Source organism: Denticeps clupeoides, chromosome 4 (assembly GCF_900700375.1).
Source record: "Denticeps clupeoides chromosome 4, fDenClu1.1, whole genome shotgun sequence".
Classification (NCBI taxonomy): Eukaryota; Metazoa; Chordata; class Actinopteri; order Clupeiformes; family Denticipitidae; genus Denticeps; species Denticeps clupeoides.
This window is the reverse complement of record NC_041710.1, coordinates 9962461-10076935: the sequence shown is the minus strand read 5'-3', so window position 1 is coordinate 10076935 and position 114475 is coordinate 9962461. Positions and strand designations below refer to the sequence as shown.

The 114475-nt window shown below is 43.0% G+C and overlaps 3 protein-coding genes across 3 annotated transcripts; 1 reads left to right on the top strand and 2 right to left on the bottom strand.

The window, feature by feature from the left end:
• Nucleotides 1-15825: 15825 nt before the first annotated feature.
• Nucleotides 15826-25774, bottom strand: LOC114788969 (5-hydroxytryptamine receptor 5A-like). The gene is made up of 3 exons (XM_028977962.1): nt 25741-25774; nt 17850-18625; nt 15826-16869 (listed from the first exon to the last, which is right to left on the bottom strand). Exons 2-3 carry the CDS (start codon nt 18546-18548, stop codon nt 16534-16536), a joined length of 1035 nt encoding a protein of 344 aa, XP_028833795.1. The 5' UTR covers nt 18549-18625; nt 25741-25774; the 3' UTR covers nt 15826-16533.
• Nucleotides 25775-26536: 762 nt separating this feature from the next.
• Nucleotides 26537-37437, top strand: paxip1 (PAX interacting (with transcription-activation domain) protein 1). The gene is made up of 21 exons (XM_028976804.1): nt 26537-26716; nt 27180-27314; nt 27449-27492; nt 27783-27846; nt 27947-28057; nt 28675-29340; nt 30193-30973; nt 31404-31498; nt 31588-31683; nt 31768-31905; nt 32304-32425; nt 34125-34309; nt 34578-34621; nt 34714-34781; nt 34887-34989; nt 35263-35431; nt 35982-36082; nt 36377-36511; nt 36664-36739; nt 37115-37175; nt 37304-37437. Exons 1-21 carry the CDS (start codon nt 26636-26638, stop codon nt 37317-37319), a joined length of 3291 nt encoding a protein of 1096 aa, XP_028832637.1. The 5' UTR covers nt 26537-26635; the 3' UTR covers nt 37320-37437.
• A 6612-nt stretch (nt 37438-44049) lies between these two features.
• Nucleotides 44050-97969, bottom strand: LOC114787786 (sickle tail protein-like). The gene is given in 21 exon segments (XM_028975645.1): nt 44050-44322; nt 44324-44767; nt 44820-45345; nt 45577-45674; nt 46184-46459; nt 47962-48117; nt 49294-49529; nt 49993-50203; nt 50417-50903; nt 51506-51653; nt 52323-52459; nt 54033-54208; nt 54432-54592; nt 55178-55218; nt 55358-55462; nt 57359-58137; nt 61768-61861; nt 63330-63528; nt 65663-65852; nt 73901-74181; nt 97353-97969. Coding segments are annotated over 21 exon segments (5232 nt in total). The 5' UTR covers nt 97567-97969.
• Between the last annotated feature and the right edge of the window lie 16506 nt (nt 97970-114475).

Genomic DNA, 114475 nt, shown 5'->3' with positions numbered 1-114475 from the left:
GCGTGCCACGTGTACGATGTTTGCGTCATGTGTACAGTTTATGTTGCGTAAGTTTCTTGTCTCAAAAGATAATGTGGCATTTCTGTACATTAATATCCTCCGTTCAAATTGCTTGATTAAAGCAATTCTGTGGTTTCATCAAGTGGATTTTTTAAAGGAAAAAAGGTAATTATGCAAATAATCCGTTTTGTATGTGAATCAGAACGAGCATTTAAAAATATTCGAAACGAGAATTCTTCCGAAATGAAATTAGCATCGTTTCCGCCACGATTCGCGTAATTATTTTTCATCTGGGACCCACGCAGCGGCATAATTCTCTGATTGACGCGCGACCGGCGGCCTGTCAATCACCTGTCACGTAAACGACGTGTCGCCGCGCGTCCGGAGCGGCTCATGGCTGCACGCGCGCGCCCGCGCCGGTGCGTAAAACGGCCGTTCTGGAGAGGCGAGGGCGCGTAAAACAGTTCCTTCCACATTTTTTCCACATTTCGGGAATGTGAAATGACGACATCGTGTCCAGAAGTTTTTAATAAAATAAAATACATTTTTTATTGTCTTTTGTGAGTGTTGTGTACATGATTGAATCGCTTGAATTACACGGATCACGTGTTTTCTTTCCTTAAAAGTCAAACTCCTGACATCTTCCCACCTTTTTTGGTCTACAATACCGAAAGGTGAAAGTTCACCGCTGTCGCTGTGAGTCCGTGAGAAAGCGGCCGGGCCGGATTTCTTTTTTTTTTTGTGCTTTTTTGCTGCAGCTGCTGCCGCCGCCATTGTGAATCTGAGGTCAGGCATAACCGGCGGCCACAAAAGCTGTAACGCTTGGTGACCGTGGAGAAGGGGAGAGCTCTGCTCAATGGAAACTCTCCTGCGCGCTCCTGCGTGCGCGTCCACGTTTAAATGTGTGCGCGTGCAGAGATTTTCTCACTTCGGCTCTCGCCGTTCAAGTTTAAAGCAACGAAACTCTACACTCTGCCCACTTTGTCCCGGTTCGGGACCCTGTATAAGGTAAGAAGTTACCGCCGCATTTGTAGTCCTCGGAGTCTCGTTATCTGTGGAAAATAATGCTCTTATGCACTCATATGTTGTTCATATGGGTTATTTTTTCGATTTAAATCACGACCAAGGTTTGATCATCTTAAACAAATTTAAGTCCCCAATTACGAATCGATGTCCGGTATTTCTTGATTTCCATCTCTGCGTCTCATAAACAAACCTGTTCTTAACCCAGCAACATGTTCATGTGAACGGGGGTCTTTACGCCCCCCATTACAAAAAAAAAATCTAAATCACAAAACCGGATTATGAAACTAAATGATCACCTTATGGACGGAGATACAGATTCCACAATATGAAAAGTTCCCATGAAATATGTGTTCATGTTTTGTACTTCTGAACTTTGAAGACGTTGCTGGGATGGGTGGGGCGGGCTTTACTGGGCGCAGCTCGGTGACGTCATCGGTCCACGTAACCTCGAGGGGTGAATCCTGTCTTCTGACGGCCACATCGAACCCACATATAAAATATACAGGCGCCTTCTTAATTTGTTTCTTGCTTTAATAATAATTAAATTGCGACACTGTGTTTTTGAGCCAGTGAAAGGACGACGTTACCTGCAGTGTACCTGCGATGGGAGATGATTGGGGGTGACTGCACGGGGTCGGGGACAGCGGTCTCTCTCGGGGGTCCACTCGTGATGGATCCACTCCGCAGCGAGGTGTGCGACTCCTGCGCGCAAGTGAAAGCAATCCGGAGAATAACGGTATTTTGGGGAATAAAAAGTGCACTTCGAATTTCATTTTCGTTTCTTCGAAAGACAAAGGAAAGAAAAACTCGATCGCGCAACTTTTGGACCACGTGACCCGCGCCCCTCCCCACGCAGAAACATATGTCGGCGTTGTAATGATAAAAACGCCCCGGTTTCATTATGGCGATTAGAGACCGTGACTTCACGGAACTCAGCGCGACGCCGACGTGTCCTTCACGACGTGACAGTATTTTGTACCACCGGACACGTCTCGTGTCGTGTCCTGTCGTGTCGTGTTTGCCGTCACCCCGTGTCCGTGTTCTCATTGTATGTATTTAAATATTAATGTATGTATTAATTCCAGCTTGTTTAGAAAATCACCTTTTATAAATGTTGAATATCGTGTTTAATTAATGATACCGGGGCCGTTATGGGGGATAATGTTACCTGGCACCCCTGAATCATCCGGGCTCAATCCGAACCCTTGGCTGATTTCGGAACCGGTATCGTTTTAAATAATAAAACTGATCCTCATTTTATAGATATTAGATGTTTTTTTTTATAACAATAGATTCGCTACATAATTTGCATGGTTTATTGAGGTCTGACCGAAGCGTGTGTGTGTGTGTGTGTGTGTTTTTTACACTTGTTGCGTTTCAATCTCAGAAAACGAGCAAATAAAGAGTAAAACGGGGCCAAGAAGGGCCTAAATTCCTTAAGACCTTTTACAGAGAAGGATTTAGGACAATGAATAATGATAAAATAGTGATAAAATCTTTCAGTTTTACATTCAGTGGTCCGTTTCTTTTTTTTTTAATTGTGTGATTAGTTCACACACTAATTTAATTCGAATTAACACAGTCTACAGTTATATTCGGAATGTTTGAATTCCACAAAAAAGTGACAAATTATTTAATTATGCCGTTTTTGCACCTGTTTTGCACATGACAATTAAACCTGTCGATCATTTTTTGTTCGTTATTACTAGGTTGCTCAGTTGTAATTCTTATCGTGGGAAATTGTAGCTATATTAAAATAAATAAAAAAAGTTTGTTTCTAAATGCTTATCCAGACACAACAGAATGGGAACTTTTCCCAACTTTTTCCTCACCGCAAACCATCACGTTAAACAAATCACGTCTACCTGGATTAAAATACGAACCTGGCCGTGGCTCGTCACGAGAACTGGCGAACCCATGTCCTGTTCCGACACGTGACCCCGAGCCGGCTGGCGACCTTGACCCCGCGTGAAGGACGTTTTGAGGTCACCCTTCCTCAGGTCATCAGCCAGGAATAGTACCGATCAGGGATGATTGGCCTAATTAAGCGCCTTGCCCCCCTTTTTTTTAATATTAATTTGCTGATGATCCCCCGATGTAAGTACTACTGCACCGCGGCCCGTGGGACGCCGCTAACAGACATGTTGTTAAAGGAAATGCGCCGCGGCGGGTCACTTTTTTACTTTTTCAATTAAAAAGGGTGTTATTAAAACGTAATGGCCCTGATGAGTTCCTCACCGCGCCTTCGGAGACCGCCCTTAATTCAATTTCCCGAAGCGCGTCAAACTTCAGCCACGGGGTCCTGGCAGGGGGGCCGCGAGGAAGAAACAGCGCCGCCCGTCGGTCCGCGGGACGTGGAATGGTCCCGCAGGTTGGGACCCGGTGACGTGCTGCGGCATTCGGCTCTCCAGAAGCTGCCAGTCATCTGCTGCCCCCACCTCCTTAAAAAGTCCAGAAGGGCGCGGCCCAATTAAACAAGAAGACAAAATTAAACACAATTTCCAAACGGTCCTCACCTCTGACATGACACATCATTCAGTTCTGTCAGGAGGGGGCAAAAAAAAAAAAAAGTGTGCACACCCTTAAAATAAGTATTCAAATGAAGTCGAGAGCCGCCTACTCCGGAGTGTTTGCTTTGGTTCCTTTACTCCCACGCCAGGAGAGACCAGAGCAACGAAGATGGAGCCACGGAATTTACATTTACAGCATTTATCAGACGCCCTTATCCAGAGCGACGTACAATCAGCAGTTACAGGGACAGTCCCCCTCTGGAGACACTCAGGGTTAAGTGTCTTGCTCAGGGACACAATGGTAGTAAGTGGGGTTTGAACCTGGGTCTCCTGGTTCACAGGCGAGTGTCTTACCCACTAGGCTACCACCACCCAAAATGATGACCTGACCCTCCTCAGAAAGCAGAGCTGCTCTTCGTCGTGTTTTCTACCAATTATTTATTTACAGCTTGAGGTGGCAAATGAAGTTACAGTCATGTTGGATGAAACGTTCCATTTTCCGTTTGCATTTGTTGTGTTTATTACAGTAGTATTTAAATTGTGTAAAAATGTAAAACACGGCCAGTCTGGGATGGTGTTTATTGTGTCAAACAACAAGAACAATAACGATGACAATAATTTAACATTAATATTATGTTCTATGTTTCAGGGATGACCTCTCATTAACACCTGACCAGGGGAGGTCGAGGGTCGTGGGGACCGATGTGGTGACCCAGCCTGTTGTCGTTTTTTCTGCTTTTGTCCCGTCCAGGCGACGCTGAGCTACGTGCTTTTGTTCCGTCCTCGGCGGTGTAATTCTCTAATTAGCACTCTTCGGAGGTGGATGATGAATGATGATGATGATGATGATGATGCTCTGTGGTGGAGTGGAGCGGCAGGTCCTGTGCAGCAGGACTTGGCCCACATCCCGGAAATTTCCGAGGGAAAAAGGTTAAACTGTCAGTTCCCCGCCAGGAGGAAACAGGAAGCTGCCGCTCCGGAGGGGGGTGGAGCAGACAGGCAGATGGACCGCCCGCCTCCCGGTCTGGCATGGAGCACAGCGCTGGGGAGGGAGGGAGGGAGAGAGGGAGGGAGGGGGCATCATGCGCAGTTAATTACACTTTTCGTCTCACTGCTGCATAATTTCATGCGTGTGATTATTTGCAACGGATGTCGTTGAACATGAGAAAAAGTTGCTTGGTGACAACAAAGACACCTTAGAGACGCTCTCTCTCTCTCTCTCTCTCTCTCTCTCTCTCCCTCTATCTCTTTCAGAACCAGAACCACAGAGAATATATTTAGTATGAATATTTTCATTCTGGAAATATTCCACACACTGCTCCCCACACACTGCTCACTAAGGGTGGTGGGTTAAAAGCAGAGGACACATTTCACTTCACTTTCACAATAAACACAAATGAATATGCATGTTCCAGTATACTCCAGCATGCTTAGAGCTGACCTCAGATCAGTATTTGTAACTAACGACTGTGCTCACATCAGGCTTTCTTCTCTGAGGAGCTTTGTGTTAATATGATGCCTTTTCCATCCGTAATATGCAGAATATTTCTGGGGGAAACAATGGCCTTCAGGACCTGTGCATGTTCACTCCACACGACGTAGTGTGGTAGTTGTAGCCTAGTGGGTCAAATGATGGCCTATGAACCAGAAGAAGTCGCAGGTTCAAACCTGCAAGATGCTTAAGCCTGAGTGTCTCCAGGGGACTGTCCCTGTAACTACTGACTGTAAGTCGCTCTGAGAAATGCTGTAAAATGTAACTACCTAATATTTAAATGAGCAAACAATCAGGATAGTCAGACTTCTTTTGAGATTGAGAATTAAAATTCAAATTGGGCACTATTTTCAAACTGGTGCTAAACGTGATGTGAGGTTAAGGGTGACATAAATATGAGGAAGACGAGAGTTTGCATCTTGACTGTGTAAATCATCCAGAATGAGGAAGTAGTGCATATGAGAGCTGTCAATCATCGGGCTCCTCCCATTTTAAAGTCTGTTTATTGAAAACTCATTGAACAGTGTGTCCTGGGTGACAGAAGTAGTAGTCAGTTTGAAAGCAACGCCCACTGAATCATTAAGGGAGGCAATTTTTGTCCTGTCATAAACACACGCACACTATGTGGTCCCCTTATTTCTCCACATACTTGCCAACTCAGTGTGAAATGTCAGTACAGAGTGTTTTTGAGAGGCACTATTTGTAGATGTGCTTATTTTATTTAAAAAAGTGACGTATACTCGGCTGCTCTTGTCGCCGTCACCATATCAGCATTCAGTTATATGTTTCAGTGAAGTCAGGGACATGAATCGGGCTGATCCTGGCCAGCGGTGTCCGGTAGTAATGGGACCGTCATAAAAACATAGGCTTCCCTACGTTTTATTTTCCCTAATAATTGTGTGTGAGAGAGAGAGAGAGAGAGAAAGAGAGAGAGACTCGAGAGGAGCCGATAGTCCGCTGGTGCCGGAGGAGACGGTTCTATTTTTTTTTGGGCGGGTGGCTTTTTACAGCAATATATAGAGGAGCCCCCTCAATGACACAACGTTTTTGACACGTTTCCTGAAGGTTACCAATCTCGGCAGTGTGAACGCGGCTGGCCTCCTGCCAGGCACTCAGCTGTGTTACAGCGAGATAGACGCGCCAAATCTGGAACGGGCAAACACACGCTCTCAGTGCACACAGGAGAAGCGGGGACGGGTGTGTGGGTTTATCAGTCAGACGGACGCTTTTGGCCAGGCTGCCATCCGCACCCAGTTAATGAGATGAAATGGCTCCTGAAGGATTAGGGTTAGGGTTAATAATAATTAGTAGAATAATAATTTTGTTGCGTAACTGTAACTGGCTTATGCCCCATGCAGCGAGCGCGTCAGTATCACACTCTCAAACGATGACATGTGGCCCTGTTGGGGAATGGTCCTATGCGCCGTCCCATCACCTGTGTGCTAGGTTGAACCTTCAAGGCTAAAGGAAATATTTTAAAATTAAACTTTGTCATTTTGACTCAATAGATAATTTATAAATGATGTACGAGTAAATCTGTCCTTAATGCCACCAGACTGCTGATACTGTAGACTTTGAGCCTGTGAATATTCGTGTGGAAACCCAAAACAGAAAAAGCTACTGATTAATGAACACCATCTCTTATCTGTGCAACCACATCTCCAAGGTGCTGAGAGAGTCATTTCATAAGAAATGAAATTAGCACACTCGTGTCAAGATGCCAGAAGTGGTCTGAGGTGAGAAATTGGTGTGCAAATTGGAGTGGGCGCAGGAAAACGGCTCCTAGCAACCATCCAGGATCCTCTCATCGAGGTACCGGGTCTCTTCCTGGCAACGATCCCTCGGAATAATTGGAAGGGTTGATTAGGAGCTGCTGTGCCATGTTTCTGATGAGGATTGCAGGTTCACGTTGACCTTTTACAATTAGACATCCCAGTTCATGTCTCTTTACGGGTTCTTTTAACAGTGTTGGGTGCACAGAATCGAATGAATTTCGAACAAACAAATAAGTAAATAAAAGAGCCCATAAATGGGCTTCATTCCTCGTCCTATTTATCATAAGTTGTTTTTTTTTTACGATGGAGATGTTCTGAACGTACTGCATGCTAATGTTAATGTAATAGATGGAGTGACTGACCCATTATTTATTGTGAAAATAGCCCAATTGATTTGAGCTCTCAATTTTTCTCTTCACATTTGATTAATCCTACCAGGTAGGCAAGAGTCAAATGTGTCCAGGAAAATTGCTTTTAATCGGCTTGTCACACTTTGTCAAAGAACCCAGTGAAAGGTTGTCAGAGCCTAATGCTTTCAGGTCACCAGGTCTCGTTCTTCTACCGAATCCTGCTGTCAATTAAATGATCCAATTACAGCTGCAATTAGATGCATTTCAGACTTTGTCAAGGTCTTTTAGTGTTGACGCTTGTGACTCGGCACTCTCAATCTGAGTTTACCTCACCAGCTTTGACATCTGCTAATTATGAAATCATCGTGGCAATTAGGCATCATCTGGGAAGATAATGTGAGAAGGAGGAATGCAGACTCTGGAAACCGGCAGCTAAACCACAAACTGCTGTTTTATCTGCAGTTGTTTACAGAGCCCGTCTTGTGCTTCTGCAGTGAAATAGCAAAATCTCAAATAAACCTGGGAAATAAATAAAAATATATTATAGAATGTTGCAATATCATTATTCACATTTCACAGGTTTGAATAATTTGCAATCTGCAGTGTAATTGCAAATACGGCAAAATAATAATAATAATAATTATTATTATTATTAATTATGTTCCTAAACCAGCCACAGTGTTTTTTGACAGTGTTTCTTGGTGCTGGTCCAGTTAAATGGGGACGTTTGTGTCAGAAAGGGAAAAACTTGCCAGGTCTATTGTGTGGACAACCAGACCGCTTGGTCCACTTGCGATGACCCCTATCGGGAGCAGCCGAAGGGAGACAAAGTGATAATTTTCAGGAAGGTCATTAACACTCTTCATGGTAGTTCACGTTCCATCAAAAATATGATTGACTATCTGTACCATGCTTTATGTATTGTTTTCCAATGTATGAAACCGACAACAGAACAATCAGCTGAAATATGTCTGAAAATGTTTATTCTGTAAGATTTGATTAAAATATGATTGCTCAGGTGCCTAACTATTGTCTGACCCTTTCTCTGTTTCTCTTCAGTAAAGTAAACATGTTTATGACCATGTATAACTCAATGAAGCAAATGATCTGCATCTTCACAGAAGGGTGAACTTAATGTCATTTTTGCCAAATGGTGTAGAGTGAACTGCACCCCAGGGCTGAACCCTGTCAGTCCACCTCATTAGCACCTCCTCTTGCCTCAGGGAGGAACAGGACTGGATGGCCCCTGTGAATGAGGTGAATGTTGGCCAAGATTTCGTTTCAGATCCAGAGAGGAGAAGGTGTTTCACGATTCTGTCAGAATACCCACTGAAGTCCTCAGAACCAAGAGCAGACTATTTAAATTATCTAAAAAAAGAACCAATATATATAAAATTGTAAGAATTCATATTTAAAACCATATAACCTTGCCCTGACCAATTTAACGTAATATACTCAGTTCGTGGCGCTTGTGGTAGAGTAAAACAGAACAACTAAAGGCTTCCCATTGCACACAGATTGGACATTCCTAACATCTGGTTCTAAAACATTTGTGTGTGTGTGTGTGTGTGTGTGTGTGTGTGTATATATATATATATATATATATTTGTGAATATGATTTGCTTGTGCAGTAATACAAACATATTTGGAATACAGACGTCCTTGTGCTGTTGTGTTGTTCAGTGTGCACACCAGAGGGCAGTTTTGTATAAGACAACATCTCTGGCTGCAGAAGACTGTCATGTCAACATAAACATATGCATGTTTTGTTCTGTTTAGTTGCAGTACTAAATGTCAAGCACAATGTTCTTTGGAACATGTAGTAACGACTGAAGGTCTGTATTTTGACTTATTTTAGACATTTGACATTTTCTGAACTATGGAAAAAGCCCATTATGCAAATTGTTATTAAAAACACTAAAAACAAGAAGCAGTATGAGATTTAGAATAATTTGTGTGTTTGAAAATGTGCTTAGAAAATGAATATTAAGAATTGATCAAATTCACCACTGGGAGGGAAATTGGGAGGAGGTAAAAACATTAAATATGCAATGTAATATCCCCTAAATTGCTCTTATTAATCAAGCTATATGTTAATGATGGGTCTGATTACCAACTGAATTCTCAACAAGTAATTGGAAAATTAATAGCTTGTGATCTATGGGGAAATAGTGCTAACTCTTTTAATGGCCAGTCACCGAGCAATAAAAGCTCTTATATATTTTATGTCTTTTGAGTAATTAGAAAAAAAAACTTTTAAGCATGATCTTTAACTAATTGATATCGTGCTGAGAGACTTGGCTCTTTTGTTCTTTGCTAATCCAGCATTATACATGAACCACACACCATGCTGCATATCAGAAAATGTTGTGTCTGTTTCTGTAGACAGTCTGTGCCAAAATTCCCATTCTGGGATGCAGTTTATATGTTCCGAAAGTGAAGTGAAGTGATACACAGAAATGGCATACACAGTGGCACCTTGGCGGATCAGGATTTGAACCTTCCGATTACATTGGCGCTTCCTTAACCACTAGGCCACCACTGTCCCAAGCACATTTAATTTAGGACTGGGTGGAGATTTCTGCACTGACAACTGTCAAAGATCAAGGACAGGGACTCCAGATGAGTACTCAAGGACACCTTACTGACACAAAGCCATGACAAAGGTGTGCGTTAAGTTTTGTATCTCAGTGGGTTTCACTGTCACTCACGGATCAGTTCGTCTAACCGTGTAAGCAGGTTTTAACAATGAAGGACGTTTTGTTTGTGCCACGTATATGTGATTGATGATTTTTGCAGTGGAATAATAGAGATATGAATGTAGATAAAGCATGATGTTTGTCAATGCTATCATATCTTATTTTTTTGATGGAATTTCATTGTCGATCCTCTGATGGTTCTGACTGGGCTTGCTACCTGTGTCTGTCTGAGACAACAACAACAACAACAACAACAACATTTATTTCTTATATAGCCCAAAATCACATAAAGTATGTCTCAAAGCCCTACAGTTGACACCCCCCACACTTGACCCTTCTGCACACAAGGAAAAACTCCACACAAAAACTCTAGGAGAGAGATAGAAAGAAAGGAAGAAATCTTGGGAAGGAGTGATACAGAGAGGGACCCCCTTTAAGGGTAGATTGAGCCTGCAAATGGTGTCAGTGCAGGGTTGGGGATGATTTGTACAAAAGGAAAGAAAGAACAAAAAAATTTAAATAAGTCCTACAGTTGTAAGGTTGGAGAAGTCCAGGATGTAGTCCAGTGTCATGGTCTACATTACATGTCCATTATAATGTTACTGGTCCATTTGAAGATCCCTGAAGCTGTAGTTGTTATGGTGGTGGTGGCTGTGGTGACCCTCTGGTTTGTTTCATGCTGAGTCATCATTTAACAGTTGCCAGGAACCAGGATGGTCTGTGTGCTTGATTCCGTGTCTCGGAGAAAACAAACAGAAGCAGCGGCAGACGGTTGCACTGTATGACTGATACTGAAATATGTGGTGATAGTGGTATATTGGTGCTACAGTGGCCCGGTACCCTAATTAGGACAGCCTAACTAGGGTGAATTTAACACTGTCACTGTCTGTGATAAAGAGGACTTTATAATTGACACTGTGTCAAAGTGAAGTGAAATGAGTGTCTAGGACTTTAACAAAAGGCCACAGAAAACAGAGATTGGATTTAAACACTTAGACTGTGTCTGAGTCCCGGACACTGACAGGCAAGCCGTTCCACAACTGCGGAGCTCTATATGAGAAGGATCTGCTCCCAGCTGTGACCTTCTGTACTTTTGGTACCAGTAGTGACCCTGCACCCATTGACTGAAGGGGGCGTGGTGGGTCGTAAAGAACTAAAAGTTCACTCAGGTACTGCAGGGCGAGACCATTTAGAGCTTTATAGGTCAAAAGTAGGATTTTGTAGTCAATCCTAAATTTGATTGGGTAACCAGTGCAGTGATTGTAAGACTGGGGTGATGTGGTCAAATTTCCCAGTTCTAGTTATAACTCTGGCTGCAGCATTCTGTACTAGCTGGAGTTTACTCATGCACCTACTTGAGCATCCAGACAGTAATGCGTTGCAGTAATCTAACCTTGATGTAATAAATGCATTTGCAAATAGATTGTCTGAAAAAGAGGAATACCTCATTTCAACATGCAAACAGGTACATAAACAGAATTAAGGGAGATTCGATGTATCCAATTTAGCCTTCAGCATTGGGCAGATTGAGAATGGTTGATAGATATTCTGTTTACTGCAACACATGTATTTGAATACATTTTATTTTTAGTATTGTATATACTCATTAAACAGGGCTGATGAGAATGGGTTCCCCTTCTTGAGTCTTGTTTGCTCTCAAGTTTTTAAGTGACTTTACCATTTTATGGTTGCTTCAAACACTGAATCTCATTATTGTACATTATATTCTATTGTACTGTGTTCACCCAGTTCCACCAGATTCTGAATTATAAAGCCTGATTTACAGTTTCCAGGGAGGTTTTCCATGTGTCCAGAGAGGAATGTTGTCTGTAGAGGCTGTAAAGCCAATTGATACATACCGTTTGTGATTTTGGGCAATGCAAAAATAAATGATGTTGTAGCAAGTGGGGTTTTGAACCTGTGACTTTGTGGTCTTCTCGTTCATTGGTGAGTTACCTATTAGGCTAGAACCACCCTGACATGCACTGCCTCTTTCTATGGGAAAAAATGGGTGAAAAGTCTGTCTGATCATCAGATGAAGAAAATAACTGAGACACTTGTCAGTTTTTACAAAATAATTACTAAATAAATTCATTATTTACAGAATCTAACCCAGAAATGAAGTCAGAATCTGTTAGCAGATAAAATAAGGAATATATTAGATATTTCAGAGAAATATGTAAACTTCCTCATTACAGCAAAAGAGGAACATACCAAATACTAGAAAATCTGACACACTGAATATATAACATCATGAAATTATGGATTTGAAACACATGACAGTCACAATGACAATCACTTATTAATATAAGCAAAACCCTCAAGGTCTTTAGGCCAAAAGTCTATACTCATGGACATGGATGCTGGGTGTGTGGTGTACTGACAAGGGTGGGTTCAAATTGTCCAGAACTAACATTATGGTGCAATGAGAGCTGTCAGTCACTGATGAAAGGGTTAAACCAAACCCTCAGACATTCAGACTACTTGCATCAGATAGTGATGCAAGTAAAAAAACTCAAATATGAAGCATTGAAAAATTACATACAATGATACAAATAGATGATAAAACTTGTCTTTACTTCAGAATTATCACATGAACGCCACTTCTCTGCTGTATCTCAATTTTCAGCACCAGATGGTGGGAAGGTAATTTTCCTTAACTGTTTTCGTGGTGCGGAATCGTGTTAAATTAGGCATTTTTGGAGGTGAGCTCCTGTAACGTCGCCCGGGAGCCTGCTGCTTGAAGCAGATGTCACACTCGCTGTTCTGAGCTCCGCAGCAGGAGCAGCCTCGCTCACCTGACAGTGCACCATCCAATTAGCCCTGGAAATGTCTCTCTTTGTTGCGGTTGTAGATAAAGCCGAAAAACCTTCACACTGCCACGCTCCCAGTCAAACAACCCTTTGGACTGTCAATCACCCAGCAGTGGAAACGGCGCCCTTTAAAAAGTGAGCCTTTTTCACTCCAGTACACTGGTGATTACCACTCCATTCCAAAATAACAACAATAATAAAAGAGCGGTTAAGGAAGCGGCCCCGTAATCAGAAGGTTGCCGGTTCAAATCCCGGTCCGCCAAGGTGCCAGTGAGCTACCACTGAGCAAAGACACACTGCTCCCCGGGCACTTTTCATGGCTGCCCACTGCTCACCAAGGGTCAAATTCAAATCAAATTCAAATTTTATTTGTCACATACACAGTCATACACGGTATGATATGCAGTGAAATGCTTTTAGCGACTGCTACTGACCTCATTATTGCAAATATAAGTATTCAAGTGAACCAATATGCAAACATAACCAAGTATTACCCTTTTATTTTTTTAACATAAAATATGTGTAACAGGTTGGGTGAAGGTGTGCAAATGAGTAAAAAAATTGTGCAAGTTTCTGCGGGGATAGAGTCCAGAAGTGATTGAAAGTAAAAGTGCTGGACTGTATTAGAGTTCTATGAAGTGTTGTGATTGTTGAGAGCACGAATATCCTGAGGGAAGAAGTCGGGGAGCTTGGTAAAGATGGTGCATTCAGCTGATCGAACCACCCTCTGTAGGGCTCGCCTTTCCTGCATGGTGCTGTTCCCGAACCAGGTTTCCCATCAGGATGCTCTCTATGGTGCAGGAGTAGAAGTTCCTGAGCATCTTGGAGGGCAGCCTAAAATCTCTCAGGCATCTGAGGTTGTAGAGACACTGCTGGGTCTTTTTCACCACGGTGTTGATGTGACAGGACCATGACAGGTCCTACGTGATGTAGACACCACTGTCCACTCTCTCCACTGGGCTTCTGTTGATGACAGGGGTCTGGTAGGTCCTCTCCTACTTGGTACTAAAGTCCACTATTAACTTCTTTGTCTTGCTGACGTTCAGGTGGAGATTGTTCCTCTGGCACCAGTTCTCCAGATTTCCAACCTCCTCCAGGTAGGCCGTCTCGTCGTTGTCAGAGATCAGGCCCACCACGACAGTGTCGTCAGCAAACATGTTGATGGTGGTGGAGTTAGTAGTGGCTGTACAGTCGTATGTGTACAGGGAGTACAGCAGGGGGCTCAAGACACAGCCCTGGGGGGCTCCAGTGTTGAGAGTGATGGAGGCTGAGACATGTCCGCCCATCCTTACTGCCTGTGGTCTCTCAGTTAGGAAGTTGGAGATCCACTGACAGAGATGAGCTGAGTCCAGGTGCTCCAGCTTGGTGGTGAGTGTGGAATGAATTATCATGTTAAATGCTGAACTGTAGTCAATGAAAAGCATTTTAACATAATTTCCCTTCCGAGTGTCCAGGTGGGTGAGTGCTATGTGGATGAGATAAGATAAGGTGACATCTGTACATCACTTTGGACGGTAAGCAAACTGTAGTGGGTTGAGGGTGTCCGGTAATGAAGCAATAATGAAGTCTCTGGCAAGGCGTTCAAAGCACTTCATCACTACTGAGGTGAGGGCTACAGGGCAGTAGTCGTTGAGGGAGGCAGCATGGGGTTTCTTTGGAACCTGAACAATGATGGGGATCGCAGAGATAAAGAGAGGTTGAATATCTCTGTAAACACAGGTGCTAGCTGGTCCACGCAGGCTCTGAGGATTCTCCCCGAGATGCCGTCTGGTCCTGCTGCTTTCCTGGTGTTCACTCTCTTGAAGGCCCTCCTCACGTCATGCTCGGTGATGATGAGCGCGTTTTTGGTGCTGGCTGGACACATTTTGTTGTGTGCACCACGTGCTGTGCTGAAGTGTTTCACAATGACAATCACTTCTCTTTCACTTACATACAGATAACACCTCCACCTCACAGTGGCCATGTCTGATTTATGTTAAAAATTGTAACGTCATGTCCTTGCAGTTTAAGAAGATAATTGTGGGGAACTAGGTGCATAATAGAGGGTACTGTACGTTTGAAGTCTTCTTTTTTACAGTTGAATTTGAGACTTGCTTACTATGACCACTATTAAGCTGAGCATGAAGCTGTGACTCAGAGAAACTCGTCTTCTGATGCTGTTGTGGCTTTGGGTTGCCAGACCTCTTCCTGTCAGGAGTTTCCCCTAGAGCACTCTGATGCTGAAGGAGACTGTGTTATGATAGTCTGTCTATCTTCTGTATTTAATTGCCTTTTTCCTCACTATTGTTATAGCAACACATTAATTTCTGCAGTTCAATCCTGTTTCATTAGATGGTATGTTTTCCAATGCTATTTTATGTAGACAGAGGGGCTTGCATGTTGGAGAAATTGGGACAAGGCTTGATCAGCTGTTAACTGTTGTTGTCCCATTTCTTGTTCCCTGGAAAAGGCCTTTTTGTAAAATTCTGATATGTTTTCAGTTTTATTAACCGTTTTTTACCTCTGCCGGTTCACCACTTACGTTTGAACTTGTACTGCTTCAATATCATTAAAAACTTTTGACCATCAGTGTTTTGACCATCAGAAATATAGTAGAATTTCAATTTCCCCCTCATTTTCAGAGTCTGAATCAAAAGAAGGCTGATCAATTTACGAGGTTTGAAATAATTTCACATTTTCAGTACATCTAAAGACTGCAACAAAATTCAAGAAGGTATGGAAATGTAAATAGCTATTTTGGAAGGATTTCATTTAGCCAGTTCATTGACTTAATCTGACCTTCTTAAGCAAACATCATACAACAATATTCCAGCTAAAGCAGCAGCCTGCCGAAAAGTCCAATCATCTCTACCCTTCCAGAAGGAATTTTATCAACTTTGCTCAGGCTCCCCAGCCTAAACCATGTTATAGCTGTAATGTAATACAAATGAATATAGTCCTTGTGGAAATGAAAGATAGTGGGGGAGGCAGTGCTGTGTCAAAAATGTATCTTTAATCAATTTTTAACCATAATTTTTCACAATTTTAACAAATGTCACAATATAAACCAGTATCCTTTTTATCTGAACAAGCAACTTATTTGTTGTGAGAATGTGACACTAAGAGCCATCCCAGTTTACAGCACTATGTACAGCATTCAGATAAAAGTACACAGCTCTCCATTCGCCGCAATAGAGATGACACATGTACACATCCAATGAAGCTGAAAGCATCTGCTGTGAATGTTCAGGGGCACATTGAGCTGCCCTAGAGTATATTGTCACAGGTTTGCTACAAGAGAATTCTTTCATTGTAAATGGCAAATTGGCAGCTGAATGAAAATGTCGTACTTCTCCATTTATGGCAGTTATGGAATGTGTTGCAAGTGATGAGGTCTGTATAGGTTTATATGCCCACTATACTTTGATATGCATTACATGAAGTAGCCAAAATAGTTCAAGGTGCAATCAGTAAGGTGACTCTATGATCTGCCAATAACCAAATATGATGTTGAAGGAGCGTTGTGGGACTGAAGGTTGGCTTAATGGTACACTTTTATCTTGTTTTTACAAACTTTACAAGTTTTTACTAGTCTTTTAACACTTTAAATATTTTTAAAATACACATCGTACACATTGCAGACAACTAAGAATTTCTTTAAAGTGGATCAGAATAAAAGGTTAACCCTCCCACAGAGCTCGTGATTACGTGATTGCACTGCACTTACATTACACTGACACAACCACTAGCCTGAAATGTGATAAAAGCTGGGAAGATACAACTCAGCCCCTCCCTCCACACTGTTGGACCTTGAGAGCCCAAAGCAGCCTGTTGAAATGCCTTTCACATCGATTACAGCCTCCACAATCCCAGACAAGATCCTTCCCCCTTAGCACTGTCTAGAGAAGAAGTTCCTAAAGGCATTGTTGTAGTTCTTGTTAAAGGCTGTGTAGATAAGGGGATTAAAGAAGGAGTTAGAGTAGCCGAGCCAGAGGAAGATGCTCTTCCAGATGGGCGGGATGTCACATGAGCAGAGAGGGATGATGAGCTCCACCAGGAAGAAGGGTATCCAGCAGAGAACGAAGACGCCGATCAAGAGGCCCACCATCAGCGCCGCTCGCTTCTCCTTCTGCTCACGCCATGTCTCTGCATCTGTCTGGAACCTCACTGTGGCCTGGCGGATGGTGAAGGCCATCTGAGTTGCTTGTTGTGAGGCTTCTTTCACCTAAAGATGCAGATATACATAGCCACATAGTCAAAGCCAAATGAGCAGAATTATACAAAAGCTTTTGACCTTTATGAGAGGATCTTGACAATAAATATGTAAATAGACACTTCGAAGTCTAAACCTAAACCCAGTCTTAAAGAAATGTTTCAATAAATGTCTTTACAGTATTTATTTCTGATGAATCCAGTTCTTCACTAGAGAGAATGTGATGACAATCACACATGCATACATATGACAAGACAAAACCTAAGCCTACATCACCTCATAGTTTCTATTTTGAAGGACACTTTTTCAAAATGTCCTACAAATTTTAGTATGTTCATATTTATTTCCCAGTAAAATGCTAAATCTATAGCCTGTCCATATATTTTAAGAAATTGGAATATAACCCAATTGAAAAAACAGAATAGACATGCTAAGCCTGAGCCAAGAGTGCCTGGGAACCTAAATTGTTGTGAAGTCAATTAACCAACAATGCAAAAAAAATAAAAAATAAAATTATTAAACTATAATTATTACTTTGAGAACAGCTGACATGTCTAGATTTGAATTTCAAATGTAAATATTTTTTCTCTCTTTATTAGAATCAATATAATTAGATTGATTCTAGTACATCTATTCATGTTTTCCATTTATTTTTCATTTGCATTTTTTTAAACCATAATCCGCACTAACTAACCATAATCGGTTTCATCGGTTACCACTCACTGCCACAACTTGGAAACGGTTTCATCCAGTCATTCTGAGGTTGGCTCTTTAAGAAAGTCAGTCAGAACTGTGAAATGTCAAAAGAAAAGTGAGCACAGTGTGTGCTTCCTCTACCTGCTGCGTATCAGCTAAATTTACAAGCATCACCGGAGAGTACAATCACTCAGATCTGCAGGCATTCGTTGAGACGGTGCATAATTTAATACATTAGGATTAAATAGTGGCGCTTGAACTAAGACAGAAACATGTTTTTTTTTTTTCTATCTTACCTCAACGGCCTCTGTTACAGGCGTGATCGTGTTGGTCTTTCTGGAGCCAATTCGGAACTTGGCAGCCTTGTAGATCTTCCAGTATACAAAGAGCACGACACATAGGGGCAGGAAGAAAGCAGCGAAGGTCGAGAAGATGGTGTAAGATGGCTCCTTGCTCACCTGACACTCCATGCCCTTTTCTGAGTACGTTTCCCCCCATCCAAATAGAGGGGAAAGGGAGATCACAGCTGAGAGCAGCCAAGTCAACACAATCATCACATTGGAGATCTTCTTTCGGGTCTTCAGCGTGTACTCTAGGTGTCGAGTGATTGACCAGTAACGATCAAGAGCTATAGCGGTCACATTCCAGATGCTGGCCGTGCAGCAGAGGACATCAAAAGATATCCAGACCTGGCAAAGTACCCTTCCCAGCTTCCAACGCCGCCCCCTGAGCTCATGGACCAAGCTGAGGGGCATCACCAGGGCTGCCACCATGACGTCAGATATGGCCATGGATGCCACCAGGTTGTGGGGGACACGGTGAAATGTCCGGACCTGCAAGATGGTCAGAAGAACTAGCATGTTCCAGATGAAGGTAGCCACTACTAGCATGGCGAGCAGAGTCAGAGTCAGGACACTGAACACAGTGAGGGGTCTGTTAAAAGCCCCAGGTCCAGAGCTTTCATTGGCTGCGGGTGTCAGGTTTGCATTGAGCATGTTCGCCAGGTCCTCCTGAATGTGCAATGCTCTCGGCAAACATCAATATGCAACTTCACTATTTTGATGTTGTATACCTGTAATTGTACAGAAAAGAAGAGCACATATACAGTATGCCACTGGAATCAAAACGGTATTTGTTTAATGAAGCAGTCTAGGACCCATCAGCAGGACCATCAACCCATTCAATAGAGTTGAGTAAAAAAATACCATTGATCAAAACTAAGATGCTGAATAATAAAGATAATATAGTAATCCAGATTACCAGAAGTCATGAATTTGGTTAACAGGCTACAGAAACCATTAGCATGTAACATAAATGTATAAATGCCTATAATTAATAAACGGTCATAAGATTATTGTTTATTTATAAATGTTCTGACCAAACCAGATTTTAGGAACCAAACTAATCATTAAATCAACATAATATGGGACACAATGGGACACAATAGAGTAAAACAATAAAATGATTAATCTGTGGTTCAATTATTTTTGAGAGCTTGCAGTATTATTATGATTGTAGTATTAAGTATTACAATTTTCAAAAATGTAAACATGTATATGTACAGTGGTGTGAAAGAAAGAAAGAGACTGGGCAACATTGCCTGCATGGCAGAGTGCCAAGATAAAGACCACTGCTGAGCAAAAAGAACATTACAGTTCATCTAAATTTTGACTTTTGGGAAAATACTCTGTGAACTGAAGAGACAAAAGTTGAACTTTTTGGAAGCTGTGTGTCCCATTACATCTGGCGTAAAAGTAACACCACATGATGGTCTGGGGCTGTTTTTCTGCTTCAGGGCCTGGAAGACTTGCTTTGATAAATGGAACCATTAATTTAGCTGTCTACTGAAAAATCTGGAAGGAGAATGTCCGACCATCTGTTCATGAGCCCAAGCTGAAACAAACTTGGGACAATGATTGAAAACACATCAGCAAATCCACCTGAAGAAAATGAAGACGTTGGAGTGGCTTAGTCAAAGCTGACCTGAATCCTACTGAAATGTTGTAACATGACATTGAAAAGGTGGTTCATGCTCAAAAACCCTCCAATGTGGCTGAACTACAACAATTCTGCAAAGATAAGTGGCCAAAATTCCTCCACACCACTGTTATCAAAAATGCTTGATTGTAGGTGTTGCCAATTATCCCTCCTGGGATTCGAACCGGTAACCTTCTGATTCCTTAACCGCTAGGCCACCACTGCCCCAACATGGAATACACTCTGATTTGTTCCCTGTTCTTCGACCACATTCTGTTTTCTTTTCCACTTCATTGTAAAGCATTTACGCCTCAACTTTGTCATGTCAAAAAGGTCCGTTGACGAAGATATTTCATCATAAATTTTGTTGACGAAAACAACACTAGGCGCAACTTTAAAAGAACTGTTGAATTAATTTTTTTTTAATCATAATGGAAATGCTGAAAATAAAACACAAAGCAACCAAATAAACAATAATACAAATAAATAAATACACACATAGGCAAGCAAATAAATAAATAAAAATGAGAGAAAAAGACATCACTTTCACACAGAAGTTATTATCTGCTGTGGCAGGCTTGCTGCTTCTGAAATGGAAAGCCAATGTTGGTTCAAACCAGAAAAATGTCACACATGTCAGTTTGAGTGATGCGGTTGCTTCCCATTATATCCACAGTACGCTAGGGTTCTGCTCCTAATACACAGTCAGTAAAAAAAATTATTGTGTGTAGGGGAGGATTTTTTGCCAAAGGTTTTCAAAGAGGCATAACCTTACTTTTTTTCTAAAGTCAGTGGAGTAAAAGCGGAGGACAGGTGCTAGTCTTCAGTTTTTCCCCCAATATAAGAATTAATATACCACACCGTATAAATTTATACATGCATATCCTGAAACTCCCTAATACACACATACACACGTATGTGTGTGTATGCTATACTATATAATTCTATATAATAGTATGAGTTCTATAGTTCTAGAAGTAATTGAATATCCAGCAATACTTCTGAAATAACATATAAAATACAAGTTAAATTTAAACGATGCATGAATGTTACAGATGTTTCAACACACTAATACATAATGTGATACACACTCTCATTTGTGTCCTGTTAGGAAGCACAGGGAGTGGGCAGTGGATACAATCTTTGAAGATGATCCCCTTCACATTTCTGGTAATCATGCAATCATTATGCAATCATTACAGAATTCTGATGAGCCCCCTGCTGGGATAAAAATCCTCTGATGGACCCTTTTTAATAACTTATTCATGTTTAAAATGATTCCAGTCACACATGCATTAATCAATATTTTACTACTACCTTTCTGATTTCACAAACAATTTCCAGTGTCTCTGGAATATCTGTTAATTTCAAGCATTTTGCAATTTGACATTTTCACTAATGCTGCCAATTTAGTAAATATGACACAACCCCTTTTAAGCAGTCTACACTGCTGTCGGAAACAATGGTTTCTGAACAGATGCACTTAACTGCTCTGGGGAGCAGTGGGGATTGGGGATGGTTCCCAGTTTGCAGTGGTCAAGGAATATCAAAAGGAATGAAAATCAGCGAGCCCTTGGTGAGACCAACAAATGCACATACAATGGGCACGTGAACATCTAAACTGGATCACCTGCACTGAAAAAAAGAAAACCCCTGTCTAAACTTAAAAAATTAAGTGAAAGTGGAGTGATTGTCATTATGATGCGCGGCGGCACAGCGCACGGTACACACAACGAAATGTGTCCTCTGTATTTAACCATCACCCTTGGTGAGCAGTCCACCACAAAATTTAATCAGTCAGTCACACTTGATATTTTAGCATTGACTTAGTGATTAAAATAAACCAATGAAGCTTCTTTATATTACATCAGATTAATTAATTTTTAGTTCAGCCAGTGTTTTCTTTTTTTCAGTGTGGTCTGATCAATCACATTTTCTTTATACAACCTAAATATAGGGCTGTGCATCAATTTCCTGGGAAACACAGGAAGCACACAGCAGAATAACGCACCCTGCCACACTGCAGAAATGGTTCAAGGAGTTGACTTGGCCTCAGAATTCTGCAGATCTCAGGCATCTGTGGGATCTACTCGGACAACAAGTCTCCATGCCTCCATGGATGATGACAATCTGATGACAATCACTTCACTTTACTTTAATGGATGCACCAGGCTGACTTGCTCAATATTAGTTCACCTGTCACAATTTCATCATTCCAGTGAAGACGAACGACCAATTATCAAATTAATCTGAGGGAACAGTAAGTTATTTAACATTAAAAAGAAATCATCAGCCAAATAATTTCATCACGCACAAGTCGGTGGTGCAGGGGATTCAGTGTAGAGCCAGGTTGGGTGTAGATTTAAAATAGTTGATCATCTGTTCTTGAAATGTTAGTGAAATGCATTCCATGGCAAGTAACCTACTTTTAGTGAAAGCGTTCCATAGCTGCATCAAACTGAATTTCTCAAGAGCAATGTCTTTCTCTGCTTTCAAAATAACTTTTTTTTTGTGGTCTAGATATGTGAATGCTTTTACGTTGGAGGAACCAAAGCTCAAGGACAGGCTAGCAGAACTCATATAAGAATGTCAAAATGCTACCAAACTGATTTGTATATATTTATCAGGCAAATTAATTAATGAATTATATATATAGAAATGTTTATCTCATTGTAGGATCTAGAGAAGGGAGCTTTTATTCTGTTTTATTATCACCACTATCTTTTGGTTGTGTGGCTCAGGGAAGTGCTTCATGTTTTTTTGAGCTTGAGCTTGAACTTGCACAACCACCACATGTCAATTTCCAGACCTAATTAAAACTACAGTGGGCATTCAGAATGTTTTTCAGATCTAACTTTACTCGAACAGAGCCAAATCTTTGTGAGACCATTAAAGGTTCTGAATTTGTTGGGGTGATGAAGGCTGAATGATCTCTCCAGAGTAGCCTGCCATCAGATACAATGGAGGAAATAATTATTTGACCCCTCGCTGATTTTGTACGTTTGTCCAATGACAAAGAAATGAAAAATCTCAGAACAGTATAGTTTTAATGGTAGGTTTATTATAACAGTGACAGATAGCATATCAAAAGGAAAATTTAAAAAAAGAACTTTAAATAAAAGATAGAGACTGATTTGCATTTCATTGAGTGAAATAAGTATTTGAACCCTCTACCAAAAAAAAAGACTTAATACTTGTTTGCAAGCACAGAGGTAAACGTTTCTTGTACTTGATGACCAAGTATGCACACATTTTAGGAGGAATTTTGGTCCACTCCTCTTTGCAGATCATATCTAAATCACTAAGGTTTCGAGGCTGTCTATGTGCAACTTGAGCATCAGCTCCCTCCATAGGTTTTCTATTGGATTAAGGTCAGGAGACTGACTAGGCCACTCCAACACCTTAATGTGCTTCTTCTTGAGCCACTCCTTTGTTGCCTTTGCTGTATGTTTTGGGTCATTGTCGTGCTGGAACACCCATCCACGACCCATTTTCAATTTCCTGGCAGAGGGAAGGAGGTTGTCGCTCAGGATTTTACGATACATGGCTCCGTCCATTTTCCCGTTGATGCGGTGAAGTTGTCCTGTGCCCTTAGCAGAAAAACACCTTCAAAGCAAAATGTTTCCACCTCCATGCTTGACAATGGGGACGGTGGTTTGGGTGTCATAGGCAGCATTTTTCTTCCTCCAAACACGGCGGAGTTCAGTTAATGCCAAAGAGCTCAATTTTGGTCTCTTCTGACCACAGCACTTTCTCCCAGTCACTCTCTGTCACCTATCATTCAGGTGTTCATTGGCAAACTTCAGACGGGCCTGCACATATGCCTTCTTGAGCAGGGGGACATTGCAAGGGTGGTAGTAGCCTAGTGGGTAACACACTCGTCTATGAACCACAAGACCCAGGTTCTTACTACCATTGTGTCCCTGAGCAAGACACTTAACCCTAAGTTGCTCCAGGGAGACTGTCCCTGTAACTACTGATTGTAAGTCGCTCTGGATAAGGGCGTCTGATAAATGCTGTAAATGTAAATGTAAATGTAAGCACTGCAGGATTTTAATCCATTGCGGTTTAATGTGTTTCCAATGGTTTTCTTGGTGACGGTGGTCCCAGCTACTTTGAGGTCATTAACTAACTCCTCCTGTGTAGTTCTCACCTTTCTCAGAATCATTGAGACCCCACGAGGTGAGATCTTGCGTGGAGCCCCAGACCAAGGTCGATTTATGGTCATTTTGTGCTCCTTCCATTTTCGAACAATTGCAGCAACAGTTGTCACCTTCCCTCCCAGCTTCTTGCTAATGGTTTTGTATCCCATTCCAGCCTTGTGCAGGTCTACAATTTTGTCTCTGACATCCTTGGACAGCTCTTTGGTCTTTCCCATGTTGGAGAGTTTGGAGTCTTCCTGATTGATTGATTCTGTGGACAGGTGTCTTTTATACAGGTGACTAGTTAAGACAGGTGTCATTAATGAGGGTGACTAATTGAGCCAGAACTCTTAATGGTTGGTAGGGGTTCAAATACTTATTTCACTCAATGAAATGCAAATCAGTTTCTATCTTTTATTTAAAGTTTTTTTTTTCAATTTTCCTATTGATGTGCTATCTGTCACTGTTAAGATAAACCTACCATTAAAATGATACTGTTCTGAGACTTTTCATTTCTTCGTCATTGGACAAATTTACAAAATCAGCGAGGGGTCAAATAATTATTTCCTCCACTGTATGGACTGCAGAAAGAGCAGGCAGTTCTCAGAATGGAATGTTCCAACTTCAAGGGATTCTCATTGTTATCCAGAGGATGATGCTTTCTCTTCAGATCTTCTCAGATCTTCTGCAAATGCCAATCCCAATTGGCTCATGTATCTTATTACAGGTCACAGATGGTGTGAAATGCATGGGTATACGAGGGGTTCTGAAAAAAAGCTCATGACAGCGGTTTTCACTTAAGCAATTGCTGAATGGTTAGATGAGGGCTACAGGACTGGTATTATATATCTAAATGTTGGCAGCTTCTACAACCTGATGGTATGTATTCATTTTTTTTCATAGCTGCATATTTAATTACATGCATTCTTTCATCCTACCTTCTTTTAGCATATTTTTATAAAAGTGAGCATTATATTAAGCATATATTAGACCAATGGCGTTTTGTTCTTCTGTCTGACACAATTAAGGAGAGTACTGGTAGGAAAGTCACTGTCTATGATGGTTAATGAGCAATAATGGAAGAAGAATGACTTGCCTAGGACAGAAACGTCAGCATAGACTATAAATATATTAACAAACAAAACGGATTTGTTCATACAAAATTTTGTTCAAGCAAAATTAATTTGTTCATTTTCTTAGAAATACCTACCACAGATGATGTTTGGTTTGATTACATGTAGGAGGACTGGAAGATGGGAGAGGAGCAATAAGACCTGAAATATGTGGAGGTTTTTACTGTAATGACCCTGAGCTGGTGCTAATTAGTTTGAAAAGAGCAGAAGGTCCAGAATCCGCCTCAGCCTTCTTTTTTTTTTTTTTTACAATCTGAAGCTTGGACTGAATCATCCCGCTCAACTCATTTGTTATCATACATGCTGCATACAATATTTTGCACAATCCAGACGATGTATTCAAGCCTGCGGTTCACACACACGAGCACTGTGCTTTCAGAAATGCCCGAGAGAGAGAGGGACCAGCAGGACCAATGTGTGTTCAGTCACCTTTGTTCCGGGAGATTATTTCATCTGATTTTCTGCAGTTAAGAGTCTAGGCTCTCCCACCGTTTAATGATCGCAAGCAACCTACAATCATAATCAGGCTCTCTTTCGTGCTGCTCACCATCTCTACTTCACACACTTCTTCGTATGAAGAAGTGTGCTTATGTTTTAAATCATCTTGGTCTGTGTCAATTGGTCAATGGTAAATATATACATATAGTGGAATTATTCTTATGAACCACGAGAATATAGAAAAAATAAACAGCATGTGACTTTGGTGTTACTGGAAAAATACCTGACAGAACATCCAGAACGTCCACAGTATGGTTTCTAAAACAGGCGATAAATGCCAGGTTCTAAATCTAAAACATCACAAACACTTCATATGTACACACATTCAGAAACCGAGTGAAAAGTTCAATACAAATGTATCCGGTCGCACGTCAGCATACAGGCCACTTGTACCCTTTATTTTATCCCCGCTTTAATTCCCGAAGTTGCGCTCTTACCGTCGGTCCATTCCGACGCGCGCCGCCGTGCGCGTGGACGCCGCGTTACTCCGACAGAGCGGCCGCGAGTGCGCGCGCACGCCGGCTCTGGGCTGAACCACTGGGCTGGGGACGAGGGGGGCCAGGGGGGTTATTTATTTTATTTCATGCCGACCCCGCGGGCTTCACCGCGTCCGATCGGAACACGGTCCCGGCGGCTGCGAACTGGTCGGGTCGTAACGGTGTAATAGATGATGTTTTCATTGGCATCGTGCGATCAATCGCACACGAGTGGCATCCGTGGGTGACACCGGTCACAGTGACGCTGGACGTTCCTGAAAATCTCCTCACCGGATAATATTATAGCCAATATAATATATTATCATTTAAATTAGATTCAGGAAGTAATACTTTTGTTATGACATCTACTAATGCATTGTAATTATATTAAGACGTATTGTGTATTAAGTCCACCCTGAAGCCTTTATATATAATATAAACCTTTAAGGCACAAAAACGCTTTACTTCTTTTTAACAAATTCACTTGGTACCCCGTTGCCGGAAGAGTCCTGTTTCGCCCCTCCCATGGACTGAACCATAATTTCCCGGTGTGGATAAGTGTTCTAATCCCGGCGTCTTTTTTACATTTTCAAAAATTACGTACCCGCGTCGACATCACAGTGGCTGCATTTTGAATCGCACCGCGCATACTCCTCGGACAACATTTGGTCTTGAATTAAAACGTTAAAGTCTTATTGCATATTGCCCCCCCCCGTGTAAACAGAAATGCGCGCTTCCAAAGCGCGCGTAGTCTTCTTTGGCGCCTCGGAACTGTACTACTTTGAGCCATGTACATTGACAAGTTGGCAAAAGACATGTAACAGCCCGCCGCTTTGTGCGTTTTAACACAACAAAAATGTCGGACGAACAGCTGGCCGTCCCCGACGAGCTTTTCAAAGACGTGAAATTCTACGTGGTCGGAGATATTGACCAGAAGGTAAACTGTGGTTGTCCCGTCGGCTAGCTCGCTAGCTAGCGTCCTGCAGCGGCGCCATCCCGGCTGGAGAGGTGTGCGTGTTTAGCACGGGCGATCTGCACACGAGTAACCCGTCGCCGGATCTAAATCCGTTTCATTCGGCTGTGGTGGTTTTGCAGACAGCTGCTGGGCGAATATCGCGTTGGGCCAAACGAGTCCCGTCCCAGAGTTCATTGATTGCGGGCGATTTAGCTCTAGCATGCTAACGCGCTGCCTTGCCCTTTCAGCGCAGTTCTTGGTAAAATGCACCGTCGGGAGGAGTGGCGGGTGTCGGTGTGAAGTGACCTGGCGTGGATCGGCAGAGCCGCGCTCGTCTGGAGATATCGATCGACCTTCGGCGTCGAGCTGCTAGCCGCTAGCGGGTTTTATTGGTCGGTCGGTTGCACACAGCCAGCGGCGTAACGCGGCGAGTTGTATGTTTCAGGCCGTGCAGTTATTGAAAGCCGGGAAGGGAAAGGAAGTGTCCTACAATGCCCTGGCCACCCACATCATCGCGGTGGACGGCGACAGCCCCGAAGTGGGGGAGTCGCGGGAGGTGTTCGATCTGCCCGTAGTGAAAGTAAGTGAGGCTTCAGTCGCCAGTCGGATCTGTTCTGTGTCACCAACTGTCGGTTGCAGGACTGCTTTTCCCGACTATTTGCCATTCTGTTCAGTGATACATACAGTCCCTCCCTCTCTTTTTTTTTTTTTTAGCCGTCCTGGGTGATTTTGTCTGTAAAATGTGGAGATCTTCTTCCGTATCCTTTCGGAGCAGTAATGTTTGGTGCTCCAGTATTTGTATATTTGGGTACATTTACAGCATTTATCAGACACCCTTATCCAGAGCGACTTACAATCAGTAGTTACAGGGACAGTCCCTTAGGGTTAAGTGTCTTGCTCAGGGACACAATGGTAGTAAGCGGGATTTGAACCTTCCTCTTCTGGTTCATAGGCGAGTGTGTTACCCTCTAGGCTACTACCACCAAGCATGCTTGTTTTAGGCTAGTTGACTGGTGTAGAAGTGTTGCTTCCTTAACAAATGACACAGAGTTACAGGATTTTCTCCGGAGTCTGGGCAGCTGTTCTTTGGAGTCACTGCTTGTCTCCCTAAGGTCAGTATGCTCAATTTCAGTATTTTTAAAATAATCTTTTTACACCATCGGTACTAGTGCGAGAGATCTTAATGGACCTTGTTCTTTTTCTTTTTTGTAGCTCCCTAAAGATCTCAGTGCTCTCTGGGCCCTGATCACGTTCCACGGAGGTGACTGTCAGCTCGCGTTCAACAAGAAGTGCACGCACTTGATTGTACCAGAACCAAAAGGGGTAATTTTCTGTGTGTCTTACTGGTGGTTTTTATGATTTTGGGAGCCTGTGTGTGTGTGACTGTGAGTTTTATCTTCTTCTCCCTGACTCCTTCCCCTGGGTTTAACCCCGAATGAAAGAGGGCATTTTGGTAAAGTTTATGTTGCCCGGTTTATTGCTTAAGAGGAAGATGACCCCTTTAGCTAGTCCTGTTCTTGAAGGAGGCGTTCGGGAGTCTGCTGATGGAAGGCGTCAACTCTCCGTTTCATTAGGCTAAGCACAGTTTTATGGCTCTTTAGCTGCCCCGCCCCCCAAGCTCTATTTTGAAGTAAACAAAATCATGGGTGCAGTCAAAAATGTTTTACTTTTTAATAGCAAGTAGGCTTTTGAGGTTTGTTCTTGTGTCTCTTTGTACTCACTTCTCAATCATAAAAGTTCAATTTTATGATTGATGATTGTGGAGATAATTTACAGGTACACAGTGGGTATGGAAAGTATTCAGACCCCCCCCCACTTTAAATTTTCCACTCTTTGTTATATTGCATCCATTTGCTATTTTTGCAGCCATTTTGCTAATTTTTGCTAAAGTTTTGTCTATTGTTCTGGATTTTAAACTTTTTAAAAAATTGTTCTGCCAGAATAAGTACGAGCATGCACTAAAGCACAGCAGCATCAAGATTGTCACTCCAGAATGGATCATTGACACAGTGAAGGATAAGTGTCGGAAAGATGAGGCGCTCTACCACCCACGCCTCACTTACCTGGAGCTGGAGGAAGAAGATGAGGAAGAGTATGATAACAGTGAGGATGAGTACAGCCGGGGCTCGCACTCTGATGGGAGTTACAGCGACCGCCGCTCCCCACGCAGCCGCCGGTCAAGCCGCGGTTCGTCCCGGGACGGCTCCCCTGCCAGTGGAAGGGGGCGCTCCCACACCCCCTCTCCGAAGCCTGAACGGCGGGGAGAGCTCATGTTTGACGACTCGGACGACTCCTCCCCAGAGAAGGAGGATCGCAACCTGAACTGGACTCCTGCGGAGGTGCCTCAGCCTGGGGTGGCCAAACGCTGTCTTCAACCTGGGAAGGAGACCGGCCTCATCAATCTCTGTGCCACCATGCCACCTGTACCAGGCCTGCCGTGCACCACCGGGCCGCCTGATGGCCGTGATGCTGTGCCCACTGGTGGCGTGGGTGGACCAGATAGACCTGAGGGCATGGCTGGGTGGAACCCTGCAACCAGGACCCTGAGGAACATTACCAACAACACAGACATGCAGCAAGCCAACAGGGTGTCCAATGTGGCTCATGTAAGGATTGCTTCGTTAAGCAGTGCTCTGTCTGTGTTCGTTTCCACTTTTTAAAGGTCCCTTGGCATATTTTTTTTTTTGCTGTTATCTTTATTTGCTTTTATATATCACTAAATGCAAATTTCATTAAAAAAAAAAAAATATATATATATATATATATTTTATTTACTATATTTGAAGTCTCCTTTGGTGCAGAATTACAGCCACTTGGAGCCAGTCCCACAATGACCCTAGGATGTGCCGTTTTAGTGTATGCCACTTTAAATGCTAATGAGGAGGAGCAACTGCAATGCTTAGCTTATTTTCAAGCCATGACAATTGGTGGAGCTACTACAGAGTAGGGGTGGGAAATTCTCCTGGAGGGAGATGGGAGGTAACTATTCCCCTTATAATTACATAAGGGGCTAAATTTCAGATCCATACTCTGAACGGCGAAGTAGAATGACCAAAGCACTCTTTATACATATCTAGCCACTGCAGGACCATAGACATTTACATTTTACATTTACAGCATTTATCAGATGCTCTTATCCAGAGCGACTTACAGTCAGTAGTTACAGGGACAGTCCCCCTGGAGCAACTTAGGGTTAAGTGTCTTGCTCAGGAACATAATGGTAGTAAGTGGGATTGAACCTGGGTCTTCTGGTTCACAGGCGAGTGTGTTACCCACTAGGCTACTACCACCCATAGTGGTAGTAGCCTGGTCCATAGACAGGCTAGGGGAACTCATATTAATGTTAGATAATATCAGAGTGAAATTTATGTCATGGGACCGGTAAGTTTTAATTCTATTTAGAATGTTGTCTTGAGTTGTGCAGAAGAAAGTGACTGCTGTTTGTCTCCTCCTGCCAGATCCTGCAGGGTCTCACTGGCACGGCCAAGCCACTCGAGCAGCAGGGGAACCAGGCCCAGTCTGGTATTCCCAACCCGGTGCTCTTCAACCAAATGAAGCCACAGGTCCAGTCTCAGCAGCAGCCGATCACCGCTGAAGCTCAGCAGCTGATGCAGCAGCAGCAACATCAGCAGCAGCCGCACCACCCACAACAGATGGCCCCACAGCACCCAATATTACATCTCCAACCACAGGCCATGCAGCTGCACCATCCGCAGCAGCAACAACAACAGCAGCAGCAGATTCCCCAACAAGGTTTTCCTCAGATGCCACCACAGCAGCAGCAGCAGCAGCAGCATGCATTTTTGCAGCAGCAGACACATCAGCAGCAGATGCACAGACAGCTCTTTAATCAGCAGCAGCAGCAGCAACACACGTTCTCCCAGCAACAGATGCGGCCACAGCAGCTTCTCCGGCCGCCTCTGCAGCAGCAACAGCTGCAGCAGCAACAGCAGCATGCCTTACAGCAGATGCAGCAGATGCAGCAACAGAGACTGCAGTTACAGTTACAGCAACAGCAACAGCAAAACCAGCAGCAGATGCACCAGCAACATTTCCTGCAGCAGCAGCAGCTTCAACAGCAGCACATGCAGCAGCTGCAGCAGCAACAGTTGCAGCAGCAGCAGCATCTTCAGAACCAGCAGCCCCTGCAGCACCAGCCAGGGCAGAGCATACAGCATCAGACCACCCTCCAGCCTCCTCAGCCACACCAGCTGTTTGGTCACGAACCCGGCCAGGAGAGTAAGTCACTCTGCTGCTGTCGTGGTGTTGGGTCTTAGTGGTACACGTTTAGAGAATATGTCACAAAAGTTCAGTCAAGCGTCTTTTTCTAATTTTGGCTGATTCAGAGGATGCACCAAAAAATGCTGTGAACGCATGGTAAACAAAACTGGGCTGTGCTAATGGTTTTGACATGGTTTATCTACAGCATAACCTTCAATACATCAATGCTGTAGATCAGTAATAATGTATCACTAGAGGACGTATTGCAATACTGTGCTGTACGTTTTGTTTCCCCTTATTTTATTTATGGAATATTTGTCCCTTCCCTTATAATACATATGGAATAAAATCACCCTCGTGTCATAGTTACCATTTTTAGTTTGTCATACGTTAACTAACAAGTCATTCGTACGTCATCTTTTTTTCCCCATAAACCAATTCTCTTTAGTTCCGGAGGATGGGTTCCTGGTCGGTTGTGTGTTCACCATCGCTGACTATCCTGAACAGATGGCTGACAAACAGCTGCTGGCAACCTGGAAAAAAGTAAGGATGTGCTTGATTGTTTAACAGCGTGATTCTTTTATTACATTTAGGTGTGTACTTTGTGTACAAATCGTATTTTGACCTCCTAGATCATTCAGTCGTATGCGGGAACTGTGGACTCTTCCCTGAGCAACCGCTGCACACACCTGCTGTGTGAAAGTCAAGTCAGTAGTATGTATGTCCAGGTGAGCCTTCAATGTCGTGACTGAAAACGTGACTGAGTCTGGAGTCGGTCAAGATATTTCCTGGTGGTGTTGATGCCTCTGCAGGCTCTGAGGGAGGGCAAGCGCTGTGTCACAGCCCACTGGCTCAACACCGTTCTGAAGAAGAAGAAGATGATCCCTCCCCACCGCACTTTGCATCTGCCTTTCGCCTTCCCGCCGGGAACCAAACCCTGCTCCCAGCACGTAAGTGTACTTACTAAAACAGTTTTTCTTTTAGTTCGAGGCTGTGGGCTGCACTCCCCGTGTTGTAACAGTTTTCCTCCCGCCGCACGTAAAGTAGTGTGTGCACGGTAGAGGTGAGATGCGGTGGGTGTGAGTCCCATGACGGGCTGTGGTGCCTGGGACCCAGATATGGATTGAGTGGTAATGAGAAACCTTACCCTTTGGGGTAGCCTTACCCAGTGGTGGCCTAGCAGATAAGGAAGTGGCCCCGTAATCAGAAGGTCGCTGATGCTACTGAGCAAAGCGCCGTGCCCACACATTGCTCCCCGGGCTCCTGTCATGGCTGCCCACTGCTTACCAAGGGTGATGTGCTGCAGTGTTTCACAATGACAATCACTTCACTTTCCCTCCCTCCACAGATTATCTCTGTGACTGGCTTTGTGGACACGGACCGGGACGATCTGAAGTTGATGGCGTACCTAGCGGGGGCCAGATACACGGGATACTTATGCCGTAGTAACACGGTGCTTATCTGCAAAGAGTAAGTCTTTCAACTTCTCTTAAAATACTCTTACTCCCTGAATTGCAGCACTTAATCAAGGTTTTGTTGAAGAATTAAAGTTGTGAGTCTTTGTTCATTTGCAACTCTTTCAGTTTGCAGAGATTTTATACTTTTATGCATTTAATGATGGATAAATTTTTTTATTGTGATGGCATCAGGTGAATGCCCAGCAGAATACTGAGTTTGGCTGCATCAGAACTTTCATTGGTTCCCACCTCAGGACGTGGTGATTTATTAATCCTGCATATAACCCGGATATCAAATCATTTTTAAAGTCACGTGGCTTGCTCTAATTCTCAGCTTGTGTAAGTAGAAAAACAAGTATGTACAGCTTACACTGTAGGAATATTGCATCTGTACCGCGGTGGTGGCAGTGGAAAAGGGGTCGTTACGGTGAGCAAGAACTAGGTAGACTAGATCTGAGAAGACTTTGCAATTTTCCTGCAATTTTCAGCCAATCAATTCTTTTTGAGGGACTCAAGAAGGGAATTAACTAGAAATTGTCTTTGCCCTTGAAGTGCGCCGTAACTGTGAGTCTTCTTTGGTAGTTCAGTATCGTGGCAATCGATAAAGTTGAGAAAAGAGTCGTTGTGGTTTCAGTTGCGTGACGTCTCTTCCCCCAGGCTGAAATGACACGTTCGTCATCATCAAATTGGATCTCTTCTATTTCTTCAGATTACATTTGGCCTTTGTCTTTTTCTCTTAAGCAGGTCTAGTGATTGGGTTTATATGGGTTCTTGAAATCCTTGGAGAAAAAAAAAAAAAAAAGCTAAGAATTTCATGCTGTCTTTTCAAGGAGTGAAAAAGCAATTACGTTTTTCTTCAACTAGTGCAGCTGCAAATACAAATCTTTTCAATCAATTCCTTTAGTTAAAGGCAATTATGCACTTGTGTTCTAACAATGTTCCAAGGTGTTTAAACGTATGAATGGCAGTGGAGCTGCCTATGCGAGAAGTTTGTCGCTGAAAGAGTCAGTTTTATTCTTTATTTGATTGTTTTCCCACCAGAATGAGGGGAACATTATCAGTCTGTTGATGGTGATTCTTTACAAGCACAGAAGGTTAGAATGGAAAACATTCATCTGAAACTGTGACTGAGTGCAAATTAAATCTTTAATTTGTATTTTGAAAGTGAAGGGATTCGTCATCGTGAAACCCTGCAGCACAGCACACGGTGACACAGCGAAATGTGTCCTCTGCTTTTATTCAAATTCAAATTTTATTAGTCACATACACAGTCATACACAGTATGATATGCAGTGAAATGCTTTTAGAGACTGCTACAGACCAGAGTATTGCAAATATTGCAAGTATACAATGAACCAATATGCAAATATTGCAAACAACCAAATATTACACTTTTATGTCATTAAATTAAAATATAAAATATGTTAACAGGTAGGGTGAAGGTGTGGAGGTTGGTGGAATCAAAGTATAACAATGAAAAAAAAAAAAAAAAAGTTAAAAGTTTGGATTTCTGGGTGGATTGGGGGGGATTAACCATCACCCTTGGTGAGCAGTGGCCAGCGGTGACATGCGGCCAGGGAGCAGTGTGTTGGGACGGTGCTTTGCTCAGTGGGGATTTGAACCGGCAACCATCCGATTACCCTCTAGGCCGCTACTGCATGCATTATGTCTGTGTGCACCATGCTTTGACAATCCTGGTGCTTCTTCTTCAGGCCCACTGGGTTGAAGTACGAGAAGGCGAAGGAGTGGCGGATCCCGTGTGTGAACGCCCAGTGGCTATGCGACATCCTGCTGGGGAACTTCGAGGCGCTGAGGCAGGTGCAGCACACCCGATACGCCCAGTTCAACCTGCAGGAGCCCCTCGTCCCCAACCAGCACCTTGTCCAGAACCTGCTGGGTATGGAATCTCTGAATCACTCCTGGTTGTGTTTAAAATGGAAATCGATTGTCAGTGACACTCAGGGTTAAAAATGGGGTTTTTAGGGTTAGCTTAAGCTGAAACTGAGACCCCACAATTCTGGGGTCGGCATGTCTGTATTCAGGCTCTTCTTTTCTCTGCTTACATGTTTGTAGCAGTCAGTCCTGTAAAATTAATGAAATGTTCTGCTTTGTGATTGTTACTTGCGGTATTTTGACATTTGACGATCTCTTGTAAATGTTTAAAGGTGCTTGGCGAACTTCCATCAAAGTATCCCCAGACACGTTAGTGGTGAGTTTTTATCACAACGTTTTTCAGTCACGGTTGATTTTCATAGCACCATTAACCACAACCTCCTCCTTTCGTCTTGTGCTCCTGCCCAGAGCCTACGGCTGCAGCTGAAGCAGAAGCAGATTGAAGCTGTTTCCCAGCCTCCCGCTAAGAAGCCCAAGTGAGTCGGCTGCCGCCAATCCCGTTCGTCGTGTCATGCAAAGTAGCGGGTGGGATGGCGTGTGGGGAGAACGGGTCATGAAAACTCGGCTGCTTGTTTCTGCAGACTCGAGGAGTTGCCGACGCCGACCAAAAAGCTTCCGCCGGAGTCTACGCCGTGCGTGTTCTTCACGGGCTTCGAGCCTCCTCAGGTCCAGCAGCACGTCAAGGTAAACGCCTCTAGGGGATTGTGGGAAGTGACTGCTGGTTGTAAGTGGCACGTTCAGTCAGCGGTGACTGCACCATGGTGCCCTGTAAGTGTGTCTCTGCGGCAGAAGCCGCGTTCCTCTGACTGCTGCTCACCGCTCCCCAGAGGAACCGATTTGTTACCCAAAAACGCACTTTATAAGAGCGACACACAGCTGAACCCACTCCTCTCTCTCTCTCTCTCTCTCTCTCTCTATTCCACTCTTTCCTTTCTTCCTTTCCCCCCTCTTCCACAGAGACTCTACGACCTTGGAGGCGAGGTAGTGGACAGCGCTCAGAAGTGCACTCACTTGGTGGCCAATAAAGTGACGCGCACTGTCAAGTTCCTGACGGCCGTTTCCACGGTCAAGCACATTGTTACCTCTGAGTGGCTGGAGGAGAGCTGGAAGAGCCAGAAGTTTGTGGGTTGGTGTCTCTGAATCAGCTGATGATAAAAACCTGAATAATACAATAGGACGTCCAGTTTAATCACTTGTCTGCCTTAGGCATCCGCCCTCAAAGAGGTTAAACCATTTTTTGTAACCATAGCAACACCCTGACAGTTTTTTTAATGATTAAAATTTTTTAAGCAATAATACAATAAAACGTACAGCTACTCATTATGATTATCATCATGAGTGCCTAGATTATTTACGTGGGTGGACGTTGTCACTGATGTGACAATGTTTTACAGCAAATATTAAAATGTACAATTTTGTGCATAATATATAAATATATTAATAATATGTTAAATGTGGCTTTACATGTGCACTGCATGGTAATAATTTGTACTTACCAACCAATAAGAAGGAAGAACTCCTTCCCAGGATATTTAACACTGTAGTGCAGACCTTGTGTGTTTTTTGGTCTATACGTCATTAGCAGGAATTTAATCTTCATTATTGAAATTTGTTGACACAGGGAGGTTTTCTGCTTTTTAATGTGTTGTGTATACCTTCACTCTTTCTCTCTTTAGATGAACAGAACTACATGCTGAGGGATGCTGAAGCTGAAGTTCTGTTTTGCTTCAGTCTGGAGGAGTCTCTGAAGAGAGCCCACACAGCCCCGTTATTCAAGGTTAAAGGAGATAAATGCCTCACACTCTCAGCCGCTGAATTCTTCTGTGTAATTCCATTCATGCCGACATGCTTCCGACATGATCATCATCTTTTACTCTGCAAAGCTTGACATCTCACTATGAAACTCGGAACAGTTTTGACTATCTTCACCTCTGAAATGTTGCCTGTTAATTGGGGTCACATGGAAAATTCCTGACTGAGAACCAAGATGCTGTTTTAAAATGCGCTCTGTTCTGTATACACGTTACATCTCATTCATGTCTAAAAAAAATCTTCCCTCTTGCTCCACCAGGGAAAGTATTTCTACATAACTCCAGGAATATGTCCCAGCCTCAGCACCATGAAAGCCATCGTGGAAAGTGCAGGCGGGAAGCTGTTGGCCAAACAGCCGTCTTTCCGCAAGATCATGGAGCACAAGCAGAACAAGGTGTGATATAAATGTGATATAAATTTTTTTTTTTAAATCCCTGCCTGGTTTTCTAGCTTGTTGCAGTATAGTGAAATATCTGTAGAATAAAACAGTGAAGTCTGTTGCGCTCTGCTTTTTAACATTTATTCATATTTATGCTTCTCTTTCAGCATCTTCCTGAAATTATCCTGATCTCCTGTGAGAATGACCTGCATCTCTGCAGAGAGTATTTCCTGAAGAACATAGGTAAGTGTTCTTCATTCTTGTTTCTAGATTAAGTTGTTAGTTGAAAATTTGTAAATGAAAATGAAGGAAATTTTTCATATATTTTATTTTAAAGAAATATATAACAAAAGTACAGTAATACTTTATGTAATGCGATTTATCATTATTAAATATTTTTAATTCGGTGTCCCTTTGCTGTCTAAACTGTTTTTCTGCTTTTTCATTCTGTCTCCAAAGGAGATGTTTTCATTTTATGACCCTTTATATGCAGTCTGTCCCGTTAATCAATTTGTATTAAAGCCAGAAGTCACACTTTAAACCAACAACTGAGGACAATAGCCAGAAATCTAGCATATTGTGTGTGTGTGTGTTTCTCACTTCTTTTTTGTGTTCTAGACGTACACAATGCCGAGTTTGTACTAACTGGAGTCTTGACCCAGAACTTGGATTATGAATCATATCCTTTTCTAGGAATTTCAGACATTCACTTCAGTCATGATGTTATGTGGTTAATTTTCGTTTTTTCTGTATTGCTTTTTATAAATACTTCCATGTATCATCTTAACTCTTCCTTAATAGCCTCACATATAAATTCACATGATGTGCCGGCTGAAGACCGGACCTTTGAGTGCTGCTGGAATGTAATGTACCTGCTGAATCACAGGCCTAAGCTTGAAGACACAAGATCACTGTACAGTTGAGAACTTCTTTGTACCCTGTTCACAAATAATGTTTTGTTCTGGTTTTTTTTTTTTTTTTTTTTGTAGTGTAAACAATAATAAAAAAAAATAAACTGCTGTTATTTTTATGAGTTCCTAAATTATGAAAATAATGTGTGTAGTTATGTGTTTTTTACTGTGTTTCATGTTTTTTCCTGTGATTTTTGCAATAAAACTAAAATGATCATTTGTACCAGTCACCAAGTTTGTGTTCTGTTACTGAGGAAGGTGTGCAGCATATGATCCAGTTCCCTCTCCTCTCACGCAGGTTGGGCCAGCTGACGATGCTCAGTATGTCCCCAACATGGAGGGAATTGATTTTTGGTATACAAATATGTAATCTCTTGTATAGGTTTAAAAGTTATTAAAATGACTTCGTTTACTCAACCCTAATGTAACATCTTTCTGAGCCGACCTGTGGCAGGGCTGTTTTCACGTTCACAACCATGCAGCGCCATCTAGTGGTGCTTTATTATGAGACTGCTGTTAAGCCTTTTTAGCTTGGATAAGTAAGGATCCATGACACCACAATGACAATCACTTCACTTTTTCAACAACATAAACAACAACAGAATGCAGCCCCGTAATCAGAATGTTGCTGGTTCGAATCCTTAGCCGCCGAGGTGCCACTGAGCAAAGCACCGTCCCCACACTCTGCTCCCCGGGCGCCTTTCATGGCTGCCCACTGCTCACCAAGGGTGGTTGGTTAAAAGCAGAGGACACATTTGGTTGAGTCACCGTGTGCTGTGCTGCAGTGTATCACAATGACAATTACTTCACTTTCACTTTTTCACTTATATATAGTTGCTTATACATATTTCTTTTTTAATAAAACCTTGTCATCTTTAGTGGCCCACCTGGCAATGAGGTGTGCAGGTCACGATGAAATGTCTAGTTTTGCCTGTGAAGGATATGAGTTCCATCTACCTTTCAGAACAATGGGCTGAGTGCTTCTACGTAGATGGCAAGCCTCCCGTGTTTCGTGCATATGACTTCACTTCATAAAAGAGTGATACCGCATACATGCATGACACTACAGGCCTACCGGCACAAAATCCAATCCCAGTGCATCACATTATTTTTACTATTCCCCAGTGGACGAGTTTAATTAATTGTTAATGAAGAGTTGAAGTAGTTACCGATGGAGGAAAATTGTCTGCTGTCAGACAGTTGGCCTGCAGTTGTCCCTCGGCTCCTAAACTGCAGGCTCTGGAACCGCCTGTGGCGCTGCCCTATTGCAGCCTGGATAAATTAAAACTTACCCATCCAAGGTCATTCGCCAGAAAAGCTGTTTTGAAAGAAAATGATCACTTACTTTGTCTCTATGAATTCTCTGTGTTTATTTGAGAAGTTCTCAGCTTTGGTCAGCCATTAAAAAAGTCCAAATGAGTCCAAATGTCTCATGTTTATTCCAAAGACCTTCAACGTTCATATTCTTAAGAGCAAATTCTGCACAGACCGGAATTTGTTTAAAATATTTTGCCCCTCCAACCCCCCTCTGTCCTGTTCCTAAACACTCTGCATTGAGAAGGCTGGTAGTATTTACTCATTAAAGCAAATTAAGATCTTTTCAGTCTGTGGCACCTTTCAGAACGTGTAAAGAAGAAAACGGATTACTGTGCAGAACTCAAGAAAAGGCTTTAAATGGATTTCAGCAGAGAGAGTCTAATTAACACCCTTGTTAATTCCAATTAGAAATGCTAATGAGGAGTAATCTTTGATTAACGCACACAAAGTTCCTTGTTGGTTTGTGAACGTCCTCAAAGATTTACACTGTTGATGCACGACTGCAATAAAACATTGGGGGCAAAATAATTAATCGTAAACGCTAAAAGGAGCACCTTTTTTAATTACTCTACATTCCTCCCATTCTTCCGTCTCAACACCTCTTTTTTTCTCTAGGAGTAATAACGCACAAATTACTTGCTAATTACAGCGGATGTGCTTTGGATTCATTAATTCAGGAATTTGCATATGAGCTAATTAAACTCCCATGCAAGTTTTCGACTGAGCTCCGAACAAGGCGCACATTGTTTTAATTGTCTGCCATCACGCGATTTTAACGGTCGTGGATGGCGAGTGAACCCATGGAAGAGGGTGGGCTTCGGACCCCTGAAGGCCTGGGCCTGTTGACATATCTCCAACTTTAAATGTGGAGAGAGGACATACCAGTTCTTATTTAAGTTTATATTTCTTTACTTTATGTTAATTAATATTAGATTTTTTAGGCTTTGTCAATAATTTGAGAGCAGTAACAATATTTGGGATATTATGACAGTGGCCCTGAGGAAAATCATTTTTCTGAAGTAATCATTGAACCTTTGACAGCTCATTGATTCATGTATAAATTAAAAGAGTCATCTGTCCATGAGAGAAAAAAAATGTCCACTTTAATAGATGTGCCAATCATTTTCACACTTGGGACCTTTGCTGGTGATTCATGTCACTGGTTCTCTGATTCTTTCATCAATCAGATATTAATTGCTTTTGTCACAAGAGAAGATGACAACCAAGATGGAGGCACAGAATTCATTTGTACATCATCAAGAATGTGTCTTTTTTCAAATATGCCCTTTCCCTCATATTTATGCTTGCTATGCATACTACAAATGATACTCTTAGATGCTCAGAAGTTTGGACACACCTTCTCATTCAATGTGTTTTCTTTATTTTCATGACCATTTACATTGGTAGATTCTCACTGAAGGCATCAAAACTATGAATGAACACATGTGGAGTTATGTACTTAACAAAAAGTGGAGACCTGGCCTCCACAGTCACCGGACCTGAACCCAATCGAGATGATTTGGGTGAGCTGGACCGCAGAGTGAAGGCAAAGGGACCAACAAGTGCTAAACACCTCGTGGAACTCCTCCAAGGCTGTTGGAAAAACCATCTTGAAGCTCATCGAGAGAATGCCAAGAGTGTGCAAAGCAGTAATCAGAACAAAGGGCGGCTATTTTGAAGAAAACTAGAATATCAGTTATTTCACGTTTTTGGTAAGTACATAACTCCACATGTGTTCATTATAGTTTGATTGCCTTCAGTGAGAATCTACCAACGTAAATGGTCATGAAAGTAAAGAAACACATTGAATGAGAAGGTGTGTCCAGACTTTTGGCCTGTTACTGTATAGGTGGGGAGAGTGTGGGGAAAAAAATGTAATGTTTAATATACTTTAATGTAATGTTTGCTTTTTAAGAATTACTTGAAAACGGGTGAGATGCAAAAGGGGTGTTTCAGTGTACATTAAAAAATTACTGCTGTGGCAGATCTTTTTGAATTTTATCTGAAGAAAACTCTAAATTCAAATTGCATGTGATATAATAAAATGATGAAAAAATTAATCAGAATACACATTTTTATATGCAAATGTTGCTTTTGAGCCTTTTCCTGAGAAAACGTCATGCAAATGCTGCCCCCTGCTGGCCAAGACTGTAAAAACAGTTAATCTAATACTGTAAAAAATACTGTAACTCATCAACTACTACTGCTAATTCATTCAGGATTAATGACTGATTTTGCTTATCTGTATCCTCTAAAAAGGAGGAACATGAAAGTAAAACATTTTAATTGGTTCAGATAGCAAAGTGCAAATGCTACAGTAGAAAACAGCAATTACAAAGATGCATTTCATTAAGCATCGTCAAGGGCAGGAATGGAGTTTTGTTGTTTCCACACAGAACATTTCAAACCACCTCTGTAAAACACAACATTCGCCTATTAAAAAAAAGGAATGTGCAATAAAATAATCCACAAAAATACCATTAGCAAGCAGCCCTTTATTAGACACCTTCACACACGTTATTATTCAACAGAACCTTTGTATGTCATAGATCTTTACAAAATGAAAGAAAAAAAAAAGCGAATATTTACAGATTGCTTCTGTTCAAAAACATTTTTAATCTAAAGACTGAGGAAATCATGCACAGGGTTAAACTTTGGCCAAGCTATCCAAAGTAAATGAATTTGCTAACTGTGTCTAGCTCTACCTGCACTGACTGGTGGTCTGAGTTTGAGCGATAAAGATAAACTGATGGTGGCATCAGAGGACACCCAAAATTCCTGCTGAATCTCATATACACACATCATCTCATAACTATGCTGACACAGTTAACTGAAACAGGCTCCAGACCTTTTTGTGAAAGCTGAGCTCAGATTAATTATGCCACCGAATCAAATTGCTTTTGGAAAAAAAAAAAGAAATTTGGCAACAAACTTGACACTTCGGGCTAAGATTTATTTGGCAGTGCACAGGAAGCTGTATCGTAATGCGGCTCCCTTTGAAAAAACAGTCCTAATGTAGTTATTGGAAGCAATGCGGTCATTCATATGCATCACCACAGATATCAGTGACAATTCTAAAAACAAAAATAGATGAAAATATACTATAATAATTTTCAAAAATATTTGTATACATGTTTTTTTGGTTGTGTTTCCACAGTAATCACCACACATGTATAAAACATAATACCATGACTTCTTTAGATAGTCTGCCACTACATCTATGTGGGTTCTAATTTCTCCACACAGTAACATTGAGGGTAAAGTTCACTAACGTTGTGGAAGTAGTGCAGGATTGCAGGATTTCAATACTTTTTTTTTACCCCTTTCATACAAAGGACAAAATGCAGCTCTGGAAAAAAATTGAGAGCACTTATATTTTTCACTTATATCTCAAATTATGGGCTTGTGCAACACAGGTTTTCATATATTTCTTAATAGCTGAAGATGGCCAAAGCATGAAAGTCATTTTACAATAATGTTTATAGCCACTATTAAATAACTTAACTCTTAAATTAGCAGTGGTTCTCAACCATTTCCTTGTTTGGTTACCTTGGAAACACAGTTTTATTTTTCAAGTGCCTCCTTATTTTTTTCAGAGCTGTATTTGTTTTCTCAAATTCTATCACTCAATAGAAACATCATCATGACCCCAACTCATAATATACATCCACCCCACTAACCCTATCTACACGCATTCTCCCACTCCCCGTCACATAAAAAAAATACAACATGGTCTGAGAACGAGAAGTGAAGATCAAGGCATGTTCCGTGGTGGGTGGTGCTGGCCGGCTGCTGCTGCCTGGAACTCTGTTGGCGGCCACCACTGATGCCGGGCAGGTGGGACGCCCTGCTTGCCCCCGGACCATTTGCCCCAGGGTGGTGGGAGAGAGGAGCGAGGGGGAGGAAGGGGAGAAGAGGAGGGACGAGGTGGACGTGGGGGACACAGAAGAGGAGGGAGGAGTAGGAGCAGGAGGAGGACCGAGGAAGAGGAGCAGTAGTACGGCTGAGAGCAGGAGGGGCTGCCAGGGGTGCGCTTGGCGGCCATTTTGCGTCTGTCCTGAAGAAGGGGAGCTGTGGCCCTCTGGCCGTGGGGGGGTGGAGGAGAGCATGTTGGGGAGGGGGCCCTACAGAGGGCCTGTGTGGAGGTGCGGATGTGTCGCCCGAGGTTGAGACAGGGGATAGAGGACTTAGAAGAGGAACAAGGCAGATTAGTGGTAGGCTTAGACACGTTTGCATTAGGAGCGGACAAGCTACTTTTCCCAGAGCTAGGACAAAAGGCTGGGATCTTAGAAGTGGGTAAAGCAAGGGAAGCATGTTTGCTATCGCCATCAGTTCTCATAGCATTCCCGTTAGCCTGCAAACAAACGCCGGAAGACATGGAATGTCAAGGATGGCAGTTACAATTTCAGTTACAAGATGAATGAATCTAGTCCAAGTGTTAATACATGCGCAAACAAACACCAAAAATGTATAATTATGTAAAATAAAATACACAAAACTGACACATAAACATAAAAAACATGTCCAGATGAATGCTTCAAAGGCATGAAAAGCAACGCTACATGAGGGAAATGAGTACAAAGTCATTTGACGCTGTGCTTTGAGAAGTTACATGGATTTGTAGTTACACGGTGGACATTCTTAAGGTCAGACAGTGCAATGAGAACAGTTGTGACCAGCGAGACACACAATGAGGAGGACATGTGACATCTCATCCAAATGGTACCAATCCACTAACAGGGAGGAGAAAAAAAAGACCCACAATTCACAGCTTTCACATCCGAACACAACTGTTCCTGTCTGCCCTCATCCCAACTGCCTCACAGTAAAACTACCTGTCTGAACTGCCTCTGGGAATCTGGGACCTTTTTGTGTTTTCCGGGTTTCTCTGGATTCCCAGACTGCTGGCAGGACTTGGGAGAAGATGACGTCATCCGGCTGGATGACGGGGAGCCGCTGGCGTCTGGAAGATGAAGGAGTCGAATGTCAGAGACCTGTGGTGCGCGTCATGCACAGAAACAAAGCAGGTTTCAGATTGCTGAAGAAGTCGCATGCATTGAAAATCTACTGATCATGCAGAGTGAAGCCAAGACCTGTGAAGGGCACAGAAATCAATCACTAAACCCAAAATGTGGGTTTGATAAGCAGTTAAACACCCAAAGGAAAAAAGACCTAGAAAAGACCATTCATTCAACCCACTCAGAGAAATTGAAAGAGCTGCCAGTGTTTCCCCCTCCAAGCACACACAGGAAAAAACCTGTCATTTACCCAGATCAATGGTTAGAGTGAGATTGAACCTAAGCACAAAGCCTGGAGAACCAGTGGTTAGGGTGGGTAGGAGGGCAACTGGAGAGAGACCTTTTTGCTGCTGATGCTGCTGGAGGAAGAGGAGGACGGGCAGCAGATGGCTGAGGGTTTGGGCAGGACCTGAGGTTTGGCCTTCTTGTGCTGAGAAGAAACGCCCTTGTGAGACTTAGGCACGGAAGTGGCGGGTCTCTTCGAGGGGCTGCCTTCTGTCTGAGAGCTTTGTGGAATGGATCTCTTAGAGTTGGGAGCCTCCACGGGAGGAAGCTTCCCATGGTGACAAAGAGGTAGTGTCTAGGTCGCTGATGGTGGTCTCCAACTGCTGGATGGTCTTCTCCAGGCTGTCCATGGTCTTGTAGGTGTTCTTTCGGATCTCTTCAGTCCTGGCCCTTGAGTTTCGAGATAGATGGTTTCACTCGCACCCCTAACAGTCACTGGAGAACTTTTTTTCCATAGGTAGGCTGGACTTGATCTCATACCTCTTGGTTTCTCTGAACTCCTTGACTGTGCCGTCCAGATCTTCTTCATCCTCATAGACCACAACCTGCAGAGTCTTCTTGCCAGTTTTGGACCCTGTGCGTAGGGCTTGCCCAATGGCTGCCAACTGTTTCTTGGGGAATTTGAATTTAAACTTCCTCTTGGCCTCTTGCTTGGCATCACATAGAGAACTGTCTTCTTTTGAGTCATCGTCCAACTCAGCTGATGAGAGTTCTGATGGAGGCCGTGGAGTCTCCCTTTTCTAATGGAGCTTCCTGATGTCTATGTGATGACTCTGTGTGTGTATTTACCACATCAGCCTTAATGTTTACCTGACCGCATGTCCTGCTTTCCCGTTCCTCCTCCTCTTCCGCCTCTTCACTTTCCTCGTCAATCTTCTCCTCCGCCAGCATGCGATCAAGTTCCTCTTCACACTCAAATATGGTGGAGAGGCGTTTGTAGGCTTGCCGGATGTCCATGGGCTCATCAAAGATGATGATGACAGGTTTGCGGTCAATGCTGCACTCCTCCGTAGTGCTCATTGTCTGGTCCGGACCCACTTTGACAGTTTGGACATCACCACCTTTGGTGCTCACCAGCTCCTTGTACTCTCCTGTGGACAGGGCCTGAACTTTTGTGTGGGTGATCATGAATGCAATGTTGTCTGCTGTGGGAGGAGGTGGAGGAGGACCTTCACTGTCTGGAAGGTCTGGACTCAAGCTGGCGTCCTCTGTGTATCTTAATCTGCCCCGGGAGGACCTCATGACCACCTGTTCAGTCTCGTCTGTACCTAGTTGTTCTTCAAGGGACATGTGAACCTCGTTGGAAGCCATTAACTGTCTGCACCATCATGGTCAAATCTAGATCTTTGGTAGATGTTCTCTTGTCTGATACAGGTTGAAATGCAACATCCTTGTGAATGATTTGCTCCTTCCTTACTTGACAAGCTTCAAGATGCTCAGGAATTCTGATTTCTTGTGTGTAGAAGGATTCTGCTTGATATTCCCCAACTGTCAGGGATTCTACAGCTGAACAATCTACAAGTGTCTGTGAAACATTCTCATGTGCCACCTTGGAAGGTGAAAGTGCCCCCTTTCCCTCTTCCTTTTGGTCTTCAGCTGTTCCTGAAAGTCGCTCACTGGAAATCTGACCAGTGAGATAAAAATCACCTGCAAAACGCAGAGAAATCTCATCAAATTGAAACCAACTGCCTTGCTGGGAAATGGCTGAAGGATTTACAGCTGTTAAGAGAAAGAGAGGCTTGAGACAGTGACTACTAATCAAACTTTTTACCCCTGAAGCTTGTGGAGCGCTGACATTCGCATTCCCCGGATGGTTTATCTCTTCGCCCTGGTCACCCGTGGTCTGCCAGGACAATGTTAGTGTTGCATTATTTTAAATGCAAATCTGCTAAGCCATCTGGCTGAATAAACTTATATTGCAGTATTGGCAACATGTTACATTGCACAGTATGGAAAATTAGCATGCATAGCAATGGGTTAAAACTTCACATGCTTTAGACACCTGCAAAAAAGCATTGAATTAGTAGATATGTAACAGTAGAACATAGTCTGCATTTCCTGGAGGCAATAAGAGTAGTGTTAAAAAGTATACACACATGCATTCATGCATAAGCGAACCAAAAATTTTAATATGAACACATTTATAAGGACTGTACAATGATAAACAATATCCAGAGGTGATTGCAAAGATGTGTTAGTGGCAAACAGACTCCATAGACTCGTTCAGTCAATGTCCTACTACCACACTGCAGGCAAACAGGCAGTTTGCTGTGGGTAGAATGATTAGGTGGGGTCAGCAGTGTTTCACCCATTACCTTTGTCTGTCTGACAGAGATGGGTGACCATGATGGCTCCATAACATGGGATCCAGAGCTTGACAGGTCAACCACATACCTAACATCTAAGTCTTTAACTGCAGACTTCTCAAACACCTGTGGGGTTTAGCATGAGGGAATAGGATTTAAAAACCTCTTGAGATAGAGCTTAAAACGAATCAAAAGAATGACTATTTCATGTCATATGTGAAAAATGTAATTGTTGCTGCAATGACTCATCTGAGCAATAGAGGGCAGCATATCGCCATTTTTGTACTGATGCTCAACAAGTTGGACATTCACATCTGTGGGGTTGGAGTGGTTTAATGAGTGTGTGCAAAAACTAATACTTCCACGTTACAGTAATTTCCAAAATCAACAAAACACCAAAAACACCACGTTGTAAGTCGCTCTGGACAAGGGCGTCTGCCAAATGCCTTAAATGTAAATGTAAATGTAGATTCCACACTGTAAAACAAGTTCTCATTTGAAGAGGTACAAAGAGCAATGGACTTTACTTCTTAAATTTTTTTGTTCATTGTATATTTTGTTGATTGGTCAGGATTTGTCGGATCAATAGAAGTGACTGGCTCACGACTTGCCCTGGGGTGCTAAGAGGTGTGGCTCACCTAGCAGACAGTCCCAAAAATAAACAAAGAATGGCTCCAGAACAGGTGAATATGTATTGAGGCATAAACACAGCGCTGCACATGGTGACAGTAAAATATGAAGTGCTGATGTGAGCTGGTTCGCTCAGGCTCCAATTATTTCCATTGAGATCAGCTTATTCAGGAATTTGTTTAAATAACCATTTGTCGGGAACAGGCTCCATTGGTATTAAGAGGTTATTAATGCAGATCTATATTCCAGGATATATCATATATTATATTAAACACTGCTGTAGACAGAACAATGTTTGTCTTCCATCTCGCTCCATGCCTGGATGAAATGGAAACCTTGTGACACTGATACAGCTGCCACCTTGTCTCTCAGTAGTCAATGAGATGCCAGGATGTCAGTGAAATTGAGTCTAGACTAAATATACAGGTCAGTTAGTAATCTGTTCTCATTAAAATGTACTGTCTCTTATTTGACCTCTATTCAAAAGTGAAGATCAGCAAAGCTTCTGGGCAGCTGTTGTAACATGCATGGCTTCTCCCACATCCACCCTGGAGGACTGAAACTTCTTTCAGAATGGAAACCCAAGTTGCCACACTAAACCCATACAAGACTCAATTATATAATTATTTTGTTGATAAATGTTGTCCATAATAAAGATATATAATTTTTTTGTTAAACAGTTGTTATCTATGTGTCAGACCAAAGGAGTCACATTGGCCGGCAGTGACAGAAATGTAAATGAATTCAGATCCTAATAAAGAAATCTTCAAATACGACCTAGACTTTTTCATCATCTGTAAAGATGTATTTATAGTGCCTGTCTATGGCATTTCTGGTTCATTTCGTCCAAATCAATGACTGTGTGTGCGAGTGAAAGATCTTGCAAATGAGTGTATCTTTGTGTGTTAAATATATATATATATATTTGAGACATGTGTCTCTGAGTGTGTGTGCAAGAGAGAAAGAGAGAGAACCCAGTTTACAGAGGTGTCACCAACCTGTAGCTCTGCCATGATCTTAGCTCCCTCATCTTCACGGGTGTGTTCCGCGGACGACAAGGCGAGGCAGGGGGGAGGGCTCTGGGGCTTGGGCTTCACCTTAGGGGGTACTTTCAGGGCTTTGGGCTGAGAGGTCTTCTCCTCCCCCTCATGCTCCTAAAATGACAACATACCCACCCAACTGTGAACAAACCCCCCTCTTAACCATGGTCTCTATTCTTAAAAACCACAGGAGTCCTGCTTTTCAGCAATAGCTGCTTGTAAGTGAAAACGCAGTTTGGAAAAAAACACTTTTTTTAAACAGTTGTGCACCAAGACAACATATTGACACAATGCAATCTTGAGTATGAGCAATCGCTATTCAAACAAGTGACAAAAATGCAGAGAGCAGCACCACACACAAAATGGCCTGTCAGCAAGGCTTTACCCCAAAACACCGTTCCACATCTGGGAATGCTGTTTGACCGGCTATTCAATGGCTGTATTTGAAGCAAAATGCAATGGCCCTACAATTCTTGTATGTGTTCTTATGATAAAAATGACAAATGTATGCCAACATAAAAAAAACGGGTGCATACTACCAGTAGGGCTGCGCAGTACAAAGAATACATAAGCAATATAAATTAAATATAATAAAAATTAGTACTAATCCTTAAATCTAGAGTATAGGTCTGATACTGCAAAAATACTGCAGACTTAATAAATAAAATAAAACAAGCCTTTAGTGTGTCAGTAATGCACTGCGCACTTCCGGGTTTACTAAGTGCAGCACATGTGTCAGTGCCCAATGTTTTCCACGCCTGTGATTGGCTACTGACAGCGTGCATGGAAATGACATGGGGTGGTCCTATACTGTTTGGTGCCCTGTGCCAAAAAAGCCCAGATATTGATTTATCTGGTATACAGTTATGCTATATGTTGATGTACCTGTAAAAAAATGATTAAACAACTTCCTGCTGCAGTGCCTATGGGCATATTACCCTTTCAAAAAGAGTTAAATTTAGATTGTTGAATAGGTTCAAACACCCATTCCATGTTTTTCAAACTGAACCTTCCTTTTTAGTCAATACTAATACTATATTAAATAGGGGTCTTATGTATTTTTTAAAATTAGAATAATAAAGTTGGGTTCTGAGTAATCAAGCTAATGGTATTTGCAGTGAACCAAATTAGGGTTTACAATGAAGACATCTTAAAGCACTTGGATAAGAGTCTCTGGATAAGAGTAACTGTAAATGTTCCATGCAGATAATAATGAATGAAAATCTGTCTGTGCTGATTCCTGGGCGTTTATGGGGTTGTTAAACTGATCTTTCACAACCGTAAACAGACCTCTTCAGTGACAGACTCCTTCTTGTTGGTGACCTCTCCTGACCTCCCTGTGGTGAGTCCAGCTCCCGGCGGGTAGACCCTGCGGGGTGGGGGTGGGGGAGGTGATTTGCTGGCTTTCTCTGGACCGGGCCTGGCCTTGTCAACGCTGGGCCGGTGGGGCTTCTCTATAGCCCGCTTGGATGCTCTTTCCGAGCTGGCCTGGACTGGTTTTTCTGCTCCAGCTTCTGGGTGAGGATCTTTGCGTGCACGCGCACACACACACACACCACACACACACACACACACACACACACACACACACAACAGCAAGAATGCTGGGTTACCAGTGCATGACTGTTTCATTTGCATGAACCGCTGACAGAGAACTACTAACAAGTATAAACTTATTTTAGAAATTTTGTAGGAGCTTTGTGATTTTCTTTTTGTCATTTATTACTTGACATTTTAACAAATTAAAAAAAACCTTGCCATACATTTACCTTAATAGCATTTGGGTGACACCCTTATCCAGAGTTATACAGACAGTCCCCCTGGAGACACTCAGGGTTAAGTGTCTTGCGCAGGGACACAATGGTAGCAAGTTAGTTTTTAACCTGTGACTTTGTGGTCTTCTGGTTCATGAGTGAGTGTGTTACCCACTAGGCTACTACCACCCTACACCACTTGTTATTGTGTATTCCCAGTCATAATTGGCCTCACCAGGTTCTGCAGCCATGTTCAGAGGGGCATCCACCTCATCTGGCTGGGCTACTGGTGGTGCCTCGCTTTTGTCTGTGTCCGCCAGGTTTGGGACGACCTGCATCATGCTAGCCTCGGTTTGCTGGAGGATGTTCTCCGTGTCTTCTGCCCTGTCAGGTTGAGACAAACTGGGTGTGGCTGCTCCCTCCAACTCTCTCCCTGGGTCTTGAGGCTGAACACAGAAGAAAGCGCTCAAATATATGGTGAAACTTAATATTAATTTATGAATGCTCAACGTTGACAATTTCATTATAACTCTTAGAGTAAACCTTTAGTAAAGCTTAAATTACTTCTTGGAGATGCTGAAAGCTTCTGAGTACTGCGAATTGAGAATGTTAACTTTTTTAATATCAGCATCAGCATCAAAGGAATGAATGCATCTTACCTCTGTGGTTGTGCCTCTGCTTCTCACTCGGACTGTGTGGCTTTCCTCAGAGTTGATGGGATGAGTGGGAGATCCAGAGCTGCTGGTGGTGCTGGAAGTCGGGGGAAGGAGCTCTTCTGTACCCCTTGGTGATGCTCTCTTCTGCATGGCAGGGCTGCTCTCTCGACTGCAGGGACTCACCTTGGCAACAGTGGGGGAGTCCCGACCATGGGTCGGGGTAAGCGGGGGGCTAGGATGATGTGATAGTCCTGTAGAGTGCTGGCAGGGTGGGATGGTGACTGGGGTGCTCCTCACCCTCTGAACAACTACTGGGGAAGAGGGGGTGAGCTCCATGCGGTTGGACACGATGGGAGACCGAGGCTGTGGAGTTGGGCTGGGAGAACCAGGTGCTGAGCCTGATGAATCTGAACCATCAGCTACATGGGTGACCTTTGATGGCAGCACTTTGGTGTGCTCCTGGGGGTGCTGCCAGCCTTCTGTGGCACATCTAAGGTAGAACACAAGTGGCTCATGAGACCCAGATTACAATTTCTAATGCCTCTTTATGTACTAAGATATTAATAAAATCCTCATTAGCTGATAAAATAGTCAGAGTGAGTACAGTCCTTGAAAATAGTTCTTGACCTACAGTACCACACCGCAGACCCCACTGCCACTGCAGGATGTCACTCTTCTTTATGTAATTATGCTTGGCTTTGATATTCCACATCAAATGTAATTTATACTATGGATAACCTTATCTGATCTGAAGCATCAGGGTTGGTGTATATATGTTGTGCAGTTTGTAGCCCTGTGCTATAGGAAAATGCCATTATCAGACTCGGCTGATCAGCAGATATGACTTGGACCATGACTGGGGACTAAAATCTTGATCAATGCATCACTGCAGCATCACTGCAGAATTAAAAAAGACATTTTTGCACCAACAGAGAAAAAGTTCTTGAATCTGTTTTCTTCAAAGTACTTCGCAGAAGACAATCTACAAATCCAGCCTCTGTTTCCACTAGATGGAGCAGAACTGTTTTGGATCAATGAGTAGGTCTCTGTGCATAACGAAAGAGAGAAACCCTGTCCCCATCACTGCTGTACCTTCTGAGACTGCTCAGGGTCTCCGTCAGGGCTTTGACCCGCTTAAGCATGTTGTCCATCTTGTGCGGCTCCTCTTTGAGGAAGCGCACTGCCTCCACCTCCACTCGAAGCACCGCACGCATTTTGGCCTGAAGGCCCGGGAACTCGCCTGGGGGGCAGAAATGAATCACAAGGCACGACTTATACAGACCGGTTTGGCCACCTGGAGCAAAACATTCACACCCGTATGAGCTAAAATGTGGCTGACAGCTTCTCTGTGCTTTATATTTGTTGGTGGTGAATGACAGGAAGAAACAAGAACATGAAATGTTTTGCATTTAAGTTTTCTGCCATGTCTGTTTGAATCAGAGGCATCACTACATAAGTGAAGTGATTGTCATTGTGACAGCACACGGTGCCACAACGAAATGCGTCTTCTGCTTTTAACCATCACCCTTGGTGAGCAGTGGGCAGCCATGACAGACGCCTGGGGAGCAGTGTGTGGGGACAGTACTTTGCTCAGTGGCACCTTGGCGGCTCGGGATTTGAACCGCTAAGGTGCCACTGCCTTATAGGTCACCACTATAAATACAGTAAACCCACACGTTTGGCTGCGGTGACACCCCGCCCTGAGCCTAGTGTGCCAGACTAGGGTTGTATTGTGAGTGCAAATTCAGCATCTTGTTTTTTAAGTTCAACCCACCTGCTGTTGTTCAAACCAGATTATATAGTACATAGGAGAGTGCCAGATCACTCCTGGATTTGAATTTGGATGTTTGGAGCTTGTCCAAGGACAGTTGTTAGCCCGCAGGTACACATTTCCCTGCTACATGTTCACCTTTGAGTCCTGCTAAGGCCTCCCCAACTTTTCTCAAATTGACAGCACCCTCCTCCACATCCTTCAATGTGATTGGCCGCTGGGCACTGCTTGAAGTGGAGTCTCTGTTCAGCTTCTCCACATACTTTTCCAGGTCCCTGTGAAGACATGGTAAAAACTCATAAAGGGTTATATATATATAAAGGCATTATATATACATTGAATATGTTCAGTAATGTCGAAGCCAGCAGACATTCGCCAATAAGAACTAGGAAGTTGGGGACTCATGCTTGGCCAGACACGGTGACAAACACTATTAAAAATTGACCCAATATTGAAAAAGTAGAATTTTGCAATGTTGCTGGTATGAAAATATTAATCCTGTCACAGCAAATGATCCTCAATTCCTGTTCTCGACAAGAAATTTTGCCAGAATCTGGCAACACAGCACAAGATTCCGTCACCTCCCTCCACCCCGTTTACCTCTGATTAGTAAAACGTGATTCCTGTTATAGTAGTCATCTCAGGGCCAGATACATTTATCATCAGCATGTTATTAACCAGAATCAGTTCTTCCAGATAGAATCACGTATCATTATTTGAGATTTAGTTCTACATGGCGGAGATGTGACCAGGTACAACATCCTTCAACAGCAACGTCACTGGAAGCACTGATGACGAAATGGAAACCTGTTGGATGAGTTCAGCCCTCTGAGGAGCAGCCTGCCTGTCTGCACTTACAACTCAAACAACAAAGAGCAAACTCCAAAAAGAATCCTGAAAAACGCAAAAAAAAAAAAATCTTTAAATGGTTTTGAGAGGCCTAATCTAAATTCCAATGACACCAGTGAACACTTCTCACCAGTACAAGCAAGTGCTTGCCTATGCTAGCTGCTGATGTCATGATCTGGGAGAAAAGAGTGTGAGAAATAAAATGACATTTGTTTTCCGAACTGAACAGCTTGTGGGATGCCCGTAGGCGTCTCCCAGGCATTAACAGCGCAAACTGCTGCTCACAGCTTCATACAAACTACAAATATCTCAGTAGCATTTTTTCTGCATGGGTTTTATGTTCAAGGAGAAGCAGCTTTGTCTGAAATGTAGCCCTTTTTTTGGTGTAGTTGATATTACGTGCATCTTAGAAAATGCCTAGCTGCAGCACATATGAATCAATGCTACATTTGCAGAAAATTGTGGTGCATCACAAGCCAGCCAGTGTCTTTGGGCAAGAGGGATTTAAAGTGCATCCATTCCGAAAAGTTTATCTGAAGATTTGCTCAACCATAATTGGCTCATGCAAAAAAAAACAAACAACGAAATTAAAACATCCTCTACAGGAACCACTTCGGAATAATTATTGTTTTTTCCCCTGATGGTGATCATAGAATTTATTTCGCTGTCCCGGGTGACAGAGAACAACCAGCAGCCCCCATTCCTCTTGTATAAGGGCTTTATTTTTATATTGTCAAGATCTGAAGCTTAAAGAACCTGCACCTTTATATTGAACCTGGACTTGATCATTATCAAATTTGCTCTGGTCATTGCATTATTTTGATTTATTGGCATTAAACTGTATGGTGATTACTGTATGGTGTAAAATTTTGTCTAGGTATTAAGGGCAGTATAAAAAGCAAAACAAGCTTTAAGCTTCAAGACCCATCAGTTTATATATATATATATAAAAACCTGACACTGTATGGTAATGTATTGTTCTATATCTGTGGACCTCACCCCAGCTGTATGAGGAGATTCTCCTCCATGGCCAGATAAGCCTGCCTCTCTTCATCCACCTGGCTCCTCTGCTTCTGCGTGGGGTCGTCTACGTTCCTCAACATCTCATACATCTTTCCTGAGAGCTCCTCACCTGCTTCCTGCAGCATTAGTTTGATGGAGTCCTGGTTCTGCAACTGTCAGTAGAGCAGAAGTTCTCCTGTTAATTGCTGGTAAGAGAACATGTTTGGCAGTCCTATTTTCGTGTGATTAATGACATCAGAAAAACTATCTGATGGTTTTATGGCATGACTTACACCATTTATTTAGGCAGATATTAATTAAAATATGACCTTTACCATGTCTAATTTTGGAGATTCGTGACCTTTAGAAGAAATGAGAACTGAGACCACGTGGTACCTGCATCTGTCTAAGCTGGTGTAGCTGCAGACGGAGGTCTGACACGTTCCTTCTGAAGGTGCTCAGCATGGACTGCAGCCCTGTGTCAGAGCTCCTAGTGGATATGGCAGGTGAGTCCAACATTGGGAGATGGTTCCTGGGTAAAGGAACTGGTGACACACCTACAGGAAAGACAAACACAGGTAACAGCCTTGTAAGTACATTTGCTTATCCAGAGTGTCTTATAATCAGTAGTTACAGGGACAGTCCCTTTGGAGACACTGTGACTTTGTGGTCTTCTGGTTTATAGACGAGTGCTTTATCCACTAGGCTACTACAACACAGGCAAGAACTTAGGCTTTCCTGTGCAATTTGTTCTGTGACACCCAAAGCAATAAACATAATTTATTTATGGTGTGTTGAAACACATTCAACTCTAGCATCTAATTGCACCCCGTCCGCTGGAGGGGGAGGGATGGGGAGTTGTAATAACGCATTGAATTGCATATCTATCAGTGCAACATTATTCTCAGTCATCATTGTAACACACTAATCACTAATTTTACCTGGCTGCCGGGCACAAAGGTGGGAGGTGGGCTTGATCACATATTTGGCCAAATCCCGATCATGCTGCTCTAAACTCCTTCTTTGTTTGCTGTGATGTCATGTAGAGCTGGCATCACATTATGTCCCAGGCTCAAGTAAGATGTTCAAAATAGGTTCTATATAATTTAAGAGTTCTGGTTTGGATCACTTTACAAACTCACCTCCACTGTCAGCAGGAGAAGCATTCCTTTGAGATTTCTCACTGAAATCAAGGTGAAAACGCAGTTTATGTCATAATGAGTATACAGAAGACAAAACATCAATGGTCTGCAACTGCAGTGATTACTTCTCCCTTCGCTCTAATAGCACAATAGAACACAGACAGGTTAAAACAGGCTTACTTGCTGTTCTCTTTGGCAGCACTCGCATTTGGCCCTTTAAAAAGTGCATGCTGAACGAGGCCCGTCAGACTGGCAATCTGCTGCTCCATGGCCTTCATCCTCTGACTGGCCGACAAAGGAACACACACAGAGATCTCACACAAACTGGTGCCATCCTTGAGTTCTGCACAATTACGCTTGTAGCACTGCAGCCACGTGACTTTCCTTGAACTCAGTGCCAAGAACCACAACACATATTGGAATGTTCTAAGGGCCTGATCTCCTAGCAGCCCTCTGTTATAGATGATAGGTGAGGAAACGATAAAGCTACTTCCACCTCAACACTAGAATCCTGTTTCTGTTGTAGCTGGTGGGTTGGAGTAAAAGACTCCTACTAGTGTTCCTGCTCCACGCTGCAACAAAAACTAGCAGACATGGGGGAAGTGGGAGATTGGCCATGTCTTGTTTGCCATAAAGGTCCAGAATTCATTTCTGAGTAAACACAGACCTCCTGGTGTGTTTGGGGACCACTGAATGTATGGAGTTACTACCACATGCTCGATGAAAGAGGGTATGCCTGTAGGTTAAACCACAGTCCCAACCCACTTCCTGATCTCGTAACAAGACTGGATGAAGTGGTTCTACGTTCAGTAATGTACATTCAGTAATGAATGTCAGTAAGGTCTTGCTGAAGATATTGCTCTGAAAGAGTCTAAATAAAAATAAAAGTATTAAAAGTGAAAGTACCATCAATTTAATTTGATTTGAAAATCACTGTAGATATTTAAAGGTCTGCCTGAAAAACTGAATGATGAACTCTCACACCTAGAAGAAGACTTTTCTTTTCTGTCTCTAAACATATAGGACATTATTTGTGCAGCGTTTCGTGCAAAGTGCACGTCTTGGTTGCTAGCCTAAGGTCAAAGGTGTCCTTAGGATTTACATAAATAGATAGATAAAGCAAAATCTTTAATGATGTTTGTCCATGTAATATACCGATGGACGTGACTTTAAACCATACAGAATGAGGAAATAGGGTGCGTGAGAGCTGTCAATCATCCACCTCCTCACATTTTAAACGTTTAAACGTTAAAAATAAAGGGAACACTTAAACAACACAATGTAGCTCAATCACGCATTTGTGAAATCAAACTTAGGAAGCAACAATGAACATGATGTTGTGCAAATGAAATTGGTGTAAATTTTAGGCAATTGTGGCAAGACATGGTTCTGCAGGTGGTGACCACAGACCACATCTTAGTTCCGAAGCTTTCTGGCTGTTGTTTTGGTCACTTTTGAATGCTGGCAGTGCTTTCGCTCTAGTGGTAGCATGAGACGGAGTCTACAACCCACGCTAGTGGCTCAGGTAGTGCAGCTAGACCAGGATGGCACATCAATGCAAGCTGTGGCAAGAAGCTTTTCTGTGTCTGTCAGCGTGGTGTCCAGAGCATGGAGGTGCTACCAGGAGACAGGCCAGTACATCAGGAGATGTGGAGGAGGCCGTAGGAGGGAAACAAGCCAGCAGCCTTTGTGCAAGGAGTAGCACTGCCAGAGCCCTGCCAAATTACTTGCACCACAGACCGTCCAGGAGTTGGCTTTAGTTCAGGTCTGGGAGGAGATCCCTCAGGAGACCATCCGCCACCTCATCAGGAGCATGCTCAGGCATTGTAGGGAGGTCATACAGCCACGTGAAGGCCACACACACTTCTGAGCCTCATTTTTACTAGTTTTAAGTACATTGGCAGATCGGGATTCGAACCGGCAACCTTCTGATTACGAGGCCGCTTCCTTAACCGCTGGGCCACCACTGCCCCAACAGACCTGCCCCAATCCAGACCTTCATGGTTTGATAAATTTGATTTCCATTGATAAATTTTGTGTGATTTTGTTGTCAGCACATTCAACTATGTAAATAACACAAACGTTAATGAGAACATTTCATTAATTCAGATCTAGGATGTCTTATTGTTTGTGTTCCTTAAATTTGAGCAGTGTTGTCTTAAATCAGAAAATGACTCTCACCTTGTGTGGGGGTCATTTGGGTTCGCTGGACCCTGAAATGACCTGTCGCTGTGCCCTGGGGGAAGGTCCACAAACACGGGCGAGGCCATGTTTCCCCTTACTCTGCCCACCCCCTCCATGCCTCCGTTGCTGTCCTTACGGACTGATCTGCGCATCGATGATGACCTTTCTAGTGCCACTTGGGGGGGCATGTCAACCATTCGGACCTCGTTAACCCTGTGCGGAGACAAGGGTGGTGTCTTAACCCCCAGCGGGGACATGGGACTCTCTGAGTACTTCCTGGACTTCTGTCTGTAGATGGAGTGCTGCTGCTCTGTGTTCTCTGCGTAGGAGTTGGGCGATTTCACAGAGCCACGGTGCTGAAGGAACGGCCCATCCACCACGTCCCCGGGATGGGAGCCCTGGGACGAGGCAATGCTCAGACGGCCCTCCGGTAGGGCGTAAGGGTCGTACAGTGTCAGGCTCTTGCTCCCACCCAGGTCCTCATCAGGTTTCACATCACGGCGCTCCAGGATGGAGCTGGGGCAGGGGGTGATGGATCGGCTGGGAGGGGGTGCGCTGGAGAGCCGCTCTCTGGGAAGGGTGATGCTACCCGTCATGGAGGCTCCGTTGCGGGGACCATAGGGGATTCGGGAAGGGGATGAGGGCATGGAGCGAGCCATGGGAGGGGACATGGAGCCTTGCAAGGCATGAACGGTACTGGCTGGGGTGGGGCTGTTGGGGGGTTGCCTCATGGGGTGCTGCCCATCTCTCGTAGCATAAAGTCTATCTCTGTGAATCTGGAAAGGAAGAAAACGGTTACTGTAGTCGAATGTTGATTTCTAATTGAGAGTGTGAAGACGGAGATGTGCTGATGCAGCTCATGCAGGAAGAGCAGGAGAAGTGTCTGTAAACGCAGTCTCTGCCCCGACCTGCCTTTTTCTGTACGGCTATAGTGAGCTGGAATAAAGCTGGGCGTGCAGGTGCAGCATCCACATAACAGGCTGTGTCAGCTCTGTCACCGTCATTAACCCCCTTCACTGGGCCAAATAGAAACTATTGTCTCATTGTTGTCATAAACTGGGATCACCTGCTGTCGAGTATTTCACAAATTAGAACCAAATAGCGGAATGGTTTTTTTTTTTTCTCTCTCTGCAAGAGCCACAAGGAAACAATGAGAAGAATTTGGTTTATAATTCCATGAATATGAACATAATAAATTATGTGTGAATTATTTGCACTTTATTATTTGTTGCATTCCATGTCCATTGTGTTTTCTTGTTTTTAACTTTTTATTATGTCTGTAAATAAGACTGTTAATAAGCTTCTCAAGAAATCACCCATCCCGTCCTCCATGCAGAACAAGTTTGAACAGATGTACTGTGGGTTCTGATCACCGATAAAAATTGCCCGGTGGGTAATGGGTGGGTGTAAATAGTGTGACACTAAACACTAAAGTCTGCACGCAGGTAGATGTGCTGCATGTGAGTAATGACTCAGCTCCTGTGAAGGACACCCAGGTACATACGGCACTAAGCCCCGGCCTTTCAGCACACAAAGGGTCATTTTAACCGGAGTTCAAAACAAGGATTTTATCGTTGATGTGCAAGTTTGTGCATGTTTGCTTTCTTTCTCAGTTATGAAGCGGATCTGGTTCAATCACACAATGTCTCTGTCTCACACACAGACACCGCTTGGATTTACTTCGCTTCTCATTTTGTGGAACTATCTGATTCTCTCATCTACTGTTTATTTAGTTGTGCTTCCCTCTAGGTTTCACTGGCAGGTGGTCAGAAGGTACTTCATAAGCTTCAAAAGATGGACAGATTGTGCCGGAAATGCATGTCCATGACCAATTACTGTGGTTTCCTCTGGACTGGAGAACAACGGAGGACCCAGAGGACCCCACAGAACAGAGACAATATTTACAGCCAAAAAAAAAAAAGAACAGCCACGACAGCAGCAGAGCTTCCCACGAGGTGACGATACACTCGAGCTGATACTCAAGAAGGGGTCCCGACACCCCCCTCCTGCAGACGAGCTCCTCCACAAACCGACACACTATCTCTCATCTTCTCAAGCTTACTGCTCCATGCAGGGGATCAGTTCTGGGAGGAAGACAGCAGAGCCAAAATTCGAACCACACCCGAGCCTCCAGCCTCCACACAAAAGCCTACATTCCAGCTCGACAAGCTCCCACTTCTCAGCATGCAGCAGGAACATATGAAAAAACAAGCCTATGTGTTGTGAAGGGTTACACAAATGCTTCACTTTTATTTCACATTTCCATCAAGTGGGACTTTTCTGCCTGTCCTTAATGTCACTTTTACAAATGACTGAATGGTCTGTTCGGGAGCTGAAACACTGAAACTGTGGAGGAGAAAAAAAGCAAAACAATTACAGTCCAACTGCTTAACCAGCATGCAAGAACAGAAGGTCACAAATGTCCACCACCCAGCACCACTGACCCGTTTCCCCAGCAACCAGATATTCAGCTCCTCACTAGCAGGAGAGAGAGGGAAAATGCCGTCTGAGGAATTTGAGCTCAGCAGCCGGATTGCAGACCCCCCCGCCATTTGTCCCCCCACAACCCCTCTGTTCCCTGTGGCCACATCATCCCAAGAAGGGTCCCCACCCAGAACTGCAGCTGACAAACAAGTGGTCCTGTCTGTAAAACAGACTCAATGCTCCACTCTAGGACATTTTTATACTCTTACATAACTAGCTTTAGGCCTTTTCAACAAATTATCAGTGTTATTTTATCCTAATTATTACATGGAACATGGATTTCCTGAAAGGAATTCTGGAAGTTAATGATCTCTTTCAATTACAATTTGCTTTTTAACATTGTGTCATGATCTGAGTTTAATGTTAGTCTTGTGTTATTATGTTTCCTGAGTGTGTTCACCTGTGTATGATTGTATAAAGCTGCCCTGTTCGTGTCTATTTGCCATCGGGTCATTGTTCACCGTGTATTAAACCCCTGTTTCATGCGTCCTTCTTCCTCGCCATGTCCAGCCATCGTGACACATTATTTAAGTTCACAAAGTCAGTTACGGAAGCATTTTGCAATACTGCTTTTATTTACTAGATGGAACATTTTTCATCAATGAAGCAAAACTTAAAGTTGCTCTGTTACATCATTAACATTTTATAGATGCAGCAGCCTTAAATAGTTAATGAACTATGACACAATATCAATGAACACTCTGAACAGGTATTGTCACTGGCCAACTCACTGCTCATGTTGGACATTCTACATTTTATACCGAGACCCCCCTCAGACCTTTCTCATATGGCAAATGTATGTTTATTTTCAGTACATTAGAATTGCAAATTCATGCTGGAGCTCACTGAGATTACATTAAAACACCTAACATTGCAAATGCTAAATTCTTTACTGCATTATGCATGAGGGCATTCCTAATTTATCTAAATTTATGGCAAAACAATGAATAAATATAAAGAGTTACATTTGCATTATACACTGTTACAGAACAATGGTTTAAACAATTAAGGTCACTGATGATTGAGATAGAAAAAAAACATTCTATGAAAAATAAAGTAGAATTTAGACATGTAGCTTTATACACATGTCATACCTTTTCAAACCTCATCTTCACAACTATATTGAACATTACCCATTGAAACATGGGAAGTGTGGCTGCTGATGTAACCTTACTGAAGTGAAAATGGTGCCACTGGAACAGCAACATGCTGAGAAACAGGCACGGTCATATGGGATCATAATACTGTAATAAAAGAATCTGCTTGAAGCAAAAGACAGGGAAAAATATGAAAAGAGAAGCTTGTCTCAGCATCATGACTCTACACACAAAGCTCGCTCTCTCACTCAATAAAGTTTGAAAAATCTGCCTGAGGAACAAGCAAATGTCAAATGTCAAACGCCTGAATCTCTGTTACATGGATCTGGGTACAACCTACCGACCTAATCCGTTTACCTCTCCATTCATCATTCCCTTCTCTGCCCCATTGAAGAGACAGCGGCTTTTTATCAGGGAAGCTGTCTTAGGTCCCATCCACACGACAATGTTTTACTCTAAAATGGGTTGTTGGTTTTTAAAAATCTTGCGTCCACGCGGGAGTGTTATCTGAAACATCATAATTGTTCTCCAGACTTCTCTTTTTCATTAGAAATGTGCACATAGAGAGAATTTCTTAGATAGGTTCTGCAGCTTATAAGTCAGGTTGGAGGTTGGGCTAATAGATCAGTGTTTTCAGAAAAAAAGCCGCTTTGCATTCCACACAGACAATTTCACTTTGGAACCCGTTTTAGAAAATAACTGTTCTGGGTCCATTTCTGTGTGGACGCAACGCCAGATCGGATATAAATGTTACCATTATAGAGAATAAAGGGTTCGGGGCCTTGGCCTTTGTTGTGAGAGACACACACACAAACACACACTCACCCTTGCATCCCCGCCGCTGGGCCTGGAGCTGTGGTTGAAGGCCTGAGCCGGGTCTTTGTGGTAGACCTTTAGGCAGGAGTGCGGCGTGATGTTTCTGTAAACAAAAGAGCAAGAGACCAACTGGGAGTGAGAGAAGAAGAGGGTGTGTGTGAGTGTGTAGGGGTGTGTGTGTGTGTGTCTGCAAACTGGAGTCACAGCACATTCATTTCCTCTGACAGTGTTTTAGCAACATTTGCACCGCTCCTGCAGCATAATGCATTCTTGGTTAGCCACACGGAGGGGGGAAGAAACGCATAAATCTTTTGCAGGAGAATTTCAACTCTCCAGAAGTCAGCATAATGACAGAGACGTGGCGTAACATAAACTCCTCTCACACTATGCCTCGCTGTCACTTCTTCAGAGGATCAAGGCATATCACACAGTCAGGTCAGCCAATCAGAGGGATGATCCTCCACCCAACACACACTAAACTAACACATCGTCTGCCAAACGGACACACATGTAATTCACAGACACACACACACGCACGCACACACACACCCTTCATGTTGGTGTACTGGCTTGTTTGGGATGCGTCTACAGAACAGAGGGCGTGGTTGGGTGACACTCCCTGTTGCACGCACACGTTCAGGTGCACCACTCCTCTCTGATAGGCCGGGTGGATGGAGGGTGTGTTAGGATTTATAATGAATTCTGGACGTCCAACAGCCCCAGGCTGCTTCCCTGTGTCTGGGTTCTTCTGATGTTATGAGCCTCTGACTGGTTTTTGATGCTATTTTAAAATAATAACACCGCCAACAAGGATTCCCCAACAGTCCCGATCAGAGTGAGGTGGCGTAAAACAAAGCAAAAAATGGCCCAACCCAATCCTTGCATACTTGCAGGCAGACTGCCACAAAGGAGGTGATTTCTCTTCTTGTTTAGTCTACAAACCTATGCTCTGGATCTTTTTTAATTCCTCACAATGACATCAGCAGAAAAGTACAACGACTGTGGCTCATAGCAGGGTCACATAACCTGTTTTCTACACTTATTTTGTCCATTCATAACTAAGTCAGTAAGACAAGTTGATCCCATGTTAATGTAGAGAGGAACCACAAGTTGCAAGGATGAATTCCCAGGCTGGAGATGGTTGCACATGGTACATAATTATGTTACATTGCATTAACATTTACAGCATTTATCAGACGCCCTTATCCAGAGCGACTTACAATCAGTAGTTACAGGGACAGTCCCCCCCCTGGAGACACAAGTGTCTTGTTCTCGAACGCAATGGTACCACACTTACAGACACATAATTACATGTCGTGTTGCATGGCACTTGCACCCACTGTCTACATATGTATCTGCTGCCTTGTCTTGCCTCTCCATGCCCAAATTAATTAGTTTTGATCCTTGCTTGACCCCTCTGAAGAGCATGGTCAAGAAATCAAGTTGGACACAGAGGAGTATGTCCCACATAAACATCAACATGGTATAACCTTGCTTGTACCGCTAAAGCAAAAGTTGTGTTTGCAGGTTAGCACAATATAATATACAGAGATAATATAACCATAGGTCACCTGACATCGTTGAGCTCATAGTACATGTTCCTCATGTCATCTTTGATGTAGATGGCCACACTGGGCGACTCCAGCATCTTCATGGTGAGCTGCTGAGGGAAGGCACTGACGAACAGGGCGCGGATGGTGTCTGTCCCTGTGATCTCATTGGGCATCCTGATCTGCTTCGTGTCCTCTCCATATTGGAGGTAGAGAATGCCTGAGAAATCCACATAATAAGACATGAGCCCTCACTGAAATAAACCAATGGGGTAGGGGTGTTGAATATAATCGATGCATCGGAATGCAGATGTGGACGATTCTGCATTGATGCAGTGCAGAACATAATCGATTATACCATAATGACGTAGTGACTGTGGCTATCGGACTGAGTACATCGCCGCTCTGAGTTTCACGCTACGTGTGTCTGTGTGTCCACAGATCTACAACACAACATTATCGACATTATATTGTCTTTACCAAGACAATACAATGCTTTTATGTAATACAAACTGAAATAATAAAAGGAGTTTGGACCAGTCTGCTTGGTTCCTCTTCTTGGTTCCGAGTCTATCTGCATCAGGACCAGGGCAGATGACTAACTCCGCCCACACATGCCTCGTGCTTTTAAAGGAGAACTACCAGCATATACGACTGTTAAAAGGTGAGTGCCGACTGAATGGCGATGATTTTTCTACTCATTTCAGCAAATGAGACTAGATAAGGTTCACACCTCTACGTCTTAGTACTGTGTACTTCAGTTAAAGCAGAGATGCCCAATGCAAAATTAAATAAAAGTAGCCTGATTTATTGAAATAGCAGGATTTGAGGACATCCAACGTTTCTATTTAAGATTTAATTGCAACTAAGCCACAAGGTGAAGGACAACAAAACCTTGGACATAAACACAGGTTCATAAATTAGTTTTCCTTTACCATATTGCATCTGTATGTAACACAAACTGACCAAATCAGATGTACTATAATAGGAACTAGTATTTGTATAAATTTGGAAGAGAGAAATATGCCAGTAACTTCTAATAATGTGCACATATATCTTTATTAAAGTTGCTTGCTTAACAAGTCTGCAAATACATCAGTTGACTGTCACCTAATTCCTAGGTATTGTATTCTCTGTTAGGCGTTTTGCTGCATTTATTATATCACTCAGCATTGTGTCCTGTATAAAACCAAATGTAAAATGTAGGTTACAGATGTGACACTTCCTGTACAAACTGTTACTTGACACCCTTCATGACAAATATCCTTATTTTAAGAAGTTCAGGTGCAATACTGCAATACCATGTGTGGTCGGAGTCAGAGCAACTTATTTTTACTGGAGCACTGCAGACCACTACAGCCCAACAATTACAGCGGTACTTCAACTCTCCTGGTCTCCCTGCAGGCATCCTTGAGAATGTTTCTGGGGTTTTGTGGAATGCAGCATAACGCCGACTCCTCAAATATTCTGGTGAGATATGTTTTTTGGGGGGCCATGGCAATAAAAGTTACCAGATGTTTCTGAAACATATCAGCATTGAGGTCTGACAGAGAAACTGGAGAGGAAATATATCCCAATAATGACAGAACCCACCAAAACCAAAATAAAGGATCCATTTGTGATTCTGGGCTTTTACTGACTAATTTTGTGTTCTGGAATATAAGGGAAGTGGACACTGTAATATGAAGCTGGTCTCTTCAACCTGGGCATTGCCGACATTCCATGCCATCTAACCAAGCACATTTGCAGGAGCTGGCTGCTGCCTGGCATTGGGTTGGAATAAAATCCCCCAATGTGGTGGAGTAATACTGGTTGAACTGGAGATTTTGCTTCAAATCAGTTACACGTGTGATAAAAAAGGTTGAGCAGTCAATACAGGGAATATTACAGTTCAATTATACAGTCAAAATGAATGATCTAAAAATCGATTTCTGTTGCTTGCATTGTTCATTATTCAGAATAATGAGAACACCATACATCCAGATCGGGACACCAGGCAAACAAAAGACTATTCCAATGTGACCTTGAAATCTAAGCTTCAGTAATTTTTCTGTGTTATGGTTGTGTGTAGATCCTGCCTCGTTCAGTGAGTGAAAAAAACATCAATACCCAAGACTCTTGGGTCAGCAGTGAATGTATCTGGATAAACTGAATAAAAAAAAAGCAACACAAGAAAACCAAGATGATGAAGAAGGCATTGTAGTGCTTGGAGAAATAAACAGACTCGACATTCACTCAAGAAAGTCTGAGTGAAAAAAAATTATATGGTAGCTTCTATGAGACGTGATAGAGATGGACGGATCAATGGAGACTGAAAAACATAAGATAAAAGATAAAAAATGGATGAATTTTACCCAATGATCTGTCCTTTGTCTGGTTGCTGGATCTGACCACAGGTAGGCTGGCCCTCGCCCGACTGCCTCTGGTGAAGGAGGAGGGACATTCCTCCTCAGTCATGACCTCCAGACACTCCAGTGGGTTCACAGAAAGGTGCTCACCCCGATCTCCTACACCACACTGGGGGCTGTGCTTTGGGCTCCTGACCTGGAAGGTGAGAGACATTACTAAGGATGACCAAAGTGAGAATTTCTTCACTGAGGCAAATGTATATTATATGAAATATGAACACGACAAATAAATGCCTATGAACATTTTCTTATACCTTATGTTGGTCCACAAACAATGAATGGGTGACTGGCTGTTCTTTAGGGTCAAACCACCAACATCAAGATTCAAAACTTAGACCATTCTGCCACAACATTAAAACAATTGACTGAGTTGAAGTGAATAACACTGATTATCTTGTTACCATGGAAATGGTCAAGGGATATATAAGGCAACAGCGAATTGTGATGGAAAAATGAGTAGGACTCAGCATACCCAGCATGTCCTTCCTACCATGCACCTACTAAAAAAACTCAAAAGGAAATCAGTGAAAATGGGTGCAAATATATAAGAATGTGACCAAGAAAGAGGGGGGTCTGCTGGGGAAAAAACAAAGGGTCCTATGTTCATGTGCATGTTTCAAGGTGTTGACTTGGCCTCCAAATTTTCCAAATCTAAATCAAGCATCGGTTGGATGTGCCATGAACCCCCCCCACATAACTCAGCTGCTAATGTCTTGGAGTCAAATATCACAAGGCACCTTCAGGCATCTTGGGGCGTCCATACATTGAGGCATCTGACCTGTTTCAAAAACACAAGCGGGACCTGCATAATATTAACCAGATGATTTTTTTGTAGTTGAAGCTGAGCAGAGATTTTTTTTAAAAATCTGCCTGCAGATTCAATTGTAATTCAATTATAACTAAATCTGGCTATGGTCTTTTGTGAAGAAACTTGTGGCTTTAAAACTTGGGCTTGTCTCTATGCTGGTAGAAGATTTACTGGCATGCGCCGGAGATGTGGCACTCTTAGAAATGACTGCTCACAAGCTGTGAAGACCACATTCGCTCTGAATGTCAAGTGCAAAACAGACTGAGCGCAGCCAACGAAGCTATTAAAGCTGGAAGGTCAAATGAGACACATTGTGTGACATATGAGAGCCTAAAAGCAAATGTAATGTCCCCTACGCAATTAAACTGGTCTTCAAGCTGCAGAGACAATCATAGAGATCTCAACATGATTCATGTGAACAAGATGAAAATTAGAGCCACTCACAGAATCTGAATGATGATCAATATATCAGTGATCATGTATTTGTTGAAAACGAACACACAGGCAATACCTGATACTGTTATTGATTTCAAACAGACAATTTAGAATTGCGTTGCAATGTATAATCAATACTTGTGAAAACTACGAATTGGTTCTTCGCTTGGATTTCAGTATAATCAGTATTCACAAAAACACCTCATCAAAATAAGGCCCCTTGCATTTGAAAAACCGTATAGCATGTGGCACTATCACGTACACGCACATTAATCAGAGAATTGTGCAAACACAGTGAATGCTGCTTTTCCTCAAATTTTTTCATATGATCCTCTCGACCTCAGTTTCGAAAAGGAATGTGGAGTAAAGCCATCAGAATAGATTAGGCCACGTACGCAACTCCAGCCACAAATGGTCAGTTTATCCAGAGTCACCAGGGAGAGTTGGCTGTAAGGAGATGGTGAGACGTATCGTTCAGCCCTAGTAAACGTATGTTTTAGGCATCACCAGACAAGCGGAAATATAAAAAAAAAAAAATCCAAACCTTGGTGAAGGTATACATGTGTACAGGTCACAGCGCCACACATCTGTTTGGTTTTCCTTTACAGTAGCTCATTTTATTTTTTCAATGGACTCAAACATCTGGCTAAACTCACATTAGACCCCTGGAGGCCAGCTTCCAATCGACCGTCATGCGGAAAAGACAGAAGTGACAAGAACAAGCCCACTCACACTGAGTCAGCCTGCCTCTCATTAGGCACACGGCCCGCACTGACCCCGGCCGACACACATGCTCGGCTGGGTCGGCACTCTAGATGACTCCCAGGGAGAGGGACTTGTCACCGGAAATAGCCGGAATCCATCTAATTGGAGATGTTTCTCCACACAGCATCTTATGCTATAAAACAATGACACATGGAAAAGGTCCCCGTCTGTAAGTGGGCCACTGTCTGCAACTGTTGGTTTTGAGGGAGATGGGTCGGGACAGCGAGGGACGTGTGGCCGTACAGTCCAGTAAATCAGTAAGGCAGCGCATTTCTTACTTTCTTACACAATGATAAACCGGGACCGAGGGCATGTAACGTTTATCAAACCAGGCAAATCTGGTGTATTTCACAACACCACATCACTGAGCCCAATCTGAACGATGATCAATATGCAGGATAGGGCAGAAATTTGGGTTTGCTGAATACTGAACGCAATAAATGTGTTCAGTAATGTTTCATTAGAGAAATAATAAAAAAAAAAAACCTAGATAAAGCATAATTTTTGACATGCATGTGTAAAACCATTATCTTTTTGCATATCAACAACACATTTAAAAACATAAATTTTATTAATTATTGACCGTCATCCACGTTTGAGCACACAAAGCAGAAACCCACCCTTGCAAGGGTCACATCATCGTCATTTATTTTCATTTATGACTGTTTCAAGAAGTAAAGTCACATTCAAATTACACATCGAGGGAAAGTCTGTAAGGGTCTAACCAAAATATGTGACATCCTGGCTAATACACGACACCTGTATGAATAAAATATAAAACATTATTTTTTACTGACTGCCTAAGTAACTGTTTTCTAAAAGCCCTGCGAAATCTATCTGTATTCACACATGTTAATTCATTTTTGTATTCCGAATATCCATATCTTTGACATGGATTCTGTTACATCTGAAACGTCAACTTTTTGGACACTTTGCCCTGTTTCTGTGACAATGAGCAAGATTACAGTGTGGTGGTGTAAGCATTTATCTTTTATGACCTCAAGTGACACTGCACCAAGCCTTACACAACACACAATGACGGTGGAGGTGCAAAAGGATCGCAAAAATCCTTCAAATAGTCACATGAAATATGAGCAACAGCTGTCTATACCCTGCACACCTCATGTAGCCCAAATCGAACCGAACGGGTGAAGAGGCTCGACTCTGGGGAACCAGGGCCCGTGAATTCCACAGCTTCATAGCTGTGCATCCATGCTGCCGACAGAACCTCCTTGAGCAATGTTCCTATCTGAGATTGACATCTTGGAAAGTCGGTCCAGCTGGACCTTTTTTAAAGCCATTAGGAGCTCTCTGAACATGGTGAGGCCCTCTGTGCTCCAGATGTAGACCTGTACAGAGGAATGAAATGAAGTCCAGCAAATGCTTGTTCACGATTCCCACACAGTCACGGTATTTACAGTGTTACTCTGGTACAACAGAGTTACAAATACGAGGACCAACTGTAGAAAAACAAGCCTTCCCCCATTTCCCCTCTGGTTTCTTGAATAACTATATGTCAATCTTCGATAGATCTTTGTCTAGACCTTCCTACATCTCATGAACCTGGCTAACCCCTCACTCCTCATAGCACCACTTGCAGAAACTGCCTGCGTTGTTCAGCGGGTGAGGCTTCTGTTGACATGACAACAGGCCCAGGGCGATGTTCTGTAGAACACACCTCCACAAACACGGCCGGACCGTCTCAGGCTCACCGTCAGGACCACGCCAGCCCCCCGAGGAATCCGGACGACTAAGCAATTCTCCACACTCCGCTTATCTGACTCCGGATCAGCTCTCCGGGGCAACATTTGACCTGACCTCTTAGATCTTGACGAACTACGCAAGGCACACCAACTGCCCCAGATGACTGACGCAACAGGCCGCGTCAGCGAAACAGGAACGACTGCATGTAGAACCGCCTCCAACTCCCATCGCTCCACACGGAGCTCCAGAAGATAAGAACAATTCTTGGCAGGCATCTACAGTAATGAGCTAATTGCAGAAACCACATTACTGTTGTACTGCTGAATAAAAAAAAAAAAAAAAAAGACAAACGTCTCCTGTGCCGACGTCTCCAGTTTCCAAGTACAGAAACAGAGGTGTGATTAAGGACAGGTAAGGACGCTGCTCTTTTATTCCCACAGGGCTGCGTCGGACAGACGAGGGAAAGATGTTATCACCTCGCAGGTGCCGGTCCGTTCAGTCGCGCCGGGTGGAAGAACAGGAGGTGCTGATCGCCACGGCGATCCGACCGCACTATAGTCCATGGCCGTCCAACCGTGCGTGACCTGGACTACCACGGTGTGTGTGCGTGCTGCGGTCGCACGCCACATCTATCATTCCGTTTTTCTTTTTCCCAAACGATCCATGCCGTCAAAATCAGGCCGAAGTATCAGAACGGTATCGCCTGTGTGTTAACAGCACCACGGTCTTCCTTTGTCCCCCCCCCCCATCGAGTTTCCACCCCAGCTGTGGCAGCCTGGAGCCGATCAGGAACGGATACGCTGCCAACACTTCCATCCACCACCCCACCCCCCAGGCACCAGGTGCTGCGCCCCAACACCGCTGCCAGGAACGCAGGGCCCGACCCGGCGGCCCACACACGGCAGCCCACACTCAGGCCCGTCGAGCGAGAGGGACACTGAGCCAGGGGTGAAAAGACATTTTACTGGGGTCTGGGCTGGGACGGTGCCAGTCCCTCCTAAGTCCCTCCTCCCCTACCCACGAACCTCCATCTGCACAGGAGGGGGTGCACCACAGGTTTACCCAGCACAGGGTCTGATGGGAGTAAGGGGGGGCAGAGTACAGAAGACCGAACAGACAAAAAAGAACAGCATTCTGACCAGACACGTGCTATTTAAATGCAGAATCATTTAAAATGCAAAAAATAATAATAATAATAATTGTTGTTATCATTTTTTAAAGGTTCGGACGAGCCCTTTTCATGGCATGCCCAGGCACTTTTCATGCTCCAAAACATGTCAAAAAGTAGTTTTAAAAACCAAGTGAATATATAGTCCAAACTGCGCGTGTCCGGCGGAAACACTTGTCGCGTCGAACGCGCAGAAGAGAACCGCGTACTCACATGAACTCGGTACTGAAACGGGTTCTAAAGAAGTCCGCCTAGGAAAGGTCCGGCTCGGAGCAAGAGGCGCCCATCGCGCTCGACCGGGATCTCGGGATCGACTCCGGTCCGCGCGGAGAGCGACTCCTGCAGTGCGCGCTCCCGCCGCCTCCGGCGTCGCCACGCCCCTCCGTGGACGCGGGGCCGCGCACCAGCTCACCTGCGGATTCGGGTTTAAATGTGCCCTACACGACCCCCGCTGCAGCGGGTCTACAAGCCCCTGAGATGTCTGACAACTGACAAACTGACAATTTACTTTACTTTATTTTTATCCAAAGCGACTTACTGGAGGAAGACACCCGCAATTCCCGTTCGATTTCTATAGATTTTGAGTTTACAAAAACTAAGAGCCCTGATAAGGCCTAACTTGTCAGCAAAGAGCATGCTCGGAGATGGTTAAGTGCTAGACGAAGAAAATTATATATATATATATATACACACACACACACACACACACACACACACACACACACATATATATATATATATATATATATATATATATATATATACACACACACACACACACACACACATATATATATATATATTTATTATTATTTTGTGCAGTGTGTACGCGTGTGCGTGTGTAAGTGTCAGATTTGTCTGAAATACTTTTTGAATAAGTGGGTTTTCAACTTTTATATCAACAATTATATCATTTAAAGGAGTAAAATGCTTATTTTCTAACGTAACTACTGAATATCTTCTGCATTATTGAAAGCAGCTGACCGCCCGTCGACAGAAATTGGCAGAAAATGCGAATATATAAAACAGGGCTCACATTCAGACAGTGAATGTCAGCCAAACTCAGAGCTCTGATGCTGCCGAATTTGGAAAAGTTGTACCTTTAAAATAAAATAAAAAGTTTTTTTTTTATTGTCAGATATCCTGAAAGATAAAATATTTTAATTGAGATAATTTGCTCATTTTCACTACACAGACATTTCTGTCCAATTTCTTCCGCAGAGTATGTATGTACGTATGTTTATGTGGAATATTGTGATGAATACCAATACGCTAACCCAGTTTCCTTGAAAAACACAGATTGTAAAATCACTCATCACGAAATCCCTAAATGTCACACATGTGCATTATAATAAAATAAATGAGCATGAGGTGACAACACTGTAATGTAATGACAAATAAGGAAAACATGATCATATGATTAAGATTTGAAATTTTTGGTATTTTACTTTAGACTATAAATTATAAATGGGCTCAAAATCTGATATTACTTCCAATGAAAGAAAGAAGATCAAAGGAGTCAAAGACAAGATTAGACAAGTTTTGGAGGAGTTGGAGAGAGATATAAAAGAAGCGCTGTTTTCCAAAACCTGCATAAGTCTAACTAACAGAAAAAATACCCAAAATGGGAGAAAATTGCACACAGAATTACTGGCTGCAGCGGCCATTAGTGATCTGGCACAAAAGTAAGGAAAAACGGCAACAGACGACTCAAGTGTGGTCAAAAGAATAAGGGCAGAGGCATCATGAGAAGGAGCCAAGGATGATGGAGACCAGTTAGAGGCCATAGCCCCGCTCTCTCTCGCCCACCCCAGAAAAGAGGGCATAACACAGCCGAGAGTTTCTGAGGGAGTGACCAGAAGAGTCTCCATCCATCTCATCGCAACGTCTCCAGCGCCCTGTCACACCCTGCCAAGTCACCTGCAAGCAGTGAGTTGGACACGCGTGAAGGCAGTCAGGAACGCGTACATCTGGAATGAGAGAGGCTACGACTGGAAGGAGAACTGTTCCAGATGAGACAAGTAAAGCTGCAGGCCGGGACAGAAATGTCAGGGCCAGTTCAACAGGCTCTTCATTTCTGTTCCCATCACATGAATCCCATCATATGAAAAAAGAGAGCACTTTACTCTTGGATAGTGTGTCTATACACACCAGACCAAAAAGAAGTGGGGTTTTGATGTCACCATTATCTTGTTACGTCCCACGCCCTGCAGGGTGGGTCTGTTTGTCTGCAGGACTGTCACGTGCAGAATGTGTCCTCCCGGAGTTCCAGAACTGTCCTGTGGTTCCTCTTTATGTTACTTACTGTTCACTGTACGTAGTTATTATTCACAGACAAAAGCCACACTGAGGGCTAACCCTCTCTTTGTGGAGTCTGTCCGAGTTTGTCCAAACTAGTGCAGTCCAACACCAACCCCTAGACACGGGGACGTGACAATCTGCAACAAAGTGCACACATCTGCACCAGCATACAAGCAAAATTCTGAGACCCCCAGATGATTTCTGTGGTGTAACATATCTCCTCAGGAACTTGGGGCTTAAATAATGTAAATCCGCATTCATGATCAACACTTGTCACGCCAATAACCTTGATATCACAGTACCAGGGCAGAAAGAGATGACGGCCTAGGCATGTGCAGCTGACATTTATTTGTGGCCGGTGGCTTCAGTCATAGTTCTAATGGGAACTAATGAAAGTTCTCATTCAGTCAAGTAAAGAAGGAAAACCCCACTATATTCTCAATGTTCAGGTTTTATTGAGGATGCAGGTGATGAAGTGATGAACACAATAAAAAGTTTGGCCATGCCTACTCTTTGGCGGTTATACATAAACATATTTAGTCATTTTTGAATCAGGGGAAAGCAAAGTATGCTTGATTAATCTGTTTTTTTCAGGATCGCCTCTTTTTATCTGCTTTGTTCACTATTGTCATCATCAAAAGCCGCTTAATGAGATGCTCATTAACATGAGTGAATGATAAGAACGTGTTCAGCTTAAACCTTCAGGACTGTTGGAAACCATCACCGTTGTCTTACTTAAGGTGGTGAAGGGAAACCAAGAGAGTGAATAGCCATTGATTGTGTTATTTCAGAGTCCTGTGTCTTCAGTTCTGTTCTATTAGGAAAAAAATCAAGACCCATAAATGAGTAGGGGCGTCCACACTTTAGACTGGAAGTCTACACACGGAGCAAAGTGCATTAAAGCCAATCTGTTGAATCGTGGCTACAACCTTTTTGAATGAAGGAGCAGAATTTCGATGATGAAAGAAACTGGAAAGTGGTGGAAACCCAGCCTTCTCCTCACCTGCTCTCTGAGTCTCTCCTGGTGGCCCATGATGGCGGAGGCATGGTGGGGGTACTTCTGCTTCAGATGTTCCAGGAAGGCCTCGCGCTTGCGGTCCACGTTGTGGGGCTGCATGGTGAGCACGTCGTTAGCAGTGCGCGGCCCCCCCACAGTGTGTCGTCTGGGGACAGTGCGTGCTGACCAGGGGTCGTTGGGGTCACTGTCGTCTGTGCTGCTGCCCTGCTGCCTGCTGCTGCTGTCATCATCAGGACAAGACAGCCTCACCCCACTGCTGCCCACCTCTGACATTTAAGAAAGATGACACTGTTAACATTTTGACCACATGTATCTATGTTACCAGAGTGAATGTCCTCATGATTCTCAGTGTCATGGTGCCTGTGTGCATTGCATGTGCAATTCATTTTTGTTATTCCAGAGAAGAGTACAACCCCATTTACTCCCTTGGGCTGCACTATTCTTAGAATTAAATCAAATGTAACAGTGTTACTTCCTGTCATTACATTGTAAAAGTAATCACTGCACCAATTCAAGAGAAATTTCGCCGTGGAATTAAGCAAGTGACCCACATCAACGATTTCATTCCATGTTTTTATGATTCTACCTCCAGATACTAACAAGCCCTTAGCGGCCAGCATGCAGTCAAACTGGACCTCAGGAGGTAGCTGCATGTGTGGCACAATGCCTACAGCCAATTAGCATGACATGCTATTAATTCTGCCCCCGGAATGACTATCAGCAGAGCAGGACAGCATTAGCCAAGTGGGAGCAATTACAGTGATGAGTGTCCAGCGATAAACAGGCCGGTACAGAGCCTGCACCCCCTCAGAGCAGAAAGGCAGACATCTCATTAAGTGCCCATGGCAGGCCACTGGCATTGTAGGCCTTCTGAGTAGTCACACCTCACGCAACACAGCAGAGGCGTGTAAGTCGCGGAAACACTCCAGGAAACTCAAGCCAACCCTTGTCCACAAGAGAGTGCCCTATTATTTTCTTTAAGCCACGTGGAAATGTTTGATTTTGATATCAGACGATGTGAAACCCAAGCAGATGAAGTTGTTCTCAGGGGTGAAAATCTTCCAATAAAAGTGTTAGTGGTAGACAGTACTGGAAGGAGGGGAGAGCACATGCCTGCAACAATCCAAATTCAACACCACTCACGATTGCACTTCCAGCAAGAAAACAATTCTTTATATTCTTTATAAAGAAATGTATATATAAAAAAAGCAGGAAGTGATGGCGAAGTGAAGAATTTGAAAACGATCCACTTTGTTGAGATCCATTGTTGGCTTCAGAAACATAAAAAGTGATTAAAAAGTTTGTAGAGTGATACACGCTATCCTACAATTGGAAAGCACAAGTCATTTTAAACCTAAAATTAAATTAGGTTTAATTTACACTTTAGGGTAGCTTAGTAATTAGTAATCTGACCAATGTTCTGGTTGTTCTCTTCTTTTCTTTGGTGTCTGCATCTGAAAATGCTCGGTTTGGGGAATTTGGAGAACCCTTCTCACCTCCATTTCCAAAACAGTGGCCTCTTACCAAGAGGTTGAGATTGGAACTTGGGGTCAGACATTTTTCAACTTTCATGAATGGAATTCATGATGATTTATTGTGTGCATAGAATGTGGTAATTGCAGTTTGTGTGGAAATACTTCAATGCCACGTATGATCTACAACAATCTACTCATGACATTTGCAGTGTTGCACTTCCTGTCATTTCAGTAAACAAGACAGGCAACAAAACAGGAAAGTGAAGTCCCAGGAGCAATCACTGCCCAAGAGGCTGCTTGTTTTGTGGACCTAAACTACATTCCCTGGCATTCGGCTTGAGGTTGGACAGCATGCTGCTCGTAGATTCAAGACGGGCGTGTAGCGACTCCTCAGACGCAGCGGATTTGGGCTTCTAGAGGCACATCCACGATTGTCTTTCATAGGTTTTACTCAATGCTGAATCGCTACCTCATCTTTATGAACTCTGCTATCTGGAGTATGAGAGATTCATACTTCAAAGTGCCAACGGACTAATGACAGAGCAGCAAATAATCCGCTTTAGACTTTATCTTAGACAGGCCATTTGGGCAGGAGACTGAGTGTCTAAGGCGGATGGTCTGGGAGTCAGACCGCTGCTTTCTCTATCTGTGGAATTTTCTCCTGAAGGTGGGAGGCAGAGTTAGGTGGGCTTTCCCCCAACGATGGGAAATGGATTCATCAGTCTGCTTTGAGCAGTATAGGACCAATCAAAGACTTGAGGCAGAGCTAAATCTGACTGCCCTCCACCCAGATTAGGGACTTGCTGAGATACCAAAGCCAAAAGGATTGCATGTTCAGATCCTGAAGGATATCGCTGAAGCTCCCACAGGGTTCTGTTTTGGTACCGTCTGCTATGAGTGTTTACGTCTGCAGAGAAGACAAACGTGCAGCGATTAGCTCACAATGCGAGGCTGTGTCTCCTTAAGCCACTAAACCCCACTTCCCATCACGCTTAAGTCACTTTGGCAGGAAACTGACCAGGGCCTTCATCTCTTTAACTGTGACCATCACATGACTTATCCCTCATGGAAGGGTTAGCGGATCTAATGCTGAACTTTGGGTGACACAGCTACTTTGTCCTTTCAGCAAAACAACAAAAAGAGAAGCAAAAAAGAAAAGTGAATGTCATTGTGATACACTGCAGCACAACACACGGTGCACACAAGGAAATGTGTCCTCTGCCAAGTTCAAGGGGACATCAGTGCCACCATGGTGGTTTAGGATTTATTATGGGTTCACTTCCTTACCCGCTAGGCCGCCACTGCCCAATAACAACACAACAACAATGACAATGGGTCACACGTGTGGAGACAAATGTGTACAGTGACTTATACAGGTTCAGTCAGTCTATCTGTGAAAGTTGAAGCCATTCAGCAAGGGGATAAGGACACAAGTGAAAGTGAAAATTATTGTGAAATACTAGCACACGGTGCACACAAAGAAATGTGTCCTCTACTTTTAACCATCACCCTTGGTGAGCAGTGGGCAGCCATGACAGGTGCCTGGGCAGCAGTGTGTGGGTATGGTGCTTTGCTCAGTGGCCCCTGACATTAAAGGTAAGGCTTTATACACTAGGAACACATTTCCATCTAAAAAACAGACATCCCATCAGACACCAACTTTTTATCTGGTGTGTGGATGTAATTCCAGAATCTGATGAATGCAACGGTGAAATAAATTGAGCAAGTAATGCCAGAAGCAAACAGGAATTGTCATAAATAACCAGAAACTACCAACGATTAGTTATTTTAAGTGGGCTGAACAGGGCCCAGAAATTGCATTCAGTCCTTATGTTGTCTTGTCATGATAATTATATTTTAATTAAATCACAACAAATTAATGGCATGTATCAGACACCTCTTATCCAGAGCAATTTACAGTCAGTTTATTACTGGGACAGTCCCCCTGGAGACACTCTAGGGTTATGCATCAAGGATAGTAAATGTGACTTTGTGGTCTTCTGGTTCATAGATGGTTGTCTAACCCACTAGGCTTCAACCAAACTTCAGAGCTTTTAGGAGAGTCTTAGGGAGCTAAGCAGAAAATCTCAGATGAATCATGTCCAGATGAGGAACACAGTTTTAAATCTGATTTTTTTTTTCTGAAAACAATAGAAAACGACATGATAGTTGTGCAGACCTCCGGGTGACCTGGTATGCCTGCATTACACAGAGGAAGAGGAAAAGAGTTCTGATCTTCCTGCATGGGCAGCTGGGAAAGCCGAATGAGTTCGGACACCTCTGTAAAACGAATCTCCTGCAGAGTGATGATAGTTACCTCTTTCCTCTGTAGCTCTGCTGTCTCAGAGTAATTGGAGAAAACACCCACAAGCTACTTTTTATTTTTAAGGTCCCATAATCACATGACACTGCACTTAAAAAATACTTCAACTTCAGTTGGAACCATGGATCTCGGTAAATCTGAACAATCAGTTAATGTCCTGTTGAAGGGTCAGACGTTGGCATTTGTCCTCACAAATTATAATGTCGAGCCAGTCGAGAACCAGCTAAAACTCGGCCATGGTACAAGAAATTTTGTTACTTTACTCTCAGGACAATCAGTGCAGAATTTTACACTGAGTCCAAGGGAAGCGTGCATTGGTTACAGAGCCAGCACACGACACCAGTGGGACATCACCCCTGACCGTGGGTCAGAGGGCCAGTGTGAAGCGTCATCCCAGAGCATGTCCAGAGCAAACAGGATGGATGCAGGATTGTATTTTTAGTGTGACTCTAATCCTTCTGGACAAGAGGGGATTAATTACAGGAAAAAAATGCTGTGTATGGATGTTAAATAAAGTTAAATAAATACCATGTAACAGCGTTACAGTGGTAATAATTACTGCAGGGGTCTTTAGTTAGCTGTTTGTGTTTTAGAATGTCTTGCACACACCGGTTTGCTTTGTCACTGATGCCACTGTTGCCAAATGTGTGAAATCGGCTGCTCTCGTTCCCCAGCCAGTGCCTTGCTTTTCCTTTCCCTGTGCACTGGTACACATGACGAGAATTGGATAAGACAAAGATTCAGATGCAGCAGCAGGACAAGCCATGCGACTCCCAGCTTGCTGGGACAGGCAGGCTGCCTGCGTATTCAGAAACACATGAGGTGCAGGCAAAACTGAGGAGACGAGCCTGACAAGTGCAAACTTGCTAAATGCTTCCCTCTACCTTTTCTGAATGAAGCCGTTTCAAACCAACTCAGATGCAGCTGATTGTCAGTCTGCAGGATAATTAGGGTAAGATAAAAAAAAGCAAAAAAATTAGTAATATTCTTTAAAATCATTCACTGTCACCCCTGTCCTATGTGGGTAAGACACTCGCCTGTGAACCAGAAGACCCAGGTTCAAATCCCACTTACTACCATTGTGTCCCTGAGCAAGACACTTAACCTTAAGTTGCTCCAGGGAGACTGTCCCTGTAACTGCTGATTGTAAGTCACTCTGGATAAGGGCATCTGATAAATGCTGTAAATGTAAATGTAAATTGATGAGAAAGGTTTGATCTTTTTCATTTTTGATAAACTTTTGTCTTTGAGACCAGCCAACAAACTCTTTTCTCCAAAAGACTCTGATTTATTGTCGTTTATCTCATCTTCTCTACAGGCCATCCATCTAGAGAGGAAAGAATTTATAGGAGGTGTAAATTTACAATAAAAGTAATGCATACACCGACTTTCTGGGATTATGGGAATTTTCTCAATTTCATCAATGTTTTTAAAAGATGAACACTTTTGTCTCCCATACGGTTTGTGGACTGTTTTTTTATGCAGCACAGCTACAGTAAGGAAAAGACAATGCATTTTTAAAAGTGCTTTCAGCCCAGGCCTGTTTCTCAAAAGAATGTTTTTTTAAATTGACTGTATTCAAATGCATGGCCCACTGCTGAGTCTCCCGGACGCCTGAACCGCCCGTGATAAGCAGCTTAACAGACTCACCTTCCTGGCACGTAATAAGAAAATAATTATTTTTATCTGCTCAGTCACCCCATATTTTATTTCGATGTAAACAAAGAATTAATTTCACCCTGATGCCCTATGACTTGAAGTGTCCATAACCATGAGAACGCAAACCTAAGCCTCATGCATCATTTTTCATTTTAATTGGTTATGAGGGGGTTCATCAAATTGTGCTAAAAATGACAAAGTCAAACCTGCAGCATGAAATCAGAAGCCGAGCGAACATTGAGGGTGCTGTGCCAGTTCTGATGCACATCAAAGCCTTTATGTCAGTGCCCTCTAGTGTCTGTGAGAGTCACAAAGTTGGGGAAACGGGAAATGCTCTGCACTCCAATGTAATTTAATGATTTATTTCTTCCTGATAAAACAAGTGCTCCTAAAACGATGTGCTGCTTAACATTACTAGGAGCACTTCTTCCATTTACTTACAAATAAATAATGAACGAAATTTAGTTAATGAACAATAACAATGAGAGTCTGTGGTGCTTATTCATGAGGTTACAGGGTTACAGAGGGCAAAGGTCACATTATTAACAAATCTCAGTACCATGTTCCATATTTGAGACAGTTGTACCAGGTATGCGCTATCTTACAGGTATGCTTCATTCACAAGTTCATATGAGCTCTGCATTATGGATCTTGGGCGAAGATTCCAAAACAAATAATACTGAATTAGTATTGTTCAGATCCTTGATGTAGATTGGAGGCACTATTGGAATATTGTTTCATGTTTCCTGACATTATAAGAGTGCAGAGGGATATTCTGTTGACCTGGCAGTTCAAATTGGCACTCAGATCCTGGACAGGATATCCCATTTCCCTGTCCTTGGTCAGATCATTGAATGCTGGGTCATTTGCGTGCACACAGTCAGTAATGACCGGTGACAGCAGGGTTCTGTCCTGCACCACATGTTGTCACTGTTGTGTGAGGATGTATATACAATCACCCATTCTGAAATCCTCACAGGTTTTCAGTTTTACAATCTATAGATCATAGAGATCATAAAGATCTATAGATCTATAATATACTGTACGTCACTGTGCTGAATGACAAGACACTTACAAAGTGTTATTAATGATTTGATCATAATATAAGCCAAAGTAGGCCCAGACGTACAATTACCAACCCATCCCAAAATGCATTTCTTTTTCAGTGGGTGTTGAGCACATTGCACTTCACAAGCAAATTTCATGCAAACTAGTCTGTCTCTGGGGCTTAAACAAAAATTCTCTCCATCCCTACTCACCATCTATTATTACTCACTCCTAAAGTCCTACATCTCCACATGCTGTTCCCACGATGTCCCAGGAGGGCTGCCCACTGCTCAACAAGGGTGATGGGTTAAAAGCAGAGGACACATTTCATTGTGTGTGCCGTGTGCTGTGCTGCACTGTTTCACAATGACAATCTATTCACTTTCACTTTCGATTACCACTGCTGCAGCACTACATCTTTTGTTAATGTTAGTGTTGTTTCACTTTGCGGGTGCTCTCTGGGGTTTGCATGTGCATGTGGGTTCACCCCAGTTTGTCTGGTTTCTACCAGTGTCTTTAGTGGTATTTTGTGAACAGCTAAAAGAAGTTGTAAGTGGTATTTAAGTTGGACAACTAGGATTGTCCAACAAGCAGATGAGAAAAGGAGCCATCGTGTATTTAGCCTTAAGGTAACAAGGTAATTGAACTGTGTTGTTTTCTGAAATTTACATTGAATAAACAAGTAAAATCATTAGAATGATGGGTGGCACTATAAGATCTGCACCAGAACGTGACCACCATGCCAAACCCGCAAGTGAGGTTGTCCTCTCAAGTATAGAATCCTATGAACATTCATGGGATTAATCCTTTCATGAGTTTAATGGTGGCTGTGGTGAGGTTATATAAGATCATGCACAAGGTGGGAAATTAATCTTTGACTAAATGCATATTTTTTAGACTCCATGCAGATAAAGGGGCATTTGGGGGATGCTACAGAGAGACCTGGCATGGGCAGCTTAACAGTGTTTTTATGCAGGCTCATCAACTACAGAGGCAAATGACATCAGGCTTTTCTGCTTCTTTAAGGATAAGACCCTCTCCTGACCACACAGGACAAATCACATTCTGACAGGCGTGACTCATTTTCTGCTTTAAAATGTCACTGCAAGGCCACGAGTGTGACTAAGGTCCTGTAATGATGAGAATATAACTGCATTTTAGGATATTAAGATTATTTTTAAGAGGACATTTTGTGCTGGAAAAGGGGGGTACAAATTAGATTTAAACACAAATTCTCTGCATTCTTTGTCTGCATTCTTGGAACCATGAAAGCATGTTGTAAGTCGCTCTGGATAAGGGAGTTTGCCAAATGCCTTGAATATAAAGGAAATATAGCCTGTGTAATTTTGCTGACATATTGGGGAGCTGCATCCCTTCACACCAAATCTATTACACGTTTCCTTGTCAAACCTGTTCAACAAAGCTGCTGATAGAAAGAATGTGAATAAACGTGTGGCAGTGATACATGAGAGATTAAAACCACCCCATGTTTAGTAGATTTTTTTGTTCTTGAGTTTCATTCTTCGGCCTCTAAGGACTATGGAGTTCAAAATTAGGCACAGTACAGTTTCACCCAATCCAAAACGACTGAGCAGGGCAGTGAATATGGCCATTGCTCCACAATTTATCCAGACGCTGAGCATACGTTTGTTTACCTGACCTACGGTCACACGTTGGAGCAGTTAGCACAGATTCAGGTGTACAACGTTTCCCTCACCACCAGAATGGGAGACCTCATGCTGAGACCCCCTCAACTGGTACCGTCTCTGCTGAGTCTGCAGTCCCGTTTTGGCTCCGGCTCAGCACTGGCAGGACTGGCAGCACCCCTAAGCAGAAACGCTGGTCAGCAGACCCGAGGAATGTGCTCTGGACAGAACAGCCCCCCCGCACCGAGCCCGCGACACAAACAATACGGCTCAAAAGATTTGGCCTGTGATCCCTCATCAGCATTTCAGCAGACCACCGAAAACAATTAACTCTCATTGGCCAGCTTTTTTTTTTTTATAACAAGCTTTATTTAGCCTCAGTGCTGGGCCTGCCAACGCTGTCTACAGCTGGACTGTTAGTATTAAGAAGAGCAGGGGCCAATTCACAAGTGATTTACATTTCAGCAAATACCTCACTGACAAAAAAAAAAACAAATGCACAAAATCCTGCAGAAATATGTTGACTACAGCCAACGCAGAGGTTCTTCTTGGGAAACTTGCGGTAAAGATGTCTCTCACCATCAAAGTGCTACATGGGAACTGTCCACAGTGGCCCAGAGTAAATGAATTTCGAAAAGTGTTCAGAGAAACACGAGGAGGTATTTGGGCTCATTCCATGAATAAATACGCATTTATGGTAAGGGGAACTGGACGGAGAACGTCAGGCTGCCAGACGGCTGGCCAGAAGAAAAAAAAAGACATTTCTGGAATGTCGGTTTAAACCTTCCAGATTTTCGAGCCAGGGTGGTCGTGAGCCGTGAGCAGCTCGAAGCAGTCTGATATTGAAACCTTTCGTCCGTCCCACCGGACTACAGCTGCCATGCTGCCACAGAGCTCTTTTAATTATGCTCCAGATCAATATGGACTCTATCTCCTCGGTTCTCTTAAGTGGTGCTCATAAAAAAAACCACCCCATCAGCTTTCAGAACAGTGCAGTGGCATGAACAAGTCCTCAAGTGCACACTGCACACGCACAGTTTTCTTGGGACTAGACGCCCTGCATCACACAAATGTGGACACACGCACACTCCTGGCTTAGACGTCACTCTTTTGCACCCTGTTGGTAAAGTTTATCTCATCCTAAGATACACCTGGAGCGATATCCCAGAGCCTTGTACATTCATACTGTACAAACATCCCGTTAAACTGAAAACATAAGAGAAAATGGAGAGAGGGGATTTCCAGTTGCTCACCCAAAGTCCCTCTGCTGTCCTGCCACGAGCTTGTCACTCACTCCTGTACTGGTGTCACTAGAGGCACCTCAGGGGCTTTACTCTGTACCACCCTCTCTGTGCCCACAGCCTGTGTGTCTGTCCACCAGCTAACTGTGAGCGCTGAGCTCCAACAATGTCCCCTTCCTGTCACACACCACCCAGCTCTTCAATGACTTCGGCGCACACGCACACACACACAATGTTTATTTAACTCTGTGTGTGTGTCACAGAGAGAGGAGTACAGAAAACTCCCTAACTGTGTGAGAATGTGAAGTCGTTTAGTTTCTTGGAACTTACACAATTTCTGTGTGTGTGTGTGTGTGTGTGTGTGTGTGTGAGTGCAGCTGTAGGTGTGTGTTGAAAGGGGGATATCCTCTGCAGCACTCGTCTCTAACAAAGGTGTGGCGTCTTCTTCCTGAGTCTCCTACTCCACTCCACTCTGGACAAAGGAGCCCAGGCTGGAAACGGGTGAGTGACTTCATCCTCGCATTTCGCAACACACACATGCCCCTGACTCGTCCAGCGACCCACCCTGGCTGTGACCCCTGGTGAAAAACAGCACGACCAACGCCTCTGAGGAGGTGGATTGTGTTACACCTGCCTAACTGGAAAACAGAAATTGACACCATTTCCTGAGGAGATACTTCAGCTGGGAATCTAGTTAGATTTAAAATTTATTTCGATCCACAAATCACTGTTTTTATTTTAGATATGTCCAATGTAGCAAAACATCAAGCTATCCATTCTTCCAATGTTTTTGAGTTGAGTTGGTGACATTTCAAAAAATGAATTTTCTTCTCTTAGTTTTTCAGCACTAAAAATGACAACATGAAAAATCTGAGAAATCACATGTATATAAGTATTCACGGCCTTTGCTCAGTACTTGTTTGATGCACCTTTGGCAGCAATAACAGCCTTAAGTCTTTTTGTATATGATGCACATCTGTTGGCACATCTATCCTTGGCCAGTTTCACCTCTTTGCAGCACCTCTCAAGCTTCATCAGGTTGGATGGGAACCGTCAGTACACAGCCATTTTAAGATCTCTCCAGAGATGTTCAATCCGATTCAAGTCTAAGGTTTGGATAGGCCACTCAAGGACAGAGTTGTCCTGAAGCCACTCCTATTTTGGCTGTGTGCTTAGGGTCATTGTCCTGCTGAAAGATGAATCGTCGCCACCAGTTCAAGAGTGCTCTGGAGACGGTTTTCATCCATGATGTGTGTGTACATTTCTGCAGCCATCTTTTCCTCTATCCTGACTAGTCTCTCAGTTCCTGCACCTGAGAAACAACCCACAGCATGATGGTGCCACCACCATGCTTCGCTGTAGGGATATTGACCTGGTGATGAGCAGTGACTCCTGGCATTCACACCAAAGAGTTCAATCTTTGTCTATTCATAATTTTGTATGGTCTGAGAGTCCTTCAGGTGCTTTTTGGCAAACTCCAGGAGGGCTGCCATGGGCCTTGTTCTAAGGAATGGCTTCTGTCTGGTCCCTCTACCATATAATCCTGATTGGTGGATTGCTGCAGAGATTGTCCTTCTAGAAGGTTCTCCTCTGCCCGCAGAGGACCTCTGGAATGCTGACAGGGTGACCTTGGTCACCTCCCTGACTAAGGCCCTTCTCTCCTGATCACTACGTTTAGGTGGCCGACCAGCTCTAGATAGACTACTGCTGGTTTTTGAGTCACTGTGCTATGTGTTGATGAACTATCAACTGAACCATCAACCTGAGGTGTGGGCCTTTCCAAATCATGTCCAATCAACTGTTTTTTTCCATAGGTTAACTCCAAATAAGCTGCAGAAACATCTCAAGGATGATCAGGGGAAACAGGAGGCACCTGAGCTCAATTTTGAGCTTCATGCCAAAGGCTGTGAATACTTATGTACAGTACATGTGCAAAAATGTTTAAGTGATGCACTATGAATTCTTTGCACATGCACTGTATGTGCACATTCCTTTTAAAAATGGTTTTGGGCACTGCTGTGCTGCTGGAACTCTTGCTTCTGATGCTGCCCTTCCCCACTATTTCTGCATGAAACTGAAGGTAGGAGGAACAGGTTTCACTCTGTGAACTTGCAGACACCCACCATTTCCCTGCAAATCAGCACTTCACTAACCTTTATTCATGTTTTCTTAATGGGAAAACTTCAGTGTGTTTTCAGCTGCAGCTACAGGAAGCTGAATGTGAACATTGTGTGCCATGCATTCTTAAACATCAAGTGGAAGAGTATGAAAGTTTCATCTAAGCTGAAGTCCAGAACATGATTCTGACTTCAGCCCAGTATGAAGCCAGAGCCTAAGGATCCTCTTTTCCGAAATTGTATTACCTTGTCTTCATTTGCATGCTATCCTGATGCCCTTTTTTGTTCTCCTAACCAAAGAGCTGTTCAAGAAGCGGCAGTCTATTACAGACAATGCGAATAACAGTTTACTTGAGCATCTGAAGCATGTGAGATTCATGGACAGATGATAAAAACATGGCCAGGTTGAATTTGAAAATAAGTTTATCTAACGTGAGACAATGCAATTCTGGCAACAACCAATAGGAACCAAAGGGATGGTACTTTGCTCAGTGGCACCTCAGTGGCATCTTGGCGGCTCGGGATTCATACCTTTGGATTGCAGGTCCGCATCCTTACCCGCTAGGCCACCACTGCCCCATTAAACAAGCCCTTCAAGCCGAAACTTAATGGACAATGCTGTCAACACACTCTTCTAATATGCTGTGTACCACACAAACACACTCATGAACTCACAAACACACTCATGAACTTTTACATTTTTTATGCTTTCGCCAAAGATATGACCAGGCACTCTGGCCATGGAAGACATTTAGTATTTAGCATGTGATAGTGAAACACGCTCACGGCCCTCTTACGGGAATCACTGGCATTTAATATCAGGCAAACCTTTCAGCGCACATAAGCAACAGAGACATTACAGATCCGGCCCCATCCTGCCTGTTTCTCTAGCAGAGAGGAGACTATGTCTTTAATGACGTGCTCATTTTTAATAAACCACAATGACCTTTACATTCAGTTTTCAATAACACTGGAAAATTTTTAATATTACATAAGCTTCGCTACTGCTTCAAGGAGAGCTGCTCACAAATCTTTGGTAAACTCCCTTTCTTAGAGCCTTGGGTCACTGAGTGAATGTGTGAGTCTTTGTTTTAGTCCTTCTACGAGCCACATGGACTATATTTAGCACTTGACTCCTGGGCTTAGTGTTATACATGTTTCCCATAAACTGTTCCTCGTGTTTCCAACTGTACATCCTGAGGTGACACAGAGCTTTTCAATAACCTGATATCCTCCTCTGAACTTGGATTACAGGCCTACGTTTTTGAACTCAATCTCAGACACAACTTTGAAGCGCAAAGCTGCGTATATTGACCGGATCACAGGAGGCCAGCGGTTGTACTGACATGAAATGAAGTGCCTGCCAAAAGGATGTGACACCTTGGGTCTCGCGCGTGACAGGCCAGACGAACAGTGCACAGCGCAGGGGAGGCACAGATGTAAGGAGGAGGCGCGGAGGGCTCTCCCGGGTTGACAAAGCCGAGCTGATTGATCTAGTTCACTCGTGCCCTGGAGCGGGATGGCTGCTCGGCTGCGCAGCAACGGTTCACTACACAGCGAATGAGCGAGGGAGCGCGCTCCGATTCCGCAGATAGGTGTAGCCCGACCCAGGAAAATTGTACTGTGGTTGCAAGGCAGATTTCTCATTCACTTTGCTCTTCTTGTGTTTCACTCTTATGAAAAGGGTCATTCCTGACATGCCAAGCTGCTAAATTTGCATGGACGCCATTGGGTGTTGATCATTCAGTATAGATGTGCACACGAATACCAGCTCCAGCATTCAATGACATAGGTGACTGTTCTATCACTTAAGTAGGATTTTTTATGGAGCACTACTTTCCTAAAACACTTTACTTCAACATCACTACAAAGTCAAATGCCTTACTTTTAACTTCATCGAATCATAGCATATAATAAATTAAACTCTTATTGGACGTTATTTGGGAAATACAGAAATTATGGCATGTTTATGCTAGTGATTATAACACTACTTGTAAAAGTACTTCCAATTACTTCCACTAACCATAGTAAGTTCTCTTTAATGGAGATCACATTGTTGCACTTTTTACATTTACAGCATTTATCAGATGCCCTTATCCAGAGCGACTTACAATCAGTATTTACAGGGACAGCCCCCCTGGAGCAACTCAGGGTTAAGTGTCTTGCTCAGAGACACAATGGTAGTAAGTGGGATTCGAACCCGGGTCTTCTGGTTCATAGGCGAGTGGTTCACTAGGCTACTACCACTTGTGATCATTGTGACAGAAGACTGTCTGTGCCAAGAGTGACATTAGCAACTTTGGTTCTAAAGTGAGTAGATTCAGCAAAATTCAGTGGTAGTGGCCACTGAATACTGGCTACATACTCACCTACGAAGCAGAAGACCACAAAGTCACAGGTTCAAACCCCACTTACTACCATTGTGCCCCTGAGCAAGACACTTAACCCTGAGTTGCTCGGGGGGGACCGTCCCTGTAAATGTAACTGTCCCTGAAAATCATTGTAAATGTTGTAAATGTAAATAAGAAAATCACTGCACTTTTACTATTTATACTTTTGAAGTATCAAGTACATTTGAATGCAAATTTGAAGAGCTTCTGCTTTTACCAGATTAGTATTTTACCTTCATTGTGTTAGTCACCGTTATATTAATTTTACTTCTCATAATACATTGCATCACACGGAGCACAGAGCATCACAAAATGGATGAAAATGGCAGCAGTGACAGAGGGCCACATATAGAGACGTTTAGGAGAATGGACAGATCTCTTCAGGAAGGGGACAGTTGAGGAAATCATGTGGCTGTCTAGGTTTTGATCTGATGCTGCTGCCTGGTTTGTTGCCTTTGGAGGCATTTGGACCTGACCTTGCCATGCTGTACAATGTGAACTTTCATTTGACAGCCTCCGTTAAAACATCCACATGGCTTTAGAGATAGCGTAGATGGGAGAAGCATAGAATTTGTTTTACAGTGCTGATAATAATTTGGTGTGTATTCTAAGTTTTGCAAGCACATACCACACACTGACTCAAAATAACCATGTTTATATAGTTTATGTAACTATCTTAGCCACCCCTTTAATTACAATTACTAAACATATATATTACTAAACAAAACATGTTCCACTGATCAATGAATTCAATGTATTAGTGTAAATAGTCCAAAGTAGATTAAATATGAGTTATTATGTAATAACTGTAATAAGTGATCCTCTTTATTTATGCCATAGTTAAGCAGGGGTTTGGGCAAGCTCAATGACAAAACCTCCCTATTCCCTAGTGTTTTACAAGCAACTGTTGTATAAAATATTACTCATTGGAATTAGTTTGATTTTTTCGCCGTAGCCCTTCAATACCAAACAAAGTTTCAGTGTGAAATGAACAGACATGTCACCAGTGATGTAATGACGTGATTCTGCAATGGTCGGGCCTACTCTTGCTGGTTTTCTGTGGATTCATCCCTGAAAATAAATCATGTATTTGTGAATTGGTGATTGGCACAATGCTAAAGGGGTTTGCTGTTCTGTCCAGGGATTTTTTTTCTGGTGGAAAGAAGTGAGGAATGTGTTAATGTGCCTCCTTGGCCTCCAGCAAAAGGTTTTTCACACGTTTCACAGCATACACTGTGAAGTCATAGCCACGGGCCATTTCACATCAATACTACACACACTCTGGTCTGGCGTAATGGGGGGAAATCACAGCAAAATCTTTACCCATTACAAAGCGTTCCTGACTGGTGACTGTAATTTCCACCTTTTTTCCAACAACCAGCAGGCAGGAGAACAATGCAGCCTTCCTCTACTCATTCGACCAGTATGCGGGAGATCCATCGCAAAAGCCTACAAAGAGTGGGGTGTTTATTTGAAACCAATCGTTGAGTCCTTGCTGCTGTTTTCAGGGCCACCGCCGATCCCTCAGCCAGTAATATGGAATCTGTAGCAGATGATTGTTGTCAGGCTGGGCTGCCTGGGAGCTGGACAAACAGGACAGGGGAGCCAAAGTGGAGACAGCACCCACAGATGGAGCTGACCTTTACCTCCTCTGCCCGAACAAGCACACCTGTCCATCTACACCTCCCCATTTGTCTAAACCTCCTCCTCTTTCACACTCCCTCAGGCAGCTAAGTGTGTTTTCTATGGATGATTTCTCCTCTGAGGACACCAAACAACATTGCAAAGTCAGACATTATTGTTATGAGCCTGGTCATCTCATTACCTCAGACCAACTGGACTTGAGTTATGATCCATTTATTTCAGTGGGATTGGTTTCATCTACTGGCTGTGAAGAAGATCAGGTGCTTATATATTGAGAAACACTGATGCAGCTCAGACTTATATTCTTGTTTCCTTTCTCCTGTCATCTGAGAAGGTTTATTGTGCGTGCTTGTGCAAGGAAGCGAGTTAAGGATCTTAAAAAGTACCGCTGCACACTGCACATATTGCTAGCGATTCGGTCTCTGGTTTTCATCAAGTGGCCATGTGTCTGCAGTTACCTGTAAAAGGCATTGCCTTCATTTTAGGCAATGATTTGGCAGCACCTCAGTCTAGATGAGAAAGCTGAATCACTATGCGGGGGTGACTAACAGCACCTTCCCAGAAACGAGACTGACAAGACAGTCTTCCCAGAGACAGGCGGGACTCAGAGCTAGTGTGGTTAGCCAAGAGAAGATGAAAGTTCAGAGGGAGATGTGGCTACAGCAGCTTTTGTTTTAACCCCCATGTCTAGACCTGTCAATCTCGTAAGAGGACACATGAAACTGCAACCAGAAAATTGAGGCCACAAAAACTCAGCTCAGCACATTTCAGAGTCACATTTTGCATTACAAATAATCTAAGGCACCTCTATATACTTCGCATATCCGATATGATCTGTAGGGCTGAGCCATGCACACTTGGTGTGTTGGTTATGAATATAGAGGGAACATAGATGATTAAGCATTTACCATAAAATGACAATTGCGATTTGATTGCTTGCTTGTTTGTTCATGTGATGTGGAAATAAAATCACTATCTGCATCAGATACGGTGTGGTGTTCACAGCTTTCATTTGTCAGTGCCTGACAAATACCTGAAAGAGTATCAAAATCAAGACAAATTCAAGAAAAACCTAAATTTGACTGAAAGCAGCACAATGAAGTTGAAGTTGAGCTTGATTGTCATTTTAGCTCCATACATGTTAGACAGTTTCTCTGGAACCTGGTGCTAACATTTAAACAAGGTTACAGACCAACAAGCGCATGTGTGTGACACAGACACACTGGGCTACATGAAGTGCAAAAACATGGGACACAGGTAGTGAGGCCAGGGAAGTCAGAAAACTGCTATTTTTTTTCTGGCTATGAGAAATTATTGGAGATATAGCAGATATATAACCTGGATTGAAACAAAAGCAAAGAAACAAACCAGCACAACAAAACCACATTCTAACAAATGTTGGGAATGTTGGGAGTTGGGAATGGAATTTGGTTACATGCATTCAAAAACAACATATTCTATTTATAAAAAAGCAACTTGCTTGAAATTACTTATTTAAGATACAAAATTGAATCTGTCTGTCAGGATTGACTGCAGCTGGTCTCAACACCGGTGGCCAATCCTGACGGTGCATATAGACCGCAGAATTCCGCCCCTTCCAAAGGGACGACATTTTAGTGGACCTTAGTGCACGTATGTAAGGTTGTGTATTTTTGAGTTCTGGCAATCGCCACACGCCTGCGGGCTCGTTTGAGTTCTCCTCTTTTATTTCCCGTTCTTGGCCACCGCGCCTTTGTTTATTTGTGTTTATTGATTGTTTATTAATAAAACCCGTTCCCAGTATGTCAGACCTCTGCGCTTCCTTCCCCCATAAGTCCGTAGACGTGACACTGTCTAACACGTTCCAGTGCAGATTTGGATGACTGTCAAAAAAAAATACATTATAAATATAAATGTTGATGCCAGCATATATGTCAATGTGTGCATTCCGCCATCACTACTTTTCTTGGCAAACCTTGCAAATGAAGAGACTGAAAAGCACATCACTGCAGTTCAGCATCACGAGGACAGGGAAATTACTGAAACCCGTGCCTGGGGCACTGGTGGCCTAGCGGTTAAGGGAGCGGCCCCGTAATCTGAAGGTTGCAGGTTATGAAGGTTGCCGCCAAGGTGCCACCAAGGTGCCACTGAGCAAAGCACCGTCCCCACAAACTGCTCCCCGGGCCCCTGTCATGATGGTTAAAAGCAGAGGACACTTTTCATTGTGTCACCGTGTGCTGTGCTGCAGTGTTTCACATTTACATTTACGGCATTTATCAGACGCCCTTATCCAGAGCGACTTACAATCAGTAGTTACAGGGACAGTCCCCCCCTGGAGCAACTTAGGGTTAAGTGTCTTGCTCAGGGACACAATGGTAGTAAGTGAGATGTGAACCTGGGTCTTCTGGTTCATAGGCGAGTGTGTTACCTACTAGGCTACTACCACCACAATGACAATCACTTCACTTTCGTAAATAAAATTAACTTAAAATCATAATCTACACACTGGCCGATATATAACCCTGATTTTCATAGACATCACTTGACTATCTCAGGTGAATGGTACTTTGATGAGCATGTGATGAGAGGGGGCAGGCGTGCAGAGTTCTGGGTCCCCAGGGGCATGAGGAGGAGTTGTAGACATGATTGGGGAGTGAACTGGAGGTTTTCCCGCTGTTTGCTTTGCAGACCAGCAGTTCCTGGGAGTTAAAGAAAAAGGGGATTATCTCCTAATTATGTTTGTCTGAAATAGAAAGAGCTAATGGGCAACTGACCCCTGACCCCTTACCGCTGCATGCCTCAACGCTGTCAAACAGACTTCCCCCGAAAATCGGTTCCAGCAAGGAATCCAGTGTTGGGTGAGTGCATGTGGGCATTTGTGTTCAGCAGAGAGCACGTTAAGGTAAGGGAGCTGAGAAAAATATTGAGGAAGGCGGCTCAGGAATGCAGCGGGAGGAACTCTGGGATGTGGGATTGGTCCGGAACGATTTTACACTCTGGATGAAACCACGCAGCTGTCGGACCAAATCATTTCCCGTGGATTATGCTGGAGTAGTGACACAAGGAGATTGGAGTAATTGCTGAATTACATGGACACTCTGGGGAGCAAAGCTATGGACATTATGCAACTCAGTGAGAGAACCAGACCGAACTCTGTTCAGCCGCACGGCAGCGCTTTAATGATATTTGTACGTAACGAGACAAGCAGCTCGTTGTATTTGCGTGCTGCGTTACTGATGCCACAACCGTGGATCCCGTTCCATCTCGGTCGACATTGTTCTCCCCGGTGATGAGCGTGCGCGCACAGCGCTCTCACCCGATTTTCACTCACGTGATTACACTCGCAGGGCTTCATACGCACACGATCCCCACAACTCTGATTAAAAGTGTTACTCAGTTGCTCATTATCTTGTGTGAGGGCCGAGATTTTCGTGTCACACTCATTAACGAGTCTTTGGGGTCCCAGGAAAGTGCACGAAATGTTCCTCGGTGTAAATCTCCCACTGAATTGGGATTACGTGCCAGTTGCATGAGTGTAGCTTTGTAATATATAGTTTTTTATGCATGCACACTCACACACTGACACACACGCAAAGAGATTAGTTCAATCTTTATCAGAACCTCCAAGATCCAGGTACTGCAGATTTCTCCTGTCTTCCGCTACCAGTGAGTCAAGTTTAAAACCTCTGTGGCCAACCAGAATGCATAACTAACTAGGAGAACTGACTTCAAGAACTGGATTTGGACATGTAACATGCATGATATATACGATATATCAAATACTTTGGACCCTTCCTGCCAGTTTTGACTCCATGTTTGCACTCCGTGTTTGTATCTATATTATATAAATATGTAACTACCTTTCTGTATAGGATATCTGATTTAAAAATAATAGAAAATAATAGTCCTCACTATTCTATTCATTAGGTTTTCAATAAGATTTAAGAACAAGAACAAACACACACCTAAAGAAACAAGTCACAGATTCCCATTCACTGATGTGTTTCTCTAGAAGGCTATGAAGTGTTCAGTCAATATAGACGAAAAAAGACAACCCGATTCAGTGTTCCAGAAGACTTGTCTGGAGAGGGGGGGGTGTAATAGAGGCCATTTCCCACAGTAACTGAGCAGGGAACAGCAATCATAGCAACAATCGTCTCCAGCCCACAGTTCGCTGACATCAACATTCACCGCAGACATCTGATTCAGTCAAACTGTGTTTTTTTCCATATTACACATGTGACTAATGATTTTTGCAGCATTATTTGTCAAGTTTGAAATAAACCCGAGATGGCACAGCCAGATAAGCAGGGGCATATGCTCAAACTGCAGGGGAAAATGGGGCATCAAAGGGCCAAAAACGAGCCTGAAACCCAGATAATGGGCCGCGGTCCCCTGCCAAAAACTGCAATCTGCTCAGAGAGTGTCAGTTAAGCGCTAGAGATGCCATCATTACACACGTCATTCACACATTGCTATACAGGGTGAAGTAAATTCTCCCTCTGAAACAGTCACTTCTCTACACGAGGTGCAGTAATTAATTATATTGGGATCTTTGATTCCGAGCCCCTGTGATTGTATGTAATATGGGGCATAGAGTGGATAATATACCATTTCCCACCTACAATGTGACCAATCTCAGAGCACAAAATCAGTTTTTTCAGATTTTTAAAAACTGAATTGTACAGATTGTAGAAAAATTTGCTAGTGTTAGCTATGTACATTTTTGTAAAAGAAATGCCCTAAACTGCAGAATCTCATAGGTATTTAGCAGTGACAACATACATTAATAAAAACTGGGCGCTTCAGCACCTATTCAAAACAATTTGTCATTTGTCCTGCGTCCTGTCTTTCCCCTCATGCTCCTCGTTCAGCAGACATCACTCTTATAGTGAAACCACTATATAGTTAACTGATAACTATTAACACTATATAGTTAATGATAACTATTTGTTGCTATAAAAATAAGTGGTGAAAAAATGCCTGACAGCCAAGACAGCCTGCACGATTGACATTATCGGGCAAAATAGAAAGAAAGCCTAGTGTGAATGTGATTATGTTTCTTGTCCACACAGGAAAGAAAAATATTTTAATTCAGAATTTCAGAATTCACTGAATGTTTTACTCCTTGGTCACAGTGAAGACGGGGATGATAACAATGTTATCCCCAAGATGTCAAATGTAGTGAAACTGAAGAGTAAAATGTCCTGAGCCTTCTTTTGTAAGCCGCCAGCTGAGGTGCAGATGCAGTCACAGGAAAAGGATCATGGGAGAAGGCTGTGCTGGAGGTGTGGGATGTATCTGGGCCACTCTCGGGTTTAGAGAGCTTTTGAGGGAAATTCCTCTTCTTGTTCTTCGTTTTCTCTCTCCAGTGAACACGGAGCCTCCCAGGCGATGGGCTCAACTGAACATCAGCCGGGCTCATCCAGCCAGCGGAAATGTCATGTGTATCTGTGATGGGCTGTGAGGACTGGTGATGTCTTTTGGGGAAATGAGAAAAATAACACCTTTTTCTCTGCATGTGTGTGTGTGTGCTTGAACTTGCAGAAACTTGTGCTTCAGCAGTAAAGTGACTTTGTGACAGCTGTGACACTGCGTATGGCCTTGGGCCTGGCTGGGGGTGTACAGAAAAGCCTGCGATTCAGGTTATCCAGAACCTTCACAAGTACAGGGGAGGTGCTGTACATATTTTCAGTCTAACATTTAATACCTACTCAGTTGGCTATAAGTTTAAAAGCTTGGTGGGCTAAAAAAGAATTGTGTCCCTCTGCATGACATTGATGATTTGAATTTGTCACTGTAATAGCAGTCTGTGCACCACCTGGTGGCATTACTGCTGCAGGAACGCGCAGACACTTCAGAGCTGATGTGCACGGTGCTCGGTGGGCTAGGTGGGCATAACGGCTGCAACCTGAGTTATGGCAATTGAGTCGAACAAAGGCCCTTGGTGTGCGTACGGGACTAAGTCAAACCTGGGGTCAGTGGAGAAGATTTGCTGCAGGCTTCTAGACGGACTTCCTCTACTGGAGCACTTTGCAGGGCGGTAAATCAGCTGTTGCCTCACCCACTAATGTAATGACCTCGCTCAAGGTCCCGCAGCAGGCGCCCATTCGCTGTACTTAACACAGGTGGCTCTCTGGGGACCCAGCTGTGTGTCTTTGCTGAGTAATCACATGGTTTTGTATTATAACACGGGATTCTTCAAAACCGACTTCAGATGCACATATTGATGGTGATGTTGTAAGCTGTCTGGATAATAATATTTTTCTTTTCAGTTGATTACAAAGCTTCTACGGCTCTTCAGAATGAGTCATTTCAATGTTCTATCTTTCGTTGTTGGTCCCTCTTTTTTAAATTATTATTGTTATCATGATCCTTTTTGTGTTCTTTGTACATACTGTGTTATATGATGGCATGTGGTGACAAACTTATGTTGATTTTTTTATGGTGCAGTAAAGGGGTATTACAATTCTTTCTTTCTTAAAGCTTACCGTCTTTACGTAAATGCTTAGTCCAACGCTGGAGCCCAACCTGAGCACAGGGCAGGGCACCAACCCACCACATGGCGTGCACACACACCCACTGAGTCACCAATTCATCTATTCTGCATGAATTTGGATGGTGAGAGGAAACCGGAGAACCTGGCAGGAACCGGCACTAACATGGGGAGAGCATGCAAACTCAGAGCCAGGATTCAAACTCTCAACCTTGAATGCTAGGCCGCTAATCGCCGCGCCACTGTGTGGTTTGAACAAATGATGGTGTTATGATGGTGTGCAGTGATGGATGAAGGCAGAGTGCACTTCATCACAGTATTTCTTCAGTATTTATTATTATGATATTTTTCCTATGTGTATACTGTGTTAAGTGGGGATTGTATGTGGTATGCGTTGTAATAAAAAAAATAATAATTTACTGAAGGGCATACCTTTACTGAAGGCATGAGTGTGTGGTGTATTAAGGTGTGTATCGGGAGGTCTGGCAGGACTAGTGTAGTCTGTGCCACTTTTTGCTGTCATATGCTCAGCCATCTTATCAACTACAAGGGCAAGAATTATGGAGTTAGCCACTGAGGACAAGACGTACTGAAGCTGGTCGGATTTTGGTGAGGAGGCGTATGCACAGTGTATTTAAAAGACGAAGTATTCGCATACACATTACATAACAAAATTCATAGACGACCACTGGTAAAATATAATGAAAGAATGTATGAAGGCAATGACAAGTCATGGCAGCTCTCACCTACACATCATGCAAAACCTGATGCCACAGAGGATGTAACATGCTAGAGGAGGGAGTTTGAGGATTACGTTGAATATTAATGTTGCGATGAACGTTATGCAGCAATGTTTAGGTGGACTTTGATGTTGATGTAGTGGAAGGACTACTGAGGATGCCTGTCTGCAACAGCTGCTGTGCTGCTCCATACTGAGATACACTGTGTGTGTATGTGTATGTGACCAAATTGGTTACTGGTCCCTTCTACAAAATAAGGATCTATTTTTATATCTATCTTTTGTTTTTTGTATGTAATTTCTATGTAAAATAAAAATTACATTTATGTAAATAAAAAATAGGAGCAGGGTTAAATTTAGTTGTTAAAAAGAGAAGATGCTGATAACACCTTTATGACACAGATGTTCTAATTTATGATTCAGATGGACAGTTTAATCTAACTTCTGACAAAGACAAAATCAAATATGTGTGTGTGTGTGTTTGTGTAGGTGCACTTTACTGACTGTGTAGGAATGTGAGAAACTGAGTGTGATCATCATAAACATGTATGAGAGGATTCTCAAAGGATTCAAAACACACTAACACACACACAAACACACACGCACACACACACACACTGACAAACTGGGCAAAACAGTGTATTAGAAAGCTTGTGTTGAAAAATGAGCTGGTTCCTTTACCTGAGGACAGATGTGAGCCCCTCTTCACCGCGTCCCCCTGGACACTGGACTGCTGCTGCTGCTGCTGGGGGGTTCGGGGTCTCACTAGGTTCCCCTCACTGCCTGCCCTCATCAGCCTCTCCCCCACACTCAGCATGTGCGAGCGGCTGCCCAGGGGCTCCTTATAACCAGGCGACTGCTTGGAGGGCCTGGCCAAACGAGATGGTTTGGACATCCTGCCCGTTTTTTTCCAGGGGAGGCTTCCTGAGAGGTACTCCAGCGTTCCTGCCAACTGAGTTCTGCTCCTCTGGTACTGGTACCACCCAGGCTGGGGAGGAGTTACAGGTGAAGGGAATGTTTGAAGTTAAACTCCACACCTTAAAATGAGATTCTGGACTCCTCTGCGGACGATGGCACCCATGCTTGGGACCATGTCTCCTTCAGAACTCATCAGGATGTTCCTCTGACATTCCAGTATCCAGGAGCTGCTGTGACTTCAGGATGGAAACTTGGCAGCTGAAAGGCTTCAAGGCTGTTTCCTCTTCCTCTGTTCGTGTCCCACGTGTGTCATGTGACCGCTCCCTGTCACCGCACTCCACGCCCGTTCTATTCCAAACTCAGTACATCTCCCACACTGCTGTCCAGTTCACGGTGTGCTCTCTCTCTCTCTCTCTCTCTCTCTCACTCTCTCACTCTCTCACACAGCCACGCCCCCTAGCTCATCCACAAATCACTATACAAGGTCCCAGGCACGGAAAGCACCGACCCCTAATCTGCAGGATGACAGCGGCAGCGTAATTCGGAGCGAGGCAGGAGAGATGAGCGCTGCCTCACAGCTGCCTAGCTACTGCAGCGCACGCAGACCAGGGGCTGCAGCTAAGCCTCTCAGGGGGGTGGGGGGGTGGGGTGGGGAGAGGCGGTGGGTTTCAGTCATACAGCATCGTGCGGTCACTCTCGCACAGACTTCATATACTGTGTATGTACAATACGCAAAATGCAAAAAAAAAAAGTCAACATCACTGTCACCAGTCCTAATGGAGAAGCAAGAGCTACAGCATAAAATCCAGTCTCTCTGTGTGTGTGTGTGTGTGTGTGATTTAAATACACAGATAGAGAAGAGAAAATGAAAAGAATTGAAAGCTGTATGTAATAATTTGTAAAAAAAAACAAAAAACAACACACATGGTTTCATAGTAAAAGAGCAACAGAGAGAAAAAAAAAGAGGTGGGGCACCATTATTTTAACCTTCTGCTCTTTCCCGATAGACTTCCATGTCACCCCACTGAGTCCAGGCGGAGAGGAAGTAAAAAGACAAGCACAAACAGAGCTTCCACATGGGGACCACACCCATATGCAACACTGCCTATGTGTAATAAGACTGCACTATGGAGTAACACTTTACATATAGTCTGAAGAATGACCTTAAAAGAAATGTTGCTCAGCTGCGGTGTGGAGGAAAGCAGAGATACAACTCTGCTTCTCAGAAATGTGTTGTTTTTTTGCGTGCATAAGATGTGTGCATTTGTGATTTGAGACTGGTGAATGTGCTTCTGGCTTATGTGCACAGCACGTTGCAAACACACACACAGGTCTACAAACTGAACATGTGACTCTGCAGTGGTGTGTAAACGGGAGTAAGAAGGACTGACATTCAGCCACAGCAGCAGGTCCTAAGGGATGACAGCGGCAGGAGGACGGTCTCTCAGGAACAATGGTGAGAGCGTAAGATCGTGAAATTACCGGCAGCCAGATGAAATGAACAGCATCTCCAGCGTCCGGATGTAAATGTTGTGTTAAAATAGGACACAAAGACAAACAACGCAGATATATGCACAGGCGTGGGCCACACAACGCGTTTCAGGGGAACAACACATGACAGAGAATTTGAAAACAAAATTCCAAGTGACAGAACGGTGACAGAACGCATCAGTTTTTTTTCTCAAAAATCCGAATTGACAGCAGAGGAAAGGCGCACTTCCATCCCCGAGCTCAGATGCAGCGCAGCTCTTGCGAAACATTATTGCGTTTTGTGGGGCCGAAGACTTCATTAAGGAGTCATTTGAACAGGCTGTTTGTGCATCATTAAACGACGTTGGAATGGTGCTGCATGATTCCCCTCGGGAAGCTGGAGTAGGGACAGGAAGAAAGTTCTGAATACATGTGGACTAACACACACATACTGTCAACGCTACAATGAAACGCTCAGTTTCAACAGGCCTGCTTGACTTGGGACTTTTTGAATGAATTACGTGTCGCCAGACTTACCAGGAGATGCACAGGTCTGCAATACTGCACTCTTTCAGCTCACAAGGCTTATAATGTAGGCTGTGTGGTGGTGCAGACACTGACCTGGTCCCAGCAAACAAAGAAACCACACACAATACAGGCGCCTGGATGACATCACTGCTGCGGTGATACAGCCCATGCGCAGGGTGAAGCCGTAAAGGAGTCTGACTTTCGCAGCACCACGAATCATGGAAACATTTCTTCTGCCATCATTGTGGTGTTGGCCTGCTTTCATCAGTAGAACCAGGGGGAGAACTGGATGGACTGAAACATGGAGAAATATTTCAAGAGAATTTGCTGCAGTCTGCCAAAAACAGTGAAGCTTGTCTCGCTACCAGCAAGACTATGGAGTCAAGCACAAAACCCTGGCAATGCAGGTATGGCTTAAAAGATGACAATGGACCACAGAGTCCCAGTCCCGAACTCAATCCTGTTACAACTCTGTGTCAAATTTGGAAAATGCTGTCCACACTCTTCACTCAGCCAGCCTGAAGCAAACTTTGCTCTGCCAGAGAACCACTCGTGCTCACAACTCCTCCTTCTCTAATCCAAAAGTTATTATCCCTGAAGATGTTGGCTCAACAATGTTTTATATATAGTTTGTTCTGTCCTGACTGCAGTCTTTACATCCATAAAACATGATAGGTGATTTTTATTTATTTATTTATTTATTTTGTGGGTCTGTCAAAATTAATGTGCTGATCATTGCAATTAATATATAAATATGTCATTTCCTCCTGTGTGGAATTTGACCAATAGGATGCTAAAGTTGACCCTCTAACCAGAGACAATGCGTATGGAAAAGATGGACATGAACAGGAGCAACACACTTGCTGTGATTTGTACTAAACTTTATTTCGGCTTTACTTGTTGTTATAGTCTTAATTTTCAATGTTATAGTCATTAAAAATGTCTCTCCCCATCTAAGCCCTGTTCCTACTCTTCCCATGTCATAGTTGTTAATAAGCATTATAGAAAGTCTTTGGAATGAATTGTGATTGACAACCTTAACCTCCTTGGCTAATGTCTATTCCAATTTGCTGCTGTTAATGCTGCATCTACTAATAAAGCATCAAAATATGTAATTGTTTGAATATACAGTATACATATTTAATGGGCCGCACCATGGTTTTGAGGGTGTGGAGGTTGTCTGGTTTCCTCCCACGGCCACAGGCATGTACATGGTAGGGGAATTGGTGATTTTAAATCGTTCAGAGGTATGGGTGTGTGAGTGCGCCCTGCAGTGAGATGGCACCACACCCTGCGCCCAATGTTGGGGGAATATGAATAAGCAGTTGTGAAGAGTGAGTGGGCGTGTGAACGAGTGAAGCTGTGTACATTTGTTGACCCACAACGATGTTTGATGTAATGAGATTCAGAATGAGAAAGTAACTCGTACGAGAGCTGTCAGTCATCTGACTTCTCACATTTCAAACTAACTCGGCTGGGGCAAACATGCTTGAATTACTGAGATTAGTAAGATTCAGTTTATTTCCTCTTTATCAGTAGAAACATAAACCTCAGTTAACTGGTTACACTCTAAAGGAGGACAGCTATTTATCAGGAAACATATCCCATTTTATCGTTTTGTCTCATAGGATGTTGCAAAATGGCCAATTTGTTTCGGACCCATTAGCCTGCCTTTTGCCCCCACCTCCCCAGGCCAAAGTCCATCTTTTCTGGCATTGGTTCCTCAGACACTGCCCCTGCTGCAGCATGCCCCACACAAGCCCGTGCACCCGATCACCCTCACTCAAGGACTGAGCATCCACTAATCCGCAGACACGCCCCCTTCACTTCGCCTCCCTGTAAAGCCCTGCTGATCCCACGGGGGTGGTGGTAGCCTAGTGGGAGACACACTCGCGAGTGAAGCAGAAGACCGAAATACTGCCGTAGTGTTCCCAAGCGAGACAATTAACCCAGGGGAACCGTCCCCGTAAGTCGCTCCGGATAAGGGCGCCTGCTAAATGCCGTAAATCCAAATGTAAATGCTAGTGCGTGTGTGTACGATGGCCTAGTTTACTGACTGCGTGAGTACAAGCCCTGAACTGCCTGCCTTACCTTTTCCCTTGGTCCTCCCTCCTAATTTAGTACGCCAGTCCCCTTTTTTGATGGGCCTCGTCCTGTCTGGTTTTTTGTTTGTGTACAAATACACGTCTGTGTGGACCTTCATCTCGGCTCCTTACAGAAGGCATCACAGACACCTCCCTCGTTTCCCTTTTGATCTCGAGACTTCTTTTCCCCAGTTCTCGTTCATGAACACCTTTCAGCAGTGATCTGGCTGGATCCTGGGAAGCTCGCCAGCGGCTTCATTTAATTAATTTGTCACAATGAGAAACAACATCATGGCGTCAACCATCTCAGAAAAAGTCTGTTGTTGGGATCTTCTCCAACGCTGACTCATACCTGTCCCAGAGGAAGCCACCTCAGAAATTACCTCCGGTATTTACATAACACGGACAGAGTGGGGGTGGGGGGGTCACCGTGCGGTCGATGGCTCTGTAAGGTTATGACAGTTACCGAGTTACCAAGGTTACCGCTTCAAAGGCATTTATTCGCTAATAACCTGCTTCAGCATTAGTCACCGACATCTTCAATTGGACTTCAGTGAGATGAATGTCGTTCTCTGGCGACGCCCGAGTGATGACACAGAGTCTCACAATTACACCACAAAAGCCAGAGCCACCAACTGCAAGGCTGCACTGGTCAACCCTGATCTCCTCCCATGTTCCAGTTACTGACAACGAAAACAATGAGAGCACTTGTTGTAGCCCAGAGCAGTAAGGTCACTAATAAGGGTCGGATTCTCTGAAGGGTCTGTAATAACGTGGCTACGTCAAACCACAGACATCAGCCGCCGTGGGAGGAAATGTCTGCAGTCACGTGAAGTGTTGTAAGACGTTTTTCAGAAGCCGGCCTTACAGCTAGGTTGAGTGCAGTGAGTTTATATCAAAGGCGGTGGGGTGGGGGAGGACAGACGTCGCCCCTGTGCACTGATGTGCTCCTTATCACTGCAGATAAACAAGCTACACAGAATCAAGACACTCGACATTCCGTATCAGACGGAGAAATTGCAGGAACAGGAACATGAGTCTTCCAGGATCAGAATCAGCCTCAGATTGATATAATTCGACAATTCAATCTAATTCATCAAACGGTCCTATTTCTCTTCATAACGTAATACATGTGTGCGACATGGTGTGGATTAATTCCTAGTGGGTAACACACTCGCTTATGAACCAAAAGACCCAGGTTCAAATCCCGCTCACCACCATTGTGTCCCTGAGCAAGACACTTAACCCTGAGGGGGGACTGTCCCTGTAACTACTGACTGTAAGTCGCTCTGGATAAGGGCATCTGATAAATGGCGTAAATGTAAATGTAAAATGTAAAATGTAATGGTTGGTGGTTGGTGTTGCATTAAAAATTTTATTGAAATTCCAACCATAGAATAGAAGGGTGTCTGATAAATGCCATAAATGTAAGAGATAAAACATTCATATTTGGCCCCCCAAAAATGTATAACTGCACTTATAACAGTGGGAAAAATGATTTATTCTAATTCTTCTATTTGAATTGTATATAATACATTTAACTTTGTTGCTGTTGAATTTTGGCATCAACAATCATCAGGCAAGAGCAGCCACTACAGTTATTTTTATTTTTTCTCACACTAGTTCTTAGGTTGGAGGTTTCACACCTCCAAGGTCGTGAGTACAAATCCTGGCCCTGGTTTTGTGAATGTGGGTTTGCATGCTCTCCCTGTGTTGGTGTGGGTTCCTGCTGTCGAACGTCCCTGCCTTGCGCCCCACACCCCGCGATTGGGCTCTGGTACCCTGTGACCCCCACATAGATTAAGCAGATATGAATAGAGACTGAGTGAACAAACGTTTTCTTGTAATTACATTTTGAAAGAGCAGCATATTGATCAAATGGTGGGCCTGCACTGTCCAACTCCCATGCACCTTTACTTTTTATTCCATTGTGAATAATTTGCCCCTTTCCAACAGTCACGGCACAAAACACACCAAACTCACAGTTTAAGGAGTTTTTGGTCCTTCTTGGGCATGGTTCAGTGCATATGTCGTGTCACATTTAATCACTGTTCAATTATGTGAGAAAAACAGTCAACACAAAATTATGCACATAGTGAATTTCCGTTCACTTATTGTATTAATGCAATGTAAAGGTCATGTTTAATCACTATTTTGACTAAATGTGACTGGTCATGTGATAATGACCTACGGTACTTCAGCACAGAGAGCAGCATGTCTGAATCTAAGGAACTATGTTTATGTTAAAACCTGTAGTAAAAAAAAATTGACCAGTGAAAATCATCTTTTTAATCGTTTCTGGCAGGACCATGGTACAAGCAGGATAATCCGTTCCGAGGTGTTAAAAGCCTTTACTTCACTCTTATATAACCAACTGCTCATTAGGTCTTTATTGATAACTGATGATTAAACGGTTTTAATGGTCTATGTTTGTGCTCTGTGTAGCTCATTAGCGTCAGAGCTATACATGCAAATGAGTGTGGAGTGTGAGGCTTACAGCAAACCAAAAGCAGTTCTTTTTCTACAGTGATGAACCACACTGTTGTTACAAACCCTGAATCACAGACACAAATAAAGTCTGTCATCACCAAAAACTAGGCTGTTACTCTTGCCCTATGGCATGATTTTTTTTTTTCATCAGTCATGACTTACTGTGTCCGTTTTAAAAAGGCCTTCGCATCTAAAAATAACCCACCAGCACATGTCTCATGGACTTTCTGCTGTCATGCTTCTCTGAAGCACAGGAATTAAATAGATTTAATGGGAGTATGGGTTTATTTTCAGCCCCCTTCGCCTCCTATCACACGCTACAGATGGAGTGTGGTTTGGCACAGCCCTTGCCAGTAGAAAACCCACTGCTAGGGGGGTGAGTCCCACCTGTTCATCAGGAAAGGAAGATGCTGGAGAATTCATCTCCAATGTCTGGTCCGTCATGTACCGTCATTTATCTCTGGTGCCACTTACAAACACACTTATATTTTCTGTTTAAGATGAACGTTGCACTAAAAGTCAATTGGCTCCTCACATCCATTGGCTCAGAGCACTTGTGGCCATTGCCAAACTGTCTTAAACACTGTGGTCAAAAGCCATCGAGTGTAGGAGTGTGGCACTGAGTCTGGGACAGTTTTGTGGTTTCAAGCTTTCAGCGTGTCTCCTCTCATCCCACACAGTGCATAAAATAGATTGTTCTGATTTGGGCTGTGTATGCAGCGCATACTTCATGTACTGAGGACGACAGACCATTCAGATAAGATCTTCATCAGCTCCACTCGTTTTGCCAGGACATTTTTACTGTCAAACTGCTTTATCAAGAACAAAGAACAATATTCATTTAAGTTGTTCAAAGTGAATTATAGAAAAGTCATTATGCTGCTATCCTTTACTTCACAAACACAAAGAAATATTTATCATATAATTAAAGCAGGACAGAGCTGAAGCTACCAGTGAGGTCATAGCCTCCCATTTAAGCAACAGAATCTTTGTGGCCCTCGTGTGGTAAGAGATAAGCATGCCAGTCATGATAAAATCCACTTCAGTTTTCTAACGGTGCGTTACGCACAGTTACATTGGATTAATTCTCTAATTAATTACAACCTAGCAGTTTGCATTTTTCTGCATTGTACAGAGCACAGGCAGAAGTTTAAACCAGATCCTGGTTTAAGGTCATAGTCTCTTCAGTGCTCTTTCCTCTCCATTAGTCCAGATGATAAAAATGTCAGTCCACTTACCTATAAATGAGATAAAAACACAGTGGCCATCATTTCCACTGGCTGCCATGCAACACCAATGTGCCGTAGATACGAATTGTCCACAGTGGGAAGAAAATCAAGCTTTCTTCTTCTGATTCCCATTTGTATGATACACGAGGTTATTATCTAAATTTCAGTCCAACTTTTATTATTCTGTGTGAAGCTAGACTGGCAAATTAAGGCATTTTATTGAATGGCCTCACCCCCTGTGGCAATTAAATTTTTGATGGATATGTACCCAATATTCTGACATCTGATCAAGCTCTTTGAGATTCAACAATGTTGAGAAAGTGGCAAAGTGCTTTGGTTGACCACGTTAAATTTGAGCACAGTCCTTTGCAGACTGAACTTCAGAAGCTGATGTCTTTGTCTCACTTTTTAGTTCATTAGCTGAAAATATCATTAAATTCCTGCTTGCTTCCCTCAATCAGAAAAATTAGGTGATAAGGAGCACATGATTAGACTATTAAAAACCCCTGTGACATAATTGTTTTTACTTTTTTATTCAATGCTTTACATTTATAAAACATGCCTGTATGACTGCCATTTTTATGCAGCACCCTAGTCTTCTAACACAGGTATTGCATCTGCATTTAGCACAATTTATCAGCCCTTTGATGATCTTTGTGGGTGTGACCTCTTTCAGTGGCGCTGACAATCCACCAAGATATCTCAGTTCTTCCAGAACGCTCTGGTTTTGGCTGACAACTTTTTCATTGTCCTTGATATACACTGTAAGATGACTGAATTCAGTACTATACATCAGTTAGGCCATAAATTATGTACTTTAAAATGGAAATCAGTCCCACTGACCTAAATGTAAAATTAAGTTCAGTCACACCGCAGAAGCAGAAGTGATTTCATGATGGTTTTGCTAACTATGGACACATTATCATGTTAGTGTAATGAGATGAATTGCAGAATTTCATCGAGCTCTGACCTCTCTCATACTGCTGTGTCCGCACATCAGGAAGGCTGAGAGAAGCTTATCAGAGCAGCCAGTGTGGAGGAGGACATCAAAGGGGAAATGAGAGAGGAAGCGTCCCGGTCCTGGAATTAGATGATAACGAGTTTAACGTAAATCTCTCTCTAGTCAAATTTTTAAATATGTTTTAATTAGTGATGACCCATTTGTTCATAGACTGATGAAATTTAAAGAGGCTGCGACTCTTTGGTGGATCCTTGGTGGATGACAGCATATATTTTGGTCAATTTACCACATATCACATTTAATCAGATTAACTGCATAATTATGATCATTTTAGGGACAGACTGGATCTGTGTCCTCCTTTGGACTTTCTGCTCCAGGAGCCATTAGACTAATAATCCTGTGCTATCAGGCACAGGATTGTGCTCCAGTGTCCTTGAGATGAGCACAAACTGTCTATTATTATACAAAGCTTCCGAATACCCTTCCATATCAGGTAACTGCAATACCCTGCTCTGACCTAACCCTGTAGTAATGCAAGGTTACAGCTACACAGAGGTGGAAAAAGTACTGAAAAATGTAATCAAGTAAAAGTATCTTTACTTTGCTTAAATTCTACTAAAGTAAAAATAAAAAAAGTACTTAATTTTAAATTTACTTTGAGTAAAAGTTACTTAGTTTCTTACTTATCCAAAACTCTGAAAAGTAAAAAAAAAATCTTATTAACAAACTGTGAATACTACAGTATTAGACTGTAAAACTTGTTTAAGATGTGAATACACAAGCAAAAAGCCTATACAGTACATCTGGAAAGTATTCACACTTTTTTCCACATTGTAATATGATAGGGCACAGCCTTTGACATAAAGCACAAAATTGAGCCGAGGTGCATCCTGTTTCCCCTGATTTTTCTGCAGCTTAATTAATTAGGATTCGAACCAGCAGCCTTCCAAGGTCTGCTTCCTCAACTGCCTCTAATTGGAGTCCACCTGTGGAAAAAAACTGTTGATTGGACAAGGTTCATGCATATATATATATACAGTTGGCAGTTAATGTCAGAGCACAAACCAAGCATGAAGTCAAAGGATTTTTTTTTGCTGCTTTTAAGGTCCCAATCAGCACAGTTCAAAACCTTCCTAGAGCTGACTGGCCACCTAAATGGAATGATCAGGAGAAAAGGGCCTTAGTCAGGGATGTGACCAAGAACAATGGCTCCAGAGGTTTTCTGTGGACAGAAACAAACCTTCTAGAAGGACAACCATTTCTGCAGCAACTCACCAATCCAACATGTATGGTAGAGTGGCCAGATGGAAGCCACTCCTTAGTAAAAGGCACATGGCAGCCTGCCAAAAGGCACCTGAAATATTCTTAGACCAAGAGACACAAAATTCTCTAGTCTTTGGTGTGAATGCCAGATGTCACGTATCGTGGACCGCTCATCACCAGGCCTATAACATGCCAGTACACATTCTGTAAATGTCCTTGAGTGGCCTGGCCAAAGCCAGGGCTTGAATCCAATTGAAAATACTCAAGAATACTTGAAATTAAAAATAAAAAGTAAAAAGACCTATTTCAAAAACAACTTAAAAATGACAACTTACTCACAAAAACTAAGTAATTAAATGTAATTTGTTACTTTCCACCTCTGCAGCTACATGTCTGCAGCAGACAGTGGAACTCATATCTATATCAATAGGCAGAGGTGGGCAGTTACAAAGTAGATTTACTGTATTTGTACAGAGTACTTAAGTATAGTTTTTGAGTATCTGTATACCACATGACATTCCCTCAACTCTCCACTTAAGAAGAAAGAAAGAAGAAGAAAGTGAAGTGATTGTCACATGTGATACACAGCAGCACAGCACACGGTGCACACAGTGAAATTTGTCCTCTGCATTTAACCCATCACCCTGAGTGAGCAGTGGGCAGCCATGACAGGCGCCCGGGGAGCAGTGTGTGGGGACGGTGCTTTGCTCAGTGGCACCTCAGCGGCACCTTGGCGGATTGGGATTCGAACTGGCAACTTTCTGATTACGGGGGCGCTTCCTTAACCGCTAGGCCACCACTGCCACCACTGGATCATCCAGATGATATCTGTCCAACTTTAAACGGGCCTGGACATGTGCTGGCTTAAGCAGGGGGACCTTCGAGCACTGCAGGACAACATGCTGTGTTACTAATTGTAATCTTTGTTACTGTGGTGCCAGCTATCTTCAGGTCTTTTACCGGTTCACCCTGTGTAGTTCTGGGCTGTTTCAAACTTCTCAAGATCATTTGTACCCCACAGGGTGAGAACTGTTTTTTTCCACAGATGGACTGCAATTAGAGGCAGTTAGGAAGCAGGAAGGTTGCTGGTTCGAATCCTGATTAATTAAGATGCAGAAAATCCACAAGGATGATCAGGGTAAACAGGATGCACTTCAGCTCAATTTCATGGGTGGTAGTAGCTTAGTGGATAATACACCTGCCTATGAACCAGAAGACCCAGGTTCAAATCCCACTTGCTACGATTGTGTCCCTGAGCAAGACATTTAACCCTAAATTGCTCCAGGGGGACTGTCCCTGTAACTACTGATTGTTAGTCAATCTGGATAAGGGTGTTTGATAAATGCTGTAAATTCTGTAAATCCCATTATATAAATACACTGCTCATAAAAATAAAGGGAACATAAAACAAGACATCCTAGATATGAATTAATTAAATGCTCTTTACATATATGAATGTGCTCACAACAAAATTACACAAAATCTTTCTATGGAAATGAAATTTATCAACCCATTGAGGCCTGAATTTTTAGTCACACTTAAAAATAAAGTGGAAAAACACTACAGGCTGATCCAGCGGTTCAAAGTTTTAAAAATTTGCACTGGATCTTGTTTACACAAACATTGCCGACACAAACGGGATGGAGCCCTGACCCATTTCAGTCAGTCACTGTTATGCTAATTCCAGCATACAGACCGCTTATCAGATGCACAAAACCAGTTCTCAAGCAGGTGGGAACCTGGCCAGCCGTAGTCCTTCCTGTTTTTAAAGACTGTCTTGAGTGCACTGACGGGCAAAGGTCCAGGAGGGCTGCAACCAACGGCGACAACTCCATAAACTTGGAAGAGTACACGACATCAGTCAACAGCTGCATCAGACAATGCACTGAGGACGTTACGGTCTTCAAGTCCATCACCACAAGACAAAACTAGAAGCTGTGAATGAGTGCATTACCTGCTCAAAGCTCGAGACTCTGCATTTAAGAGGGATGACATGGTGGCCCTAAGAACAGCAAGGGCCAAACTCTCTTGAACCATTACAGCAGCAAAGCGTGTTACACAGGCAGAAAATTCACAGCCACTTCCAGGACAGTGCCGACCGTCCAGGAAATGATGTGCTGAATGACTTCCATGCATGGATCAACAATCAACACACAGAACAACATGACTGTGAGGAACTCCAACCCTCCTTCCAGTGATCTGAACATAAGAGACCTTTTCACATGTATCTGTGTGGAGCATTTCATATGTTGTGTGTGCATCCATTTCACATGTATCTGTGTGAGCATTTCATATGTGTGTGTGCATCCATTTCACATGTATCTGTGTGAGCATTTCATATGTGTGTGTGCATCCATTTCACATGTATCTGTGTGAGCATTTCATATGTGTGTGTGCGTCCATTTCACATGTATCTGTGTGAGTGTTTCATATGTGTGTGCGAGTTTTCAGTAGTATAAATGCATGCTTGTCAGTTTCATATGTGAATGTGTGTGTGTTTCACATGTGTTTGTGTAACAAAAGTCTGAAATATTTCCTAAACGGCCCCTCATACAAATGCTGTGAAAAAACTTAACCTAAGTTAAAATTAGACTGTACTTTCACTTCGTGTTGGAGTAACATTTCAACAGTGGTATCTGTACATTCATTTAAGTAATGAATGTGAGTACTTTGTCCACCTCTGTTGACATGTTCAAGAATAAGTCTAAAAATATCCTATTCACTATCTATTAAGATTATTATTTATGTTATTTATAGCATTAATAGATTTTGATTTGTCACTGGGACTCTACTCTTTAAATATATTGTTTGTACTGTAATGTGACATTTATGTACAATTTGGTTTCCTGAAAAGGGTAAACATTGGTCCAATACTTAGCCTTAGGGGAGACATTCTTGTATATTATACATTGAGGTTCAGAAATGTGCTCCCACATTACCCCTATTTTTTAATTGTGTGTTTTAAGCATGTCCAATCACACTAGACATTTATGCACTCTGACGGTAATATTTTGGTACTACTTGCCTGTAGTAACAATTATTGAGCACACATTCTTCAGTATAGTCACAGAGGTAAACACAAGCCTTTGCAAGCAGCCTGAGGCTCAAAACTGGCAGGAGAATCCACCACGCCCACACCTTGTCTGAAAAGCCCCTGTGCCCAGCAGTGAGGAACACCTCGGTTGTACATGGTTTTTTTTTTGGCACATCTTGTTTTTATAATCTAATCTGTTACTGGCAGAGAACAATGGATTCCCTATACATGAAAGCCATTAATCTTGGCATGGTCAGATGTGAAGACATTATTCAGATTACGTAAAATAACTAAAGCATGGCACACTGTCAGGAATACTGAGAGCGAAGAGTGACACACTCACTTAGATTTAAAGCTCTGCTGATCGACATGATTGAAAAGCAGAATTTAAACAGCAACTTTCGCAGGTTAGTTCTTGACATTTGAGTAATTGTGAAAAGCCCAAACCTGATAAGCCAGTTTTAGACACATATCTGTTGCATAGATATTGTGACTGTGTGCATATTTCCTGCACAAGGGATTTATTTAATTTACCTAATCTTATGGGCCAACGGAATAAAACAAGTTTCTTCTTCAAGCTATGTGGAGGAAAAAAGCAAAGTGGGTAAAGACTTATCCAGGCCTCCATGGAAACAGAAGCCTATATAAAATGCTGCATGCACGCAGCTGAACCCACAGCTACACACAAGCAACGACAAGTGCATGCGCCCTCTGGTGGCCACGTGTCAAGCAGCTGATTTGTAATAATTGCATCTTGTTTTTGGGGAATAAAAAGCGTATGAGCCACATTTTATGACATAACTTTAAATAAAACATGAGACATTCTTAATATGAAACAAATCAATATGAACAGAATCAAAATACAGACATAACAGACCTAAACAACATGTGTAATCGTGTGTTATGTGCAAGTGGTAGAAAGGTCATTCAGAGGCACACGCATTTATGAAAGTACAACAGAAGTTATATTAAAAGTACATTACATTCAATATTCTTAAAATTCAGCGGAGTGAGTTCGGCAAAGGTTCCATTTCGATGTGAGGAGACCAGGTCAAATACTGCCCAGTTTTAACTGGTTACAGCCATTATCAATAAAAAAAATATTATATTATGTTTTCTCCAAACAGCTGCCATGATTTGACCTGCATGAATCCCATTAAGGAAACATATGCCGGCTTAAGCCTCAAAGTGTCACGTGCACTCTCTGACTATTCATTATGCTTTTCCCTTTTTTCGAATATGAAATCATCAGCTTATCTCAATATGGGAGGGTATTTGTCCATCTCCCCTCCTCCTGTCACGTTATTGTCCGTGTGTTTTGGCATACATGTCCCTGCTCGGATCCCATGGGGTTAATTGAAGTCTGTGCCCTCTGTTTCCACTAGCCTGTTGTGTACGGTACTGCAGTGGGTGCATCAGGCAGCCCACTTAATCTGCCCTGCAAAGTGTTTGTGATGACCATCACGTCTGCTTCTGCCCACCCAGCTGGGGAAGCCAGGCATTTATTTCTGCCCTGCTCCGTTGTCTGCTGATGTTGCATTTTGTAACTAAAATGGGATACTGAAATAATCAGATTCACTTTTTTATTAATTCATTTTACAAGTAATAATTAATGTTATATGTATGGCGACTTTTTATGATGCATATAATGCTCTGGATGGATTTGGGATGCTAGCGGCTGCAGCATGTTTTTTGTTTGTGTGAAGGGAATTTTAATGAATATTTGGCTATGAGCCCATTTCTGACTGTTGATTAAAAAGCAGCCAGACAGCTTGCTGACCTAATTTCCACAGTTTATTAAATGCCAGGATTACTATGATTAACACTGGGGAGATGAGGATAACACATGAGACCATGCTGTAACAGATTTTTTCCCATGCTAAGTAAAAATGTGTAATTATTACAGACAACTAATTCTCTTAATCACTCTTTGACTGTTGGTATTCTGTAAACCCAGAATGTGTTTAACATTTAAAGCACAAGCATACTTTAAATGTTCTGTAGTTGTACGGCAACATTATATACTCAAACAGAGTATCAAAATTATTAATTCATAGAAAAAGTATTTTATTTCCAGAGTCCACCACAAGGGGGCAGGTATGTTAGGGCTTGAGCCTCCCCTGCTGAGGACTGATGTAATTAGTTTCTATTTAAATGTATTTATTACAACACCATGGATTAAGAGATGTTCATTTGAACAATGAAGGCCATGCAAATTATCTTGTCAAGCCAAAAGCCCTAAGCTCTGCAACAATGCACTAAACGAAAAACATGCACTGCCCAAGATGGGGGGAAATATGTTGTGAATAAATTAATTTCCAAATTAGGTCTTTTTTTATGCCTGACAATAAAAAAATGGACCCATACTTATTTACGCAGGTCACTCAATCAATGAAGAGACAGAGACTCTTTCATTTTCAATTATATTTCAATCCATGGAATTATATTCTTCAACAAAGTACTGATTTGAATCCAAATTCCAATTGTCATTTATAACGTTTAATAACTGAAACTGTCCAATATTAGCAAATGCACTAATGTTACAATAATGCTAAACAGCTAACTAAACCCAATACCTTTTCATAACTACCATTCAATTCAATAATAACTCTTTGAAAAAGGATTGCATTAGAGGGGTAAGTCTACCACTGTAGTTCTCAATTTATTCTTATTTGGTGAGATTTGGTTGAGATGATCATCTAATGAGCAGCTCATTAGGAATGATTGCCATAAAAACTGAAATGAACTTTTCTTTTTCTCAAGAGCTGCAGGTGGTGGCTTGCATTTAGTGGCTTCTGTGCATTTTCATATCGCACATTTCATTCCTCTGGTCCTGTCAGGACTGCATTTTGAACAGCTCTCAAGTCTTTTCCCAGGCAGCAATTTAATTTCAGGCCTCGGCTCGACCACTCAGTAAGATATCTATAAGTCAATTAGATAAATTAACATCCCATTAAGGAAACATTCAAACATGCTTCCCAATGATGCCATTAGACTCCTGCAGCTTGGGCCCAGTAAATTCCAGTGTCCTGGTGTTGAGCCTGAGTGTTAACAACGGCAAATTAAATTTAGTGTGACACCCCTCTCCGCAAGCCTGCCATCAGTGGGGGTTCACGGCTAATGAAGGCCCGTTTCCCTTTTGTCACTGGGCTTTTTTACAGATGGGATGAAAACACTATAAGATGCTCCAGAAGATTTTCCTCCCCTGTGCTGAGTCTCGTAAAACACATAACTGAATCAATGTTCTTTTATAGACTGACTGTTAACTAGAACTGTTCTCACTTAAAGTTTTTGTCGATACTGAACTGCGATAAATATGCAATTATAATATGATTCGTCACCATAGATTGTTTGGATGAAATGATCAGATGTAACGCCTTGAACATGCACATAGTGCTCGTCTGTAGCCACTGAATGGAAACCCTGCCCGCTTCCTTGAGAAGTGTGACATTGTTCTTGGCTGCAGATGGCCCATTGTCTTCCCGTGGTGTGCCTTGTACGACTATGAACTCTGACAAGTTGCCTTCCAAAGACAACGGTGCAAGTTAGATAATGCGCTCAGAAGATCTCCTGAAGAGAAATTAAATAATGAGTAAATATGACCTTGCAGGCTGAATGTGAGGCTTTTCTCCAGGCCTGTGCTGAATGAGCAGACTGGGTGTGGGGAGTGTTTATTGAAGACTCCAACAGCATCAGCCCCCCCCACCACACACACACACACATGTCCCACTCCCCCTGTCAAATACCGTGTGAAGGCAGCAGTATTGATCTCGATTCCCTCCTATTCCTAAACTCCGCAGGATGGATGAGACCGGAGTTGAGTATAA

Coding starts and splice junctions, on each gene's coding strand:
- paxip1 (XM_028976804.1), top strand. CDS start 26,636: ATGTCGGACGAACAGCTGGCCGTCCCCGACGAGCTTTTCAAAGACGTG. Junction 34,310..34,577: donor CCTTGTCCAGAACCTGCTGG/GTATGGAATCTC, acceptor AAATGTTTAAAG/GTGCTTGGCGAACTTCCATC. Junction 36,512..36,663: donor TGGAGCACAAGCAGAACAAG/GTGTGATATAAA, acceptor CTTCTCTTTCAG/CATCTTCCTGAAATTATCCT.
- LOC114788969 (XM_028977962.1), bottom strand. CDS start 18,548: ATGCTCAATGCAAACCTGACACCCGCAGCCAATGAAAGCTCTGGACCT. Junction 16,870..17,849: donor CTGTAACAGAGGCCGTTGAG/GTAAGATAGAAA, acceptor CTGCATCTTTAG/GTGAAAGAAGCCTCACAACA.